The sequence below is a fragment of the Ovis aries genome, chromosome 17 (assembly GCF_016772045.2).
Source record: "Ovis aries strain OAR_USU_Benz2616 breed Rambouillet chromosome 17, ARS-UI_Ramb_v3.0, whole genome shotgun sequence".
NCBI classification, from domain to species: Eukaryota; Metazoa; Chordata; class Mammalia; order Artiodactyla; family Bovidae; genus Ovis; species Ovis aries.
The window spans coordinates 251,258-363,205 of NC_056070.1; the positions used below are offsets into that span (position 1 = coordinate 251,258).

At 40.1% G+C, this 111,948-nt stretch overlaps 1 pseudogene; it reads right to left on the minus strand.

Annotated features, from left to right (window-relative positions):
• Positions 1-29,942: 29,942 nt before the first annotated feature.
• Positions 29,943-89,982, minus strand: LOC105605790 (ankyrin repeat domain-containing protein 26-like; annotated as a pseudogene).
• Positions 89,983-111,948: the final 21,966 nt, after the last annotated feature.

A 111,948-nucleotide genomic window follows, 5' to 3' on the forward strand; every position in this document is an offset into this window, starting at 1 on the left:
AGAAAATTATGAATATAGTATTAGCGAGTTAGTTAGAAATTATACCGGTGGATGGTTTCATTGTTGAGCCAATATTTGCTGCTAAGACTCCATATCCCTTGCCCCTTGTACAGACCTATTGATATAACTAGCATATAGGAGAAATAAGTATTAACCTTGATGTTAATCACGTTAGACCTTAGGCTAAGTAAATTCTTTTCTTGATTATAGCCTAGTGCACCTTTGCCCTGTAGGAATGCAACTTTATCTGGTGCCTTCGGAGGGTGGTGCCTGACTTAAGAAAAATCACCTTTGGGGAAAATAAGTTTTCTGGTTGACTAATCATCATCAGAAAGGGTCATAAAATTTTAGCAGGCCTCTTGGCCAGAAGATGATGTAAATCACCTGAGAACTTTGTATATCGGAAGGAATGCAGAAAGAAAGAGTGGTTTCAATAAAGGTCAGGAGTGCTGACCCTGCATGACTTTGTATTTCCCATTTATCTCTATGTATGACTTAAAGTATAGAAGCGGCCTTGGAAAACAAAGAAATGGGACCAGTTCCTGGAAAGACTGGTTTACCCGTGTCGTGTTTTCTCGCTCTCTTCTTTTCTGGCTGAATTCCCATCTGGAGTGTGGAAGCTCGCCAGAACTACTAATTTTGCCGGGGCTTCTAAGATCTGAACAGGGAGGCATTTGTGTCTCCACTCCTCCGGGAGACCGGGAAGATGCCTGCGGCCGACATAGGTGGTGCAAACCCCTTGTCCCAGGTTTTTATTGGTTCTCCACATAAACCAAGATGTTCACTCTTTTCTCCACTAATTTTCCTACTACACTATTCTTCCCTAATTTCTCGCCGTATCTTTAATTAAACAATTTTCCTGTAGACGCCGAGGCCATCCCCTCTTTGATTTACCCTGGATGCACCAGGGCTGGACCCCAGCAGAGTTTCTCTCGAGGTTCAAGTGGAGACCGCCTCCTCTTGAAGTGCGATGGGAATGCCGGGATTCTTTTCCTGTCGAAGCAGGAAATGGACCCTCACCTCAAGATGAGGAGGGAAAAACGAGGACCTTCTTGAGTTGTGGCAGGACACTCGGTGTTCCTCTCGAGTGGAGACGGGTATGTCAGGGAGCTTCTTTGAGTTGCATCAAGGGTGTCAAGGACTCTTTTGGTGCTCAAGAAGGAAGATGGGATTTCTCTCAAAATGCCACAGCGGAAAAGGGCCTCATCTCATGTTGAGGGGAGAATCTCCTGATTTTTCTCGAGTTGTGACATGAACCTCGGGTTCCTCTCACGTTATGATGGGGACCTCAGGGACCCGCTTGTGTTGCCTCAGGAAAGTCAAGTCTCCATGCGAGTTACGGGGGTCCTATCAGGATTCCTCTCCAGTTGGTGCCGGGGCCTAGCTCCTCATCTGGAGTTGAGGCCGGAATGTCAGGGTTCCTGTCCAGTGTTGATATGGATTTCGGGGTTTCTATAGAGTTTCAACAGGGGAGTCAGGCCTCATCTCTTATGGAAACATGCAAGTTCGCTTTCCTCTCCAGCTGGAGAATTAGTGTCAGGCTTCCTGTCAAGTTCACATAGGCATCTGTGGCTTTCTCTCCAAGTGCCACAGGGCTGTCACACCTGCCATTGTGTTTTGAGTCAATATTCGGGGTGACAGTCGAGTCAGTGCAGGGGAATCAAGTTTATCTCGAGTTGATTTGGACATCGGGATCTTTTTGAATTGTGGCACGATGCCAGAAGCCCATACGAGAGACCCCACTCATGACAAGGTCATATGGAAGAGCCTGACATGGCAATGCAGATCAGGTCTCAGAGATCCTCTGCCTGAGCATCTACCCAGGAACCAGAATCTATCTGTTTTATTATTTCATGTCTCTCACCAACACCTCTGATGTTAACTGGGGGGTGGGGGGGGGCCTACCTTCGACCACTTCCTCTAAAGAAAATTAACTTAGAGCTCTAGTTAATAACTCTCCTGGGCCTAATCGGAGTGTTTCAATTCAGACCTATCTGATAGCTTGCCTGAAAGGTTTATCCAGACTGTTACTACTACACATGTGATTGTTTACAGCCACCCAACCGCAAGAGGCACAGGATGCTTTAAAAAATCTAGGAATGTAGAGCCTTTTGAGGAGTTAAAAATTCATTAGACTAGAACCGGTTAAGGGTTTCATTGTTGAGCCAATACTTGCTGCCAAGTTTTCATATCTTTTATTTGTTGTGTACCCGGGAGTGCATTAATTAATATAGTTTGTATATAGAAAAAAACCAGTAGCAACATTAGATCTTTGAGTTAAGCACTTTCTTTGTGGTAACCCATTGAATCTTTGTTCTATAAGGATGTAACTTTATTTAGTACTTTGAGGGTGATGCAGATTAAAGAAAAACTCATCAAGGGAAAATGAGTTTTTTGGTTGATTAACATTTATCAAGGAAAAATGCCATAAAATGTTAAGAGGCCTCCTGGCCAGAAGATAATGTAAATCACCTGAGACCTTTTGTATTCGGAAAGGTATACAGAAAGAAAGCCTGATATCCATAAGGGCCAGGACTGTTGACCCTTCATGACTCTGCATCTTCCATTATGTAAAACTTAGGGTATATAAGCACCTTTTGAAAATAAAGTTATGGGGGTTTTGCACAAGCTAGACATCCCACATATCAATTCTTTCTCTCTTTCTCCCTCTCACTCCCTCTCTTTTTCAGGCTGATACATTCAAACACAGAAGCTCTCTGCGTTCACTTTTCTGCCCGGGCATCTAAGACCAATGCGAGAGGGAGCCTAAGGCAGGGCACCCTCCGCTATTCAAGTGGGCACCTGTGGCCTACGAGAACAGAGCAAGTCTGTTGTCTTGAGACTTTATTAGCTTTCTGTGTAAACCAAGGAATATCAGCCTCTTTCTCTCCTCTAATATCTTAACGGTTGTCTTACCTCACTCTATAACTCTAAGTCTATAAATCTATATCTATATACCTCTCTGGACTAGCCATCATGCTTCGGATACCCTGGAACCAACTGGTGCTGGACCCCGGTAGCATGCCCCCAGTTCCTCTCGAGCTTCAAGTGGAGACCGCCTCCTCTTGAGGTGCGACAGGAATGCCAGGATTCCTTTCCTGACGAAGCAGGAAATGGACCAACATCTCGAGATGAGGAGGGGAAAACGGGACTTTTCTTGAGTTGTGGTGGGACCCTCGGTGTTCCTCTCGAGTGGAGAAGGGTATGTCGGGGAACTTCTTGAGTTGCATCCAGGGCGTCAAGGACCCTTTTGAGGCTCAAGAGGAAAGGTGCAGTCTCTCTCATGACACTGCAGCAGAAAAGGGCCTCATCTCGCATTGAGGGGAGAATCTCCTGATTGTTCTCGAGTTGAGGTTGGAAACTTGGGGTTCCTCTCGAGTTATGACGGAAACCTCAGGGAACTGCTCATGGGGCCTCAGGAAAGTCCATTCTCCATGCGAGTTGCGAGGGGCCTCTCAGGATTCTGCTCCAGTCGGTGCCGGGTCCTAGGTCCTCAACAGGAGCTGAGGCCAGAACCTCAGGATTCCTCTCTAGTGCTGACATAGATCTCGGGGTTCCTATGGACTTTCAACAGGGTAGTCAGGCCTCATCACTTGTGGAGACATGCAAGTCCACTTTCCTCTCAAGCTGTAACAGCAGTGTCAGGCTTCCTGTGGAGTTGACATAGGGATCTGTGGTTTTCTCTTGAGGTGCCACAGGGCTGTCACACGTACCATTGTGCTGTGACTCGATACTCGGGGCGACAGTCGAGTCAGTGCAAGAGAATCAGGTGTATCTGGACTGGATTGGGACAACAGCCTCTTTTGGAAATGTGGCATGACCCCTTGCATTCCTCTCAACTATCAAGTGGAGAATGCCTCCTCTTGAGGTGCAACGGGAATGCCAGGATACCTCTCCTGACGAAGCAGGGAAATGGACCCTCATCTCGAGATGAGGAGGAAAAACGGGGTTCTTCTTGAGTTGTGGCGGGACCCTTGGTGTTCCTCTCGAGTGGAGACGGGTATGTCGGGTAACTTCTTGAGTTGCATCAAGGGTGTCAAGGACCCTTTTGAGGCTCAAGAGGGAAGGTGGGATTTCTCTCAAGATGCCACAGTGGGAAAGACCTCATCTCACATTGAGGGGAGAATCTCCTGGTTTTTCTCGAGTTGCAGCAGGAAACTTGGAGTTCCTCTCGAGTTAAGACAGGGACCTCAGGGACCCACTTGTGTTGCCTCAGGAAAGTCCAGTCTCCATGTGAGTTGCGAGCAGCTTCTCGGGATTCCTCTGCAGTCGGTGCCGGGTGCTAGGTCCTCATCTGTAGCTGAGGCCAGAACTTCAGGGTTCCTCTCCAGTGCTGACATGGATCTTGGGGTACCTATGGAGTTTCAACAGGGGAGTCAGGCCTCGTCTCGTGTGGAGACTTGCAAGTCCGCTTTCCTCTCAAGCTGTAACAGCAGTGTCAGGCTTCCTGTCGAGATGACATAAGGATCTGTGTCTTTTGCTCGAGGTGCCACATGGCTGTCACACCTGCCATCGTGTTGTGGGTCAATACTCGGGGTGCCAGTTGAGTCAGTTCAGGGGAATCAGGTCTATCTGGAGTGAATGAGGACATTAGGGTCTGTTGGATTGTGGCACGACCCCTGGAGTTCCTCTCGAGTTTCAAGATGAGAGAGCCTCCACTTGACATGTGACAGGAACGTTGGGATTCCTTTCTTGACGAAGCAGGGAAATGGACCCTCATCTCGAGATGAGGAGTGAGAAACGGGCCTCTTTTTGAGTTTCTGGCAGGACCCTCGGTGTTCCTCTCGAGTGGAGATGGTTATGTCGGGGAACATCTTGAGTTGCATCCAGGGTGTCATGGACCCTTGCGAGGCTCAAGAGGGAAGGTGGATTTTCTCTTGGGATGCCGCAGCGTAAAAGGGCCTCATCTCGCATTGAAGGGATAATCTCCTGGTTTTCCTCGAGTTGCGGGAGGAAACTTGGGGTTCCTCTCTAGTTCCGACTGGGACCTCAGGGAACAGCTCGTGTTGCCTCAGGAAAGTCAAGTGTCAGTGCGAGTTGCGAGGGGCCTCTCGGGATTCCTCTCCAGTCAGTTCCGGGGCATATGTTCTCATCTGGAGTTGAAGCTGGAACCTCAGGTTTCCTCTCCAGGGCTGACATGGATCTTGGGGTTCATATGGAGTTTCAACAGGGGAGTCAGGTCTCGTCTCTCGTGGAGACATGCAAGTCCATTTTCCTCTCAAGCTGTCAAAGTAGTGTCAGGCTTCCTGTTGAGTTGACATAGGATCTGTGGCTTTCTCTCGAGCTGCCACATGGCTGTCACAATTGCATCGTGTTTTCAGTCGATATTCAGGGTGACAGTCGAGTCAGTGCAGGGGAATCAGGTGTATCTGGAATGCATTGTGACATTGGGGTCTGTTGGAATTGTGGCACGACCCCTGGAGTTCCTCTCGAGTGTCAAGTTGAGAGTGCCTCCTCTTGAGGTGCGACAGGAACACCGGGATTCCTTTTCCTGACGAAGCAGCAAAATGGACCCTCAACTCGAGATGAGGAGGAAAATACAGGGATCTTCTTGAGTTGTGGCAGGACCCTCGGTGCTCCTCTCAAGTGGAGACGGGTATGTTGGGTAACTTCTTGAGTTGCATCAAGAGTGTCAAGGACCCTTTCGAGTCTCAAAGGAAGGTGGGATTTCTCTCGAGACACCTCACCTGAAAAGGGACCCATCCCGCGTTGAGACGAGAATCTCCTGGTTTTTCTCAAGGTGTGGCAGGAAACGTGATTTTCCTCTCAAGTTACAACGGGGACCTCAGAGACCCTCTCGTGTTGCCTCAGAAAAGTCCAGTCTCCATGTGAGTTGCGAGAGGCCTCTCGGGATTCCTCTCCAGTCATTGTCTGGGCCGAGACCTCATCTGAAGTTGAGGCCAGAACGTCAGGGTTCCTCTCAAGTGCTGATGTGTATCTCAGCGTGCCGAGGTCCAGCCCCGGTGGATCCACAGAATTCGAAGCAGGGACGGAGTCAGCAAGGAAAAACTTATTTATTTAGAAATATAAAGAGAGATTAGGAAAGAATAGTGTAGTAGGAAATTTAGAGGAGGAAAGAGGCTGTATTCCTTGGTTTACATAGAAAGTGTATAAAGCCCCGAAACAAGGGACTTGAACCATCTACATAGGGCCACAGGCGCCCACTTGAATAGCAGAGGGTGCCCCGCCTTGAGCTCCCTCTCACGTGGGTCTTAGAAGCCTGGGCAAATAAGTAGACACGGCTAGCCTTTATGCCCCAGATGGGAATCAGCCAGAAAATAGAGTAAGAAAGAAAAGAAGACATGGGGGAACCAGTCTTTCCGGGAACTGACCCATCCTTTATTGTTCAGGAAAGCTTTTATACTTTTGGTTGTACATAGAGATCAATGTATAATACAAAGTTATGCAGTGTCAGTGGCCCCGACTCTTAACAAGACCAGGCTTTCTCTCTGCATACCTAACTGTATACGCAAGTCTTAGGTGATTTACATCATCTTCTGGCTAGGAGGCCTATTAGCATTTTATGGCCCTTTTCAGATAAAGGTCCATCAGCCAGAAAACTTATTTGCTTTAAAAGTGTTGTTCTTACTAAAGTCTGGTGCCACTCTCAGAAAGCACTAAATAAAGTTACATTCTTACATAACAAGGACACAACTATTTATAACAAAGAAAGAGGAGTACAGTGATTTATAACAAAGAGAAAATTTATTAACTCAAAAGACTAGTGTTGCTAACATCAAAACTACTATATTCCTATTTCTGCATCCCAATTACATTGATTAATATCCCCCAGGTGCCTAGGAGAAAGAATATGGAGGCCTGGCAGCAGTCAATGACTCAACAGTGAAACCCATAACCAGTATAATTCTTAGCTCTTTAGAAAAGGCTCTATATCTTTAAGATGCTTTAAGCTTCATGCCTATCGTGGTTGAGGGGCTGTAAACAATCACAAGTTGTAAAAGTCTCTAACTGTCAGGCAACTTAGAGAGCCATCTGAGGGGTTTAAGCTGAGACACTCCTTTTATATGCAGGAGACTGTTAACTGGAGCTCTAAGTTAACTCTTTCCAGAGAAAGGTGGTCAGGGATGGCCCCCTGTTATGTCAGAAGAGTGGAAAGCACAGTACAATGAAGCAGGCAGACTCTAGATTTGGGGGTAGACACTCAAGAAAAACCAGGGGTATCCCGGAGGCTGATCTCAGCCTTTGACTTCTGCCAGGCCCCCTTCAAAATGACCTTTGCCATGGGCAGGATTCCCCATGCTGGCTCTGGGCATCAGGGTTCCTACAGAGTTTCCACAGGGTAGTCACACATCGTCTCATGTGGAGACATGAAAGTCCTCATTACTCTCGAGCTGTAAATGTAGTGTCAGGCATCCTGCTGACTTGACAAACGGATCAGTGGCTTTCTCTCGAGGTGCCACAGGGCTGTCACACCTGCCATCGTGTTTCGAGTTGATACTCAGGAGACAGTCGAGTCAGTGCAGGGGAATCAGCTTTACCTGGAGTGGATTGGGATATCGGGATATTTTGGAATTGTGTCACGACCCCTGGAGTTCCTCTCGAGTTTTAAGATGAGACCACCTCCTCTTGAGGTGTGATGGGAACATCGGGATTCCTTTCCTGACAAAGCAGGGAAATAGACCCTCATCTCGAGAGGAGGAAGGAAAACAGGGCTCTTCTTGAGTTGTGGCGAGACCCTCGGTGTTCCTCTCGAGTGGAGATGGGTACATCGGAGAACTTCTTGAGTTGCATCAAGGGTGTCAAGGACCCTTTCGAGGCTCAAGAGGGTAGGTGGGATTTCTGTCGAGACTCCACAGCCAAAAAGAGCCACGTCTCGCGTTGAGGAGAGAATCTCCTGGTTTTTCTCGATTTGCGACACGAAACTTGGGGTTCCTCTCAAGTTAGGATGGGGACCTCAGGGACCCAGTTGTGTTGCCTCAGGAAAGTCTAGTCTCCATGCGAGTTGTGAAGGGCCTCTTGGGAGTCCTCTCCAGTCAGGACCAGGGCCGAGGTCCTCATCTGGAGTTGAGGCCAGAACCTCAGGTTTCCTCTCCAGTGCTGACATGGAACTTGGGGTTTCTATGGAGTTTCCACAGGGGAGTCAGTCCTCGTCTCATGTGGAGACATGCAAGTCAACTTTCCTCTCGAGCTGTCAAAGCAGTGTCAGCCTTCTGTCAAGCTGACATAGGGATCAGTGGCTTTCTTTCATGGTGCCACAGGGCTGTCACAACTGCCATCATGTTTGGAGCCGCTACTCAGGGTGACAGTCAAGGCAGTGCAGGGAAATCAGGTTTATCTGGAGTGGATTAGGACATCGGGGTCTCTTGTAATTGTGGCATGACCTCTGGAGTTCCTTTCGAGTTTCAAGTTGAGACGGCCTCTTACTGAGATGCAATGGGAACATCGGGACTCCTTTCCTGACCAAGCAGGGAATGGGACCCTCATCTCGATATAAGGAAGCAAAATGGGGCTTTTCATGAGTTGTGATGGGACCCTCGGTGTTCCCCTCGAGTGGAGATGGGTATGTCGGGGAACTTCTTGAGTTGCCTAGAGGGTGTGAAGAACCCTTTCGAGGCTCAAGAGGGAAGGTGGGAGGAGTTGCCCATAGCTGGGTCTGGGCCTGGAACAAAGCCTGGCCTCATACCACCCATTTTCCAACACTGCAGTCAGAGTGCATCCTATGCTGGGTATTCTTTGTGAATCTCTGTGTAGATTTCTGTCCCTGTATACACACATCAAAATGCTGGTGATGGGTAACCTTCTCTTCTCTCACAGCTCTAGCACTGGCCTCTCATTACAACCAGACTCCACTTCCAAGTCCTGTCCCTACAGCAGTGGGTGCTACAGGTCCAGGACCCAGGTATTCACTGAGGGGAGATCAAGACCTGAGACTTCCCATCCCAAAGACACCAAGCCAGCTGGGTACTGGTCAGCACACTGGGCATATTGGACCTCTGTGCCTGCAGGACCCCCAGCCACAGGCACCGATGTCCCACCCCCTCAGCGAGAACATCCACTTCCACTTGCACCTGTACCTGCTTGGGTTTTGGTAGGAGATACCGAGTCAGGGGATGAGTCACCACCTCTGCAGGGAGAGACTGCCCTGCCTCCTGCCCAATACCCATATGCCCACGATGACTGACCCATCCCTTCAGGGAGAACGGGCCCCCTTTCTGGACAGAGACCCAGAGCACTTTCTGGAAACACCTCATCCAGCGGAGCGGTTGGTTCTACAGCCTCCGTCCCTGCCTGCTTCCCATGGATGCCATCAACTCCCTCCCCACCCAGGGCAGATTGAGTGCCCTTCCCCTGAGCTTATTTGCATCTGGTGTGTGTGTAGCTTTCTTGTGATGTTTTATTTTTTTATGGCCTTATGTATTTTTTTCTATTAAGTTTTTGTTAATAAATTTTACATTAATTGATGTAATTTGGGAATATTAAGGCCTTCACAATGCTGTGTAACCATCATCAATGTCTACATTCGCATCTTCTCATTCTATCCCCCTACTTCCCAGCAAAGCCTAGATTCATGTCAAGCGCTCCCCATTCCTCCCTCCCCCAGCTGACAACATTCAGTCTTCTTCTTTCTCCATTTCTTCCCATTCTTTGGGTGTCCACAATCAATGTCAATCACTGAAATGATAGAAAATTTGATTATTTTTCTGACAGAAAGAAAACGTTATGGGTGCTTAGTCTTGTTAGACACTTTGCAGTCCCATGGTTTTTACAGTCCATGGAGTTATCTAGGCCAGAATATTGGAGTGAGTAACTATTCCATTCTCCAGGGGATTTTTCTGACTCTCCACATATTCTAAGACTAAGCTTGAGAATTACTGTTTTTATTTCATTTGAAGTAGCCTTTGGGTAACTGAAGTGTAGGTACTTTCAGGATGTCATCTGCAAAACCAAGCCCCTTCAGCAAATGTAATCCGAACCTCCAGGTAGGCATTCCTGTTGTAAAGGTGACATCTCAACCAAAGGGATATGCAGAGCTCTTCCTATTCCACAAACAAATTCACAGAAGAAGCCAAAAGAGAGAGCTGGAAAATGAACAACACCAACAACCAAAAAGCATTCCTCATAGGACAAAGCTAGAGAAAACCCAACATCCTATGGCCCAAAAACCCTCTTGGAAATGAATGTTCAGTAAGGAAGAGAAGAAACATGTGAGAGTGGACAGGCCATGCCCATGGCCAGTGTAGTTTTGAGACGGCCTGACTCTCAGATGAAGACACATGCAAGTGTAAACCCTTTGCAGACAGCAGAGATGGTCATCACGGTGTAAGTGTTTAGTCTGGTGTCAGCATGCCCCGGGTACCACACGAGGGAGCAGACCTGGGTCTCTTCCTCTGCCCCACATCCCTCCCTCAGGAAGGCAGCTCAGGTGCTTTCAGGACCTGCCTGCCTGTCTTGCTCAGCCATGAGCTGCAACCACCTCCAGGGTAGACTCCACCTTCTCTTCTCTATGCACCATGAACCTGCACACAGTGGTCCTTCAGAACCTCAGAAACTCGCCCCATCCTCAATAGAGTCAGAAGCCTCCCCGGGCATCCTTAAGCCTGTGGAGTCACTTTGGCCCAAGCCCTAGTTCTGGACTCCTGGAGCCTACTTCTGCCTTTACAGTGTGAATAATCAGGTCCTCTATACACAGATGCCGAGCTGTCAGATCTGAGCTTTGGATTCACAGTCAGCTCTGTCCCATGGCCACCAGGTGGGCTGCCATGCAGGGAAGAGAACACATGAGCTGAGTCAAGGGAGGCATTGAAAGGACAGCAGTGGATACCACTTGTTGCAAAATGAGGGAGGATGCCTGCACGTCTCAGAAAAGGCCTCTGGTGTGCAAGGGTGGAGGAGGGCTTCAATGGTGCAAAGGAAAGAGATACTCAGTGGCAAAGGCTCTTGGCCTCTGTTTTAGCAGCTCCAGTGGCAGCCTGTGAACATTGGACAGGCAATGTGGTCACATGAGCATGACTCTAATTTCCTCAGAAAGCAAGAGAAAGGGAGTAGGGTGTGGGAGGACACAGAGAGTGTAGCAGAGTGGATGAAGGGAGATGCCATTCCTTTCTTCACTGCAAACTGATTTTGTGAGTCTCCGAGCTGCCAGACGGCAGTTACCAAGTCAGGTCCCCGCAGCACCCAGTGTGGGCTGGGTGCCTTAGCCCCTGTCACAGGGACAAGCTACACCATGTGGCCTCCCTGAGTTCTAACAGCAGGAATGGCGGGGTTTGTCTGGGTACACACTTCCTTGCTATAGCTGAGTTACCCCCTTCTTAGAGCCCCAGTTTTGTCCTCTAGAATAAGGCCATTGATGGCTACCTTAGCAGGTTGGTACCTTAAACCTGTGAAGATTCTTTAGGGTAATCCTACAGTTAGTAGCTGGTGTTAAGAGTTATTGGGCTTCTCTGATACCTCAGCTGGTGATGTAAACTCCTGCATTGCAGGAGAGTCCAGTTTGGTTCCAGGGTCAGGAAATCCTGATCTGCTGCAGAACGGTCAGGCTACCCAGTCCAATAATCTTGGGCCTCTTTGTGGCTCAGGCGGTAAAGAATCTGCCTGCATGTGCAGACCTGTGTTCGACCCCTGGGATTGGAAGATCCCCTGGAGATGGGAAAGGCTGCCCACTCCAGTATTCTTGTCTGCAGAATTCCATGGATCCAAAGTCTATGGGGTCGAAAAGAGTCGGACATGACAGAAGGACTTGTCCCTTCACTTTCAAGAGATATCACCTGAATCCAGATTAGACTGGAGTCTCCCAGTGCCATCTGGTGTCTCTTTCCTGAAGCCAGCCAAAACCCACACACTTGCATTTGCAGGGTCTCCACTTAGCCCCCTGGACAGAAAACCAGCGTGGTTCCACAAGCTCACAGATAAGCAGGGGGACGCACCAGCAGACAGCTTCCTTCCGGGCTCAGGTGGAGCTTCAGGACCACAGCAGGAGCCAGTGCTCTCAAAACCTGGGCTCAGTAGCGCCCTCATTCTCAAGCCAATGCCTCTGCCCTGACGGGAGCAGAAAGGTCACCAATCGCCCCAGGCTGAACTCACACTCCTCCCACTGCTGTAGACTGACCTCACCAGCCCCGCCCCTTCCAGCAGAACCAGAGCTCCTCTTCCCCTTGATTGCAGCCTGAGTCCCTGGGCCCTGGGTCCTGATTTGTCACTGCCCTAGTCCTGAGCCCATCACGGTAGCCAGGGAGGATGGAACACACAGATTGGACATTTTCGGGTCATGTGACCATACTCTTCAGGACACCTGTGAGAGCCTCACCATATGTAAGGGTAGAAACAGTGTGATGCCCCAAGAGCAGGGCTGAGAATCAGGTCACCGTGTCCTTGTGCTCCATGTCCTGGGATGAGCTTGCACAACGTCTCTACACAGCACTTTGTTCTCTGCAGACAAAATCTTCATGACACACCTCTTCCCTTCCCAGGAGTAGTTTCACGCAACACTATTCAAGGGAGCAAGGCCTCCTGTTTGAAGATAGGCTTGGAGATCACCATCCTAGCATCCAGGCTTTTTCTGTGGGTCATGGTAGAATAATTGATTCAGTGAAAAAATGCCCACTAGCACTACAACATGCTGCTCTGGGTTTTCAGGATTCTTGCCTGTTCTGAATAGAAGACATGTTCCAGGGGCCCCTCAAATGGAGTGAATTTTATCCAAGGAAGCCCCTGAGACACTGAATCCCTCAATCACCTTGCTGTATGCCTTAAACTAACAAATCTTTAAAAATACATGATACCTCGATTCTAAAGTAAGGTATTCACTCATCACAAATTATAAAATTTCTCACCTTTTCCTTTCAATTGTTAGTTTTTCGCAGGTGTCTTAATTGCTATGGTGGTGTTTTTTGTGAGGCAGGGATCCAACTTACTTTCCTAATGGGTGCAAAATAGCCCCAATGGGCCTCCTCTCTTCCTTTACATATTCAGTTCAGTTCAGTTGAGTCGCTCTGTCGTGTCCGACTCTGCGACCCTGTGAAGCAGAGTACGCCAGGCCTTGCTGTCCATCACCAACTCAGACACATGTCCATCGAGTCAGTGATGCCATCCAGCCATCTCATCCTCGGTCGTCTCCTTCTCCTCCTGCCCCCAATCCCTCCCAGCATCAGAGTCTTTTCCAATGAGTCAACACTTCGCATGAGGTGGCCAAAGTACTGGAGTTTCAGCTTTAGCATCATTCCTTCCAAAGAAATCCCAGGGCTTCCCTCCTTCAGAATGGACTGGTTGGATCTCCTTGCAGTCCAAGGGACTCTCAAGAGTCTTCTCCAACACCACAGTTCTGAAGCATCAATTCCTCAGCACTCAGATTTCTTCACAGTCCAACTCTCACATCCATGCATGACAAGTGGGAAAACCATAGCCTTGACTAGACGGAACTTTGTTGGCAAAGTAATTAATGTCTCTGATTTTGAATAGGCTATCTAGGTTGGTCATAACTTTCCTTCCAAGGAGTAAGTGTCTTTTAATTTCACGGCTGCAATCACCATCGGCAGTGATTTTGGAGCCCCCTCAAAATAATGTCTGACACTGTATCCACAATTCCCCATCTATTTGCCATGACATGATCTTAGTTTTCTGAATGTTGAGCTTGAAGACAATATTTTCACTTTCCTCTTTCACTTTCATCAAGAGGCTCTTTAGTTCCTCTTCTCTTTCTGCCATAAGGGTGGTATCATCTGCATCTCTGAGGTTATTGGTATTTCTCCTGGAAATCTTGATTCCAGCTTGTGCTTCTTCCAGCCCAGCCTTTCTCATGATGCCTCTGCATATAAGTTATAGAAGCAAGGGGACAATATACAGCCTTGATGTACTCCTTTCCCTATTTGGAACCAGTCTGTTTTTCCATGTCAAGTTCTAACTTTTGCTTCATGACCTGCATATAGGTTTCTCAAGAGGCAGGTCAGGTGGTCTGGTATTCCCATCTCTTGAAAATTTTCCCACACTTTATTGTGATCCACACAGTCAAAGGCTTTGGCATAATCAATAAAGCAGAAATAGATGTTTTTCTAGAACTCTCTTGCTTTTTTGAGGATTCAGCAGATGTTGGCAATTTGATTTCTGGTTCCTCTGCCTTTTCTAAAACCAGCTTAAATATCTGGAAGTTCACGGTTCATGTATTGCTGAAGCCTGGCTTGGAGAATTTTGAGCATTACTTTTCTAGCATGTGAGATGAGTGCAACTGTGCGGTAGTTTGAGCATTCTTTGACCTTGGAATCAAAACTGACCTTTTCCAGCCCTGTGGCCACTGCTGAGTTTTCCAAATTTGCTGGAATATCGAGTGCAGCCCTTTCACAGCATCATCTTTCAGGATTTGATAGAGCTCCACTGGAAATCCATCACCTCCACTAGTGTCTTCCTAGCGATGCTAAGGCCCACTTGACTTCACATTCCAGGATGTCTGATAATACGTGAGTGATCACACCGTCATGATTATCTGGGTCGTGAAGATCTTTCTGGTGCAGTTCTTCTGTGAATTCTTGCCACTTCTTAATATCTTCTGCTTCTGTTGGGTCCATATCATTTCTGTCTTAATCGAGCCCATCTTTGCATGAAATGATCCCTTGGTATCTCTAATTTTCTGGACGAGATCTCTAGTCTTTTCCACTCTGTTGTTTTCCTCTATTTCTTTGCATTGTTCTCTCCTGAAGCCTTTCTTATCTCTCCTTGCTATTCTTTGGAACGATGCATTCAGATACTTACATCTTTCCTTTTCTCCTTTGCTTTTCTCTTCTCTTCTGTTCACAGCTATGTGTAAGGCCTTCTCAGACAATCATTTTGCTTTTTTTGCATTTCTTTTCCATGGGGGTAGTCTTGATCCCTGTTCCTGTACAATGTCATGAACCTCCATCCATAGTTCATCAGGAAGTCTATCAGGTCTAATCTGTTAAATCTATTTCTCACTTCCACTGTATAATCATCAAGGATTTGATTTAAGTCATATGTAAATTGTCTAGTTGTTTTTCCTACTTTCTGCAAATTATGTCTAAATTTAGCAATAAGAAGTTCATGATTTGAGCCAGTCAGTTCCCCGTCTTGTTTCTGCACATTGTATGGAGCTTCTCCACCTTTGGCTGCAAAGAATGTATTCAGTCTGATTTCCGTGTTGACCATCTGATGATGTCCATGTGTACAGTCTTCTCTTGTGTTGTGGGAAGTGGGTGTTTGCTATGACCAGTGCGTTCTCTTGGCAAAATGCTATTATTTGTCCTGCTTCATTCCATACTCCAAGGCCTAGTTTGCCTATTATTTCAGGTGTTTCTTGACTTCCTACGTTTGCATACTAGTCCCCTAGAATGGAAAGGACAACTTTATTGGGTGTTAGTTCTAAAAGGTCTTGAAAGACTTCATAGAACCATTCAATGTCAACTTCTTCAGCATTACTGGTTGGGGCATAGGCTTGGATTACCTGATAAAAATATCAAAATGTACTAAAATGAAAAAGGATAAAAATTGATGAGCCCACAGGATCTGGTGACAGTAAGTAATAATCACCTTTCTGTGGCTGTTGTTATTTAGTCACTATGTTGTATCTGACTCCTTTGCAACCTAGTAACATCGGCATTCTTCAAACAAAGTAATTTAAAACAAAGAGTTATCCAAAAGACAAAATCAAGTCTTTTAGGTTTATTATGCATCGTATAAAAATATATACATACAAAGTAGAGGTTAAAGAATTCTTTTAAATGAATTAAGAAACTCGATATTGTCATAAGGTAAACTAAAAAGCAGAATCCATATTTCACAAAGCTAATAAAACTAATTTGAAATCCCTCAGCTATTACAAGATCAACCAACCAAACAAAAAGAGGTTGCATATGACATCAGTCAATATTATAAGGGAATATGAAACCTGCTATACATTCCTGCTATATATTGTTCATGATTCCCAGTCAGAATAATTGATTTTCTACCTAAGTGATGATGTGTTGATCACAAATGAATCCTCTTATTCATTTAATCTTGAATATTACCATCCTAGAACAGCACTAAGGGTTTTCTTTTTTTTTTTTAAGGGTTTTCAAAAGAAAAAGAACAACAGTACCTTTTCATCTTATCAACCGCATGTATATTCGCTTCTTTCTTTACTAAAAAATCTACCATTTGCCCTCTCCTTTCACATATCACAAGTGACAGTGGTGTCAGGTCATCCTGTAAAACAAGGAAAACCATTTCTAATGTACACAGTTAACCTATTTCTAAATTGAAATTAAAATCGTGCAATAGATTCTCTGAACTTAAGAATAAAAGTCAGAAAGTAAATGAAAGAGAACCCCCTCCTCACTGCCCTGTTCACCTTCTTTCTCTTTAATATGCTCCTCCTCTGGGCCTTCCCTGGTGGTCCAGTGGCTCAGTGTCAAGCTCCCAATGCAAGGGGTGCGGGTATCATTTAGCTACTGTATCAATTGCATATTTTAGGGACAATGCTGAGGCAGAAATATATAATACTATCTGTAGCATGCATAACCTATCCAAGGATGACCATGAGTAAACTCAAAAGGTTTACAGACATTCCAGTGGGAACATTACTCTCTACATGAACATGCAAAGAGAGAAACTTTTTTTTTTTTTTTCAAAAAATCAACTGTGGGAACCGTGTTTTACTGCTTTCTCAGAAATGTCTCCTGGAATTTAATCTTACTCATTCTCTCTTCCTTGCTTGCTCTTTCCACTGCCCTTCCTTAAGTTAGACGTTCTGGCTGAGAGGTCAGCATTAGCTAGCTGCTAACTGCATGCAGAATGAGTGCCCTCCCCACCTTATCTTCAAAGACCCTTCTTGATGACTCTCATGTGATTACCTCCAGACGACCAGGAGGAAGCTTCCAAAATCCTAGAGTTCTCGTGTTTGTCTTGTTTACTGCTCTTAGTTAAAGATTGCAGCATAAAATTACCAATAAATACATGCTCAACATTTTCTCGGGGAGTTGCTCTTCCACCAGCTCTCCCTGAGCTGTCTCTTATAATCTTGTGTGTTTGTGAGAGTTATTCAGTGGGAAACTGCCACAACCAACTTAACAATTCTAATTTGAAAAATTAAATCCCATTCTTAAGATTTTTTTAAACATGAAATCAATTATAGATTAATTAGACTGTCTTTAAAAACCTTCAAATATTTATCAAAATAAACTATCAATCAAAAAATGGAAACTCATATGCTTATGGATGGAAAGCTGATGACCTGAGTAAGTGAAAAAGCCAGGTGAAACCAGTAACCCCAAAAACACATGTCCCACACAGAAGGGGTAGCCTCTGCACGCAGACCAAACAGTAGGATGGGCTCAAGGGGGTCTAGATTTGGTCCTTGGAGCAGCCTGAACTTCTGCATGGGCCTCCTAAATTTGAAATGTTGACTCAGTGTGTGGAGGCAAACTAAACATATCCAAGGGCCATGTTTGGTCTATGGTCCACTTTTGGTTTTTTGTTTGCTGTTTCCAAACAGGTGGGTATAAAGCAAATATTTGTATGTGAAACCTTTCCTTTCTTTAGTATCATATGTTTCACAAAAAGTGTGGGTCCCAATATGTAATAAATACGGCTTTTAAGACTCATAATTCAAGTAAACATAAATTCTTTTAAAAAGATTCATAATTCACAGTCAAGAATATTTCCACTGCCTGTTGAAACTACAGTCTATCTCTAGAATTCTTCTAGATTGTTAATAAAATGGATCATGAGTTACCAAGCCTGCTGAAAATAAATGCTTAAAACAATTCTCCTCTGTGCTGTTACTAACTTCATGGGTTTTAAAGCTCTCATCTGCTTATGCCAGGGATCAGCAATTCTAACAGACACACTGCAAGAGTCTGTCCTGCAGCTGACACCAAAAAAGGCTCATGAGTTACTATTACTGCAGTCAGGAAAACCCTGTTGGTAACAAACATCCGTTGACCTAATGACCTGGACAATAAGTGAAGGTGCAAAATCCTTAAAGGGTCAGACTCTACAGACGAAGTGACTTCGCCATGAGCAAATCGCTAAAGACTCTCGGAGTGTCACTGAATGATGAGTGGTTGGAAGGAAAAGGAGTTATTGTTCAAGCCCATAGATACTGCCAAAGATATTCCTTTTAATGTCTTAAACACAGGGGCAGAGAAAAAGTCAGGCTAATATTGTTGGAAAGGAGGGAGCTGATGGAAGTAGCTAGCATTGATCAAACTCCAACACTTCAGGAGACTACTTTCTTTTGTGAAGTGTGCATTTAGAAATTACATGTATTCACTCCATAGTTATTCATCAAGGATTGGATCAGAATCTCAAGGGAATAGTTCTAAATACACACGCCCAAGCGTTCCTCAATTTACTCAGTCAAAATCTACAGCGAACAGCCTAGGCTAATACATTTTAAAAATAAGTTTTCCCAAATAACTGGTTCACCAGCAGAATATAGCTGAGAATTAGTGCAGCAACCAGTCCAGTCTCATCTCTTACTCACACGGCCAATTCTTTCTCTTATGTGAAGGTTTGAATAAAAAAGAAAAGTGTAAGAGGCAAGAGTCATCAAAACTGCAATTTTTTTTAATTTTCCTGGGTAAACAGTGGTAGAACAGGGACTAGTAAACCCAAAAGGCAACCTTATCTCATTATTTATAAACCCATTACTTCCTTCCCATCAAGACATTCTAGATGGGAGAGCAGAGTCTAGACTCTTATCTAAGTGGATGGTTCTGCCAGAATAGGGTAATATCAGGTAGCTATTTGCTCTTCTCTCTTAATTCCCACTTAATCACCACCTGTTCACTGTCAGTCTGTTTGGATCAGAGTCTTCTTAAAACTGGCACCTAGGCAAGTTTACAATTCACTCACACTCTTTTTCAAAATAACAACTATTATCCCTGAAAACTGAAAAGCATACAAGAAATATATAAACTGAAGGGAATAAAAAGCACAAAACAAAATCTTGGGACTTCCGTGGTGGTCCCGTGGCTGGGTCTCAGTGCTCCCAGGAAAGAGGGCCTGGGTTCCACCCCTGGTCAGGAAACTAGATCCTACATGCTGAAACTAAGCCCAGCTCAGCCAAATGAATAAATATTAAAATAAATAAATCCTCTTCTTGGCATTTCCCAACTGCCAAAATTCCAGCTTGGCTTGCACTTTTCACATGCTTGCTCCTTTTCTTTTCCGTTTACCCTCTTAAGACTTGGGCAATAAGAGAGAAACTGTGTTTATATAAACCATTTTTCATAAAATGGGAATTTGTGAATAGCAGCAAGATTTCTAATATGTTGTAAAATGCTTTCATTATGTTTGAATTTCAAGACAAAGTCTACTGAGGCAAATTTTGCTTTACTCTGTTATTTTAGACTGATTACCAAAAAAAAAAAAAAAAAAGAAAAACTTAAGTGGGGGAAAATATTTGGAAAATGTTTTACCTTTAACAAGTGCAGTGTTATCACGAATACCAGCCATAAACACATAAAGGAATGCTTTACTCTCTAATGCTTGAGAAATATCATGATTTCAAGTGAAATCATAGATAATTTGGTTCTTTCAAAATACTTTGACACAGGGATGGCTGGAGCTTTCAAAGACGAAAAACTGAGCCCACCTGTGAGAGTGGAGGGAGTTCCTGGTGGGGCTGCAGCTGCAGGACATCACGTGTGTCCTGGATAAAGCAAGAGGGACGGCTTCACCACCACCAGCTCCACATGCACAGCTGCAACCCCACTGAGCAGCTCCCCAGGGCTGAGTGCAGGAGACCCCGAGGTGTACATCGCGAACCAAGCAGTCACCAGCACAAGTGAACGCCCTTGCAGGGTGTCAAACATGACCTGACCCTCTTGGCTGGATCTCAGAACCAGGGTCCTGGAGGGCTCAGGGCTCTAGGCCTGCTGCCTCCCAGGCCCATTTGCACTCACCTGGCTCCCCCTCATGGGCACTAGGTCTCCTTCCTCCTCCCACCCACCTCCAGGGGCACCCATTCCCTGGGCCCCTGGAAGCAGCCACTCCTCACATCACTTCATTTCCCCCAGGCCTTCATCATTTGTGGGCTCTGAGCCAACCACCCACTCTCCGGCACGTTCTGACGGGAAATCTTCCTTCTGGGATAGACGGCTGGCTGGGAGACAGAGCTTTGCCCTCTCTGTGGGCTCCAACATTTTCCCCCACCCCCTGCAGTGGCTTTGGAGTTGTTTCCACGGTAACAGGGCTTGATGGACACTATTCAGTTTACCTATTTACATAGTTAGAAATAAAACACTTCTAGTTTAAAAAAACGCTTTGCAAATATTTTGTAAATAAAGTTAGTTGAGATATACCTTGTTCCTGGCTTCTATATTGGCGTTGCAGGAAAGCAGCTTTGCTGCGAGTGATATATTCTGGCAAAAGACAGCATAGAGGAGAGCGGTGTTCCCACTGATGTCCGTGACATTTGGGTCGGCACCATGCTCCAGCAGAAGAGTCGCACACTCCTCTTCTTGGCATTCTAAGGCCTGTCAGTGTTGCACCAAGAAACAGAGTGTAAATTCTAGGAATTCAAAGTAAACGGTCCACAAGCTTCACCGGTTTGCTATATCTAAATGAGATGCATTCACTTTAGTCTCAGTAGTTAAATCACATCCACCTCGTGTGGACACAGTTCGCTGCCCCATACCTTCATCAGCACTGTTCTGTTTTCATTGTCACAGAGGTTAAGCAGGCATTTTCTCTCCAGGAGCAGAGTTACCACCACTGAATGGCCATTGGCACAGGCCAAGTGGAGGGCAGTCCTATGAAAGAAAGAGGAGTTTTCAGGAAACTGTAGTGTTACTGTTTCAAAACAAACAATTGTTCTTGTGATTGAAAACATTCAATAGCATGCTATTCTTATCGCTCTAAAACAAATATTTCGTTTCCTTCTGGAGAAAGAACATTATATATTATCATTAGCTCTTCTTAACACAGTAATGAAAGAACAATTTACTTGAATTGAATGACCATTACCTTGAGATTCAGCTCAACTTGGGTTTGAATTTTACTTTCACTCTGTCACTTAGCTGTCGCTCAGCCTCTCTGTGCCTCAATTTCCTCAACAACAAAATGGAGAGAGAGTAGTAGTTCTCTCACAGGACAGCACTGCGATGCTTAAATGAGATCCATGCAATGAGTTTAGAACCGTTCCTGGCACAGGTAACAGCTCAGTAACTGTTAGGTAATATAATCATACTTATTATTACTACTACTCTTTTACAAGGACAACATCTCAATGAAGTCAAAGGATATCATACCTCCTTTGTAGATACATTTTGAGGATTAGAGACAACACTGTACTTCAATGATTCTAATACGTTCATTTTCTGACATTTTAATGTCTCTGACATTGGAACGAAATGTATAATTCACAATGTCTGTACAACTATAATTGGTAGCATTTTTGTTTGCTCATTTCTCATTTTTCCTGTTGATCTAATTACCATAAGGTCTTTTTGTCTAAGGTTTCTTCTTTTTAATTAAAATATAGATGGTGCACATTATATACTATTATATATTACAGGTACACAACATAGTGATTCACAATTTTTATAGGTCATACTCCATTTAAAGTTATTATATGGCACTTGCTATATTCCCGATGTTGTACAATATATCCCAGTAGCTGGCAGGATTTTAGTTCCCCCACCAGGTATCGAACCCTGGGCCCACAGCAGCAGGTCTTAACCACTGGATGACCAAGGAACTCCCTAGATTCCCTTGACTTCTGAAAAGGCTGAAAGTTGTCAGAAAATATAAATCCTCAAAAAAAAATTCTTAAAAAGATTTGAAAGTGAGAAATCATTTTTATCTGTGCCACATTCCTATTAGTGCCAAAAAGACAAGCCCTGTCTGCTAATCTGACTTGCCTATAGACAGCTTGATCTACAGAGAGTTTTAAATTGTTTGTGTTGTTAAAATGTTAAATCAACATCCAGATTTCTTTTCTTTCGTTTCTTTGTGTGTGTGTGTGCCAAAATCCAGGAAACTCCAGAATTCTTACTTCTGAAATCATTCTTAGAAAGGTCTTTGGGGTGGGAGGGAGGCTCACAAGGAAGGGATATATGTATACTTACAACTGATTTATGATGTTATGCAGCAGAACACAACACAACATTGTAAAGCAATTATTCTCCAATTAAAAAAAATTAAGGTTAAGAAACAGTAGAAATAGAAAAAACAGAATGTCTCTGTCAGCAGATAAAAAATGTATAAATAGGAATCTGAGTTTTACTCTGGTACTTTTCTCACTGTGCATATTTGAAATGTTTGCTACATACTCTACCTGAAACTTTTTGGTGAGATAAAAATTGAGTTACTTTTCTCTTTTACCAGGTTATTTCTTCACCATCTACATACAGTTTATCATTTCCCACAGAAAAGGTCATCATTTTCAAGTTCTAAAGTTTTATATACATTTGGGTGTTTGGGCATTCTGTGCCATTCATTTATCTATCTTTTCAGTCGTTAGTAAGTGAACACGTTGTGGGCACTTATAGCACATTTTGATATCTAGAAGGGCAAATCTTCCTCTACTATACAAAACTTTTAATTTCATCACAACAATTAAAGACAGCATATGTAACCCAAAATCTTTAAAACCATGAAATGTTGATTTGCTTTAAATATAGAAAGACCATACATCCTAAGAAAATGCCTTCCTATGCAAGGACACAGCCAGCTTCCAACTTCAAAGCTGTCTTCTAAGGTCCTTCATCAAAGAACACATATACCTAAGTGTACACTGATATAAAATGGATATTGAATTGTATCTGAAGAATTTTTAATCCAGAAGTTGATTTGGCATGGGAATTATTTTGCTCACTATGCAGTTTTCTGTAATATATAACCTTACAGTATAAAAAATATATACATTAAAAATAAAATATTGACAACATCAGAAATCTCTCCACTGCCATGATCCGCAATAGGCGATCCATGAAGAAGTGCTTTCATAAATCACATGAGAAAAAGTGTGAGAGCCAGAAGTTCAGAAGATTTCTTGAAGGCTATATAACTTGAGAGCTTTTACTCATGAGTACATCATGCTAACCCATGCAAATAAAAGCAGGAGGAAGAAAGGAAAAACAGATGCTATTCATGTTTCATTTCATTTCTGTGATTACCAACATGCAGTTAAATGACTTCAAAACTATCAGGAAAGCTCTATAAGAGGAATTATAAGTGGGTCCAAAACCAGCTAAGGCCTTTTGCTGCCTATAAAGTCTGTGGGATGCTGGATCCCAGGAAGGTATCCAGGAGCCTTGGAGGGGAAACTCACAGGAGGGATCTCTGCCAGGCCCTTCCACCTCGCTTACCTCTTCATCTTGTCCCTGTCGTTCAGGCCATTTTTTCCAAAGAGAACATGCTGCACTTTGGCTACGTTGCCCACAATGGCAGCTTTGTGGATCTTTCTGAGGTCTTTGTCTCGGATGTGGTACCTGGGCTGGAAGTTGATTCCATGACCACTGTCTCTCACCAGGTTGATGGAGGAGCCAAAGGGCGACACACCCTTCTTACTCCCGAAGCCAAAAATCTTCTTAATCGCAGAGCCCATGGACTCTAAACACACCTCACCTCTCCCTCAGCTCTTCACAGTCCCCTAAACCCAACACGAGCACTACAGGTAAGCCAGAGCCGTCCCACCACAACCTCCGAGCTGGGAAGCTCAACGGTTTGGAATCTTTCATCCCAGAATGATCGTTGCTAAGCAACACCTCTAAACACATTGCCCATGCGCACAGAGGCCTGGTGTGCCAGCCCAGTGCTCATATGCAAGAACTGTAAGTTCATTTCCTGAAAGAAACAAACAATATCAATAAACCCTTACCTAAACTAAGAAGGAAAGAGAGGAAACTGAAATACAGAAATGAAAGTGACATTATAACTGTATAACTGTCAAAATAACTATAGTTTCCAAAGCAATCTACAGATTCAGTGCAATTTCTGTCAAATTACCAATGGCATTTTTCACACAATTGGAACAAAAAATTTTACAGTGTGTATGGAAACAAAAGACCCCAAATAGAGAAAGCAATCTTGAGAAAGAAAAGCAAGAGCTGAAAGAATCAAGTACCCTGACTTCAGACTACTCTGCAAGCTTCAGTAATCAAAACACAGCACTAGCACAAAAACAGAAATATACTGAATGATCAATGGAACAAGACAGAAAGTCCAGAGAGAAACCTACGTACCTGTGGTCAATTAATCTAGGATAAAGGAGGCAAGACTATATATAAAGGAGAAAAGACAGCCCCTTCAATAAGTGATGCTGAGAAAACTCAACAGCTACATGTATAACATCATACACAAAAATAAACTCAAAATGTACTAAACACCTAAATATAAGACAGGTCCTGTAAAACTCAGAGGAGAATATAGGCAGAACACACTCTGACATAAATTACAGCAGGATCTTTTTTCATCCACCTCTTAGAGTAATGAAAATAAAAACAGAAATAAGCAAATGGTATCTAATTAAATTTAAAAGCTTTTCCACAGTACAGGAAATCATAAACAAGACAGACGACAACCCACAAACTATTTGCAAATGATGCAATTGACAAGGGATTAATCTCCAACATATTCAAATAGCTCAAAGAGCTCAACAGCAAAAAAACGAAGAACCTGATCAAAAAATGAGTATAAGATCTAAATACACATTTCTGTAAGGAACACCTACAGACAACCAAAAAGCACACGAGGGATGCTCAGAAAGGAAGCTCCGCATCACTAATTAATATAGAAATGCAGAAATACTATAATAAGGTATCACTTCATACCAATCAGAATAGTCACCATCAAAAAATATACAAACAATAAATGCTGGAGAGAGTGTGGAGAAAAGGGAACCCTTCTACACTGCTTATGGAATGCAACTATGTACACCCACTGTAGAAAACTCTATAAAGGTTGCTTACTGGGTGTATATCTGGAGAAAACCATAATTCAAAAAGGTATATGAACCCCAGTGTTCACTGCAGAACTATTTACAATAGCCAAGACATTGAAGCAACCTAAGTGTCCATCAATAGAAGAATGGATAAAGAAGATGTGGTACACACACACACACACACACACACACACACACACACACACACACACACCGAGAATGGAATATTACTCGGCCATACAAATAAATAATAATGCCATTAGCAGCAACACAGATGGATCTCGAAATTACAATCCTAAAGTGAAGTAACTCAGACAGAGAAAAACAAATATCACATCACTTACATGTGGAACTTAATAAAAATAAGCTTATTTACACAACAGAAACCAACTCACAAGATCTCAAAATCAAATTATAGTTATGAAAGGGGAAACATGAGGGGAAGGACAAATTAGGAGATTGGGATTAACATATATACACTATTTTCTAGTAGTCATGTATGGATATGAGTGTCGTACAATAAAGAAGACTGACTGAAAAAGAATTAATGCTTTTGAACTGTGGTGTTGGGAGTAGACTCTCGAGAGTCCTTGGACTGCAAGGACATTAAACCAGTCAATCCTAAAGGAAATCAATCCTGAATATTCATTGGAAGGACTGATGTTGAGGCTGAAGCTCCAATACTTCAACCACTTGATGTGAAGAGCTGACTCATCAGAAAAGACCATCATGCTGGGAAAGATGGAAGGCAGGAGGAGAAAGGGGACAACAGAGGACAAGAGGGTTGGATACCATCACCAACTCAATGGACATTAATTTGAGATAACCCCACAAGATAGTGGAGGACAGAGGAGTCTGGCTGGCTGCAGTCTATTGGTCGCAGAGTCGGACACGACTAAGGGACTAATACTTTCACTTTGAATATGGAAAACTTAACAGTGCTGGTTTTTAAATCACTCAAGTTAGCTGCAGAGAAAATACTTAGTATCAAAAGTACTTAGATACTACTGTCTAAAAGTAGTATTAATACTACTTAAAAGTAGTATTTTTTAAATACCATATAAATTTTCATCATACACACAAAAATATTTCCCTTTAATAAAGATTTTCTCATCATGTTTAATGAGAAACAACTAAAATGTCATGAGAACAGTCCAGAAGGGAAATTTTTACTAATTATTTTTCAGATCATTTATTTTTTCTTCAAAATCTGTACATATTCTTGTGATGTTTTCAAAAGCAGGTCCTGAGACAGATTTGACCCATCTGTAGCTCCTAGAGGAGATAATTCATAGGACTCGATTTAAATTCAGCAGCAGCTGGAAAGAAAAAGGATTACATTCTTTCTCTAAAATACTTGAGTTAACTCAGTATTAGTAAAAAAATAAATAAATAAACAAAAAAACTGAGATATTTCTAAGTGCTCTGAAAAATGAAACATATCTATAAATGACAGAAAACAAAATACAAGATTACAATTATATAATCAGCCCACGGTCCCACATGTGGCTGAGTATCAGAGCTTCTGGCTTTCTCATTCTTCATTCATTTACTCAATGACTATCTGCTAAGGTGTTGTGACAAACACTGGAATTACAAGATGAAGGTGACCCATTCACCCTGAGAAATGATAATGCCATAAACTGTAAAAATAGATGAACAGACAATTTCCATACGGAGTCATAAATACTAAGACAGGTATACAAGATGGCATGAGGAACACTCAGAAGGGACAGCCGGCTTTGTGTCAATACTGCCAGCTTTTTGGTGGAGGTGCTATGGAAGTAGCCGCCTGAAGGACAGGAAAAAGTACAAGAGTCAGAGGGGAGAAGCACGTACAAAGACCAGAGGTGAGGAAAGGAATCTGTGGGATCCTACACAGTCTGGCTGTTTAGATGCACAGCTAAGGGGCAGAGTAAGGTGGTAAAGAGATAAGGTCAACTACTTTGGAAGGACCCAAATTGATGCAGGTGTTTGGAGCTTTTCCTGAGGGCAAGAGATAAACTAGTGACAAAGTCAATGACACAGAAATTATAAAGTCACCCACCAAGTGACAGCTATGCAAACATGACTGCTTGAGTCTGGGTGTTCTAGCCTTAACCACTACCAGACACTTGAGACGTTGATGAACTCCATGCTTTCTGAGGATGGTGTCTGGGTGCAGATGGACAGTTCCACAGCGATGACAGTAGTAGAGAAAGGATACAGCCAGAAATAAATAGAAATACATAGAACTTTTGAGATTTTTTTAAATTATGGAACATGATGAATAAATGAGGAAGAAGAATATTTTTCACTATGACTGCTCATGCTTTCACATTTTTCATTAGCTATGTATAAGAAGAAAACATTTAACATAGCATCTGTTATCCAAACAATGGAAAGAGATGCCATTTATTGTTTATTTCAGAAATCAATATCTAAATTTAATTCATACATTTTGGCAACATACCTTTTCTTAGTTCTCTAGTTATACTCCTGTCCAACTCCTGCTGCATCCGAAATAAGTCAAATATTACTTATCTTTAACTTAAGCAAGGGACATTATCATAGGAATGTTATACAACTTATTAAATGTGACATTTTAATAATACTTTTAGAGACTAATTTGAAGATTACTTAAGTAGAAAAATAATCATATAAATAAAAGAAAATGTATTCCTACTTATTCCACTTATAAATAAGGAACCTATATATAGAACGTTAATCTGATAAAAAGTACATTAAATATCAGTCTATTGAGTACACATAATTTCAAAGAATTACAGAATGACCCATGATCCTAGGAGTGACCCACAAGATTACTATCTTTTCCCCCTAACAGCTCCTGCTCTAAATACACCTTTATTTTGATTTCTAGGTGAGGATCCTGTTCAAGTGGAGGCAATAGTTTGAGTTGAATGTTATTAAGGAGAACACATCTGCAGTTTTCTTTAAACTTTTCCATTTAACAAAAACACAGGACCTCTGGCCACTCCTTTGGCTAAAGGCTTTATACTTGTCTCTGTTTTATATAATATGGTTCCACACAAAAGTTTGTTTGTTTGTTTGTTTGTTTTTTAAGAAAGGCTTTTACTTTGGGGGAAAAAAAACAACTTTTTTTAAGGTATGAGAGTCATGATTTAGGCAAAGTTCATAATTCTACAAAAGAAGTAAGAAAGCCAATGACTTTCTTACTGAGTCCAGAGTCCTGTGCCAGCTACTTCCTCAGATTAAGAAAAAACACATAGATTTTTAACTATAATGCAGAGAAAATGAATATGTAAAACCTTCTTACATAGTTCAATAATGCTTGTGGCATGACATGACATAGTAGCTTTTTAACTAAATCATGTTTTAAAGCAAGAACAAGAATAAATTATTGTCAAACTCCTATATGTAGCAGTCAGTTGATATAGTTAATTTATAAAGCTTTTTAAAAAAAAAAAAAACACACACATGACAGGGAACTTGAAGGAGAAAAGTTTCAAGGTAAAGGACTCATACTCCTACCCTCCTTATGAGAAGTGAGGAGATTTACCTAACCAGTGAGTTAGGGAGAAAGAACTTCTCCCAAAGTGCTTGCTTGGTTCCAGATCCCTACTTTGAAAAGATGTATGTGCCCACAGCACTGTGAACTTGGGTGTGGAGTAGGCAGCCTGTGTCTGGGATGGGGGTCAAGCATTTGCTTCCTCCTTTAGGCCTGCATGGGGAAGTGTCTGACTTGGGATGAAGTGTTCGGAGGCCCGCTGTGACCGCACAGCTACAGCACATCCTCCAGTTTCACAGCTCTCAAGTACTAAGACCCAGTGTAGATGCAGTGCTGTGAAAGAAACCTTAATTGCTCTCCTACGATGGCAAGAAGTCAAATGAGAAAACAGGTTGAGACTGAATTTAACAAGGGTTACTTTTCCATACATCACAAATATCAGGAAAACACCATCAAAACCATAAACCTGTGTGCACTGACTGAAATGGATATTTTAATCAAAATGATTGAACAGTGAAAACTGGTTGCAATTTCAAGACTCCCCATCATTGCCATCTTAGATACCATTCATCCAGGTGATGTTAAGATAGAGATAAAGTGAGCTTCATTTATAATGTTTAAATGTTTGAATTAACTACAAATCTAGAAATATTCTACAAATGCTCAGCAAGATTGTTTTTTTAATTTTAAATAAAAATGCTATAGGTAAAATAGCAATTAAAGAAAATGACGAAAATGTGATTTTTGTAAGAAATGACAAAATTTATGTAAGAAAATGACAAAAAAATGTTAAGCTAAAACTAGAAATTAATGTTTTGTTTAGTATTTTAAGTTTATTTAATTCATAAAAAGGATTTATCTAGGATTCCTTTAAACAAAAAGCATCTATTTACGGTTAGTGTTTAGACACCAGTGATTAACTTATGCTTAGAGGCAGAAAAACTTCGTTGGGTACAGCAGAGCTTGAAAATGATTATGAACCATTGCCAACTGAAATCAATTAGAAAGGAAGTCAAACATCTGAAAGAATACTTTTGGATATTAGGCAATAAGATTTCATTTCTAAAGTAGAATTTAAATGCAGCTTCTCAAGAAATTTAATAATTTAGTAAGTATCTCTTAAAATCAAGAACTCTGAGACAAAAAAAATCATAAATTTATGTCTCCTTTATTAGCACAGCTAATTATGACTTTTACTTTGTTCAGTTCAGTTCAGTTCAGTCGCTCAGTCGTGTCTGACTCTTTGCGACCCCATGAATCGCAGCATATACCAGGCCTCCCTGTCCATCACAAACTCCCAGAGTTCACTCAGACTGATAGTTGTAACCTTGTTCTAAAGAAGTACACACGTGTCTAGGGCTCTTCAAGTAACAAGTCACAGTTGGGAGAGGAGAGAAAGGGCATCAGAGAGAAAGGGAGGTGGCCTCACAGTGACACCTGCTGCCCTCTGGGACACACCTGCCTCCAGGAAACAGTTCAGGGATGAAGAAACACCCCATCCCACAAAGCCACTTTCAAGCATTTGCTTTCACCACCTTGTATACATGTTTCACTCTTGACCTTGGAGAAATTAAGCTTTTGAAAACAAATTTTAAAAAAAAAGAAATTAAGCTTTTGGCTCTGAGGAATCGTCTAGAGTCACAATCTAGAGGGGAGGACAAGAAAGTCAATAGGTGATTGAAAAGAGCTAAAACAGCACCAGGAACAATTACAAGTATCCCCTGCTTTTCCAAAGTTCACTTTATGTTACTTTACTTCTAGGAAAGGCCTACATCAGCATCTGTTTTTGATAATTAAAAAAAAAAATTAAGAGACTTTTTGATTTCATATAAAAAGGTTCAGTGTACATTTTACAGTAAAAGGCATCATGCTCCCTAAGCAGGGAGACTGGCCCAACTGGGCTCCTTCCCTGGAAGCCACACCCCACATCTCAGTGTCAAGTCACCACAACCCCAAACCCTATGTGGGAGCACCTGTGCCTCACTTGTGCGTATTCATTTTAGGCTTGAACTAGCAGAACGTGCCCTCGGGTACCTACTTCTTTGCTGTATGCTGTTTTGGCTTATGAAAGGCTTCCTAGGAATGCTCTGCTTTCAGACAGTGGGGAAACCTGGACTAGGCACTGGAGGTGCCTTTCCATCCTCCACACCCCCCCCCCCAGTCAGGTCACCATACTATTTCTAGCCACTCTGTGAATTATCCTTTCACTCCTGTGTTATGTCAATTGCCCCCAATTTCACAAGCATGCCTTTATGCAGTATGCTGCTGCTGCTAAGTCACTTCAGTCGTTTCCAACTCTGTGTGGTAAAACTTAAAAGGACACAGTATTAATTGTTTGTCTTAGGGCGCCCTCTAGCAATGACCATCTAGTTAGCCTTCACTTCCTACTAATCTCATGAACTGCACTCTAGAAAAATTAGGCTTTAGAGACAAATTAATGAACTAAATTTACGTTCTGTGATTCTGTGTTTTGGCTTACCTGTCTAGTTTACCTTCCAATGACTTTCTAACTTCTAGTTCTACTAGGTAGAGTTGCTTATATTTTTCCAATTCTGCTTTATGAGAATCTTCTTGCAAAGTTTTCACCTTGCAGAGTTCAGATTCCAAGTCTTTATTTAATTCTGAGTTCCAGCTGACTTCTTATGGAAGCATTATTCTTCTCTTGTAACTGCTCTAAGTTCTCCTGAGAGCTGCTTGTATCTAAGGCAAATTTTAAAAGATAACATTTTTTAAATAATCAAAAAATTAAAAAATAAAAATAAAAATGATCATTAACCTAGAAAATGATATTTGCTCCCTTTAGTTTTGAGCCAGTGATTCAGAAAGCAATTTTAAAGGTTAAAAAAAAAGCAGAAGTTTAAAACAATTATCATCAATGTGAAGTGAATTACATGAGAATTATAAAATGAAAGTGGAATTATTGTTATAGTGGTGCTTATATAATCTGATAATTCAAAGAACAAGAGGATCAACTTAAAATTTTAAAAACTGAACAAGACAACTTAAAAATAATTCAAGAGGATGGTACCAGTTCTAAAGCACAATATTTTCTTTTCCTCCTAGTAGTCTTGCTTTATACTAATTGGTCTTATAAATGAAAGGATTCTCTAGTGAGAATCATTCTAATAGGTCAATTTGGTGATAACTGTGATGGAAACGGAAATATTTAAAGGGAGAAACAAGTGTCCCCTTCCTTCCAGAAAACCAGCAAACCAACTGCTCTAAGGGAAGTAGAGGAAACCCATAAGCTGTATAGATCCAAAATGTAATTTACAATGAGGTGAATTCAAGCACATGACAGATGAACAAATTAACCTGCAAAATAGGTCGACTTTCTTTAATTTCTCTACGAGATCCTGTCTCGCCCTTTCTTCAATCTCCCCTTTATACTGCTCTACTTGACTGTGTTCTATCATATTCATTTCTATATGACTTCTGAGGTTCACTACTTCTTGCTCCAACTTCTTTTTATTCTTCTCTAGTTTTTCACATTTCTTTTGCATTCCTTTCATAGATAATAACTCCTCTCGAAGAACTTGATTTTTTGCATCCAGGTGCAGACATTTTGAAGATGCAGTTTCAAGGATTATCAGTCTTCAAGAATAAAATGATACTGTTTGCTAATGAAGAAAGTGGACTGAGCACAGCCTAACTCAAACCCAGGATCAAATAGATACAATGGTATCTGTATTGTAGAATGTAGGACCAGGGATTACTCAGAGAATCAAGAAAGAAGTTCAAACCACCAAGAGGCACAAAATATATTCTTCACTGTCATCATCTTTGTCACAGAACATTTGCACTTGATTTTATACTCTTTTGTATTTTTTCCATAAAATGACTACAAGTCACCTCTTAGTAGAATATCCCTTACTCCTTCCCCCCATCTTAATGCCCCATGTTTTAAAGAAGTTTGAGGGATACTGTATTGAGTTACCTAGGGCTGAGTTAATAAATACTTCCCAAAAGAAGATTGTGAAAATAAGACTTTCATTAATAAATATTATAAATATGGATACTAATCCCATAAGTCTTTTTCTGAACTATGAATAGTTTTTGCTAATTTGAACTGCATTCCAAAGAAAAATAATTCAAAAGGTTAAAGAAATCCCATCTCCTAATAGCTTAGTGAGATGATCCATACATTTTCCTGAACAACAACAACAAATGCCTCATTTTGGTAACCATTTGTTACTTTTCACAGAACAGAACATACCAAACAAAACAACAAACAAAATTTGCAGGAATTTCAGTGACACCAAGTTGCAAAGAACTTTCCTTTAGACAGAATGATCACTCGGTAAGTCAAGGTGAGTGGAGGTGGTGGTATTGAAACTGTCTACAAATTCTTGGACACTTTTCTCTGAAATTCCCTCCCCTTAAATATGTGCTGGCCTCAGTAACTGATTTCTACTGGACAGAGTCTAGGGAAACTGACGTTTGCTCTGTGGGCAAGCCCACCCTTAGCATCAGTCACTACGCTGCAAAGAAGTCCAGACCACATACTGAGCACCTTGTCAGTGCCCCCACTGACGGCCCCCAACTAATGTCTCACCCAAAAGCCGGCTCCAACTGCCAGACATGTGCATGAACTAATCTTCAGATGACTCTGGTCCCCACCTTCACGACATCCCAGCTGATGCCAACTGGAAAAGAAACATGCTGGCCTCACTCACTGAGCCTTGCCTCAACACAAATTTGTGAACAAAGTAAATGCTGTTTTGAGCCACTAGGCTTTGACGTGGTTTATTATAAAATTTGCTGGCAATAAATACCTGGCACAGATACTGATATTAAAAGTACCATTAAAAAAGAACTAAAAGATGTGAGAATGCCTTTCAACCTGGAGGTAGGTGAGATCTGAATGGATGCAAAGAAAGAAATGAAAACCCAAAGGGCTTCATGACATGGTAAACTGAATCCTGATGGCTCTTAAAGAGGCTGCTGGTGACAGCTTCTAGGCAAGAGAAGAAAACGACACTGAAACACAGGGGAAAGGAAACTCTTGCTAAGAACCAGATGAAAGTAACATCAATGAGAGGGATAAGCTATCAAAAAAGGGGGGGGAGGATTATTAAATATAAAGGAAGAAGGCTCAATTATATTTGGGTTCAATATCTGTTATCTCCTTTACAGCATCTCCACATGTCCAGTGGTCACATGATGCTAAAAGACAGAAACAGCTTCTGGGCTAAAAATCTAGGGTGCTGCCAGGAAAACATGGTCTAAAGGTGAAGCCTGTAGACTGTAAAACCCTTCATTAAGACCCTGAAAAGACTTAAGGTGGTGCCTCAAATTCCTTTAAAGATCTTAAGGGCATAAGAATTTTAAAGGCATTATCCTACAAAGCTTCATAAGAAGCCCAAGATGCAGAGCTTCTCTCAAAAAAGATTTGTGAGGGTAGCCTCTCCAATGATGTAAATCCCAATCCAATTCACAGGACACTAAAAGCTTTAAATAGAACCTTGACAGCAAAAAACAGTGCTTGGCCTAACAGAGACCACGACATACAAACGAGAATAGGCCTTCAGGATTTTCTTTGAAGTTCAATAAAGAGGAAGCTGGCTTAAGAAACATGACTCAGCTACAGATAGAGGTCATTTCTTATGAAAAGGATGCACACAGAGCTCAGAGGGTAGAGCAAAGGAGAAGTACTCCTATGGGCAGGACCAAGTCCTCATCAAAGAGCTGGCAGCACCAAACTGAACCTCAGAGTTGCCATGGACCACGGTGCCTCCCGTTTCCTGTTTCTGGACGGGAGAGTCTAGTCATTCAGCAGAATGGTGGGGGTGTGTGTGGCAGATAACTTGTCCCTTTAGTTCTCAAGTCTTAGTACTGAGAGGGTTGTGCTCACAGGGTCACACTCTAGAAATCACACCCAGAAACCTCATCCCCATGTGCCATCTGTACCTGATGAAGATGGTAAGACCTCTACTTGAGCCTGGGCCTCACACTTAACAACTGAGATTTGTGAGGGAATGAGTAGGGAAAAGGGTATTTTTCATTGGAAGGAATATAAAAAATTGTGGCCAGTGAGTTACTGTGCTAGTTTTTAAATGTACCCATTAGTTTTTAAAACTTGATTCTGTAAAAAAGGTAGAATATAGGCCAAGTATAAGTGACTTGCTCCTATTGAACAGAAGATGATGAAAATGATGCCGTGTGAACTGCAAAGCGAGGTTAGACAAGGCGGCAGAGCTTTTTCCTGGCTCTCAACCTGGGAACCAGGCTCCATGTTGCAAGTAAGCCCAGGCTGCAAAGAGAGCCTAGGTGTTCAGGGTAGGTGTTTCACTTGTCTGCCTTCACCAAAGTCCAGCCAACCACAGATACCAACTATCAGACATGGAAATGAACACACCTTCACCCAATTCCAGTCCCCAGCCCTCGAGCTGCCCCATGTGAAGCCGAGGGGACAAGAAGCCAGCTGTCCCGGCCACCGTTTCCTAAGTGCAGATTTTGAACGAAACCAATGTTGTTTATTGAAGCCACTAAACTTAAAGCTGATTAGGAAAAAAAACAGAAAAATGGATTTTTGAAAAAGAGAAAATAAAAGCATAACTTAAATGCAGGTAGAAACTGATCTCTTATAAACTGGAATATAATAAAGGGTAAGAGTTTTAATGACAATGTTGAGGAGAAGAAGCATATAACTAGAAGAAAGACTTAAGAGCTACTCAGGAAGAAGTTTTTTTAGGGTTCCCTTCAATTACAATTTCTTACAAATAGGCAGGTGTGACTCAGAATTTCTTCTCAAGTTTGAAAACAATGAAGACTAGTAAGCAATGAGACATATGATTTGAACTATAAGAAGTAACTAGAAATAGTTTAATTACCAAAATCAGACTTTTGACCTCATCTCAATTTACTGAAATTCTAAAAGAGGTGGGCAGCTTTGAGTAGTTACTAATCTAGAACTCAATCTTCATTGTCCTCTCCTCAGAGAGAGAAATAAAACACCACGAGATGCCACTTCATACTTGCTAGGATGGCTATACTCACAGAGACAGGTAATGACTAGTGTTGACAGGAATGTATAGAAATGGGAACGTTTTACATACCTTGGAAAAAAATATAAAATGATGCCGCCATGCTGGAAAACAGTATGGCAGGTCCTCAAAAGGTTAAACAGAGTTGCTGTGTAATACAGCAATTCTATTCCTAACTGTATTCCCAAAAGAAGTCAAAAAATATGTTCACATCAAAACTTAGACATAAATGTTCACAGCAACATTACTGACATTAGCCAAAAATTAGAAACAACCCCAAAGGTCCATCAGATGATGAATGGATAAATAAAATGTGGAACGTCCATACAAAAGAATATTCAGTTCACTTCAGTTCATTTCAGTCGTGTCCGACTCTTTGCGACCCCATGAATCGCAGCACGCCAGGCCTCCCTGTCCATCACCAACTCCCGTGGTTCACCCAGACTCACGTCCATTGAGTCCGTGATGCCATCCAGCCATCTCTGTCGTCCCCTTCTCCTCCTGCCCTCCAGCATCAGAGTCTTTTCCAATGAGTAAACTCTTCGCATGAGGTGGCCAAAGTACTGGAGCTTCAGCTTTAGCATCATTCCTTCCAAAGAAATCCCAGGGTTGATCTCCTTCAGAATGGACTGGTTGGATCTCCTTGCAGTCCAAGGGACTCTCAAGAGTCTTCTCCAACACCACAGTTCAAAAGCATCAATTCTTCGGCACTCAGCCTTCTTCACAGTCCAACTCTCACATCTATATGTGACCACAGGAAAAACCATAGCCTTGACTAGACGGACCTTAGTCGGCAAAGTAATGTCTCTGCTTTTGAATAAGCTATCTAGGTTGGTCATAACTTTTCTTCCAAGGAGTAAGTGTCTTTTAATTTCATGGCTGCAGTCACCATCTGCAGTGATTTTGGAGCCCAAAAAAATAAAGTCTGACACTGTTTCCACTGTTTCCCCATCTATTTCCCATGAAGTGATGGGACCACATGCCATGATCTTCATTTTCTGAATGTTGAGCTTTAAGCCAACTTTTTCACTCTCCTCTTTCACTTTCATCAAGAGGCTGTTTAGCTCCTCTTCACTTTCTGCCATAAGGGTGGTATCATCTGCATATCTGAGGTTATTGATATTTCTCCTGGCAATCTTGATTCCAGCTTGTGTTTCTTCCAGTCCAGCGTTTCTCATGATATACTCTGCATAGAAGTTAAATAAGCAGGGTGACAATATACTGCCTTGACGTACTCCTTTTCCTATTTGGAACCAGTCTGTTGTTCCATGTCCAGTTCTAACTGTTGCTTCCTGACCTGCATACAGATTCCTCAAGAGGCAGGTTAGGTGGTCTGGTATTCCCATCTCTTTCAGAATTTCCCACAGTTTATTGTGATCCACACAGTCAAAGGCAATTATTGAGCAATAAAAGCAAGGAAATACTGATACATATTAGATGTACCTTGAAAATATTATGCTAAATGAAAGAAGGCGGTCACAAAGGATCCCATATTGAGTGATTCCACTGACATGAAATGTCCAGGAAAGGGACATCTACACAGTCAGGGAGTGGAGTCATGGTTCCCTCAGGCTGGGAAGATCAGGAAGGGAAAACTGGCACAGGGTGATTTCTTTGGAGGGTGATGAAAATGTTCTAACGTGGTAATGCCTGTATAACCCTTTAAACACAATAAAGTTACTGAACTGTACAGTTTAAATGAAAGAACTGCATGGTATGTTCATTAGATTTCAACAAACCTGTCACCAAAAACAATGGATACTTTGGGGTCATTAATGCTGTGCTGCTCAGCTTCAGATCACCAGCGAGGATACAAGACAGAGAGAGTAAGAGTGTGTCCTTTTTATCTAAAAATGATATGGGGAAAAGCTGTCTTTTTTACTGGTGTCCAACCTAAAAAATTAATAGACAAATCTGTGTTTCACTGTTCAAAGCATGGAATGATTATATTTCCCCAAATTAAGTGATTTTGGGGTTCTAAAACTGATTAAAAATTACCTTATGTTTTAGCATATTAATTTGAATATCCATTTCCGTTTGACTGGTTTTTAAATCTCCATGGAAACTAAGCTCTCCATTTTCTTATTCATTTAACTTCCTTCTTGTCATTTTTAAAAGTTTCTTAAATCTGTAGAAATGTATAGAATGAGTAAGTTCTTTAAGAGCAGATATTTAATAATTAAACAGATATATGTTCTATCAGATAAAACAAACAAATTTATAAATTATAATCCTTTCTCATTATTCAAATTTAATATTCCTTGAAAGCATAATAACAATTCTAATCTTAGATAAATACTATGAAGAAAAATTTTATCACATTTAAATATACTATGTGTGATATATGTAATATATGGGTTCTTATAATTAAGTTAACATCAATTTTTAGCATGCTAGTGTGAAATATTAATTTATTATTAAATATTAGTTATAAACCAGAGATTAGTATTCAAGCTAAAGATGAAGAGATATGATATATGAATGTTATTTGAAAAGACACAAGACACGTTTGTTCCTACTGACCACAGCCTCTACAAAAAAAAAGAAAGTAGATACAAAAAACCAACAAGAGTCTCACTCAGAATTGAAAAAAAAGAAAAGCCTTTGGAGCCTGAGTTAAGCGGGAAATAACCCAGGCTGAGAGTTTTAGAAGAAAGGAAGTCAGAAAAGAGAGTGTATCAGTCTCTTCAAGACTGTTTTAAGAGATGTAGAAATCTTGCCGAGCACATTGTTAACAAAATGCAAGGCAATGTAGAGAAAATTAAAAGAGAAAAATATTAATGAGAATCAGAGAAGAACTCTTTGCATAATCATCACTTGGCATCCACAGAGGACTGGTTCAAAAATCCCCCAACACTCAGTGGATACAAAGTCCACGGATGCTCAAGTCTCCCTAAGCACATCTTCCCTATACTTTCAGTCATCCCTAGATCTCTTACATTATCTAATACAATGCAAATACTTTGTTAATAGTTATAAATACAGTGTAAACACTATGGAAATAGTCGCCAGCTTGAGACCAATCCAAGTTTTGCTTTTTGGAACTTTCTCAAAATTTTTCCCCAGAATACTTTTTATCTTGGGTTGGCTGAATCTGTAGATGATGAGGATTAACCATACTCAGCAAGGAAAACAGAAGCAGTTTTTTATCTTACTGATCAAAACATGGTCACTAGTTTTATTATTCTTTAAGTTACACATAGATTTTTATATGTACATTTTATAACTAAAATTTGGGGGCAAAAAGAAAATATAAGCCAAATAAAGATACTTTTTAATGTTGTTCAACAATAACACAGGTAGGTTTTTAGATAATAAATTACTTGAATGATGAAGGGAAGGAACACAATTAAAAGACGGCAGGATTACCAAAAAGAACAAAGATACTTTGCAGAAGTAAAAATTCAGCATAGATGATGAGGAAGAGAGTGACATTACTATATGCAGAGGCACAATTGTTACTGTTTTAGAAATCATTACAGATAAGTATAACACTGCGGCACTGAAAAACATTTCAGATTGTGCTGACTTTCCACAGTAAACTTTGAAATAGGATAATGTGTTTAATTATGAAAATACACAAAAAATGAATTTGCGTCTAAGGTTTTAAATAAAATAAAATAATTGGGGTTATCAGAAATATTAAAATCTTACCCAGTAATCTTTTTTTCTAACTCACTGTTTTTCTTCTTTTCTTGGTACAAGCTATTTTCCAAAGATTATTTTAATTCAATGTATTACTTTAATTGTTCCTTTTCATCCTCAGACTTAGAAAAAAAAACAATTTGAGAAAATTATTTTTAAATACCTAGAGAGACTTTATATTCTTTCTTAAAAATATTATTTCTCATGCATTCACAAATATGAATTTATAGTAAACAGTTATTAAAACTGATTGATGCCAATAACAGATTTCAAAATTGATGACTTTTCTTAAAACAACTTAAAATTATTTTTCATTTCATCATTTTTCTGAAATTTAAATTGCCAACATTTATTTGTTAAAAATAGAGCCTTTTACACATAAAATACTAAATGTTAATGAAAGTTTTTTAAAAGACTGCCTATGTTTACATTTTACTTTCTAGAGATGTTCTAAAATAATTTTCATAATTGTTCAAGATATTCCAGGTTTTGTTAAGTCACACCTTACTAAAATAATCTTTGAAAACTTCCCATGCAACCTCATCTCTTAAAAAAAAAATCCAACAAATGAAAAATACATTCATTCAGAAAAATGGTTCTATACAGACATAGTATTCATTCTTTTTTATTTTACTTTACAATACCATATTGGTTTTGCCATGCTTTGACATGAATCCGCCACAGGAGTACATGAGTTCCCAACCCTGAACACCCCTCCCACCACCCTCCCCATATCATCTCTCTGGGTCATCCCAGTGCACCAGCCCCAAGCATCCTGTATCCTGTATCGAACCTAGACTGGCGATTTGTTTCTTACATTATCGTATTCATTCTTAATGAAGAGAACAAACTACAATATTTAAAATGATTAATTCTCAAAAATCTCACAGAAAGATCTGGATTACGAAAGAAACTCTTAATTCTCAATCAAATCATTACTCAAATTTCTGGACTCAAATAGATGTCTGTGTACCAATGTTCAAAGCAGCATTATTAACAATAGTCAGAAAGTGGAATTTCATCGACAGATGAATGAACAAACAAAATGTGGTCTATATAAAATATTGCTTTTGGACTGTCACAATTTTTTAAATTAAAATCTTACTATAAAAATCATTAATTTTATGAATTCAGTCGACTTCTTCTATAGAGGAACCACAGTACTAGTAGCAAGCAGTATCAATAAAAATACAATAAGCTAATCACTGAAACTTTTCACATTGTCCAAAATATCCTTATATATTACTAGTACAAAAATTAAAATCCTTTCTCAGTATGACAGAAATTAAGAGGTTGACTCACCAATCTTGTACTTAACAAGTTTTTCTGAAGCTGTTCAATTTTGCCTGCTTAATTTTTTTTAACATTAACATTTTTTTATTTTTATTTTTACTTTATTTTACTTTACAATACTGTATTGGTTTTGCCATACACTGACATGAATCCACCACGGGTGTACATGCTATCCCAAACATAAACCCTCCTCCCACCTCCCTCCCCACAACATCCCTCTGGGTCATCCCCGTGCACCAGCCCCAAGCATGCCGTATCCAGCATTGGACATAGACTGGTGATTTGATTCTTACATGATAGTATATATGTTTCAATGCCATTCTCCCTTGACTGTAGTTTGTAACTTGGCATTTTCAATTTCAAGCCTAAAATGCAGATTTAAAAATAATTATTCTCACACATAAGATTATTTTTTTAAAGATTTTTCTTGGGCATAGACCATTTTTAAAGTCTTTATTGAATTGACTGCATATTATGTTTTGGTTTTTTGGCTGTGAGGCACGTGGGGTCCTGGCTCCCCAACCAGGGATCAAACCCATACCCTCTGCCTTGGAAGGCATAGTTTTAACCCTTGGACTGTCACGGCATTCCTTCACACATAGATTTTTAAAATATCACACTGTTTTTGAACAAATATCTGCAGGTTCAATTACATAGGTTCTTAGAATTTTGCAAAGTAGATGATTTGGCAACTGTACTGTTTTTCTGTTTGTGACTAATCACCTTCCCTGGTGGCTCAGATGGTAAAGAATCTGCTGGCAACGCAGGAGACCCAGGTTCGATCCCTGTGTCAGGAAGATCCCCTGGAGAAGGGAATGGCAACCCACTCCAGGATTCTTGCCTGGAGAATTCCATGGACAAAGGAGCCTGGAAGGCTAGAGCCCATGGGGTTGCAAAGAGTCAGACATGACTGAGCGATTAAAGCTTTCACTTTTTACTTGTGGATAATGTGCAAAATATGGAAATAATGGGGGGAAATTATGCATCTCAAAAAAGCTCAAAGCTGAAATGTTACACAGCTTCATGATAATATGTTTATTATCACTGTTGATCTATTCTCATATTATACTGTTTATCTGCTTTATACTTATTTTCTACGCTGCTTTAAATCGTACTTTTGGACGTGATCCTGTGTTTTCTCAGCACGTCTCACAGCCTCTGTAAGTTGATCCTGTGTTTCTTGCAACTAAAAAAAAAAAGAAAAGAAAGAAAAAACAACTGTTTAACTACTAATAACCTAGTAAGTCCGCCATCATTGGTTTTTGTCTCTTTTGTCTGCATATTGTTAACAGCTGCTTTCCTGCCATGCAGCAGAGATGAGTTGTTACAACAGACACCTTACAGTCCACAAAGTGAAAATATTTCCTGTCTGCCCTCTACAGGTTACTGACCTCTCCTCCAGCACTCAAACACAACATCATCCATGCTTTAAATCAGATTTTCTCAAATAAACACACAAATTTATAAACTACTCAGATGGGGAAAGACAGAAAACTACCTTATGGTAAACAAATATATATATATTTTTTTATCCAGGCTCCACATAGGCCATCACTTTAAATATTCACATATGTAAATGACCACAGATCTTCCAGTAGTTATGAGAGCTAACACTGCTGTTGGTGACAACCTAGTGTGAGAGGCAGTAGCTACACAGGAGCCAGAATGCATGGGCCTCTGTCACAGTTCCATCGGATCTGAGCTGCGTGTCTAGAACAAATCACTTAACCTTTCTGTATCTCAGTTTCTCCATCCATAAAATGGAGATAATGGTAGCATCAACCTCAGTGGGATTTTTGGAAGATTATATTGTGGAGTTTACATAACGTACTTTAGAGAAGCATATGGCTCCAGTATTGCCAGAAGGAAACCCGCTCCGGTATTTTTGGCTGGAAAATCCCTTGGACAGAGGAGTCTGGTGTGCTACTGTTCATGAGGTCACAAAGAATTCGACACGACTGAGTGACTAACCACATACATAAACTATTTAGAAGAGGAAGTGGCATAGAATAAGAACTGTTTGTAATTGGCATTATTACGGTCTCTGTATTTTATCTGCAAAACAATTTGATATATCAGGCAGATGTCATGCCAACAGAAATCGTCTTCAACACAAGTCACACTGAAATCACTCTCCATACCATTGCAAATGGCAGTAAGGGTGAGCACGAGGCCCAGAACATATGCATCCAGTACTTCAAGAATGTTCACTGACTCCACTAACCAACTAGCAGTGTTCTCCACTTATAATAATTTATAACTTACTTCCTCTCTGTACTATACAGTGGACAATGACCATGGGTTAATATGCAAATAGCACCTCCTGGATGGAGTGGTACAGAACTTACATGACCATCAGAGGAAGGGTGAAGTCACTGCCATGGAAATATTACCCTACTGCTAAATCAAAGTTTTCTGAATCAGTTCATTCCCAGGAACTGTTATTGTCTAGCAAGTACTCAGATGAGAAAATTAAGGTTACAAGCTATGGATATCAGAGAAGCCAACTCCAGAACCTCACAGTTGGTGAAAGGCTAGAAATCCATAAATTCCACTTCTGGCTGCATAATGAAAGAAGAAAATTTTACATTTTTATTCCAGAGTCAGGGGGAAAAAATGAGCGTTTAATTGAACAATTCTATTCTATTAGACTATTAGAATTTAGTTTCTTAATAAAAGTTTTACTATACCAGTATCTCCAAGAAGAAATTATTGATATGGTAAAAAGTACTTAGTTGTGTCCTAATAACAGTTAAGCTAAAATATTTTCCATTTATGCAGACAAGTATTGTGCATATCAATAAGTATTCCCTGGTAAACCAATGGATCTTGTAGACAAGATCCTCCCTCATGAAAAAAAGGACAATATAAAATTAAGGGCTAAAATATTCTTCACAGACTAGATGAGAACGGCTGAAGAGAAAAGGCTTAATGAGAACTGGACCGTCAGAAAAGCTCCATGGATAAGAGACTGGGCACCAGGTCTGAATAAATGGAGGACTACCCAAGAGAAAACAAAACTGTGAACACCAAAAGGACAGTCTGAGCAAAGGCCAAGAAAAGGTGAAATCAGCCAGTTAACTCTGAGGATAAAATCCAACCACAGGAAAAGAAAAGCGTGTCCACACAGAAACTTGTAAATCAGTGTTCACCGCAGCATTATTAATAGCCTCAAAGTGGAAACAGCCCAAAGCTTCATCAACTGGTGAATGGATAAATGGCTTAGCCACATACTGTTTATTGTTTGACAATTAACAGAAATAGAAGAACTGATAACGTGCTATAACATGGATGAAACTCAAAAACATGACACCAAATGAGAAAAGCTCATCACAAAGGAGCACACACTGTGTGATTCCATTTATATGAAAGCCCGAGACAGATACTACACTGGTGTTTGCCTGGGGCTGAGGGAGATGGGGGGCCATGAGGGGCAGCTAAGGGATATGGGGTTTCCTTTTGGGGTGATGGAAAGGCTCTAAAATTGGTCACAGGTGACACCTTTCTACACTAAGAAATAGTGAACTACACATTTTCAGTGGGTGAATTATATGATACATGAATTATATTTCAATAGCTTTTAAAAAAATCCAATGGCAGGGTCTAAATAATCTTAATTCTCTATTTTGGATGTACATACTATACACCATCTGAGTACTTCCAGGCTTTTATAGTATATCTAAAATGAAAAGAAGGCTTTGCTTAACTTCAACTAACTTGTATAATACCCTTTCTGCATAAGTTATTCTGAAATCTATGAAACAAATATATATATAACTCCACAGTCACTGACATAAGTGAAGATGAAAAATGATAATTTCCTGAAACATTCCATTAAACAGTCTCTGATTTTATCTGGCTTGCCTTATCACGGCAATACAGGTATCACACCAAAATAGTATTGTTTCAAAGAAACAGTCTCTCAACTTCTGTGAAGAATGCTGCACAATTCTTAACTTTCCTAAGGGTAAATAATATAAGAAAAAATATATATAATGCAAATGGCAGAATGAAAGTCAAGTTTTAGAAATGAGTGCATTATAAAGATAATAAAATTGTAGTAAATTACTTGCAATGAAAATACAAAAGAAAGCTGTCCATGAAAACGAGTGTCCTAAAACACTTTATCCTACATATAAACAGTCAACACATTCACTTTCATACATACCTGACTTGTGAGTTGACAGAAGTTCTTCTTTAAATCCTGTGCCTCAACTTCTAAGTTGGCACGATAACGTGACAAGACCTCCAGTGACGCCTCTGATATAGACTGCTTTCTGAGGGTATCAGCCAGTTCTTGTTGAAGTTGTCTCACAACTGCCTAATAAGATGCTCTGTCACTGAATTTATCAAATCACTTTACTATTACATTATGTTAATAATAGATAACTCCAACATATGTACTTTGAAAATTATCACCACAGATAGCAACTCACCTTCTTTTTCCTCCTCACTGAGTTTGGTTACAGACACAGAAGGGACCGCCCTCCAGCCTTCCTGATATTAAGTTACTCAGACGAAAGATGCGGCCCCACTGTCCATGCCCTGCCCCTCCCAATAAATCTGCACAGCTTCACCACCTCATGTCCAGAAATGAGTGTGTAGGTGGGAAAAGTGATGGAAAATTCCACACTGTGGAAACATTTTCCTTTCCTTCTTTATTAGAAGCTTTCATTAACTCAGAGATCTTCACATATTCCAACCAGTGCTCAGATCTTTCCAATAGATTCCTACCTCAGCAGAAAAATGAAGCTATTCCCTTGTTGCTTACTCCAGTACTTTGGCCACCTCATGCGAAGAGTTGACTCATTGGAAAAGACTCTGATGCTGGGAGGGATTGGGGGCAGGAGGAGAAGGGGACGACAGAGGATGAGATGGTTGGATGGCATCACTGACTCGATGGATGTGAGTCCGAGTGAACTCCGGGAGTTGGTGATGGACAGGGAGGCATGGCGTGCTGCGATTCATGGGGTCACAAAGAGTCGGACATGACTGAGTGACTGAAATGAACTGAACTGAGTATGTCTATATTAATCCCAAACTCCTAATTTATCCCTCCTCCCCACCTTTGCCCTTGGCTAACTGTAAGGACCTACTGGAGAGCACAGGGAACTCTACTCAATATTCTGTAGTCACCTACCTGGGAAAAGGAACTGAAAAAGAATGGATATATGTGTGGGAATAACTGAATCAATTTCCTATACATCTGAAACTAACACAAAATTGTAAATCAGCCATATTCCAATATAAAAGAAAAATGAAATTTAAGAAATACGGTTGCTCCCATCGCCTTCAAGGAGCCTCGATATCCTAACCTCCACCTGCCTCCAGACCGCAGCCCCTACAACCCTCTCCCTGATTCACTCTATTCCTGCTGCTCATGAATCCTGCCATCCTTCATTTTTAGTGGACAAACTTGTATTCAAATGATACTAATTGATCCTTAAAATGAGAATTATGAGCAAACTGTAAAAATGTTCTAAGTAAATAACATAAATAGCAGTGGGAAGATTAAATCAGGAATAGTTTGGCTAAAGCTCACCACTCGAGTCCCAAATTATGATTCAATGACAAATAGATGCCTTTAAAGTGTTGAGAGGCCATAATAAAAAATGATTCAAGGCTGAAATTTTCCCAAGTTAATTCAAATTGATATAAATAAAATTAAAATTATACCAACAAATATGTCAAAAAGGTATGACAAGCTACTGAAGCCAAAGTACAATATATAAAATATAGCATCTGGGAAATCTGGAATTGACTGTCAAGGTAATCCATGTAACTGAAACTTAATTTTGAAATATTCATTTTAGGTTTGAGCATTTCATTTCTCTGCTTCATCATGATACTGAAATGTGGTAACATAAAGATTAAAATTCTTATCCTAAAAGAGTAAGTTACTAATACTATCTATATTAATAATTTAGAACTGAATCTCTTAACATTTCATAAGCAATATGATGTCTCTACTCAAAGTAAAGCATCTCTTGGGTCTAATTTTTATTTGCTGGATGCAAGGTGTGCTTTTAGGCTGGTGTAGAGACCATAGATTCACAGCCTACGTATTTTTTATGTTCAACTAGATTCAACATTTAGCCAGAATCAAGAATCACTGTGAACTTTCTTTCAGGAAGTCTGAGAATTTCTTCTTCTGGATACTCACGTCTCTTTCTGCTTTCTCATTTTCATACTGACACATTCTCTCTTTTAAATGAATACACTCCTTGATTAACTCCTTGTTTCTTTCCTCCAGCATCAGACCTTGTTTCTCACGTTTGGCCTTAAGTTTTCTCACGATCTGCTGAAACTGGTCTTGGACGCTAATGACCGTCTTCTCTTTACTGTCAGCTCGGTTTTGTGCATCGTCCAGTTGCTGTCAGAGCAACATATTTTCACTCTGGAGTCGAGATAATCTCTCCTCTAAGGATTCCTGCTTTCCAATATATTTATTCACTTTGCCTTGTTCATTCTGATACGTGAGTTCAATTTCCTGCTTTTGACACTCTGTTTGGCTTAGGTCTCTCTGGACAGGTTCTAATATCAAAATCTTTTCTCTGAGAGAATCTCGTGTGATGCAGCTTAATTTCTAGGTTAATGAACTTACTTTCCACTCTAGAAAATTGCTGGGAAAGCATCTCCTTGTTATCTTTCAGGTTAGCCACATCGGTCTTCATTTTGTCTTGCAAGTGTAACCACTCATCTCTTGCTCTCTGGAAGGCAAATTCCAGGTCTCTTTTTGATGTCTGACTTTGATCATGATTGTCTGAGGCAGCAGCCAGTCTAGAACGGTAGGATTCCACTTCCATTTCCAGTCTTCGTTTGCTTTCTTTTTCCTTCTCCAGCTTAGAGTTTAGCATTGTATTCTCAGCTGTCAGAGCATTAAGCTCGCTCAATATATTGGGATATAGTCTTTGTTGATGATTCTTCATTCAGTTTTATTGCCTTTTGAAGATATCATTCTTTCCTTTTATAATTTCAATGTCATCAAATATTTCTTTTCCTTTTCCCCGGTGCTGATTTTTCACTGCATCTATCTCCAGTCTTGGCATGGCAAGTTCATCCTGCAGCACGTGGTTTTTGCACAACAGGTCCTTTGCTTCTTCACAACTATCAGAAACCTAAGTGAAACAAAGGAGACTTTTAGCTAGTACTCAATACAGTGACATTCCATGATTTCCTCTCAAATGAAAAACTAACCTCTATGTTTATACAATGAAAAGACTGCACCAAGTGTGTCTCCAAATGGGAAAAATAAGGTTCGATACAAATCTCAGACTTTATACAAGCAGAAATACCCAAAAGTTCAAAAATTTAACTGAAGACAACAAATCCATGAAAGTACAAAAGAAACCCCAAGAGACTTTTCAAGAAGCTCAGAACTGGAAAGGCTTTACTTTGAATTACAACAAACTTGGGAAGGCTTAAACAAAAGATGTATAGATCAGACTACACTTAAAAATTGCATCTGACATGGTATATTTGTACAATGGAATACTGCTACTACTGCTGCTGCTAAGTCACTTCAGTCGTGTCCGACTCTGTGTGACCCCATAGATGGCAGCCCACCAGGCTCCCCGTCCCTAGGATTCTCCAGGCAAGAACACTGGAGTGGGTCAATGGAATACTGCTATGCCATATAAAAATGAAATGCTATTTGTAGCAACAGGGATGTTGGACCTAGACATTATTACACTAAGTGAAGTAAGTCAGACAAAGACAAGTATTATATCATACTGCTTACATGTAGAATCTAAAAATGAACTTATTTACAAAACAGAAAGCTTCACAGACATAGAAAACAAACTTATGGTCACCATAGGTGAAAGGGAGGTATGGGAAGGGAGAAATTAGGATGTTGGGATTAATATATACACACGAGTATATATGAAATATATGAATTGATACTTTTGAACTGTAGTGTTGGAGAAGACTATTGAGAGTCCCTTGGACTGCAAGGAGAGCCAACAAGTCCATCTTAAAGGAAATCAGTCCTGAATGTTCATTGGAAGGACTGGTGGTAAAGCTGAAACTCCAATAGTTTGGCCACCTGATGGGAAGAACTGACTCATTTGAAAAGACCCTGATGCTGGGAAAGACTGGAGGCAAGAGGAAAAGGGGACGACAGAGGATGAGATGGTTGGATGGCATCACCAACTCAATGGACATGGTTTGAGTCAACTCCAGGAGTTGGTGATGGACAGAGAGGCCTGGCATGCTGCAATCCATGGGGTCGCAAAGAGTCAGACACAACTGAACTGAAACTGAACTGATATATAAAATAACCAACAAGGATCAACATAAAGAACTACACTTAATATTCTACAAGAAAAATCTGAAGAGGAATGTGTGTGTGTGTGTGTGTGTGTGTGTGTGTGTATGTGTGTTAGTCACTCAGTCATGTCTGACTCTTTTTAACCCCCATGGACTGTAGCCCATCAGACTCCTCTGCCCATGGAATTCTCCAGGCAAGAATACTGGAGTGGGTAGTCATTTCCTTCTCCAGGGGACTTTCCCAACCCAAGGATCAAGCCCAGGTCTCCTGTATTGCAGGCGGATTCTTTACTGTATGAGCCAGCAAGGAAGCCCTATATATATATATACACATATATACATATATATACACACACACACATATACATATATTGCTGAATGACTGTGCTGAATACCTGAAACAACACAATACTGTAAATCAACTATAATTCAATAAACAGCACTACTTGCTAGCTTTAAAAACACTGCATCTGATACCTAACCTATACAGTTACCTCACAGTAAGAGCCTTAGCTCTGTATACATTTAAACAGACTAAATTTCACAAAAAAACTTTTTTGAGACTATGCTATATTTCTAACATTTTAACAGTCAATTAGAAGAATTATCCCTATTGATAACTGTACTAAGCACTTCTACAAACATCAATTAACTCATTAGCTATAATTCTGGAAAGGAAGAAGTTAAAAATATAAATAAGCTGCAGGCTTTTCACCAGGTCTTCTGACTCTAGTAGTCCTCTTACATCAAACCACAGTTACTTCTCTAGTACAAACATACAAAGTAAGCCTCTTATTTCACTCATGATACACACACTAATGGTAAATAAGGTAAAATGTAGAGAGCTCTTCTTAGAAAATCATGAGATTATTTGCTACAGCAATAACTTTCTTTTTTTTTTAATTACAAAGGAATTTATTATGTTTTCCCATTGCTTCTGGTTCTCTTAAAACAATTTTGGGTTTTGAAATTTGAAGTTAAAAAATTGTGAATATAATGAAAGGCATACTCTTTTTCAAAAAAAGATTCATAAGCTAACCCAAAATACCTGCTGTCGTTTTAGTTATCTTACCAAGATTATCTCAGGTTTTGTTTAATTTAGCTTCTCTGTTATCTCGGTTTGGGCTATAAGTAACAAAATACTTAATTGCCTTAACCAAGGTTAGCTAGTCCCATAGCGGGCTATTCAGTGGCATGGGGACAGACGGATACTGCAGTTGGGGGCTCCCCCCTCTACCATCCTTGTTGGCTTCTGTCCTGTGTATCTTTCCTAGCTGCTAGATGGGTTGACAGCAATAACTTTCATTATCTCTTCATAATGTTTAAAATAGTAACATGGGGGAAATACAATGAAAAACACAATAATCATCTCTAATATATATTATGGCATGTCTATCACTGTTTTCAAAATTCCCTGTACTGAAACAGGACACACAGAGCAGAGCGCTCATCTTCTCACAAGTAGAAGAATGACATCCAAAATGTGGCCTCAGAACTGCCTATAGACTCCTCCTTGCCATCAGGGAAGTGATTAACCTAGTGATCTTTCGAGGAAATGACATCACCACCAACAACCAGAATATCTACTGTCAGTAGCAAAATTTGTTTTCTTTAGAGGGGGAGGGGGGACTTTTATAAGTTTGTTCTATAGAAACAACTTTTTAAGCTGTTCAAAAGTGTTTTAACAAATGATGGCACAGTTTTTACAAATCGAAAACCTGTAAATGATGTGAAAAGGTCGTTGATAGGGTATTGGTTAAAGAAATGACAGTGGAGCCAAAAACGGACTCTGATTCAGACACTGAAAGTGATGACGTGCGTGGAGTGACCAACACGTTCACTCCAAAGCAGAGGGACTTGGTCGGGACTTAGTCGATGCTAGACCACACACGCTCTTCCTCGCCTAAACCTCAATCAGGGCGCCGGCTCTTCCAAGACAATTGCAAAAACTTTGAGATCGATTCCTATGGAAAGTACTAAAGGCCTCTCCTTGGATGAGGCCATCGTGTGTCACTCCCTATCTGCAGCAGACAAACGGATCTGAATGACAAATATTACTTTACCCAACAGATGGAAAATGTTTCCCTCCTCAAAACATAGATATATAGGCTTTCAAAATTCTCTACATTTTCTATGATGTATAGTGTTGGTTTTTAAAATATACACATACACAGAGACATATACACATATTTTAAAATGACTACAGAAAATACCTCAGAGTTCATTTCCTTAGTAGCCGTTTCTGTCTCTTTTTGTTTGGCAAGGTGATTGGCCAGAATTCCATCCTGTAACATTCTGCCATTCTGTTCTCGACAAAGCTGCTTCTGAGTGTCATTTCGATCTTCTATAACCTGGAGAGACATTATATGAACTTTTGGGCCTATACCATTAAAAAAAAAAATTAAAAGCTTAGGAGAAGAATTTAAAATAAAAAAAATACTGTTTAAATGAAGTAGCCTTATTCCCACATGAATAACTCAGATCTTAATTTAAATGCCTGCTAAATTTATCACAGAGCAAAAATATAGGCAGACATGGTACTGTGAAGGAAAATTTCTTTACAAAGCACTTAATTAGTTTCTTCGCACTGTCAACGCAAGTTAGCCTGTATTTTTACATTAAAAAATCAAAATTAATACATGGATTGGAATTAAGAATACTACTTTGCCTAATGTATCAAAAATGCTAACCATTACGTTAATGATTAAGCTGGATTTATGTCCATTCCTCCACTCAGAAAACATACACAGACCATCTATGAGAAGCCAAGAATGGCAAGAAATTAATAACTTAAGCTCTAAATGTCACAGTTCATACTTAAGATAACAATTTTGTTCTAAACCTAAAAATACATATTAAATTAAAGGGATGCTATACATAATATTGATGAGATAGTCTCAGAAAATTGAAAATTTCACCAAAGATTGCTCTACCTGATTCAGATCATTTCTCACAGTCTTCAGTTCCATTTCTAGTGCTCTGAGAGTGAGTTCAAGTTGCTGTTTCATTTGAACTTCTTTACTATATTGGTCTTTTTTTCTTAACTACTCCCTAATTTTTTCATACAACATATCAGCATTTCTTCTCTGCTCTTCTTCTTGCTTTAAGGTGAATCTGCAAAATTTATACAGCTCTTCTTAGAAAATCATGAGATTATCCACTGCTACAATCACTTTCATTCCCTCTACATAATGTTTCAAATAGTAAAATGGGGGGAAATATAATGAAAAACACTTAATAATCCTCAGAGTTTTTACGTGCAGTCGATGGTGGACCACACACGGTCCACACACATGAGGGTTAAGAATAAAATTGCATCCATTTTTGTTTTCTGTCTTGAGAAAAAGGACTACTGTATACATCTGTGCATGGGAATGTAAAGGAATATAAACGTCAAATATAGATCAAAGATCTTTTTTAAGTTCTTATACTTTGACCAAATAATACGATATTATTAAAGAAACTGTATTCAAAATAATGAGAAAGGTAGAAATGAATTTATAGGAAAAAATGTTTCTTGTAGTATTAAATATAAAACAGAAAAGTGAAAAACAACTGAAAGTCAATGTGCTAAATAATTAATAAGGTTTCCATTATGGTGGACTTCTGTATGGTCATGAAAATGATGATTTGGAAAAACATACATTAAGTTATTAGACGCATTCACTGTTAAGAACCTGCTATATTATTTCCAAGAACTTCACACTCCACAATACTATAACAATTTCTCCTCTGTAAAATCCTAGAGGATAAGCTAGTCCTTATAACACGTCTACATCGCTGCAGTATTAAAGGAAACAATAGTTCAAATATTTCTTTAAAAGCCAGGTGTACAGTACCTCAAGCTGCCGAGCTCTCGTTCCCACTCCACTTTCTGATGCTCTAACTGTGATTTTACTTCTTTGGTTTCTGACAGCTCTTTCTGTAGCCCACGAACCTTACTTTCCATTTTTTAATCTTTCCTCTAAGCAATTCACAGTGGCTTTTTTTTAAGTTCTACTAATCCGTCATACGAAAGAATCACATCCCAGATTTTCAATAAGCTAACAGAATCTGCATGATGAAGAAAACAAAGATTAAAAAGAAAAAAAAAGTTCATGTGAGTAATTTTTGAGTATAAAGGACTGCCTTTCATGTTCACACATCCATGCATTGAACAAATATTAAGTGTCTATAATGGGAAGACATTATTCTAAGCTCTGCAGATGAAACAGACTCCTCTGGCTCTTGTTTAGCTTGAAGTCTAGTAGAAGAGAAAGATAAATAAAATAATATGAACTCAGAAGGATACTCTAAGAAAAGAGAGTTCTATGATCACATAACAGAACTTGACATAGACTGGGTCCAGTAAAGATTTCCCTGGGGAAGAGGTGTCACACTGAGAAATGAAGGATGAGCAGGAAGTAGTAAGTAGAGAAGGAGGAACAACCCCATGGACAGTCTCCAGCTGCCATTATGTTTTTAACCAAGACGGAATGAACAGCTACTGATTTACCTTCCTGAGTGGAGCGAGCAAAAACGACACCGACAAAATACATTAAACAATGATTATCATGGCAAAGGACTTCAAGGAATGAGAGACAATGATCCTGGAAACACACGAGGTTAGCCTAAGGAACGCCCCAAATCACTGCCTTGAGAGAATTTCCAGGCTCCGACACGGGGAGAAGGAATGGAAGCTGAGTCAGCCAGACTCGCTGAAAGGAGGTGATAAAGCTGACAGTCTGGTGAAACCAAAGTGGGCAGAGATCACAGATCAGAACCACAGAGAGGAGAGAGTGGAACAGAGAGAAAAAGGACCCTGGAGATGTGAGGAGGAGCCCCTCGGGTATTCAGCAGAGGAACGAATACAGCCCATCTGGGAGAAACCACCTGAGACCAGGGAGAAACTATCCGAAAAGACTATAGGAACCTGTGACTGATGCCCACTCAGTCCCAGGAATTCTATCTATTCTCATGAGCCAGGCTGGAAAAACTCCTAGGTACCAGCAGAATGAACAGGGTAGTCAGCAAGGTCTTCCCTCCAAGACAGTAAATAACAGCCTTAGCCCCAGGGTCCCTCTGGATACACCTAACAAATCATAAGAAGCAAGAGCACAGAAGGATCTCTGGAAAACTCTCAATATTTGGAAACTAAATCACATGGATCTAAATAACCCTTGGATCAAAGAGGTAATGAAAAGAAGAATTACAAAGTATTTTGAACTGAATGAAAATGAAAATGTAAGACCAATTTTAGGAAATTGACATGCTGATGCTAAAATTCATGTGGAAAGAAAGGTAAAAAATAAAACAAGATAAAGCTAGACAACTGTGACCTTTAACCATGAAGCAAAGAGAAGTAACAGTTGGGCTTCAAGCAAGGGATAACATGATGAGATCTGAACTTTTAAAAATAGATAATAATTATAGCTGCTGTGGGGACTGAGGTTCCGGGAGGTAGAATGGCAGGGAAAGAAGTCCTGAGATTATTTCAGTTATTCGACGAGGAAAGTGATGCTAACTTGACCTTGGGTGAAGGCACAGGAAAGAAGAGGCAACAGAAGGTACAGTGAGTGAGAATGATCATAGACCTGTGGCACAGAGTATACACTCATGTTGATGTTCTTTTAATACAGAACCTACTTCTGAGATGCAGAGCACTGTAACATATCCCTGGCTCTAGAGCAGTACTAGACAAGGTGTACATGTATTACACTACACCATACACAAACAGGCATTGTGCCTGTGTCAAGTTGTTCAATTCAATTCAGTTCAGTTCAGTTCAGTCACTCAGTCCTGTCCAACTCTTTGCAACCCCATGAATCACAGTATGCCAGGCCTCCCTGTCCATCACCATCTCCCGGAGTTGACTCAGACTCACGTCCACTGAGTCCGTGATGCCATCCAGTCATCTCATCCTCTGTCGTCCCCTTCTCCTCCTGCCCCCAATCCCTCCCAGCATCAGAATCTTTTCCAATGAGTCAGCTCTTCGCATGAGGTGGCCAAAGTACTGCAGTTTCAGCTTTAGCATCATTCCTTCCTAAGAAATCCCAGGGCTGATCTCCTTCAGAATGGACTGGTTGGATCTCCTTGCAGTCCAAGGGACTCTCAAGAGTCTTCTCCAACACCACAGTTCAAAAGCATCAATTCCTTGGCGCTCAGCCTTCTACACAGTACAACTCTCACATACATACATGACCACTGCAAAAACCATAGCCTTGACTAGACGGACCTTAGTCGGCAAAGTAATGTCTCTGCTTTTGAATAAGCTATCTAGGTTGGTCATAACTTTTCTTCCAAGGAGTAAGCGTCTTAATTTCATGGCTGCAGTCACCATCTGCAGTGATTTTGGAGCCCCCCAAAATAAAGTCTGATACTGTTTCCGCTGTTTCCCCATCTATTTCCCATGAAGTGATGGGACCGGATGCCATGATCTTCGTTTTCTGAATGTTGAGCTTTAAGCCAACTTTTTCACGTTCCTCTTTCACTTTCATCAAGAGGCTTTTAGCTCCTCTTCACTCTCTGCCATAAGGGTGGTGTCATCTGCATATCTGAGGTTATTGATATTTCTCCTGGCAATCTTGATTCCAGCTTGAGTTTCTTTCAGTCCAGTGTTTCTCATGATGTACTCTGCATATAAGTTAAATAAGCAGGGTGACAATATACAGCCTTGACGTACTCCTTTTCCTATTTGGAACCAGTCTGTTGTTCCATGTCCAGTTCTAACTGTTGCTTCCTGACCTGCATACAGATTCCTCAAGAGGCAGGTTAGGTGGTCTGGTATTCCCATCTCTTTCAGAATTTCCCACAGTTTATTGTGATCCACACAGTCAAAGGCCTTGGCATAGTCAATAAAGCAGAAATAGATGTTTTTCTGGAACTCTCTTCCTTTTTCATGATCCATCGGATGTTGGCAATTTGATCTCTGGTTCCTCTGCCTTTTCTAAAACCAGCTTGAATGTCAGGGAGTTCACAGTTCACGTATTGCTGAAGTCTGGCTTGGAGAATTTTGAGCATTACTTTACTAGCATATGAGATGAGTGCAATTGTGCAGTAGTTTGAGCATTCTTTGGCATTGCCTTTCTTTGGAATTGGAATGAAAACTGACCTTTTCCAGTCGTGTGGCCACTGCTGAGTTTTCCAAATTTGCTGGCATATTGAGTGCAGCACTTTCAGAACATCATCTTTCAGGATTTGAAACAGCTCCACTGAAATTCCATCACCTCCACTAGCTTTGTTTGTAGTGATGCTTTCTAAGGCCCACTTGACTTCACATTGCAAGATGTCTGGCTCTAGATGAGTGATCACATCATCATGATTATTTGGGTCATGAAGATCTTTTTTGTATAGTTCTTCTGTGTATTCTTGCCACCTCTTCTTAATATCTTCTGCTTCTGTTAGGTCCAGACCATTTCTGTCCTTTATCGAGCCCATCTTTACATAAAATGTTCCCTTGGTATCTCTAATTTTCTTGAAGAGATCTCTAGTCTTTCCCATTCTGTTTTTTTCCTCTATTTCTTTGCACTGATCTTAGCAACATGGAATTCTCATAGTAAAGCAACTCACCATCCTTGGAAGCTGTTTCAGATGACAAAGTTAAGTCATCAAGGTCATCCACAGAATTAATTTGTTCTTTGACTTACACATAAATAACACTATTTCATAATGTCCTTAAAATATTTATATAACATGCTAATTGTACAAAGGTGATAATCATCTCTTCATTAAAGCAAAACCAGACACTTTTTAAAAGGACAGATTTTTTTATCAAAAGGATAATTTTATCAATAATGTTTCTAAATTAAGTTGGCAAAGTATATGTCTCTACAACAAAGGAAGATTTTATATTTTGCTACTATTCCTTTTACAAAGTATTTTTTACTAGGAAAATATTTTTTATAGATAACTTTTTGACTGTACCTTGTTATTTTCATTAGATGTTTTCTTTGCAGGCCTAAAAAAACAAAGGATTCTTTTCAGGTTAATATTAAATACTTAAAAATACAAATACCTAAACTTTGTTTTTTATATAAAATCTTTGCATTTGCATTGGTAAGTAATGTTTTATAAAAGGATAAAACAAGAAAGAAGAGTAACATTAAAGGACGAACAAAATACATTTGTAATACTAATAAGGCATTTAATTTAGATCAAAGAAAAGGAACAACATAATATTACTTGTATTATGTGAAGGGAATATACCAGGATTTTTTGCAGTTGTTATTTTCATCAATAGGAAATATGTTTTGCAGCAATAAAACCTATCTGGGAAGTATTACTTAAGTCCATATAAGAAAGAAACCCAGTTTTAATAACCATGATATTAGCCTTCCAAGGACGTCCTATGCAACTGCTATGCATTATTATAAGCACTTTGTATGTCTTAACGGCATTTTAATCCTCACAAACATTCTGGGAGATAGGTAACACATTAGGTCCTCTACATAGGAAGAAACAGAGCACAGAAAGGCTGAGTAAGTTGCCCAAGCCCACACAGCAGGTCACCAACAGACCCAGAGTTCAAACTCAGGAAATCTGGCTTCAACACTGTGGTTCGAAAATATGCTGAGAAAGTAATATTTAAATAAGTATACTAACACATATATATGGAATTTAGAAAGATGGTAATGATAACCCTGTATGTGAGACAGCAAAAGAGACACAGATGTATAGAATGGACTTTTGGACTCTGAGGGAGAGGGAGAGGGTGGGATGATTTGGGAGAATGGCACTGAAACATGTATACTATCATGTAAGAAACAAATTGCTAGTCTATGTTCGATGCAGGATACAGGATGCTTGGGGCTGGTGCACGAGGATGCTTCAGAGAGATGATATGGGGTGGGAGGTGGGAGGACGGTTCAGGATTGGGAACTCATGTACACCCGTGGCAGATTCATGTCAATGTATGGCAAAACCAATACAGTATTGTAAAGTAAAATAAAGTAAAAATTAAAATTAAAAAAATAAATAAATAAAAAGAGTAAAATAAAATAAAATAAATAAGTCTTAAGTAATATGATAGCAAATTAATCTTTATTATTATTCCATGTCCAGTTATAACTATAAATAATAATTTCTGAATCTTAACACGTTTCTCAAAAAATAAAAAGACTTTAGAGGTAGGCAATGCTGGAAATCTACTTTCACTAAACACGTGCTTTTGTAAAGAAATTTATCAGTAGGCATTCATTCAACCGTTCTGCTGTTTATTCATGAATCTGATATACATTTATTGAGCACAAAATACATGTTAATAAAACTCTTACTATGGGAAGCATATTTTTTCTAATTTAGAACTTTATAAACCAAAATTAATAATTTGTGAAAGATTGTTAGAAGTTTTTTTTTTTCCTGTTGAATATAAACAAAAAATTTCCCTTTTCCTTAGAATCTGCAAACAACTATGACATTGATATGATGTAATATTTCAGAGTACCTTACAAAATCATAGTTACTCAGGATGTTGCTATCACCTAGAATCATCAAGGAATGATCAAATCCTATTCAGTATAGCCTAAGTGTTTGTAAGTTCATGATTATATAATTTTTTAAAATCTATGTAGGATAGGATTAGCAGAACTAATCATCCACACGTGCAATTACATAGGAATATTACACTTCAGAACCAACAAACAAGCCCTTACCATAAAACTATATATAACAGTAGTATTATGTACAATTAGTTTGCTGTAATAATTTAAAGATAATGCCATATGATCAATAAGCTTTCTAATATTGGAAATGCAAACAAGATTAAACCAAATAAACACGTCCTCTGCTGGCTCATTTCTAACAGCATACATACTCTAAAAGCTCCCATCTTAAAACAAGAACCTCCTTTGAACTCCACATTCCTCTTCAGTTACCATCTAGTTCTCTATGGCCTGTCCCAGCAAATATTCCCTACAGGGCTGTTTACATGTATTCACTACAGTCCAGCTTTCAAGGAGACTATTTACTGAAACGATTTCTGGCCAAAGGCACTGGTCCTCACTTTAATCTTTCAGCAGTGTTTGTCCACTATAGTTGAGGAATCTCTTGTCTTGGCCTGTATACTATATTATGCTGCTTTATTTCCAGAAGAAGTATTCAGTGCTTATTTCTTCCTCTAGAAATAAAGAATTTGTAGATATTACCTGTCATCATCCTGATCCACTTCACTTAAAATGCTGTCATCATTAACATGCAGCAGACCACCAGTCAGTGAATCAGTCTTTTCAAATATTGGTGCAATCACACATTCTTCTGGTGTCCACTTGCTATTGTCCTTTTTCTTTACTTCCTTCCTATGCATGCCAGGATCGCTACTTTAAAAAAAAATCCACAAAAAAGCCAATGTTTTCTAATAATTCAACTGATAAAGAATAAGAAAGCAATTCTTGTAAAATTCCTACTCTTACCCATCTTAAATCATTGATTAATTCACAAAGTAGTTATTAAGTACCAACCATATGCAAGAAAACACAAATTCTTGCCTCAAAGACAGATATACAATTATGATTTGATGTGATATGTAAGAGTTGATAATATGAAAGTGATCAGTGAAATAAGAAAGGCTTTACAGAAGAAGTGAAGAGAGAAGGTTACAAAGAAGAAAAAAGGGAGAAAATCATTCTACTTGGAGACTAGAGTACGGAGCACAAAGATCAGGCACGTGGCATCTAGGCTGTTTACTAGGAATCTGGAAGGAAAAGTATGAAACACATGAAAGAAAGCAGGGAGGTGCATCTTTGGTAAGACATTGGGAAGAACCTCAAGGGCTACAGTGGAAACCTAGAGTTCACTGCCTAACACAATGACTCTTACCCATGGGAGTCATAATTAGATTTATATTTTATTTTCTGTTTTGCTTTTAAATACAATAATGCTTAATTTAGGGATTTCCCTGATGGTCCAGTACTTAGGAGTCTGCCTGCCAATGAGGGGGCACTGGTTTGATCCCTGGTCCAGGAAGATCCCACATGCCATGGGGCAACTAAACCCGTGCTGCACAACTGCTGAAGCCAGCACCCTAGAGCCCATGCTCAGCATCAGGAGAAGTCACCACAATGAGAAGCCGAAGCACTGCCGCTGCAAAGAACCAGCACAGTCAAACAGAAAAAAAAAAAAAAGTAACGCTTAATTTGGGTGACTTTTTAAATGACATGAGGCACATATAACATGAAAGAAAAAAATCAAGGAAATATTTGGGGTTGGTGAGGGGCGGGCGGCAAGGCAATTTACTTTTAAACCACCCACATGATGGGATGATTTCAGCATTATGGCTGAAAGACCAGTACCTCATCAGCTCCCCTGCCACCAACAACAATTTGGCTTCTATCCACGAACATACTCAAAGTGCTATGAGAAAAAAAAAAAAAAAAAAAAAAACCTGCCCACCAAGAATACTCTATCCAGAAAAATTATGTTTCAGAAATGAAGGAAAAATAAAAACTTTCCCAGAAAAGACAGAGCTGAGGGAGTTCCTCACCACTAGACCTGTTCCATAAGAAATGCTGAAAGAAGTCCTCACACTGAAGTGAAAAGATGCTAAGTAGTGACATAAAATTTATTTAAGTATACCACACACTGGTAAAGGCAAGTAGGCAGTCAAATTCAGAATACTCTAGTACTGTAATATGTGGTATGTTAAGAAATTAACTTTAGTATTATGTCTAAAGGACAAAAAAATAAAAATAACTATATCTCTAGCAAAATGTAAATTGTGATCATCACAACCATTAGCTCAGTTCAGTTCAGTTCAGTTTAGTCACTCAGTCTTATCTCTTTGTGACCCTATGGACTGCAGCACATCAGACCTCCCTGTCCATCACCAACTCCTAGAGTTTACCCAAACTCATGTCCATTGAGTCAGTGATGCCATCCAACCATTTCCTCCTCTGTCGTCCCCTTCTCCTGCCCTCAACCTTTCCAGCATCAGGGTCTTTTCCAATGACGCAGCTCTTTGCATCGGTTGGCCAAAGTATTGGAGTTTCAGCTTCAACATCAGTCCGTCCAATGAACACCCAGGACTGATCTCCTTTTGGATGGACTGGTTGGATCTCCTTGCAGTCCAAGGGACTCTCAAGAGTCTTCTCCAAGATCACAGTTCAAAAGCATCAATTCTTCCGTGCTCAGCTTTCTTTATAGTCCAACTCTCACATCCAAACTTATTTAACAGAAAAATAACAAATGACCTGCTGTTAAATAGGCTTACCTATCAGAATCTTCATTCTCCATAGCAGCAAACTCCTGCTTGTTCTTTCCCTACTGAATCAATCCACTCTCATCAGCAGTATCACATACATTGTCTGATACTTCCACTTCACTACTTTTGTGCTTCTTATTTTCTTCTTCAAACTTCAATGAAAGTTTGACAGTAAGAAATTTTGTTACTTAATTATAAACATCTTTTTTTGTTTTCATTAATTTTATTATTTGACTCAGGGTTTGGCCTGATTTTAAGTGATAAAAAAATCTTTTTGTGCTTACTTGAATTTTGTCACTAACAAGTCACTGAAATATTTGTAAATCCTACTTCTCCTTTTTTGACAAAAAAGAAACAAAATTCCCAAAATTTCAAAAAAGGCTTCCCTAAGATGATGCAATTATTCATCCCCAGTCTTCCCCATCTAACTGGCAGAGACAGAGAAATAAAAAGACAAAACACACAAAATCTGTCCTCTTCAGTCTTTACGGCCTGGATTTTCCATTAAACAGACAGATTTGGAGGATGTGACACCTTAGTGCCTCAAAAACACTAAAGCTATTCTTTCCCCACTGCCTTTTACATTTCTTTGTTCATTTGGATCCAGGATATAATGAAAAAGTAATGGTGTTCACTAAAATATATGAACCAAAGTTTACCAAAACACAAAGAGCAGAGTGAAACTGACGAGTGGTTAGTGCGGAATTCTGGAATATAAATAATGCTTCCCAATTCCACATTCAATAACCATCAAACTTTATAGCTAGAGGGTATAGAAATAATTGTCTATTGTAGCCCCATTATTTACCAGAAATAGGAGTAAAACCAAGAAAGGTTAAATGATTTTTTTGTTTTTCTTTTTTTCAAATTATTTTTTAATTGAACGAAATTGCTTTACAGAATTTTGTTGTTTTCTGTCAAACTTCAACATAAACCAGCCAGTTATACATATATCCTCTGCCTTTTGAACCTGCCTCCCATCTCCCCGCCCCCATCCCACCCCTCTAGGTTGATACAGAGCTCCTGTTTGAGTTTTCTGAGCCATACAGCAAATCCCCATTGTCTATCTTTTTACATATGGTAATGTAAGTTTCCATGTTACTCTTTCCATGCATCTCAACCTCTCTTCCCCTTGCTCCAAGTCCATAAATCTATTTTCTATGTCTGATTCTCCACTGCCGCCCTGTAAATAAATTCTTCAATACCATTTTCCTAGATTCCATATATATGTGTTAGAATACAATATTTATCTTTCTCTTTCTGACTTACTTCACTCTGTATAATAGGCTCTAGGTTCATTCACCTTATTAGAACTGACTCAATTGCATACCTTTTTATGGCTGAGTAATATTCTATTGTGTATATGAACCACAACTTCTTTATCCATTCATCTATCAGTGGACATCTAGGTTGCTTCCATGTTCTAACTATAGCAACAGTGCTGGAATGAATGATGGGATACATGAGTCTTTTTCAATTTTGGTTCCCTCAGGGTATATGCCTAGGAGTGAGATTGCTCCTGGGTCATATTGTAGTTTTATTCCTAGTTTTTTAAGGAATCTCCATACAGCCTTCCATAGTGACTGGATCAATTTACATTCCCACCAACAGTGCAAGAGTGTTCCCTTTCCTCCACACCCTCTCCAGCATTTATTGCTTGTAGACGTTTTGATGATGGCCATTCTGACTGGTGTGAGGTTATATCTCATTGTAGTTTTGATTTGTATTTCTCTAATAATGAGCGATGTTGAGCACATTTTCATGTGTTTGTTAGCCATCTGTATGTAGTCTTTGGAGAAATGTCTATTTAGGTCTTTTCCCCACTTTTTGATTGGATTGTTTTTCTGGTATTGAGTTGTATTAGCTGCTTGTATATTTTGGAAATTAATCCTTTGTCAGTTGTTTTATTTGCTATTATTTTCTCCCATTCTTAGGGTTGTCTTTTCATCTTGTTTATAGTTTCCTTTGCTGTGCAAAAGCTTCTAAGTTTAATCAGGTCCCACTTGTTTACTTTTGTTTTTATTTCCATTACTCTAGGAGGTGGGTCACAGATGATCTTGCTTTGATGTATGTCATTGAGTGTTCTGCCTATGTTTTACACTAAGAGTTTTATAGTTTCTAGTCTTGCATTTAGGTCTTTAATCCATTTTAGTCCAATCGAGCTGGAGAAATCAACCTTCTTGACTTCAGATTATACTACAAAGCTACAGTCATAAAGACAATATGGTACTGGCACAAAAACAGAAATATAGACTGATGGAACAAGTCTGAAAGCCCAGAAATAAACCCATGCACCTATGGGTACCTTAGTTTTGACAAAGGAGGCAAGAATATACAATGGGGCAAAGACAGCCTCTTCAATAAATGGTGCTGGGAAAACTGGACAGCTACATGTAAAAGAATGAAATTGGAACCCTTCTTAACATCATACACAAAGATAAGCTAAATGATTTCTTCAAAGCCCCTAAAGTGGCATTCCCTAGCATTTTATGGCACCAAAAGAGATGATTAAATTCTGTAACTTTGAATCTGATAAATTACCAAATGAATTCATCAAATGAATCAGATAAGTTTGCGTGACTTTACCCAAGTAATTTAATGCCTTAGCTGGGGATAGGGCTGATCTCCTTTTTCTTTTAAAGGAGAATACCTACAGATTTTTGTCTGTTGTTAAAACTCAAGTCAATGCACCTCTTACACAAAAGAGCAAACAAGCAAAGAAACTTAAAAATCTATTACTGGAAGGAAGAAAAATCATACAGCATCTCAAAACTCAGTTTTCTCCTTTGGAGATAATTTTTGGGGGGTGGGAGTTTATACTACCTACGTGACAAAATCACATGTGTCAGAACTTAATACATTTTAGTAAACAACATAATGGAAAAGTCTGTCTCAAAAGAAACATCTGCAAGTGATGATTAAAGAATATGTGGGAGTACATGTGAAAGTTAAAGTGAAAGCCACTCCGTTGTGTCCGACTCTTTGCAACCCTATGGACTATACAGACCAGGGAGTTCAACAGGCCAGAATACTGGAGTGGATAGTCTCTTCTTTCTCTAGGGGATCTTCCCAACCCAGAAATTGAGCCCAGGTCTCCTGCATTGCAGGCAAATTCTTTTCCAGCTGAGCCACAAGAGAAGCCTTATACATGTATTGGGAAGGGAGTACATGTATTTATTAAATTTTTTATTTTTTTTAATTTGTTTTACTGTTTGTTCTATTTTTAATTTTAGTTTTATTGTTATTAAATTTGTTATTAAATACATAAAGGGAAGGAAGCACATGTATTTGTAACTAAAAATATCCTGAGGTGTCCATGTTGGAAATCTAAAATTTATTAAAATCTAACTCTTAAACTTCTTAATCTATGCTTGCTGCTGCTGCTGCTGCTAAGTCACTTCAGTTGTGTCCGACTCTGTGTGACGCCATAGATGGCAGCCCACAAAGGTGCCCACTAGGCTCCCCCATCCCTGGGATTCTCCAGGCAAGAATACTGGAGTAGGTTGCCACATCCTCCTCCAGGGTATCTTCCCAACCCAGGGATTAAACCTAGGTCTCACACATTACAGGTGGATTCTTTACCATCTGAGCCACCAGGGAAGCCCAACAATACTGGAGTGGGTAGCCAAACCCTTCTCCAGGGGAATTTCCTGACCCAGAAAATGAACTGGGGTCTCCTTCATTGCAGGTGGATTCTTTACCAGCTGAGCTACCAAGGAAGCCCCTACATTCAGTTATATTATATTCTAATATCTACCAATGAAAGTGGAAAAAGCATTTTTAGTAATATTTATTGATTTCTCACCCCAAAAGGAGATAAATTAGAAAGTTATTCTTTGTGCCCTAACAACAAAGGTCCAATCTGGAAGCTTTGATTCTCTTAATAGGTGACCGGGTTGATTCTATGACCCCACTCTCTCCCTGAATGTACATCCCTAATCAATTACACCAAGATCACAGACAGAATGACTCTTTCATCTTGGCATCACTGACTGGCAATTTCAATGGAAAACCCTGAACCACTGGGAATGATTTCTCTCTACATGTATCTAGGCCCGGGATCATCATTGTCATATTGTTTATCATTTCAACTGTTTACTCTTACAATTCAGTATTTGATATCACCTTTATAATCATACAATGAAGTTATAAAAATGGAAGAAATAAACAATAGTCAGGAATTTTTTTTCCCTCAATTCCAAAAACAAACTATAAATATAAGAGATTCTAACAATATGTGAAGTTTAATAATTAAGATTCCATAAAAAACTATTAAATTATTATCTATTGATTCTAAAAGGCTAATTTTGAAAGGTAATTTTATTTGTCATGACCTTTGTTACACACTGTATCATGCTGTTGAAGCATAGGAAACAGTATTAAGCCAGAAATTTAAATTTGCATTTTTACATATCTGGGAATGGTTATTTTCATCTCCAACAGGTTTTTCTTCTTCTTCCTCTAATGTCATTTCTAAGTCTAGTTCTGCCGACAAATCAATTAAAGTTACTTAGAATATTTAGATAAAAGACATAATCTTTATTTAAAACATAGATTTAAAACACAGTATCGAATGACATCTTAAATCAATCTTAATCTTCAGCTGAATATTTACTTCTTTAAGACATACTTTCAACGATCTAAAATTTCAGCAAACAATTTGGAAAATACCAGATGTCACTAGGATATGAGCACACAAACAGCTCAAAGACTCATTCACAAAATCATCCAAACATCAATGAACAATCAGAAACAAAACAAAATTTCAAAATACAGGACAGACATATAAAGTCACAATACAGTCTCTTCTCTACTTCATAACAGTACCTTTTTAACAACATGCCAAGCTTCAACTGCAACATTATTCATGGTTTACAAAATTCTTCTTACTTTTTATGCTTTTATCAATTCCTTAATCTGAAATGCTACCCTGTACTCTTCCTGACAAATAACTTTTCATCTTTTAAGACTCAACCTGCTTTGTGAAGTTGTCCTTGATTACAGCTATCTTTCCTCAGATAAACAGGTATCCCTTTCCTTGTAGCGACCTTAGTACTTTATAGATTTTTCTACTGTATCTTCATCACCTGAATCGTAAATTTTTTTTTCACATGTCTATCTTCTTGGCTCCTAAACTGCACAGGACAAGCTCTTAAAAATCACTTTTTAGTCCTTATTTATTTTATTCAATAATTATTTATCAGCTTTCTGCTCTGTACTAGACTCTGGAGTTTAAAGAAAAATGTAGATAAAACATGTCAGGGAATGCTTTTCTAGAGATAATGCCTGAGAGGAGACTTACACAGTCCAAGGGAAGGAGAGGGAAGGCATGCAAGGCTGTAACAAGACGGGGAGAGAAGTACACACACAACAGGGTAAATATCTGAGAAAGTACAGAGACAGGTCAGGAGGGCATCACCAGCAATTCAGAATTCCATAGCAAACGACAGAAAGGGCAAGAGATGAAGAGTCAGGCAGAAGTCAGATTATGAAAGCCTCACATCACTTTATGATGCTTGGACATTAATGTGATTTGAAGAGTGGTTCACAGTCACACTTGCTTTTGAGAGAGGTGACTCTAAATGCTACAAGACGAATGAATTTGAAGGGCACACAAACAAATAGAGGGAGACGAATCTCAAGGCATTATTAATGGAAAAAAAAACAAAGGTGGTGCAGGCCTGAACTGGGGGAGCGTTTCCAGAAATATTTAGGATATAAACTTTTCTGAGTCCAGTACAGAATAAATATTTATGAAATGAATAAATGTACAAATCGGGGACCCTGAAGGAGTAGACTCTGCTGGTTACTTTATAAAAGGTATTGACTGAGATGAGAAATGATCTACATGAACGGTCTGAAGTTGCTTCCATTTATTTTGCACCTTTCCTATTTCACATCTTCCTCTGTTGAAGGGACTGGATAGGTTTTATCTGAACTTGCATTTCATGGACGTACCAAGCTAATGCACAAACAAAGGCAAACAAGTCACTTCTATAGATTAAAAAAAAAAAAAACACTTTGAGTTTATAGCTTGTAGTCACTATTCTAGGAAATAACTGAGAATCTTTTGTAAATGCAAAGTTAACCCTATAGGTGAGGGTAGAAAAGAAAAAAACAGGGGTGAAAAAAAGAAACAGTATATGATTTCTTACTATAGCTCTGACCATATGACTGATTAAAGGTGCTAAATTAATTGGTATTTATGGACAACACATATTAGATGTGGTTACTCAATAGATTGGGCATCCTAGTAGAATCAGAATTGACTTTCTATATACCGCTTTTAAATGATACAGCACTCCTTCAATATTGCTATCAGGTTACAGTTTGAGAAGGCAATCTCTAGATGTCCACCTAGGTCTCCCAACTAGTCCCAGAGTTCTAAAAATAATCCTGTTACCCACTCTCAGCTGTATGCTAAATACTAGGCTAAACACTTTCTCCTAACTCTCTCTGTATTTCTTGTATTACTATGGTCAGAGGGAGAATGCAAACACCTTGCTAAGAAATATTGCTTGGCTGTAGGTTGCATAAAAGGATTCAGCACAAGGTAGGTTTTGCCACAAAATCTAATTTGGAACCATCAGAATAATGGTTAGGCCATGCCCAGGTGGCCCACAGCTGCATTACCTTGTTTGCTTTTTCTGTTTTCTGGCAGCTGAAACTGGCACAGGTCATGGAGCGTGTAATTCCCCAAAAACACCACTCCAACAGTCATCTTTTTTTTTTTTAACTTTATTTTACTTTACAATGCTGTATTGGTTTTGCCATACATTGGCATGAATCCACCAAGGGTGTACATGCTTTCCCAAAAATGAACCCCCCTCCCACCTCCCTCCCCACAACATCCCTCTGGGTCATCCCCGTGCACCAGCCCCAAGCATGCTGTATCCTGCATCAGACATAGACTGGCGATTCGATTCTTACATGATAGTATACATGTTTCAATGCCATTCTCCCAAATCATCCCACCCTATCGCTCTCCCTCTGAGTCCAAAAGACCGCTATACACATTTGTGTCTTTTTTGCTGTCTTGCATACAGGGTCATCATTGCCATCTTTCTAAATTCCATATATATGTGTTAGTATACTGTATTGGTGTTTTTCTTTCTGGCTTACTTCACTCTGTATAATCGGCTCCAGTTTCATCCATCTCATCTGTACTGATTCAAATGTATTCTTTTTAATGGCAACAGTCATCTTTTATCTATTGCAGTCATCTGTCCAAATTCTGTGGGTGCTGACTGATTTTTGCTCATTGATTGTGAAACCGGTGGACACTGATCAACTCTGAAATGCCCCGCTCTTTGATAAGTCTCATTACTGAGGCTCAAACTAGAATCAGAATCTGAAAACAGTTTCCATTTATTAGAATGTCAGTAAGAATACTACTCTGACTAACTTGTACTGTCTTTCTTCAGAGAATCAGTTCCATGTCCTCCTCTCCCCTCAAACTCACTAGTCCGTCAGAGCTTATTATATCTTACACTTCACTGTGATTCATGAAGAGACATTAACTAGTGTCTCATTTTTTCTACCTGCTAATTTTCTAGTATTACTTACTCTGATTCACTCAATCTCTATTGCATATTCTGTATTCCATAAGAACTTTATTAATAATTATTTTTCCTCAACAAATAGTTTATTAACAAAATTTATGGCATTTATTTTACATTGAATTATGCATGACAATATTGTGTGTTCTAGAGACCATGGTTTTAAAAACACTTTTATTGAATGGTACTACCTTAATTAATGGTACAAACCAAGACAATGTATTAAAATGCAAAGACATCACTTTGCCGACAAAGGTCTGTACAATCAAAGCTACGGATTTTGCAGTAGTCACAAAGGGATGTGAGAGTTGGACCGTAAAGAAGGCTGAGTGCCAAAGAATTGATGCTAGAGAAGACTCTTGAGAGTCCCTGGAGAGCAGAGATTAAACCAGTCAATTCCAAGGGAAATGAACCCTGAATACACACTGGAAGGACTGATGCTGAAACTGAAGCTCCAATACTTTGGACACCTGATGTGAAAAGCCAACTCACTGGAAAAGACCCTGATGCTGGAAAAGATTGAGGGGAGGAGAGGGGGACAGCAGAGGGTGAGATGGTTGGATAGCATCACTGATTCAGTGGACATGACTAGGCTAACTTGGGGAGATGGTGAGGGACAGGGTGGACTGGCGTGTTACAGTCCATAGGGACACAAAGAGTTGGACACGATTTAGCAACTGAACAGCACCAACAACAGCTTTAATTACAATGAGACAGCCTTTTCTCAATGTATCAATATCTTCAGAAGCCATTTTTTAAGCCTTGGATAAACATCACAAACATATAAGAAATGATAGGCTTGTGTGTGACTAATTGTTTCCACATGAAAATAGGATAAGTTGAGGACCACACTGGATCCAAAGAGCACAGAGCACCATGATAAAAGAATGAATACAACACAAAAGTGTTTGCTTCAAGAAAAAAAAAAAAAGCTGTCAGGTCTAAATTTCTTAAGAGAAGTCAAAGAAACAAGCAAGAAATGTAAAAGTGAAACTTTAAACCCCGTTTCAGCTCAAGGCCCCATTTATCATTTCACATCTAACCACTTCAACAGTTTAAAACTGTGGTTCTCAAGTGTGCCCTGAGACTCCCTGAAGTCCAGAGACCATCAGGTCAGGGGGTCCAAGAGGTCAGAACTATTCTCACAACAACACTAAATGTTACTTCCATTCTCATTTTCTTTTGAATGCACAGTGGAGTTCTTCAGAGACACGATATATGATATTATAACTCTAATGACAAATGGAATTAGCCATTATGATTCTGTGTTCTTATATTTTAAGTTTTTCAGCTTTGTTTTCCAATACGGTGAACATCAATAAATACAACCAACTTAAACAAAAGTTCCATGGCATTCTAATAATTTTTAGAAGTACAAAAGGATCCTAAAGCCAAAACTTTCAGAATCACTGTTTTAAAAGATTATGTCTACCAAAAAGTCATTAAAGTATGAGTACTTCCTCTACTTCTAATAATCAAAGATACCACAAACACAACAGACACACAAAGTCTGCAAAACAAAACATCTGGTTGGCCTACATTCATCTGTGTAACAACACTAAAATGAAATAATTATAAGCTGAAATACAACTGATATATTAACAAGAGAAGCTTTACTCTAGGTAAAGGTCAAAGTTCAAATAAGCATTTTTGGACACTGGAAAAATCTTAGGATCTAATAATTTCTGAGAATCCCTAAGAAGTATACAGATTGCAAACTGAGAACTTCAGGGTATTGAAACATACAGAAACATATTGAGTTCAAGTTTACATTTTAAAAATTTCTTGTTCTTATGCTTGCACTTATCTTTTTTTCAAAACATGGATACCAATAATAACATTTGCCTTATGTATGTCAAATGCTTTAATTAAATTTGCAAAAAAAAAAAAAAAGCTAGCAGTATGAAGACTGAGAATTTCAAATACTTCAGTGTCCCTCTTTTCAGAGTTACGTGTGTATTGCAAAATTTACCTGAAGTGGATGTTTGTAGATCCTTCATTCCTACTGTTTTATTAGGAATGGAATCCCTCACTAAGACTGCAGGCTGAATGGGTTTGGAAACAAGTTGGTTAATAAATAATGTACCTTTGATACAATCCACAGTTCATAATTCAAGATAAAAACATAAATGATTTAGCCTTCATGTTAGGATATTTCTCAGGAGAAATTAAAAGGGAAAAGGGACATAGAGTTAATTACATGTAAACATGAAAGCCATCTCTACATTCATGCAGAGTTAGTACTGAGCAGAAATCCTTGTGCTCGGCCTTGGCAGTGAATACATTTGGTTTTAGTGTCTTGCTTTCAGGGGGATGTTAGGACACCAGCAAGACAGACTATGAATCCACTATACATAGTGAAGAAAAAATAGAAATAAAGGTTTAACAAAACATGCAGTTAAGACTTCAAAAGTAACATTACATTTTCAATGACTTTATAAAATATTAAAGTGCACACAGACCAGTGTGAACATGCCAACTGATGAGGAGAAAAGTGATCTTAATCAGAGGAACAAATCATGACCCCAAGAAGATAAATGTGAAAGTAGATGGTAAAATGCAACAGCATTGTCTGGAATGAAATACAGCAGTATCATTTACACCATTAAACTACAAGTATTTATTATGTTCTTCAATCCATCCAGTCATTTAAGAAGTACACAGCTGGGATGACAGTTCAACTGAATGCATAATTCATTTCTCATTAGAGAAAGAGTAATGAACTGATTAGCTGGGATACACACTTGTAGAATAATGGTTCATAAAAATATTCACTTTTTTTCCATACCCATGCGGGCTACTGGTATGCCTACATGTCTTGGCTCCTTTAGTTTAGCCATCTTAAAGTTTCTCGATCCAATCATGCAAGAAGGTATATAAGACACATCTAGAAAATAACGTATAATAAGTTCTCAATATTGAAATGCAATTATCAAAAAGGAAATAATAAATTTAACTGTCACACAATTATTAGATATTAAAAATCTTCCATGTTTCAAAATCAATGTGAAAGTGAAAGTGAAGTTGCTCAGTCATGTCCGACTCTTTGTGACCTGTGGACTGTAGCCCACCAAGCTCCTCCATCCATGGGATTCTCCAGGCAAGAATACTGGTGTGGGTTGCCATTTCCTTCTCCAGGGGATCTTCCTGACCCAGGGATTGAACCCAGGTCTCCCACATTGCAAGCAGACGCTTTACACAGAACTTCAGATCCAAGTACTAACATCAAAGATTTCAAGGGAGGAAAGGAAGCCAGGTTGAAAGAAGAAGGGGGAGGAGGCGGGGGGGGGGGGGGGGGGCAAAAGGGGTGGCTTTACAGACGTCTCCTGCCACCTACAGATACCCAGGCATTATGGGAATTTTCCCTGGGCTCCAGAGAAGGGAAGACTGGAACTCGGCCCTACCAGAAATCAGACCAGAACCAGAATTCGAGTTCTCTGCCAAGAGGAGGTAATCAGTCTCCAATCCTCAGCTCAGGCTGAGGGCCCTTCCACCAGATTCCTGCATCCAGGACTGGGGGACTAGAAAAACAGGGAAAGATAGGAAGGGTTAAGGAGAGGAAAGAGAGAGGGAAGGGGAGAGAGGTAAATAAAGTCTCTTGTTCCTTACCGGTCGGGGCACTCTGGCCAGTTGTCCGCGTCAGGAGGGGACAAAAGGGTCCCAGTTGCTGCCGCTGGGTCTGGTCCCTTGGCAGGCAAGCTGGCCCCTGAGTACCCTGAGTGGTCAGGATGTCAGTCTCAACGAAGAGGAGTCCCACTAGAGTCGCCATTTGTTGCAGGAAGGCGGACCTCTTCCAGGGCCCAAAACTGGGCTCTTGTCTAACACTCGGAAATGAATTGTCCAAGGAGACACGTGTGCTGACAAAGCAAGAGATTTTAATGGGAAAGGGCACCCGGGTGGAGGGCAATAGGGTAAGGAAACAGAGGAGAACCGTACTTATCGAAAATAATAATTCTAGCATTTAGGTAATGAACCCTATTAATCGGTTTTGTTTCAAAACTTAGTTTGGTTTGGTACACCATGCTACTACTTCAAAGGATTTCTGTGAAACAACTGTCAAAAAAAGTCAATGCCCCCCTATTCACATTAATCTAATTTGAATAACAAATACCAACACAACATATATCTTTGATGTCTGATAGGTATTTGGAGTGGCTGGAGTTTCCCCCACTTCTAGCACCCCTTCCCACCTCCAGTATTCTCTGGAGCAACAATGATCTTATCTCTTCTCAATCCAAATACACTGAAGCCATCTAGAAGGAGTTCCTTCAAGTTTCCTCAACTCCAAACTCACCTCCCTAAGGCCTTACTTTCCTCCCTTTGTGCTTTCACTAGAGCTTTCCTCTATAAAGGGTAATCTCTGGATCATGGTCTTAATTCTTCCCCCTTTACATTCTTTCTATGGATCATCCCCACCACTTCTTTTTCCCTCTTTGCTTAGCAATGGTATCTTACCCCTGTAATTGCTACTTCAACTCTTTGCTTCCCTCTGGCTACAGACACATTTAGAAAGAAAAACAAAATAATGCTTTTCCTTGATCCTGTTATGTCCTGAACTCTCCAAAGCTCTACTTCCAGATTTCTCTAAATGTAAGGCTACACTCTTGCTACTCGGAGAGCTAGTTAGAAACACAGATTCTTAGACTTCCTGCTCAGTATGTGCACTTCACACAAGGTCCCCAGGCTACTAGTTGAAATCTGAGAAACTCTGGTCTATACTGAGTCTGCTTCTACATTACTTCAACTTAATTTATTCTCCTGAAATCTTAGCCTCAACTTCCTCACTCTAACACTTCCCCCTAAAGTGAAACTGCATTACAAGTTGGAAACTTTCCAGTGGACTCTCTATCAGGCTGTAGGTTCCTTGATCTCCCTATCACGCCCCCTGCTTGCTCCTTCTTTCTAGTTCTCTTTTGTTGGCCTATGTGACACCATCCTATAAAGCAGCAATGTTTCATAAGACACCAATTTGCACACATTACAGCTGAGCACCTATGCCCACACTCCCCCACAGAGGATGACAGAGGTCCCTCTGCATGCCCAGGGACCGCAATCCTGAATGCCTTCCTAACAATGAGGAAGACAGGAAGAGGGGAAACCTTTGCTATTCTTCTCTGACATGTTTTGGTGCTGGAAGCTCACTTCAAATGCATCATCCATATCAAATACTCTCCCTTTTTCTTTTTTTTTTTTTTCTTTTTTTTTTAAAATTTATTTATTTATTTATTTATTTATTTTTTATTTTTTAAATTTTTAAATCTTTAATTCTTACATGCATTCCCAAACATGAACCCCCCTCCCACCTCCCTCCCCAGAACATCTTTCTGGGTCATCCCCATGCACCAGCCCCAAGCATGCTGCATCCTGCGTCAGACATAGACTGGCGATTCAATTCACATGATAGTATACATGTTAGAATGTCATTCTCCCAAATCATCCCACCCTCTCCCTCTCCCAACCTAGATGTCCATCAGCAGATGAATGGATAAGAAAGCTGTGGTACATATACACAATGGAGTATTACTCAGCCGTTAAAAAGAATTCATTTGAATCAGTTCTGATGAGATGGATGAAACTGGAGCCGATTATACAGAGTGAAGTAAGCCAGAAAGAAAAACACCAATACAGTATACTAACACATATATATGGAATTTAGGAAGATGGCAATGACGACCCTGTATGCAAGACAGGGAAAGAGACACAGATGTGTATAACGGACTTTTGGACTCAAATACTCTCCCTTTTTCTAAAGCGTTATCTTACTTATTGCCCCCTTCCTCCACAGACCTGTGCCTCTTTTCCTTCATTTCCTCCCTACACCCTTTGCCTCTCTAATCCCTCATTCCCTCATTCCTCTTGTTTCTTAACCTTCCTTAGGTCATAGAGTATCTTGAAACAGAATTTTTTTTTTTTTGGGCCCATGTGTCAAATGGAATCTTAGTTCCCTGAATAGGGATCAAACCAGCACCCCCTGCATTGGAGACTCTTAAAGCACAGAGTCCTAACCCCTGGACCGCCAAGGAAGTCCAGGAGCTAAATAACTTAGCTCCTTAAACTGGATTCTCAATTTAATCTGTGGCTGACACGTGATAAGATACACTATTTCCCTCCTTTTCTTGTCTCTACCTCACTACACATCTGACAGGTGACTTTCTTTGCCTATTAGAATATATCAGCATTTCTATTTTATTTTTATTTTATTTTTTTAAGTTTTTATTTTTACTTTATTTTACTTTACAATACTGTATTGGTTTTGCCATACATTGACATGAATCCGCCACGGGTGTACATGAGTTCCCAAACATGAACCCCCCTCCTACCTCCCACCCCATATCATCTCTCTGATTTCCATTTTAAAGCAACATTCTATGGGAATGCAAACTAGTACAGCCACTATGGAGAACAGTGTGGAGATTCCTTAAAAAACTGGAAATAGAACTGCCTAATGACCCATCAATCCCACTGCTGGGCATACGCACCGAGGAAACCAGAATTGAAAGAGATACGTGTACTTCAATGTTCATCACAGCACTGTTTATAATAGCCAGGACATGGAAGCTATCCAGATGTCCATCAGCAGATGAATGGATAAGAAAGCTGTGGTACATATACACAATGGACTATTACTCAGCCATTAAAAAGAATACATTTGAATCAGTTCTAATGAGGTGGATGAAACTGGAGCCGATTATACAGAGTGAAGTAAGCCAGAAAGAAAAACACCAATACAGTATACTAACGCATATATATGGAATTTAGAAAGATGGTAACGATAATCTTGTATGTGAGACAGAAAAAGAGACACAGATGTATAGAACAGTCTTTTGGACTCTTTGGGAGGGGAAAAGGGTGGGATGATTTGGGAGAATGGCATTGAAACATGTATAATATCATATATGAAACGAATCACCAGTCCAGGTTCGATGCAAGATACAGGATGCTTGGGGCTGGTGCACTGGGATGACCCAGAAGTACAGGGAAGGAGGTGGGAGGGGAGTTCAGGATGGGGAACATGTGTACACCCCTGGAGGATTCATGTTGATGTATGGCAAAACCAATACAATATTTTAAATTAAAAAAATAAATAAATAAAAGGAAAAAAATAAATCAACATTCTGTCAAATGACTTTTCTATAAAATATAGTTCTTACCTTCTACTTGTCCATTTAACGTAATTTTTCCTCTTTGACCAGCAGCTCCAGATAAAAGATCCACATGCTTCCATGGAAGGCTCTCAGAGATACTCTGTTAAAATTAATACTGAGTTGCATGAAGATTTCCTAATTTCTTTTGAAGAAAATATCCTAGTTTTAAAAACTGCCTACATTTAACCCGGTTAAGACAGGTTTGCCAAGATCCACAGCTGCTAAGTGACAGATTCAGGACAGTGACTTCAAACACAGTGCTGTATCACCAGGCAGTGGCTACCTGCACCTAAGGGATCAGGCCCTTCTCATCTCCTTCCAAAGCTGCCGCCTTCAAACAGAGCACTGCTACTTCATGTTACTTTAAGGACGGCTGCCATAAAGGTTCTCTGAGCGTGCTGGTTAAACTATCCAAAATGGTTTGTACTTACTAAAACATCACAAAGCAAAGCTAACTGCTGTTATTATGTCACATATTTCTTACTATTCGCTATGCTTTTGCTTCTCTTGAAATGTTCCTTGCAGATTAACTTGACAATCCAAATGTAATAATACCTTCAAGTTTCAAGCACTATTTTTTCAATGTTGATGTGGTAAAAACCACAATTCAACCCGTTTCTCTCTAGCCCTCTCCAGCAGTTTTACACATGCACATGTGCCAAAGAAAAATACATTTGCTAGGGAGATTAGGGATGACACAAACACACTACACACTACAGTGTATAAAACAGATAACTAGTAAGGACCTACTGTGTAGCACAGGGAACTCCACTCAATATTCTGTACTGGCCCATGCAGGAAAAGAATCTAAAACAGAGGTGATATGCATATAGAGAGATATAACTGATTCACTTTACTGCACACCTGAACTTAACACAGTATTGTAAATCAACTGTACTCCAATAAAAAATAAAGGAAGAAAGGAAGCGAGGAAGAAAGAAAGAAAGGAACATTTTATCATAGACTCACTTGGAACAATGCTTCAGTTTTTAGGTAAATGTCATTTCAGAACACAAACAGATTCCTTATGACTTCTAAGCCTTGATTTCCATATTACACTGAGTTCATTAGGTAAACCTTGACAATTAGCTAAAGTGTACTATGTGGTAGTATTTAGCACAGAATTATCTTCTTGATTAAAAATCAATAATTAAAAATTAAAATTAAAATCAGATTAAAAATAAAAAAATTTTGATGGGCAAATGCAAAGGTGAGAAAGTCACAGCATCTTCTGCTTTTATGTTTTTACATCACTAAGTTGTTTACATTTCAAAATAATAACAGAAGACAGTACCTCAGAATCCCAAGGTGATTCTATATCTTCCTCTTCTCCCAATCCTAAGGCTCACATCATATCTGTAAAATGGAGTCACAGATACATTAATGAGAACATTTACTACTATGAATTTTAATACATATATTAATTTTAATACATATATTAATTTTACATACATTAATAATACATACATTAATTAATACATATATTAATTTTAATACATATATTTCCCACTAGTTCAATAAAATATACTAGTGGAAAAGAATTTCAGACGGTTGAAGCATTTTCAGGGAGTAAAAGTTGGTAGTACTTGGGTCACTTCTGAAGAAAGAGAGCAAAAGAAACACACTTAAAAAGAAATGGATGCCATATTTGCATCTATGCACTTTAAAGGTTTTTTACTTGTGCTTTTAAGCATAGAAAAAAATCCACAGACATTCACTTACTTACCACTTCTATTATTTCTGTGTGTTCCATCAACAGAACTCAAACGGTCATGATTTATTTGCTCTTGTGGAGCCCTTTCAATAATATCTGTATCACTTTCTTTGTCTACAATCTCTGGCTTTGTGGCTCCTTCCTATAAAAACAAGACAAAATAAAACAAAAACCAAACTTCAGAAAACATATTCATTTATTTGGTCATTCAGTCAATCAGTAAGATGACATTCACTGTTGTCTAAGAAATCATAGACACTGTCCTCAGAGAAGTTAGAAATGTAAAGAAAAGAGTGATTCTGTTCTGTGTTCTAGGCAAGGCAGAGACACGTGAAAACAAGCAAGAGGGCAGAAAAGTGTCCTTCAACAGCTCTGCAACAGAAGTGGACCAAGCACAGGAAGGGCACAAAGGAGAGAGGAGGCAGGTGAACCCATGAAGCTCAAGGAACGCTGTGACAAAGGGCTGTGTCTCAGAAGAAAGAGTACGGAGCTGGGATGTGAGGGGGATTCTGGGAAGGACAGCCCAACAAAAGGACAAAGTGTGAAACAGTGTGAATAAGTCATGTGGGAAACTAGAGCACAGTTACTGGGAACCCTACAGAGACAAAACGGAAGGACCAGGTCAAATGGCAAAAAGCAAGTATCATCTTTTTTCTGCACGTGACAGGAATCTACTACAGAAGTAAAGGGTTACATCATCACAAATATATTTTATTTTATTTGGTGCCATGCTTTTTTTCAAATGAAAGGGGAAAGACTACACTGTACCAGGGAGTAGCAAACATGACATTATTTTACAGGACAGCACTGTGAAAAAAAAAAAAAAAAAAGACACTACAAGCGATGCTCCAGAGTGGACAGGAAGCAAACTAAACACTGCCCATCACCCAGAGTTTCCATGAAACTGTAATTAAAAAGTTGAATTTGGCTTTAAAAACAGCCAAATAAAAACAGTAACAGTAAAAATCATTCTAAAACAAACTGCAAAGCCAAGAGGAATGAAAAGATTGACAAACATGTTTTAGAAAGATTACTCTGGCAGCAACATAAAGATAAACATCAGGGAAGCAAAACTTGAAAAGAATATTTCAAGATTATAGGTGAGAAAGTAGATTATGATAATAAGACATGAAAAATGATAAGCAGGTAGAAAATACTGAACCTGCTGAGTGACTGGATGCAATAATTTCAAGGAAGTTTGGAGTCCGGGATCTTTCCTGCTGCGGCATTTCAGTGATGCTGTCTTCTAAGATGGGGAAAACAGAAGACAGTGCAGCTTACAAAGAGTCAGGGATGAGGGAAGCATCAGGAACAAGGCCCTCAGTTTGCAGAGTAATGAATTAATTATGCACACAAGGGACTCAGAAGAAAGGATTTGGATAAATACCTTTGGATTAGAAATAGATAGCCTTATTCAGGAAAAGCATAGCTGTTAACATAACTATTTGTAAAATATGCTAACCTGGTATAATTAATGCAAACCTATGCAGAATTTTGAACTTTTGAAAGTAAAACAATACCAGGGGAAGAAAACTATGACATTAAAATTTTCAGTTATATATTTTAACACCTGTTTCAAGGACATAAAACATACTTTTATAAATATGTGCAAATATTCATGCCTGGGATATTACAATAATAAGCATTTTTTAGTATAATGAAAAGGTTTAATAGTAAAACACCAAAAGATTCCTTTTTAAAATTGATCTTAAAAGACAACTTTTAAATTGTAGATTAGAAATGCTTATGTGAGTATGGAATTATGAGTCATTTTAACGTACTACTATGAGCTAAATTGAAGAAAGTAGGAAAAACCGCTAGACCATTCAGGTATGACCTAAATCAAATCCCTTATGATTATACAGTGGAAGTGAGAAATAGATTTAAGGGCCTAGATCTGATAGATAGAGTGCCTGATGAACTATGGAATGAGGTTTGTGACATTGTACAGGAGACAGGGATCAAGACCATCCCCATGGAAAAGAAATGCAAAAAAGCAAAATGGCTGTCTGGGGAGGCCTTACAAATAGCTGTGAAAAGAAGAGAGGCAAAAAGCAAAGGAGAAAAGGAAAGATATAAGCATCTGAATGCAGAGTTCCAAAGAATAGCAAGAAGAGATAAGAAAGCCTTCTTCAGTGATCAATGCAAAGAAATCGAGGAAAACCACAGAATGGGAAAGACTAGAGATCTCTTCAAGAAAATTAGAAGAATGTACCAAGGGAACATTTCATGCAAAGATGGGTTCAATAAAGGACAGAAATGGTATGGACCTAACAGAATCAGAAGATATTAAGAAGAGGTGGCAAGAATACATGGAAGAACTGTACAAAAAAGATCTTCAAGACCCAGATAAATCATGACGATGTGATCACTCATCTAGAGCCAGACACCCTGGAATGTGAAGTCAAGTGGGCCTTAGAAAGCATCACTAAGAACAAAGCTAGTGGAGGTGATGGAATTCCAGTGGAGCTGTTTCAAATCCTTAAAGATGATGCTGTGAAAGTGCTGCACTCAATATGCCAACAAATTTGGAAAACAGCAGTGGCCACAGGACTGGAAAGGGTCCGTTTTCATTCCAATCCCAAAGAAAGGCAATGCCAAAGAATGCTCAAACTACTGCACAATTGCACTCATCTCACATGCTAGTAAAGTAATGTTCAAAATTCTCCAAGCCAGGCTTCAGCACTACGTGAACCGTGAACTCCCTGATGTTCAGGCTGGTTTTAGAAAAGGCAGAGGAACCAGAGATCAAATTGCCAACATCCGCTGGATCACGGAAAAAGCAAGAGAGTTCCAGAAAAACATCTACTTCTGCTTTATTGACTATGCCAAAGCCTTTGACTGTGTGGATCACAATCAACTGTGGAAAATTCTGAAAGAGATGGGAATACCAGACCACCTAACCTGCCTCTTGAGAAATCTGTATGCAGGTCAGGAAGCAACAGTTAGAACTGGACATGGAACAACAGACTGGTTCCAAATAGGAAAAGGAGTACGTCAAGGCTGTGTATTGTCACCCTGCTTATTTAACTTATATGCAGAGTACATCATGAGAAATGCTGGACTGGAAGAAACACAAGCTGGAATCAAGATTGCCGGGAGAAATATCAATAACCTCAGATATGCAGATGATACCACCCTTATGGCAGAAAGTGAAGAGGAACTAAAAAGCCTCTTGATGAAAGTGAAAGAGGAGAGCGAAAAAGTTGGCTTAAAGCTCAACATTCAAAAAATGAAGATCATGGTATCTGGTCCCATCACTTCATGGGAAATAGACGGGAAACAGTGAAAACAGTGTCAGACTTTATTTTTGGGGGCTCCAAAATCACCGCAGATGGTGACTGCAGCCATGAAATTAAAAGACGCTTACTTCTTGGAAGAAAAGTTATGACCAACCTAGATAGCATATTCAAAAGCAGGGACATTACTTTGCCGACTAAGGTCCGTCTAGTTAAGGCTATGGTTTTCCTGTGGTCATGTATGGATGTGAAAGTTGGACTGTGTAGAAGGCTGAGCACCGAAGAATTGATGCTTTTGAAGTGTGGCATTGGAGAAGACTCTTTAGAGTCCCTTGGACTGCAAGGAGATCCAACCAGTCCATTCTGAAGGAGATCAGCCCTTGGATTTCTTTGGAGGGAATGATGCTGAAGCTGAAACTCCAGTACTTTGGCCTCCTCATGCGAAGAGTTGACTCATTGGAAAGGACTCTGATGCTGGGAGGGATTGGGGTCAGTAGGAGAAAGGGGCGACCGAGGATGAGATGGCTGGATGGCATCACTGACTTGATGGACGTGAGTCTGAGTGAACTCCGGGAGATGGTGATGAACAGGGAGACCTGATGTGCTGCGACTCATGGGGTCGCAAAGAGTCGGACACAACTGAGCAACTGAACTGAACTGATGAGATAAGAAAGAAATATAAAACCCTATTTGAAAATTCACAAGGTTTTCTTCTTATTTCTGTGTAAACAGCACACTTAACAACTCTAATTTCCCATCTGTGCCTTCTGGAATAGTAGGTAAAGATTGAAGGAATGATCTTGATATTAAAAATAGTAGTAAAATTATGATTATCCTAGCTGGAGATAGAAAGGTTTTCAAATACATCTATGATGATCAAGCAGGGCTCAAATTTCGTGTCAGGAAAGAATAAACAAACTTAAAAAATCAAGTAACCACAATTTCTGAGTTTTGGATACAAAAGAATTGATATGTTAGTTTCATATGTATAACAAAGAATTGACAGGATAGTTTAACACCTATAAATACTGAAGTTAATATAAAGTTTCTAAAATAACATAGAGTATACATATGGCTAGAGATATTTTAAAAAGTAAAAAATTATCTTCCAGAGATAATTTGTAAACCCTGTTGGTAATTTTTTCCTTATGATTTTATAATAACAAGTAGTCTACATAAGAAAAAGAAATCATAAATTATAATTTCATTCATTTCCTGTAAGTGCCATTACATGTAGATATTAGGAAAAGACAAATCAGAGTCTCTTCAGCAAAAAAAAAAGTTCTACATGTTTTCTTTAAGACTATTGCACCTGAAAATTTTCTCATTGAATGAAGAGAGAGTAAGAATCTCATTTATATAATTATAACTTTTATAAAAAGACTAGATAAAATGCTTATTTATTTCCTCTTTATTTTCAAAAAGATCTAAAACACCCACCAAGATTATCCCAAACAGTAAGATAAATTAGTTAAGTACATTAAGTATTTATCAAACAGTAAGTTAGAAACCACAAGAAACAGAAAGGCCAAAAGTTCTTAAATCATGATAAATCTGCTAAGGCCTAAAACAGAAGTCACCTTGAATTGTCTATGAACTAAAGTTTTGCTATATTAAATAGAGGACATTGCTTCATTACTTTCAAAGTGAGAATTTGTTTAAAAAGACAAATCACTTCAAACTGAAATGAACTTCCAGAGGGAACTATATTCAATACAGATATATACATACATGTGTATGTGTCAGTCCCTCAGTTGTGTCCGACTCTTTGTGACCCCATGGACTGTAATCCACCAGGCTCCTCTGTCCATGGAATTCTGCAGGCAAGAATACTGGAGTGAGTTGCCATTTCCTTCTCCAAGGGATCTTCCCGACCCAGGGATTGAACCCAGGTCTCCCGCATTGCAGGCAGACTCTTTACCAACTGAGCCACCAGGGAAGCCATATATACATATATAAGTATAACCAAGACACTCTGCTGTACATCTGAAACTAACACAATATTGTAAATTGATTATACTGCAATTGAAAAAAAAAAAAAAAACAAGAACCACCATCAACCTCAAAAACAACCACCAAAAAAAGTAAGGAACAAATTTTCTTTCAGTTCTTCATCAGCTATATGTCATTCAAAAGAGTATGAGCACTGCTTTTTCGTGACCTCACTGTCGCCTCTTAAGTTGAATTTGAAATAATTCTTTTCATATTTATAATAAAGAGTTCCTCATCTGACATACCCCCACTATTTCTGTTGTGTTTGTGTAATAATCTTTCTCATCCTGACCCTCATTCCATTTCATATTCATCTTTTCCTTCTTAAATGAATTCTTCCCTTTCATCCCCCTCCCCATGTTCATATTCATCTAGCTGTTCTTCCTAATTGCTTTGTAATGTTTGTCTTTCATAAGGGCATACTTAGTATGCCAGCATTTATAAATCTGAAGCATGCACATATATTGCTCTTATTATCACACCATTTTGTATTGTGACTTTGAAAGCTTCCATTTCTGTGGTAGGATCCCTTGTGTCATATAAGGGGACATGACATGTGAATGGCATGTGAAAAAGTAGAGGGAAAAAAGAGTTACAAACAAAACAACTTGCCTTTGTGAGACCAAGGCCCGCGAGAGACTTGAGAGGTTGTGGAAGAGGTTCAGGCGATGGGAAGGCAGGATGAGAGAAGCCCCGGACTCCAGGTGATGGTTCGGGAATGGTTTCAACCACATCTTCAATTTCACCATCAGAATTATTGTCCTCAGAGAAGGCTGTACTCTCTGGACTCACAATGCCACATTTTGCTTCTACTATAGTGAAAACAAGTGAGACTACATGAGAATATCTGTAATTTCAAATCAGTGAATAAAACCAGGAGGACAGTCTTAGATAACTTACTGTTTCTCTTGGATTGCTGAGAAGCATTCATTAGCTTCATTAAGTTTGGTTTCAGGACATTCTGGAGAAGAAAATAAGAACTTTAAGAATGATAAGAGTCAAATTTAATAAAATAATTATAACACCTCCCATTCCTCTATATCTAACACAAAGAGCACAGGCTCTGGAGTCATTCAGATGTGGATTCAAATCCCAGTTCTGCCACTGACTAACCTTCTCATGGGGTAAGGATTATGACAGATGACATAGGAAGCCCCGGATGTTCCTCCCCTTATCCCTAATATACTGCTATACAAATACTATGACACCTACTAGATTACTTTCTCTACCAAAATGTTCTAGAATAAAAATTCATCCCCAATACTTTAGAGTACTATGTCTGAAAAACTAAGCTATTTAAATTAGTTGCTATGTTTTGAAATTTGTTTGCATAATTTCTATATGCATGAATTATTGCTTGGGAAGGGAAATATGAAAGTTTAGTTTTTAGCAGAACCTTATTTAGATAGGTTAGAACTGCAAATAGGAAAAGTTATTTCTATTCTGTTTGTCAAAGAGCTAAAGACAAATGATTTTTAAAATTCAGCTCATTCTAAGAAAGAGGGGAAAAAATAAGAGTAAACCTGTAGGGCAACGATCATGAGTGAAAGCCACAAACACTCTAAACAGAAAGCCATAGGCAAACATGTTAACAATAGAGGCAGAGAGAGATGCACTCAAAGAACAGACACTGAAGAAATGTATTCTGCAAGGAGAAATTAGGTTAACAGGAAATATTAAAAATGACAAAAGGTAGGGTAGGAAAAAGAAAGGAAAAAGTGAGATATGCCTAGTGAAGTACAAACTTAAGGGGGAAAAAAGAAAAGCATAACTATAATGAGGTATGTGGAAAAACATATTTATTTAGAACTTATATACAACAAATCAGTAATATATCAGTATTGCTAAGAATACACTATGAACAAAGCCTGTGCTTTATATGTTTTTATTAATATATAAATTATATATCTACACTGCTCAAGTTTTATGAAAATATCAACATAAATTATATATAAAACATATATTTAAAATAGAGGTTTTTGTTCATTGCATATCCCTAATAATAGTAATTTATATTACTTTAAAACTGTTTATAAACAATACTGTAATAAAGAGTTTATTTTTGCCAGTATAAAAAAGCCATTCAATTAGCCACACATGGTCATCTATCACTACTTGAATGCTGTCAAGTATTACTGGAGAGAGAGGAATTGATAAAGAAATATTCCTAACATTTCACTGGGAACAAGGACTGGTAGTCAGAATTCTAAGGAAACTATGCTGTTTGAAAAAAAAAATTAATGGAATACAAGATGGAGCTAGAAAGCTATTGGGTGGAAGAAGTTTGGGGTTGGCTAAAAAGTTTGTTTGGGTTTTTCCATAAGATGTTACAGAAAAACACGAACAAACTCATTGGCTAATCCAATATATGGGAGCTCTCTGCACCATCTATTCAATTTTGCTGCGAACCTAAAAGTGCTCTAAAAAATAAAGTCTATTATTTTTTTTTGAAGAAAACAGAAACAATGGTTGGATAAAATACTGAAACATGCTATAACGCTTAGGACCCCTGAGAACATTATACCAAGAGAAAGAAGCCAGTCATAAAAACCACATACAGCATGATTTCATATATGTCTAGAAGAGGCAAATCTATAGTATAGAGACAGAAAATAAATTAGTGGTTGGGCTGGGCTCATGGGGGTGGGGTGTCTGAATGAAACGGGAAATGATTGCTAATGTGGGATTCTTTTGAGATGAGGAAAATGTTCTGAAAGTTGTTGTGGCCGTGGTTGCACAACCCTGTGAATACACTAAACACCACTGAACTATACATATTAAATGGGTGAATTGATGGTATGTGAATTGTATCTCAATAAAACTGTCATTTTCTTAAGTAAAGCTGCAATTTTTAAAAAGTAACTGGTTAGAACCCATAGCATGCATACTTTAAACATTAGAATGCTGAAGAATACTGAAGAAGTCTCTAGACTTCTAGAGATAGCAGATAGACTTCTCATAGTGATAATTCAGCAGAAAGGCATGTCATAAATATCCACATGCCTAACAACAGAGCCTCAAAACAAACAAAGCAAGAACTGAAGTTACCAAAGGTAGAAACAGATGGAAATTTTAAACACCAGTTTCTTAACAGGTAATAGAAGTAGATCCAAAGTGGGGGGGGGGGGGGGGGGGGATGTAAGTAATGTACACAATACCATCAACCACCTTGTCTAAAATAAATATTTTGAGGATTGACACATGTGCACTACTGATGTATAAAAGAGATAACTAATGAGAACGTATTGTATAGCTCAGGGAACTCTATCCAATGCTCTGTGGTGACTTAAGTTGGAAAAGAAATCTAAAAAAGAGGGAATATATGTATACATATAACTGATCCACTTTGCTATATAGCAGAAACCAAAGTAAGATTGCAAAGCAACTCTATTGCAATAAAAATTAATTTTAAAATACGTTGAGTATAACAAGCAGTGGTTAAGCATTCACTTCATAATTTTTGTCTCCTTGGAACCTCTAAGGATCTTTCAGTGGTCTGAAAACTTTCTTTAAGATTTCCTGTTATCTTCTTTCCTCTTATTATTTATGTATTTACTCTGGGCTGTGCCAGGTTTCCGCAGCCACACGTGAGCCTTCTCTGGCTGCGGCAGGTGGGGGCTGATCTCTGGTTGCGGTGTGCGAGCTTCTCGGTGCAGGGGCTTCTCTGGCTGTGCAGCCCTGGCTGTAGGCTGCGGGGGCTTCAGACACTGTGGCCTGCGGGCTCTAGAGCACAGGCTCAGAGATTGTGGTACACGGGCTTCGTTGCCCTGCAGCATATGGAATATTCCTGAACCAGGGATGGAACTTGTGTCATAGGCAGATTCTTAAACACTAGATGAACCATCAAGGCGATCTTCTGAAAGGGGGTGACCAAAGTAATTTGCACAGATGCCTTTTTCCTTCTTAACATCCTTTTCAAACACAAAGACTTATTCAAAACCATCCCATTTTCCCCAAGACACAAACCCTGTATTCTTTCCTCTTAGATATTTTAATTCTCTACTCCCTGGAACCCAGGTGGTTTTGACAAGAAGCCCTGCTCCCCTGCAGAAATGTGCTGGGGGCCAATCACAAGCCATCAGCCAGAGACAGACAGCATCCAGGCGGGTGGGTCTGGAGTGCTGCAAACAACACAGCAAAGGAAATGGACCTGGGCTGCACCCCCGTTTCATCACACAGCAGTAGCACCTGGCAGGCACGTGTTCATTTCCTATCAGCAAGGAGCAAAGGCGAGGCACGAGCTGGATCCTCCTGCTTTTCCCAGGAGGTGGTTTCACTGCCAACGCCTTGCGATGCTCTCCACGGTCTTAGGTTCGTTCCATAGCACGGTTGCTTTTCAGCACTTACCTGCCAGCTTCTGACTCATGGGACCTGTACAACCTCCTTCAACAGATTGTGCTTAGTCACTCAGTTGTGTCTGAGTCCAGGCTCCTCTGTCCATGGGGATTCTCCAGGCTAAAATACTGGACTGGGTTGCCATACTTTCCTCCAGGGGATTTTCCCAACCCAAGGATCAAACCCAGGTCTCCTGCACTGAAGGCAGATTCTTTACTGTTTGAGGCACCAGGGACTATCATATAATGACATGCATAAGACCTAAAAGGACAGGCCTGTGTCAGGGCATCAGCACATCAGTCGGCCTTCCTTCACACAGAAGAGGCCACACTAGGGGCCTGTGTTTCTCCATCCTAAAGCCCAAGGGTCCCAGCGCGTGTCATTTCCCTCAAATCACTTGCAGGTAGTAACAGCACACTCTGTAGCTTTAGGACCAAGCTAGGATGGCAGTGCGCATGTGTGCTAAGTCACTTCAGTTGTGTCCGACTCTTTGTGACCCCAGGGACTGTAGCATGCCAGGCTCCTCTGTCCATGGGATTCTCCAGACAAGAATACTGGAGTAGGCTGCCATTCCCCCCTCCAGGGGATCTTCCTGACCCAGGGATTGAAGCTGGGGCTCTTATGTTTCCTGCCTTGGCAACCAGGTTCTTTACCTGGGAAGCCCAAGGATTGCAGGGGGAACATGAAAAGAGAGGAGGTGCTCAGTGTTGTTATGTACACCATGGGAGGATGTCAGGGACAACTTCTTTTTAAAAAGGAAGAAAAGCAAGTTGTAAAATGGTGTTCTTTCATCCAAGAAATATTTACTGAGGGAATCCCCTGGCAGTCCAGTGGTTAGGACTCCATGCTTTCACTGCTGAGGGCCTGGGTTCAATATCTGGTCAGGGAACTAAGATCCCACAAGCCATGCAGCAAGGTAAAAAAAAAAAATTATATATATATATATATATATATATATATACTGAGCATGCACCATTCTAGGCACTTAGGACACTGCTGCTGCTAAGTCACTTCAGTCGTGTCCAACTCTGTGCAACCCCATAGACGGCAGTCCCCCAGGCTCCCCCGTCCCTGGAATTCTCCAGGCAAGAACAATGGAGTGGGTTGCCATTTCCTTCTCCAACTGCAACTAACTAAACAGACAAACCTGGCAAATAAGCAAACCCTGTCTTAAATGGTGATAAGAAACATGAGAGAAACAGAGCAGGAGGAGGCAGGGTATCATCGACTCACAGCCTTTAAATGGGGCAGATGGGGAAGGCCTTCCTGAGAAGAGGACCTTTAGGCGTGTCTGAAGGTCGTGTATCTTGGTCTGCATATATATGCCTGGTGCTTCCCCGGTGATTCAGTGGTTAAGATCTGCCTTGCAATGCAGAGAGCAAAGGTTCGATTCCTGGTTGGGGAACTAAGATCCCACATGCCATGGAGCAACTAAGTCAACAAGCTGCAACTAGAGAGTCCACAACGAAGATCCCACGTGTGGAAACTAGGGCCCGACATAACCAAATAGATAAATAAATATTAAATATTTTTGAAAAGCCAGCCTGGCCTCAAATGATTTCAAGAGGTCCCTAAACCCCCGGGCATTCCCCTGCCTTCTTCTAAAGCCTGAAATTTCTTTAATGAGGGGGAAAAGAAACCTATTTAATTCCATTTAATTCCATTAAATTTCTATTTAATTCTGTACTATCAAAGAGAAATATCTGATGGTTTTGGAAAAGCTGGCGCACAGCGCTCCCATGTTACCAGGTGACCGTAGAAGCATATGGTTGATGTCTGGACTTTGCTCCATCACAAGGGAAGGGGAGCACAAATTTCAAGAAGATAGGTGGGTCACTGAGTCAGAAGGAGCAAAGGCGGCTATCAGACGGCACTCATCCCGGCTCAGCTGCCTCTGCCTGTTTGGCGCAGGACAGGGCAGCTGTCTGCTGTGTGGTGCGCATGTCGTGTGACTAAAACCAGGCAATTCCAGTACGCTAACCATGACATTCACACAAGGCAATTTAGCAGTGACCGGGCATCCTGGACACTCACTGATCAGCAGTGCTACGCTGAATCCTCACCTTCTGTACCATCTGCACTAAAGCGAGAAGGGAGCTCTCTAGCAGACCCACTTTGAAAGAAAGGCTAAAGGAAATTCTTCAGATTCAAAGAGAATAATACCAGAGGGAAACAAATTTCAAGAACAAAGGAAGAGCAATAGAAATGGCAAATAACTATGTAAATATGAGTCTTATGGTTTTTTGGTCTGTGCCATCCAACGTGTGGGATCTTAGTTCCCCGACCAGGGGTGGAACCCTTGCCCACTGCAGTGGGCGCTCCTAGTCTTAATCCCTGGACTGTCAGGGAGTCCCTAATTTTAAAGAAGTGGCCAAAGCAGTCAGCTTTTTCTACTTCTTATTTAAGAAATATTTATTTTTATGTATTTAGGTAGCTGTGCCAGGTCTTAGTTGTGGCACTTGGGACCTTCCATCTGCATTGCAGCAGGTGGGATCTAGTTCCCCGACCAGGGATCAAACCCAGGCCCCGTGCACTGGGAGCGCAGAGGCCTAGCCACTGGACCACCAGGGCAGTCCCGAGAATATTTTGTATGTATATATGATGTACATATGTATGACAGCAGAAAGCAAAATTTCTAACACTGTCTGAAGCACAAAGATGTAGCACTAAGTGGTGGTGTGGCTTCTATGTTCTCCTTGACATGGCACAATCTTATTTCCAAGCAGACAGAGAAAAGCTAAATATGAATACTATAAGCTCCAGAGCAACCACTAAAATTCAGAGACACATGGGGAAAAACATCAATATGGAACACTAAGAATATAATCAACAATACAGTCGATAATAATGTAGGGGAATATAGTCAGTAATCAAGTAATACCTTTCATGGTGACAGATGGTAACTAGATTTACTGCGATCATTTTGAAATGCATAGAAATGTCAAAGCACTATGCTGTGCACCGGGGAACTAACAGAGTGCTGTAGTCAATTATACTTCAAAAATAAACAAGTTCATAGAAAAAGAGATAGGATTTGTCATAACTGGAGGTACACAGAGGGGTGTTGGGAGGAGAATTGGAAGAATCTGGTCAAAGGGTACAAACTTCCAGAGCACCACCCAGTCGGGTCAGGCAGCCGGCCCAGGAGACCCCGTCCTCCCGGCCTCTGCGGCCGGACCCAGATTTAGAAGGAGCCCCGGGGCGAAACACCCTCTGCGCGCCCGCCACAAGCCCACCGGAGCCACGAGCCCGAAACACCAAGGGGTGCCCAGCGAGCCCAGCTCCCGCCGCCAGCCCGCCGGCCAGTGTCCAGGTACGTCCTCCCATCCACGGGCTCGCCGGAGACACGCGCTCCTGCAGGCGATTCGAGCGCTCCAGAAGGGCACGCGCCTGCTGCTAAGAAAGACCCCCTTCTGCCGCCTGCAACTCTCTCATCCATCCAGCCTCCCATCCCTTCCCCTGCCCCGAGAGACTATCTCCTCCTCTCCAACCTCCGAGACCAGGAGAGCTGTGTCCGCCTTCTCTAAGCTCCCTGGAGCTGACATCAGCCACCAGTTAGGACCCAAGAGTAAACACTAGGAAAGAACAAAGGTGAAGATTCAGGGAGACTCACGGAGAGAGTCTATCTTCTCTTGAGTCTCCTTTTCCTCTCCACTCCTCCCCCCATCCCGCTCCTTCACCAGCAAGAGAAATACGTGTTAAATTCTCTCGTGGTGTGGACTTCAGTTGGCAAACCCAGGCCCTGTTGGCCCTGCAAGAGGCCGCAGAAGCGTTTCTAGTTCGGCTCTTCGAGGATGCCTGTCTCCTCTCCTTAGACTCCCGCCGCGTCAGGCTCTCCTCAAAGGGTGCTCAGCTGGCCTGAGAATCAGAGGCATTCAAGGGCACAGCTGGGCTTCGGGCACCCACCCGTGTTTCTGGTGGATACCAGAACCCCTGCCCATGGCTAGGACCAGATCCACTGGGTACAAGGTGTTGCCTGCACTTGCTGTCTCTGAGTAGAGTGTGTGAGTTGGTTTCCTAGTTAGTTTTTTTGAGAAGGAGAAGACTGCATGGGTTTCCTCTCTAACAGAGGTAAAATATGAGAGAATCAAGGTATTCCAGAAATCTTGAGAATAATTTTCAGATGAAGATACTCTCCTTTGCAAATTATTCATATGACTGTTTGATGATTTGGAAAACATCAGATTTTCTAGGTTATAGGAGAAAAGGATATTTACTGATTATTTTAAATCCTCTTGTACCATTTAAATGTTTTACCATATGTATATTTACTTTTATTTAAAACATGATGGAACAAATAAGGGAAGAGCACTCCAGTCAGTTGCATGGAAGAGCCTGGTGCATCCAGGATACAAATATCTGTCCCTCAAATTGACTTCATCATTAGTGGCAGAAGCAAGTTCCTGTGTGCACTGTGCCTGTCAACAGATCCAAAATTCAATTGAGATGAAAACAGAAAATTGTTAAGGTCTGATGTTTTACCTCCTCTGGTAAACTCCTACCAAAGTCATTCAGAAATTCCAACTTGCAAACTTGATTTGATTCATCTGCAAATCATAGATGTATCATAATTTATACTTCAGAATTCTTCATTCCAGGATTTTAAAGAGCCTTTTCAATGTTTTTACAGGTGTTTTTATAACTTCCTTGTGGAGAGATAATAAAAATGATTCTTAATGAAAAAAAATTGAAGCAAAGTTACTATTATACAGAGATTGCACTGTGTTCTTTGTGTGTTAGTGCTAATTTCTTCATTTGGACACTGTTTTCCAAGAGCCACAATTTAAAGAGAATTGAGGGCCACATTTTTGTCTCCAGTGGAGTAGAGTGTGAGCTGATAAAATCCTTGCCCTTCTTTTGTAACTGAAAGCAGTTTAAGTGACTTCCAGGGAAATAGGAAGTGCCACCAAAAGACTTTTGATATTGTGTGTGATGAAAATGATTAGTGAGGGTGGATATTAATAATGATGTAGTCAACCAACTGAATTCAAACTAAATGGAAGGACCAAGTTTTGTTGTTCAATACATTTTAACCCTTTGGAAAAACCTTTTCCTGTTCTACATTAACTCATTTTTATGTAAACAATGGAATAAACCTTATCTATGAATACATTTCTTTTTAAAGGTACAAATCTCCAACTGTAAGATAAATAAGTACTAGGGACATAATCTACAACACAATAAATAAAATTAATAAACACTGTTCTATATTATATATGAGAATTGTTAAAGAGGAGAGTGAAAAGTTTGGCTTAAAGCTGAACATTCAGAAAATGAAGATCATGGCATCTGGTCCCATCACTTCATGGGAATTAGATGGGGAAACAGTGGAAACAGTGTCAGATTTTATTTTGGGGGGCTCCAAAATCACTGCAGATGGTGACTACAGCCATGAAATTAAAAGACTCTTACTCCTTGGAAGGAAAGTTATGACCAACCTAGATAGCTTATTCAAAAGCAGAGACATTACTTTGCCGACTAAGGTCCATCTAGTCAAGGCTATGGTTTTTCCTGTGGTCATGTATGGATGTGAGAGTTGGACTCTGAAGAAAGCTGAAAGCCAAAGAATTGCTGCTTTTGAACTGTGGTGTTGGAGAAGACTCTTGAGAGTCCCTTGGACTGCAAGGAGATCCAACCAGTCCATTCTGAAGGAGATCAACTTTGGGTGTTCTTTGGAAGGAATGATGCTAAAGCTGAAACTCCAGTACTTTGGCCACCTCACGCGAAGAGTTGACTCATTGGAAAAGACTGATGCTTGGAGGGATTGAGGGCAGGAGGAGAAGGGGACAACGGAGGATGAGATGGTTGGATGGCATCACTGACTCGATGGACGTGAGTTTGCATGAACTCCAGGAGTTGGTGATGGATAGGGAGGCCTGGCGTGCTGCGATTCATGGGGTCGCAAAGAGTCACACACGACTGAGCGACTGAACTGAACTGAACTGAATATTGAATAGGACCTTAAACGGCCAGAAAGACTCTGACAAAGACGAACACAGCGGGAGGCATCTTCCTCTCCGACTTCAAACTACATCATGGAGCTATAGTAACCACCACAGTGAGGAACTGGCAGGAACACAGACACATGGACTCCAGGAAAGAATAGAGAGCCCAGGAACGAATCCACATGTACGTGGTCAGTTCATGAAAATCAAACCAGTAACGAGCAAAGAGGAAAGGGCAGTCTTCTCAAGAAACAGTGACAGGAAAACTGGCCACCTACACCAAAGAACATCAGTGAAGGTCATCCTCTAGATCATCTAACAGAAATCGAACTGGAAACACGCGATCTTGCACATGGAGCCCTTTCCCCCCCCCCCCCCCCCCCCCCCCCCCGCCCGAGTCCTCTGAGATGGACCTCCAGTCAGCGCTCAGCTGGACACAGGACTTTGTCCTCATTTTTCCCTCTTGCAGCGCCTCCCTGCTGGCGGGCAGTGAGGCAACCCCACTTCTCTCAGCCTGGATGCAGCCCCGTTATCCAGGAGCCTGAGCCCTGACGGCCCTGAGGAGACAAAGCTCCCGCCAGCTGGTCACCGAGCCCAGTCTAAAGGCAAAGCGTCCTGCGCCCGCGGGGCAGAGGGGGTTTTGGCGCCCCCTGCGGCCACCCAGAGAAGAGCGGGCAGCTCCGCGCTCACAGACCTCAGAGGGCTCACCCAGAAGCAGCTCTGCTGTGAGCACTCAGACTGGAGGCCCAAAATGAATGGAGCAGAATAGCTCCATGACCCTCCTCAAAACATGGCTAAGGAAAAATCAGAGCCTGTATGGAATGCAGCCATAAAAAGGAACACATTTGAATCCATTCTAATGAAGGGGATGAACCCAGAGCATATTAAAGAGGGAAGTCAGTCAAAAAGAGAAAAACATGGAATCTAGAAGGATGGGTCTGATGAATCTGTTCACATAGCAGCAATGGAGATGCAGACATAGAGAACAGACTTGTGGATAAGGGTGGGGAACAAGAGGGAGAGGGTGAGATGAATGGAGAGAGCAGCATGGATGCATGTACACCAACATTTGTAAATAGACAACCAGGGGGAATTTGCTGTATGACTCAGGGAACTGAAACTATGGAGAACAGTGTGGAGATTCCTTAAAAAACTGGAAATAGAACTGCCTTATGACCCGGCAATCCTACTGCTGGGCATACACACCGAGGAAACCAGAATTGAAAGAGACATGTGCACCCCAATGTTCATTGCAGCACTGTTTATAATAGCCAGGACCTGGAAGCAACCTAGATATCCATCAGCAGATGAATGGATAAGAAAGCTGTGGTACATATACACAATGGAGTATTACTCAGCCATTAAAAAGAATACATTTGAATCAGTTCTAGTGAGGTGAATGAAACTGGAGCCTATTATACAGAGGGAATTAAGCCAGAAAGAAAAACACCAATCCATAAACTAATACATATATATGGAATTTAGAAAGATGGTAACAATAACCCAGTATGCAAGACAGCAAAAGAGACACAGATGTATAGAACAGTCTGCTGGACTCTGTGGGAGAGGGAGAGGGTGGGATGATTTGGGAGAATGGCATTGAAACATGTATAATATCATATATGAAATGAATCACCAGTCCAGGTTTGATGCAGGATACAGGATGCTTGGGGCTGGTGCACTGGGATGACCCAGAGGGATGCTACAGGGAGGGAGGAGGGAGGGGGGTTCAGGATGGGGAACACGTGTATACCCGTGGCAGATTCATGTTGATGTATGGCAAAATCAATACAATATTGTAACGTAATTAGCCTCCAATTAAAATAAATAAATTTATAATAAAAATAAATAAAAAGAAAAAAGTGAGGGGACACACGTACACCTATGGTTAATTCATGTGGGTGTATGACAAATCAAAGCAATATTGTAAAGCAATGATCAACCAACTAAAAATAAATAACTGTTTAAAAAAAAAGACTAAATGAACAGAAACACAAACTTTGCAACTAACACCGTAACTCAATTTTAAAAACTATAAAACTTTATTTTTTTTTAGTGTTCTTTCTTTTTTAGCTTTTTATTTTTTAAATTTTAATATCTTTAATTCTTACATGCATTCCCAAACATGAACCCCCCTCCCACCTCCCTCCCCATAACATCTCTCTGGGTCATCCCCATGCACCAGCCCCAAGCATGCTGCATCCTGCGTCAGACATAGACTGGCGATTCAATTCTTACATGATAGTATACATGTTAGAATGTCATTCTCCCAAATCATCCCACCCTCTCCCTCTCCCTCTGAGTCCAAAGGTCCATTATACACATCTTTGTCTCTTTCCCTGTCTTTCATACAGGGTCATCATTGCCATCTTCCTAAATTCCATATATGTATGGAATACATATATATATGTATATTAGTATACTGTATTGGTGTTTTTCTTTCTGGCTTACTTCACTCTGTATAATCGGCTGCAGTTTCATCCATCTCATCAGAACTGATTCAAATGAATTCTTTTTTACAGCTGAGTAATACTCCATTGTGTATATGTACCACAGCTTTCTTATCCATTCATCTGCTGATGGACATCTAGGTTGTTTCCATGTCCTGGCTATTATAAACAGTGCTGTGATGAACATTGGGGTACAAGTGTCTCTTTCAATTCTGGTTTCCTCGGCGTGTATGCCCAGCAGTGAGATTGCTGGGTCATAAGGTAGTTCTATTTGCAATATTTTAAGGAATCTCCACACTGTTCTCCATAGTGGCTGTACTAGTTTGCATTCCCACCAACAGTGTAGGAGGGTTCCCTTTTCTCCACACCCTCTCCAGCATTTATTGCTTGCAGATTTTTGGATCGCAGCCATTCTGACTGGTGTGAAGTGGTATCTCATTGTGGTTTTGATTTGCATTTCTCTAATAATGAGTGAAGTTGAGCATCTTTTCATGTGTTTGTTAGCCATCCGTATGCCTTCTTTGGAGAAATGTCTATTTAGTTCTTTGGCCCATTTTTTGATTGGGTCGTTTATTTTTCTGGAATTGAGCTGCATAAGTTGCTTGTATATTTTTGAGATTAGTTGTTTGTCAGTTGCTTCATTTGCTATTATTTTCTCCCATTCAGAAGGCTGTCTTTTCACCTTGCTTATATTTTCCTTTGTTGTGCAGAAGCTTTTAATTTTAATTATTTTTTTTAATTTATTTTTATTTATTTATTTTTTTAAAATTTTAAAATCTTTAATTCTTACATGCATGTTTGGGAATGCATGTAAGAATTAATTTTAATTAGATCCCATTTGTTTATTTTTGCTTTTTATTTCCAGAATTCTGGGAGGTGGATCATAGAGGATCCTGCTGTGATTTATGTCTGAGAGTGTTTTGCCTATGTTCTCCTCTAGGAGTTTTATAGTTTCTGATCTTACATTTAGATCTTTAATCCATTTTGAGTTTATTTTTGTGTGTGGTGTTAGAAAGTGATCTAGTTTCATTCTTTTACAAGTGGTTGACCAGTTTTCCGAGCACCACTTGTTAAAGAGATTGTCTTTACTCCATTGTATATTCTTGCCTCCTTTGTCAAAGATAAGGTGTCCATATGTGTGTGGATTTATCTCTGGGCTTTCTATTTTGTTCCATTGATCTATATGTCTGTCTTTGTGCCAGTACCATACTGTCTTGATGACTGTGGCTTTGTAGTAGAGCCTGAAGTCAGGCAAGTTGATTCCTCCAGTTCCACTCTTCTTTCTCAAGATTGCTTTGGCTATTCGAGGTTTTTTGTATTTCCATACAAATCTTGAAATTATTTGTTCTAGTTCTGTGAAAAATGTTGCTGGTAGCTTGATAGGGATTGCATTGAATTTGTAAATTGCTTTGGGTAGTATACTCATTTTCACTATATTGATTCTTCTGATCCATGAACATGGTATATTTCTCCATCTATTAGTGTCCTCTAAAAACTATAAAACTTTAGAAAACAACAAAAGATCTACATGACCTTTGGTCTGGTGATGAGTTCTAACACACAACAAAAAAGCCAACTTACCAAATTATGAATATAAATTGTTTAAAACATTGACTTTTACAATTTTATACATTTACTCTGTGAAGGACCTTATTTGAGAGAACCAAAAGACAAACTGTGAAATGAACCACTGACCACCCACCCTTGCTAGGCAACAGAGAAGAGAAAGCACTTGCAGGAGTCATCTTACAACAGGAGGTCCTGGTAAGGAATAAGGAACTAACAAGCTACCACCAACCAGGACTCTGGAGAGGTCAAAAAGAGATGGGAGACCGCAGTGCAGAGGTCCTACCAACTTCCCAGGATCCTCCTCGCTGGAATCCATCTCAGCTGAGTGATGTGTGTGCCCCCAGGAAAGATCCCAATTCAGAATGACTGGCAAGAGACAAACCAGAAACTAACCCAATGGCCAGAAAACCTGAGACTGTGAGCCATGTGGCAGAGCAGTTCTCTCCATTTCCCTCACCCTCCTCCCCTCTGCCCTGGCAGCCCTTCCCAATAAAGTCTCTCACTTGGACGGCACTCCTCTCCTCGGACAATTTACTTCCAAGTGTCAGACAAGAAGCCACTCTCAAGCCCTGGAAGGGATCCCCCTTCCTTCATCAAAACCATGATCCAGGAGAAAATATCTTCCAAATGCTACCTTGTAGAGAAGGAAATGGCACCACCTCAAGTATTCTGGCCTGAGAAATCCCAGGGACAGAGGAGTTTGGTGGGCTACAGTCCAACAGCAGGGCATTTCTGAGGAGAGGAAACAGTCCCAGGGAAGCTGAAGTGCTCACCAAAGGCCCCAGAGCTTTGGATGGCACAGCCAGACCTGTGGCTGAGGGCTCCCAGCAGCCAGGCCTCTTGATCCTGGCCTCTCTCACCAGGTACATGTGTGGAAAACTAGAATCAAAAATATGCCTGAGGGCGTCCCTGGTGGCTCCAAGGTAAAGAATCCGCCTGCCAGTGCTGGAAATGCAGGTGTGATCCCTGCTATGGTTAGATCCCATATGCTATGGAGCCAGTGAGCCACAGCTACCGAGCCTGTACTCTAGATCCTGGAAGCCACAATGCCGAGCTCACATACTGCAGCCACTGAAGCCCGTGAGCCTGTGCCCCGCAGTAGGAGGAGCCGCTGCAGTGAGAAGCCCACACACCACTAGTTATGGCCCACGCTCACCCGAACTAGGGAAAAGCCCACACACAAAGACCCAACACAGCCAAAAATACATACAATTGTTTTCCTAAAAAATGCGTATCTGACAAAGAATCTCTACTCAAATTGTCGAAGAACACTAGAGCAAACAAGCCCATTCATAATTGGTAAAGATTGAAATATACACCTGGGCACTGAGGGTATACTGATAGCAAACTATTATACAGAAACATACTCAAGATACTGGTGAAATGCATGCACAGCCCCCTTTGGAAGACAGTCTGACAGTTTTTTCAGTAACCACATGGGACAAGCACTGATTTCTATGCATGACAAGCGGTGGAAGCCAGGTGTCTTATCATTGGAATGGGAAGATACGGAGAAACAAAAGGAAAGGTTACAAGATCCAAGGAGACATCATTACAAATTACCTTTAACTGAAAATGTTCAAAGGTAAGCTCGAATGCATGTATGTATTTCCAAGTATTGTCAGCTGAGCATATTTAGCTCCTACATGTATGTTTTACATATCATTCTGTAATGAAAGGGAACAGGAAATGTCCCTGGTGGTCCGGTGGTAAAGGATCTGCCTACCAATGCAGGGAACACGGGTTCCCTCCCTGGTGCTAGAAGATTCCACATGCCCAGGGGCAACTAAGCCCTTGTACAACTATCAAAGTACTTGCATGCTCCGGAGCCCAAGTTCTGCAACCAGAGAAAGCACTGCAATGAGAAGCCATGGTATGACAACTAGAGGGCAGCCTCTGCTCACTACAACTAGACAGCTAGCAACAAAGACCCAGCATAGTCAAAAATAATTCAATGTTAAAAAAAAAAAAAAAGCAAGGACAGAAGTTCTTTGAATAAATGACTGAGGTTAGGGGTGAGGCAGTAAATATATGAGCTGGATTTTCACAAACAAGAACATCCATGCAAAGAACAAGCCTGCAGAGCTCTGTGCCCATCAGCCACAGGAAGAGACTGCCTCCTGACAGCCAGCAGCATTTACAAGTGACCTCCTAAGGCCTTCGTCAAACTACAGGGGCACCTATGGGTTTTCTGTTTCCCTCACTTTTCTGACTCTTTCCTTAAAAATACGCACATTTCTTCATAGAATGTCACAGTGGAAGGAAAACAGGCCTACAATTTTTAGACCTCAATTTGCAAAAACACTTGGAGCTTGTTTTTTTTTTTAATTAAAGCACCACATAATTTAAAATTTTTACACGTTCTAATTATTCAGTTCCAAAACACCAAACTTATTGCACAGGGTCCCCATGGAAAGGCCCCCTCTCAGCAGGACAGCCACAAATTCCACCTTGAAAGGGCAGCAAGGTGCCCTCCACCCTTCTTTTCTGCCTCGGTGGCCACCAGGTTTTTAAATCCATGCACCCTACTAAGTTTCTAGGGTGCAATTCGTGTACCCTTCCCTTTCCTATCCCAGCAGGTGGTCAAGGGCCCACCGGGCTGCAAAGTGCCAGAAGCAGGGCTGGACCAGCCAGCCAGAGTAAGAGTTATGAAGTCCCTGCAGGTGAAATCACCAGGCAGGATAAATCCCTTGGACTTCCAGCAGGCACTAGGCTGCTTGGGAAAACCGCACGGGTCTGAGCTTTATGCGAAGGGGTAAAGCGGTAAAAGGCTTGACCCCAAAGGCGAGGGCTTTCTGCGACCGCCAGGTTAGGGGGCTCCGAGACTGTGCCAACAGAGAGGGCAGAAAACGTGGTTCCCTGCTCCACCGAGTCCCAGTTCCCTTACCTGTGGTCCACACCCGTCCACTCCGCTCACTGGATGCCGATCAATGGGGACCCAGGAGCACATGAAATGGGCGTTCCCAGCCGCAATGGTGACCCCTGAGAGCACAACTGGGATGTCCCGCGCCCGATGCGCTCCCTGTGCGTCACCCGCCCCCTCACCACCACCACGCGCTCCCGGTGCGCCCCGCCCCCACGCCCACTTCCAGGAGAGCCCCACGGGCCTCGCTACTGCCGCCAGGTGGAGCACAAGGACAAGCAAATCCACCCCACAGAGACAATCCAAGCTTTTCATCAGCTCATCTGCCTATGATTCAGGGATAAAACTATGACTACAGAAAGCAAAGATGACCTGACCTAGGATGGCCATGATATTCTATAGAACCAGACAAAATTGGTTACGAGGAAACTTCTGTTTTTCTTGGAAATGGTAAAGCTGGTTCTTTTGCTTATGCAATTAAAAACAATTAGCTTGTTACAAAGGCCTGCCTAGGGCAACCCTTCAAGTTAACCCTTGCCACAGAATTCAACAACTTCCCTGGTGGCTCAGATGGTAAAGCGTCTGCCTACAGTGCGGGAGACCTGGGTCCAATCCCTGGGTCGGGAAAATCTCCTGGAGAAGGGACTGGCAACCCACTCCAGTATTCTTGCTGCCACCCGCCTCCCCTCCCCCACCTCCGCACACCCCCCCCCCCCAAAAAAAGTGGCTCAAATAAATATTTTAAATCTCAGGCGGAAAACTAGAAGATCTCTTGTCTGTCTGTCTGTATTTCTGTATGTCTTAGTGTGAGTCTTCTGTTTTTTGATAATATTGCTCAAGTTCTAAGTTCTTATTTAACTGGTCTCAAGAAAAGGAAGTCCTTACAAATCAAACAGTTGGAAATACAAGAAAACATTGACCTAAACGAATTTCAGATTCACGTGAACTGGGAAATAGTCAATATTAAATATCTAGTATTTTTTTCCCCTAGTCTACTATAGACATGTTTAGGAGTCATGAACATTAAGCACAAAATTTTCACAGTGCCTAGGTTTATTATAAGTTAAAAATTGCTATATTTTTATATCTGTCACAAGCTTATCAACAAAGAAAGTACCACTAAAAACAACAACAAAAAACTCGTAAAAAATGTAAATGTGATATGAGCTTTTAGATAAATTATTAACAATAATTATACTCTAAAATATCTGTCTATGATAGTCTCAATTGAAGGCAGAGGAGAAGGGGATGACAGAGGATAAGATGGTTGGATGGCATCACTGACTCAATGGACATGAGTTTGAGCAAGCCCCTGGAGTTGATGATGGACAGGGTAGCCTGGCATCCTGCAGTTCCTGGGGTCACAAAGAGTCAGACACGACTGAGCAGCTGAACTGAACTGAACTTACAATAGTGTCTCCAGATTTTGGTTTCTATCGTTGTGCTAAACTAAGTGACAACAGTGTATTGAATAGCTAGGTCATTTCCAAATAAATTAAGGTTGTGAAACATTCAGTACTTGAAAGGACCTCCCTCTTACACAGAAACGAAAGAGATTTTTGACTATCCATGAATAGTGTCTGGTGCCATCCTGACATGTTCAGTGTAAGAAAGCAATAATTTTTTTTTTCTTTTGTATTATCACTGATACATATGTTCACCAGTCTATAGAATGCCAATATAAAAGTCAGTTCTTGGTTGCTTAAGGGAAATGTATGACTTGTTATTAAAGAAGGTATGAGGAATGAAATTGCATTTTATGAAGGAAAACGAAGTAGTTCTGTCTTGCAGGTGGCAGTTTCAGGATGGGAGAAGCAAAGGAATGGATATAGAATGGGATAAAGAGGTTTTATGGAAAGTAGACCCCCAGAAAAGGGTTTTGTGCCTACTACACGTTTTCTTGAGATGTTGACTGCCTTTGCTAATGGATTTTAAGTTTCTTTACCTCCTGAGCAATCTGTTCTAGCTTTACCTTTGAAATCTTTTGTTAACTTCGGCTAAGTGGAGAAGTGTTGTTTCATGGTGACTTATGTGATCCTCAGTTCAGTTCAGTCGCTCAGTTATGTCCGACTCTTTGCGACCCCATGAATCGCAGCACACCAGGCCTCCCTGTCCATCACCAACTCCTGGAGTTCATTCAAACTCACGTCCATCGAGTCAGTGATGCCATCCAGCCATCTCATCCTCTGTCGTCCCCTTCTCCTCCTGCCCCCAATCCCTCCCAGCATCAGAGTCTTTTCTACTTTCTTCAATTTAAGTCTGAATTTGGCAATAAGGAGTTCATGATCTGAACCACAGTCAGCTCCCGGTCTTGTTTTTGCTGACTGTATAGAACTTCTCCATCTTTGGCTGCAAAGAATATAACCAATCAGATTTCGGTGTTGACCATCTGGTGATGTCCATGTGTACAGTCTTCTCTTGTGTTGTTGGAAGAGGGTGTTTGCTATGACCAGTGCCTTCTCTTGGCAAAACTCTATTAGTCTTTGCCCTGCTTCATTCTGCATTCCGAAGCCAAATTTGCCTGTTACTCCAGGTGTTTCTTGACTTCCTACTTTTGCATTCCAGTCCCCTAGAATGAAAAGGACATCTCTTTGGGGTGTTAGTTCTAAAAAGTCTTGTAGGTCTTCATACAGCTACCATTCAACTTCAGCTTCTTCAGCGTTACTGGTTGGGGCATAGACTTGGATGATATTGAATGGTGATATTGAATGGTTTGCCTTGGAAATGAACAGAGATCATTTTGTTGTTTTTGAGATTGCATCCAAGTACTGCATTTTGGACTCTTTTGTTGACCATGATGGCTACTCCATTTCTTCTAAGGGATTCCTGCCTGCGGTAGTAGATATAATGGTCACCTGAGTTAAATTCACCCATTCCAGTCCATTTTAGTTCACTGATTCCTAGAATGTTGACTTTCACTCTTGCCATCTCCTGTTTGACTACTTCCAATTTGCCTTGATTCATGGACCTGACATTCCAGGTTCCTATGCAATATTGCTCTTTACAGCATCGGACCTTGCTTCTATCACCAGTCACATCCACAGCTGGGTATTGTTTTGGCTTTGGCTCCATCCCTTCATTCTTTCTGGAGTTATTTCTCCACTGATCTCCAGTAGTATATTGGGCACCTACTGACCTGAGGAGTTCCTCTTTCAGTATCCTATCATTTTGCCTTTTCATACTGTTCATGGGGTTCTCAAGGCAAGAATACTGAAGTGGTTTGCCATTCCCTTCTCCAGTGGATCACTTTCTGTCAGACCTCTCCACCATGACCCGCCCGTCTTGGGTGGCCCCACAGGACATGGCTTAGTTTCACTGAGTTACACAAGGCTGTGGTCCTAGTGTGATTAGATTGACTAGATTTCTGTGAGTATGGTTTCAGTGTGTCTGCCCTCTGATGCCCTCCTGACTGTTATAAACCCTTTTTATATCTATGAACAAGCCTGCCTAAATAATTGACTTCTAGCTAACTTTGGGATGCTTCAGAGGACCCCTGAGACCTCCCCAAGAGAGATATTAAACAACCTGAGTTCATTTGGCATGTTAAACTACATGGGAAGTGCTGTCAGAAAGAGTGATGAATCTTCCCAAGTTATATTATATGGTGGATGTTACTGTAAGGTATAGTTTGAGCCGAGGCAGAAAAGAAGGAGAGAGATGGCATTTGTAGTTGGGCAGGGGCTGATAAGTCCCAGATAGATACAACCGGCCTGGAGCCTCACAACAGGACCTAAAGTTTGGTTTTGTTTTCTCCGAAGTTAGATGATTCAGCAAGGGCCTTTGAGACTGTTGTTTTCTTTTCTAGGCCCAAAGACTCCTTCAGTTACTAATATAGGTATTCTAGAAATTATGTGACATCCATGAAAATCTGATATGTTCTGGTAAAATGCTGTCAGTTATAATTCTAGTTATCATATTCATGTGTTTCAAGTCACAGAAGTTACCAGACTACTTTGTCAATTTCTGTCTAATCAGGTTTGAAACATTGCATCTATGGTTTCACACTGATGCCTTTGCCAAAATACTGCTACTTCAAATTATCTGTGGAAAAGACTTTTCTAAGCTTACCTGTAAACAATTTTGTTTGTTTGTTACCTGGTAAGCTGGTACCAGACTGGAATTTAGTCTCCTTTCTAGGTTAAGAGAACAAAGTTTCCTTAGAATGCAGCTTTCGATCACAGATGACTTTCTTTACCTTTCAGTGACTTATGTTTGTATTTATCACCTGTTTCTTACTTCGGTAAAGAAAATAAACATTATTTAAGATTATGGTACATGTAGGATGGACCAAGCTTTCCCCATTTCTGCAAATTCCCTTAAGTCCTCAGATTCTTCTCATGGGACCAAGGTCTCACTTCCCTCCAGAAAGACAGTCCAAGCTTTTGATCAGTTGATCTGCCCCTGATATCAGAGTCAATTTGAGCACGAGTTGGTCTATAATTTAGGCATGAAACTATGACTACATCAAGGAAAGATGACTTTTTGATGCAGGATGGCCATGATATTCCTTGGACTTCAGAGAAAATTGGTTAAAATAAAACTTTTTTTCTTTGGAAACTGCAAAGCCAGTTCTTTCAGCACATGCAAGTGAAAACATCTAGGTTGTTAGGTCCATTTTAATTCCAGTCCCAAAGAAAGGCAATGACAAAGCATGTTCAAACTGCCACACAATTGGACTCATCTCACACGCTAGTAATGATCAAAATTCTCCAAGCCAGGCTTCAGCAATATATCAACCGTGAACTTCCAAATATTCAAGATGGATTTAGAAAAGGCAGAGGAACCAGAGACCAAATTGCCAACATCCACTGGATCATTGAAAAAGCAAGAGAGTTACATAAAAACATTTATTTCTGCTTTATTGACTATGCCAAAGCCTTTGACTACATGTATCCCAATAATCTGGCGAAAATTCTGAAAAAGATGGGACTACCAGACCACCTGACCTGCCTCTTGAGAAATCTGTATGCGGGTCAGCAAGAAACAGCTAGAACTGGACATGGAAAAACAGATTGCTTCCAAATAGAAAAAGGAATATGTCAAGACTGTATATTGCCACCCTGCTTATTTAACTTACATGCAGAGTACATCATGAGAAACGCTGGGCTGGATTAAGCACAAGCTGGAATCAAGATTGCAGGGAGAAATATCACTCACCTCAGATACGCAGATGACACCACCCTTATGGCAGAAAGTGAAGAAGAAATAAAAAGCTTCTTCTTGAAAGTGAAAGAGGAGAGTGAAAAAGCTGGTTTAAAGCTCAACATTCAGAAAACAAAGATCATGGCATCCAGTCCCATCACTTAATGGGAAATAGATGGGGAAACAGTGGAAACAGTGTCAGACTTTATTTCGGGGGGCTCCAAAATCACTGCAGTTGGTGACTGCAGCCATGAAATTAAAAGATGCTTACTCCTTGGAAGAAAAGTTATGACCAACCTAGATAGCATATTGAAAAGCAGAGACATTACTTTGCCAGCAAAGGTCCATCTAGTCAAGGCTATGGTTTTCCCAGTGGTCATGTATGGATGTGAGAGTTGGACTGTGAAGAAGGCTGAGTGCCGAAGAATTGATGCTTTTGAAGTGTGGTGTTGGAGAAGACTCTTGAGAGTCCCTTGGACTGCAAGGAGACCCAACCAGTCCATTCTAAAGGAGATCAGTTCTGGGTGTTCATTGGAAGGACTGATATTAAAGCTGAAACTCCAGTACTTTGGCCACCTCATGCGAAGAGTTGACTCATTGGAAAAGACTCTGATGCTGGGAGGGATTGGGGGCAGGAGGAAAAGAGGAAAACAGAGGATAATATGGCTGGATGGCATCACCGACTGGACATGAGTTTGAGTCAACTCCGGGAGTTGGTGATGGACAATGAGGCCTAGCCTGCTGCAATTCATGGGGCTGCAAAGAGTCGGACACGACTGAGCAACTGAAATGAACTGAAGAATTATATAACAACAATGTATCCTGCTTATTGATATGCTTTTCCTTCTTGAGAACCTTCTAACTAATCCTGCTATCTTAAAATGTATATTATGGGAGTGGGTCTGGTAAGATCTTTCTATTGCTAGTTCTAATCCTGTCATTGTAAAATGTAAATCGTGGGAGTGGGTCTAGTAAGACCTTTGAGACAGTCTTTTGATTTATTGTAACAATTAATTTAAATGCATATGAAAAGTATATAAAAATATAAAAGCACCCTCTGTCCCCCTTCTGATGTCTGTGTCAGAAGTTTTCTCTGTCCTTTTTTATACTTTAATAAAACTCTTCTACGCAAAAGCTCTTGAGTGATCAAGACTGGCTCCTGGTCCCAAGGCGAAGTTTTCAGAGGTCATGAATCCAGCGTCGTTCACAGTGAGCTGTCAGATGTTCTGTGCCAAATATATACTCCTTAATCACAACCCAAATTCTTAGCCTGTGACTTGAATTGTAGATAGTTTTTACCCAGTTTATTATTTGTCCTAAAACTTTTGTCATGATCGCCTTACAAAAGTTTTTTCCCAAGGGGAAATTTTAATTTCTATGCAGTTAAATATATCAGGCTTTTCACTTATGGCTTCTATGCCAATCCTAAAAGTCTTAGACTTCACCTCTCTGAAATGATTGTAAAAACATAACCATTTTTTATTTCTAATATTTTAATAGTTTCATTTTAATACATTAATCTTTGAATTAGCTGGATTTAGAAGTTATGAATTTTAAGATAAAGATAATAACCTTAGTTTTTTCTTTGGTGTTTTACCCAGTGGTTTTAATATCATTTAGTGATTGAGCTAACTTTTCTGTGGTGATTTTAATTGTCACTTTTATATATTAAGGCAGTAAAGCGTCTGTCTACAATGCGGGAGACCCGGGTTCGATCCCTGGGTTGGGAAGATCCCCTGGAGAAGGAATGGCAATCCACTCCAAGACTATTGCCTGAAAAATCCCATGGACAGAGGAGCCTGGTAGGCACAGTCCATGGGGTCACAAAGAGTCAGACACGACTGAGCGACTTCACTTTCACATTTCTTTTCTTTATATACTAAATTCCCATACACACTTTGGGCTATTTCTCTACTTCCTATTCCATTTCTTTCATCTGATTATTAATGGACAGTATTTAACTGTTGCTGTTATTATAATAATGAGTCAAGTTTTCTATAGCATTAGTCCTCTCATAGATTGCCTGGACAAAAATAGACATGTTTATAGTGTCAAGACTCTGAGGACATGCCATGCCTTTTCAAGTCTTCTTTTGTAACTTTTAGTAATGTTCTTAAGTTTTCTTCAAAAGGATTTGGATTATTTAATCTTTTTTCATTGTTATTACAGATGAGGTCTGTTCTTGAATTGTATGTTCTAACTGGTACTTATCTGTATAAAGCAATGAATTTTTATGTATTAAATTTCCAGCTATCTTACTGCATGCTCCTATTTCTACTGTTTTCCAGGAATTCCAAAAGCATATTTATATACTCACAGGTAGCAAAAACATCATAAAATTTTTTTTGTGGTTGTCCAGTCACTGTAATTCTTTTCTGTTTCATTAAAGTGAATATTGATTAGAAATTATTATGGGGGGAAAAAAGACAACCATTCAAAGAGAGGGTCTGAACTAGGCAAGATGCATGAACCAAGTACCTATTATGGTCCTGTGAAAATGTCCTTCCTTAATTTATTTTTATCTATATTTTTAATAACAGTTTTTCTAGTAGGATTTTTGGCATTTTCCTGGTATTCAATCATATAATTCACCCCTAAAAGATGATGTTAAACTGCTGCACTCAATATGCCAGCAAATTTGGAAAACTCAGCAGTGGCCACAGGACTAAAAAAGGTCAGTTTTCACTCCAAAACCAAAGAAAGGCAATGCCAAAAAATGTTCAAACTACTGCACAATTGCACTCATCTAAAACACCAGCAAAGTAATGTTCAAAATTCTCCAAGTTAGGTTTCAGCAGTGCGTGAATCAAGAACTTCCAGATGTTCAAGCGGGATTCAGAAAAGACAGTGGAACCAGAGATCAAATTGCCAACATCCACTGGATCATAGAAAAAGCAAGAGAATTCCAGAAAACTATCTACTTCTGCTTCATCGACTAGGCCAAAGCCTTTTACTGTGTAGATCACAACAAACTGTGGAAAATTCTTAAAGAAATGGGAATACCAGACCACCTGACATGCCTCCTGAGAAATCTATATGTTGGTCAAGAAGAACTGGACATGGAACAATGGACTGGTTCCAAATTGGGAAAGGAGTACTTCAACACTGTATATTGTCACCTTGCTTATTTAACTTATATTCAGAGTACATCATGCAAAATTCCAGACTGGATGAAGCACAGGCTAGAATCAAGACTGCAGGGAGAAATATCAATAACCTCAGATATGCAGATGACACCACTCTTATGGTAGAAAGTGAAGGGGAACTAAAGAGCCTCTTGATGAAGATGAAAGAGGAGAGTGAAAAAATTAAAACTCAACATTCAAAAAACTAGGATCATGGTGCCTGGTCCCATCATTTCATGGCAAATAGATGGGGAAACAGTAGAAACAGTGAGAGACTTTATTTGGGGGGCTCCAAAATCATTGCAGATGGTGACTGCAGCCATAAAATCAAAAGATGCATGCTCCTTGGAAGAAAAGCTATGACCAACCTAGACACCATATTAAAAAGGAGAAACATTACTTTGCTGACGAAGATCCATCTAGTCAAAGCTATGGTTTTTCCAGTAGTCATGCATGGATGTGAGAGTTGAACCATAAATAAAGCTGAGCATCAAAGAATTGAAGCTTTTGAACTGTGGTGTTTGAGAAGGTTCTTGAGAGTCCCTTGAACTACAAGGAGATCAAACCAGTCCATTCCGAAGGAAATCAGTCCTGAATATTCATTGGAAGAACTGACGCTGAAGCTGAAACTCCAATACTTTGGCCACTTGATGTGAAGAACTGACTCATTGGAAAAGACCGTGATGCTTCGAAAGACTGAAGGAGAGGAGAAGGGGACAACAGAGGATGAGATGGTTGGATGGCATCACCGACTCAATGGACATGAGTTTGAGCAAGATCCAGGAGTTTGTGATGGACAGAGAAGACTGGCATGCTGCAGTTGATGGGGTCACAAAGAGTCAGACACGACTGAGCAACTGAACTGAACTGAACTGAATCATATAGTCTGGAAGTAATGGTAATTTTCATTGCTTTTTCCATCTATAAAGATCTATATACTTTTTCTCATCTGAATATTTTGTTGGAACCTCCAGAATGATAATGTATGGACACTGTCTTAATTCTAATGTTAATGGGAACATCTGAGGTTTTCTACTACCCTTGTCTGTTTTCTGTTGCATTCTTTTCAAAGTGAAAATGTTAAATAAGCATGTTTGACTCTTACATTGTAAATATTTTCCCCATATATTTTTAATTTTATATATGGCACCAGACATCTTCTATATCAGTGTATATCTGTATATATATACATAATATATATACATATATATATAACATTATGTGTATATATATACTTGATCCCCTGAAACTATTTCAGTGTATTATGAAATTTTTCACTCTTATAATCATTACTGCCATGATTTTACATGTCTTTGTGCACTTGTGAATAATGTAGGAAAATGGTTGTTTTGTTTTTTTTTCACTTTTAAATCTTTGTTACATCTTAAATTAATATGTTACATTCCAGTCAGGGGAGAGAAAAAGTAAGCAAGTATATTACATAATATGGAAGATGGAAAGTGCAATGGGAGGAAAACAAACAAGATGTAGGGGAAGAAAAATCTTCTCTCTTTCCCTCTTTTTTTTTTTTTTTTTTTTTTTGACTGATTTAATAATATAATGGCTATAAGGCCATTAGATGAACAGGAGAAAAAAATTTAATTGTGTACACACGGGAGCCCCATAAAAACATGACTTGTAAAGAAGTGACCAAGCAGTTAGCTACTCTTTTTAAAGAAACATTTACATTTATAAATGAAATCTCTATTTGTAAGGGTATTTCCTTCTCTGTGCCAGGACGAGGCAGATAGTTCTACATTTTATAATCTGACCAATGGAGAAGACAAAGAGCTAAATCTACATAACAATCATACTCTTGTTAGCTGTGCCTTTCCTGTAGCCTCCAATAACTGGCTTCCCCGCCCTTCAACATGTTCATTGGTCCTTTGCTAGAGGCATTTAATGTGGTGGCTTGGGGCTTCCCTTGTGGCTCAACTGGTAAAGCATCTGTCTGCATGCGGAGACCTGGGTTCAATCTCTAGGTTGGGACGATCCCCTGGAGAAGGGAAAGGCTACCCACGCCAGTATTCTGGCATGGAGAATTCCATGGAGTCCATGGGGTTGCAAAGAGTTGGACACGACCGAATGATTTTCACTCTGTGTCACTCTTGGGCCATTTGGGGATATTACTCAGTATTCCTGGGTATCTCCCATGTACACAGAAGGTATCCATGCTGATAAAATTTGGGGTTTTTTTGGTCTCCTGTTTACTGTCTTTTATTACAGTGAGTTTCCAGGAAATAACCTAATAGGGCAGAGGGAAAATTATTTTTCCTTCCCTAAACAAGGTTTAATTATTCAGAGCCTTCTTGGCTCTAAATTCCATCTGGTGATAAATATGACTTCTGCTCTCTTGGTGTTACCAGATCAGTCCTGGGTCTGCTCGCCCACCATGCTGCAAAGCCAATCTAATGATACCAGGTTGTGGTGAAGAAAGTATAGCATTTATTTCAGGTCCAAGTAAGAATAATGGGCGGCTCATGCTCAAAAGACCCCCAGACGGCTTTCAGGGAAGGGTGTTTAAAGGCAACAATTGGGATGAGGGTTGCAGGGTACATGGCTTTCTTCTGATTGTTTGGTAGTCAGGTAACCAGGTGGTTTCAAGACTCTTAATTATCAGCCTACTGGTTCCAATCAGCCTTGGTCTACATACTCATACTTAGCTTGTAGTTATCATCCTACATGTGGGTGCAGTCTTAGTTCCTGCAGAAAAACTCAAAGATATGCATCAGATTGCTATGTATGTCACTTGGGGAGGAACCAGGACATTTTTTAATCTCTGCACTATTATTTCTTGGGGCTTCCCTGGTGGCTCAGACAGCCAATAATCTGCCTGCAATGCAGAAGACCCTGGTTTGATCCCTGGGTCAGGAAGATCATCTGGAGAAGGAAATGGCAATCCTCTCCAGTACTCTTGCCTGGGAAATCCCCTGGACAGAGGAACCTGTTGGGCTACAGTCCATGGGTCACAGAGTCGGACACAACTGAGTGACTAACACTGATGATGATGGTTGTTTCTTGACTGCTTTTCGTGTCTGTATTCCCTCTCTCCACTAATTAGTAACTTCTTGTGCCTGCTCTTTGGAACGCAGGGAAGGCTTAGGAGACTAAAACCTTTTTTCTATATAAACAAGAAACAGGGGACACAGAGGGTCTTTTGAATCCAGGAGGGCCATACAGGGTCCTACTGTTTCACTGCTGAGGGGACGATACCTTTTACATGGCAGTTTTATCTCCTGCTTTCACAGAGAAAAAGGAGAGTAAGAGCTTACTTCTTTTTTTTTAAGTGACTCTTTTATGAGTGGTGGGTTTTCTCTTGTGGGTTCTTTCCTGCAGGGGTTCTTTTTTTGCTGGGCCATGCAGCATGTGGGATCTTAGTTCCCTATCCAGGGTTCAAACCCATGCCCCCTGCAGTAGAAGGTAGAGTATAAACTACTCAACTGACCACCTGGTCAGTCCCAAGAGTTTAATTTTTTGTAAGTGATTGTTTCTCGATAACTTTAGTTCAAAATAACCAATATGCCAAACTGACAATTTCGAGGGGACATACATTCAGAACTCCTACAACATAAGGGAGATAGAGGGGCTGAGTGTGAACGGGAGGCCTTAATAAACAAGAGACATGTGAACACAGACTTGAAGGAGGTAAAGTTCCATAGGAGTCGATCTTTCCGGACAGAGGGAACAGGGGTGCAAAGTCCTGAGTTGGGGATGTGTCTCACAGTCCAGAAACAACATGACTGGAGCAGAGAAAGTGAAGGAAAAGCGGAGGTGGGTGGGAGCCCTGGATGTCACTGCCAGGGACTTGGATTTTTATTGAACATTTAGGACTCCCCTGGTGGTTCAGCAGTAAAGAATCTGCCTGCAATGCAGGAGACATGGGTTCGACCCGTGGGTCAGGAAGATCCCCTGGAGAAGGGCATGGCAACCCACTCTAGTATTCTTGCCTGGAGAATCCCCTGGACAGAGGAGCCTGGCAGGCTACAGTCGATAGGGTCACAAAAAGTCAGAGGAATGAAGCAACTAAGCAGCAGGGAGACATCAGAGTTGCATTGTATACGTGTGCTTTAGCATGACCTCTTTGGCTGCTACACTAAATGTTGATGTTTGGAGTGGGGATATGTGGGGGAAGAGCATTGGTTAGAAGCTGAAAGGCCATGTAAAGAGACTATTTCAACAATCCATGTGAAGGTGATGGA